This window comes from Sus scrofa, chromosome 5 (genome assembly GCF_000003025.6).
Source record: "Sus scrofa isolate TJ Tabasco breed Duroc chromosome 5, Sscrofa11.1, whole genome shotgun sequence".
In the NCBI taxonomy this organism is placed as follows: Eukaryota; Metazoa; Chordata; class Mammalia; order Artiodactyla; family Suidae; genus Sus; species Sus scrofa.
The window spans coordinates 78624193-78736862 of NC_010447.5; the positions used below are offsets into that span (position 1 = coordinate 78624193).

The following is a 112670-nucleotide window of genomic DNA, read 5'->3' on the forward strand; positions in this document are numbered from 1 at the left end:
GCACTGGGTATAAATCCAGTGTAATAGTGATTAAAATTCTAAGAGGGGAAATAATTGTTTTATTCATTAAGTGATATATTCAAGATTTTGTCTTTAAAAAGTATGATAGGAACAATAGGTTTTTTTGTTGTTTTATTTGTCTTCCTGGATTCCCTTTGTTAGATTGAGGGATTCTACCTTTATCTAGCATTTCTGACATCATGTAAATATTTTCCTATATTCTGAAGCTTTAGAATTTTCTCAAAGTTTGTAATATACCACTAAAGATTTTTAAATTTCCCATGTTTCAATAGTTATCATTCCCTTTGATGTGTTCACTCTTTTTTCCTCTTAGGTTAGCTAATAGTTTATCTATTTCATTTCAAAGAACCAGGATTTTTATTTATTAAGTAGATATATCCCTTTTTTCTTTACTTCATTATTTTTTAATTGAAGTATATTTGAGTTCCAATATTGTATTAGTATACAGTATAGTGATTCAGTATTTTTACTGAATATACTCATTAAAAGTTATTACAAGGTAATGACTACAATTTCCTGTGCTGTACAACTTATCCTTCTTGCTTATCTACTTTACACATAGCAGTTTATATCTCTTAATCCCATACTCCTATCTTGCCCCTCCCCACTTCCCTTTCCCCACTGGCACCTACTAATTCATTTTCTGTATCTGTTAGGTCTGCTTCTGTTTTGCTATATACATTGGCTTTATTTTTGGATTCCACATATGTGATCTCATCCAGTATTTGTCTTTCTCTGACATATTTCACTAAACATACTGTTCTCTAGGTTCATCCACATTGCTGCAAATGGCAGGATTTCATTCTTATTTATGGCTCAAAGAAATTTCATCTTTGTCCATTTGATGTTGATGGATGCTTGGGTGGCTTCCATATCTTGGCTACTGTAAATAGTGCTGCATGTATATTAGGGTGCATGTATATTTTCATTTTTTCCAGATATATGCCCAGAAGTGAAATTGCTGGGTCATATGGTAATTGTATTTTTAGTTTTTTTGAGGGAACCTCTATATTCAGCAGTGGTCACTCACACCAATTTACATTTCCACCAACAGTGTACCAGAGTTACCTTTTCTCCACATCATCACCAATATTTGTTATTTGTAGACTTTTAAAAAATTTGAAGTATAGTTGATTTGCAATATTGTGTTAATTTCAGGTGTACAGAAGAGTGATTCAGTATTTATGCAGACAATATTCTATTATAGGTTATTACAAGATAATGGGTATAATTTCCTGTGCTATACAATATATCCTTGTTGTTTATCTAGTTTATATACAGTAGTTGGTATCTGCAAGTCCATACCCCGAATTTGTCTCTCCTTCCATTTCCCTTTGATAACCACATTTGTTTTCTATATCTCTGAGTCTGTTTCTGTTTTCCATATACATTCATTTGTATTACTTTTATATTCCACAGATAAATGATACAATACAGTATTCATCTTTGTCTGACTTATTTCATTAAGCATAGTATTCTCTAGGTCCATCCATATTGCTATAAATGACAAAATTTCATTTGTTTTTGTGGCTAATATTCCATTGTGTATATGTACCACATCTTGATCCACTCCTCTGTCAATGGACATTTAGGTTGCTTTCATGTCTTGGCTAATGTAAATAGTGCTGCTATGAACACTGAGTGCATGTATCTTTTCGAATTATGGTTTCCTCTGGATAGATGTCCAGGAGTGGGATTTCTGGATCATATGGTATTTCTATTTTAAGTTTTTTTTTTTTTTTAGGAAATTCCATACTATTTTCAATAGTGGTTGTACAAATCTCCATTGCCACCAACAGTGTAAAAATATAAATCTGATGCTCAGAGCACATGGGTATAGTATTTACAGTTAGAAAGGAGGAAGTAACACTTTTGGAGATGCTGATTTAGATGTTTGAAATACTTTGCCTTGAAGTTCCCACTGTGATGTAACAGGATCGATGGTGTCTCTGCAGTATCAAGGACACGAGTTCCACCCCCGGCTTGGCACAGTGGGTTAAGGGGCTGGCATTGCCACAGCTGTGGCATAGGTTGTAACTCCAGCTTCGATTTGATCCCTGGCCTGGGAACTCCATATACTGCAGGGTGGCCAATAAAGAAAAAAAGAAAGAAAGAAATACTTTGCCTCATTTCGTCCTTATAACCACATTGAGATAGATATTGTCTTAGTGAAGACTTTTTTGGTTTCAAGAAATAGAAACCCATCTATAATAGTTTCGAGGGGGAAAAAAAAGTAGTTTATCATAAGGATACAAGGCTATTTCACAAAACCCAAGAGCAAGAATGCAGGTGGGCCTCCAAAGCTGACCAAACCTGGGCAGTCATTATCTTAGGCTCTTCCTCTGAAGACATGGTATCTTATCTCTGCTTCCTTCTCTCCTATGACTTCAACCTATTCTCCCTGCCAACTTTCTCTGTTTCTTCAAGTACATGGCAGAAGACAGTTGCTCCACAGCTGAGTGTCTGCTTGTTCCAGGCCAGAAATGATTATTCTTACTGCATACCACTTCCAAATTCCCAAGAATGAGGACTTAATTGATACAGCTTGACTGCACTGATTATGGTGATTCTGGGAGAGTGCTGTCTCATGGCACTTACTAAATTAGTGGCCAGGGCTCACCCCTGTGGGAGAAGAGGGTTTTTGGAGAATGGGCTGCATGCCATAGCAGACACTCTCTAAAATCTCTACCACAATTAATAGGACTGTTGAACATCTGCCAAATGACTGGATGACATGACACTCAGTTTTCCCTAACTTCAAAGACCAAGCTTTCTGCTATATCATATAGCCTTCCTAATTTTTACATTTGAGATAACTGTTTACACTACCTCAGCATAAGAGATTGTACCAGGATATCCCAAGGAGATAGATGGCATAATCAAATTACAATAGTCTGAGGAGTTTAATAAAGGATTGTATACAAAGTGGTAGGTGGGGTGTAGGGAAATCTCAAGGTGGGGGTACAGTATCCAGAATCTAGCATTAGAGGAGCTAATTCTGAAGAGGTAGTGGGAGATGATGGTTCAAACTTAGAGAACTAGATAGAGAGATGTCATATGACAGGAGTGAGATCTTAGCAAGGGGACTCAAGTGAGTCCGCAAACCATCACAGGGAAGGAGTCAGAGGTTAAACACCTCAAACTCACACTTCTACTTCCCCCTGATCTTCTGCCTATGCTACTCATTGGCAGAATCCAATAGAAAGCCAGAGATAAGGGAATCTGTTGATGTGGTCCATACAGGTTAGCTTCCACATCCAAGAGCTAGGTGGAGTGAGGAACTGATCTGAAGAGGCAAATGGCTATTTAGGTCTTTAGATTGGAAAATGAAAACAAACATATGTAACCAGATTGGAAGTCCAAAAAGGTGAGATTTTAATGGTGTTCCTAGAGGCCCTAGATATGTTTAATTTTCACCTCTGTGGGTAAACTATATATATTAAACTGAGTGCTTCAGCTGAAGTCACTAATTATGGTGCCTCAGAGGCTTCCTTGGAGGTCCAGGGCTTTGGATACTCACTTTCCATTCCTATCAGAACAGCTTTGCTTATACTGGGTGAATATATCAGGATTCTGCTAGAGATTTCATTGAGGAAACAGTACCACAGCACCACCTATAGTCAGGCACTGTGCTAAGGACTCACAAAGGAATCGCAGACTAATGCGGAAGACAGAAAAGTAAGTAACAGTACAGTGTTGGGAAAACGGACAGGTTATGAAGGGAACTTAACGAATTAAGTCCAGTGAACCCAGAAGGGCCAAAGGATCAAGGACGGTTTCCCGAAGCCGACGAATGGGGGCGTCAAGGACGATCAGTGAACCCTGCTGCTGTCCAAAAGAGGGACGAGGAACCCAACGATTATGCAATTCGCTGAAAGGTGGGCTATCCTACAGATCTTTGGACAAGGTTGGAAGCTAGGGTGACTCCGAATGAAGCCTAAGGAGCTCTGCTCAGGCCTCCCTCCGGCCTTGCTCCGCCTCGATTACTTTCTACCCTCGGCTAAAGGGGCTCTGCTTTTCAACAACAGCATTTGGCTGGGAGAGAATCCCAATCTGGAGGATCTCCACCAGTGGAGCTGGGCTGTTTAGTAGGAGTCTCCCAGAATAGATTGCCGCTGCTAGAGAGATTTGGTTGGAGCGCTAGGGCTGGGCGGGGCGGCCAAGGAGCAGGCACTCACTGGTTGCCATAGCTGCGATACGGGACAGCCTGGGTACTGCTGATTGGCCACAGGTTCTTAGGGCGGATCAAGCCCACCTCCTCTAGCTGCTGTAATACAGTAGTGGCCCGGCGGCCTCCTGGGGAAAGTGCTGCAACCCGACCTGGGCTGGGGAACCTGGCGCTAGGGCGGGTCAAGGCCGAGCCAGGATCCTGGGTAGAATTCCTGGGTCCCTTTCCCCCTTTTCGGCCCCTGGGCCAGGCTGTGGTAATCTCTCTCTCTCCACTCTCTTGCGTCGGTTCTCGCCTAGCCTCTAGGGCTCCTGGGCGCCCAGCACCTTGAGTGAGAAGTGTTTGGCCTCTAGAAGACCGTTCTAGGTCACTCAGCCTGATTTTCCAGCATGCCTGGCCATACTCGCCCTCGCCATCCACGCTGAACGCACCGTTTACATGATGAATTAGGCAGTGTCTCTTGCCTGCAATTACTAGTCCTCACTGACACTACATCCCCTCCCCTTTTAAATCCTAATTCATTGATTCTTTAACGCTTAGTCCTATTATCACCTCCTCAGCATAAAGCCTGCCCCATTTTTCGGGAAAGTAGTTGAATACCTTTTAAGGAGTGCAGGCTGGGAACAACTGCCCAGGTTAGCGTTGCATCTATGCCCTTTGATGCGGAATGATTTTGAGCAATTTCCTTAACCTCTTTGAGCCTCTTCGGTTTGCATCTCAAAATGAAGGCAGTCCGTGTGCTTAAAGGGCTTTGTGAAGTTTGAATGAAGCAACCGAAACATTTAATGAATGCGAGCACTGTTATAGTCCTCTCTAGTACTTTGTATAGGCATGTTATAATATGTTTGCCCTTTGTATTACCATTATTGATTCTAATCTGCCTTGTTAGATTTGAAAGCTGGAAAGTGTCTTGTTTAGAATGTCAGCGTACAACAGTGCTGGGGAAATGCTAAATTATTTCTCAGAAGAATCTGAAAAGCATTCTTTCCTCTCCTTTCCCTTTTTTCCTTCTCCCCCCATCCTTCTTTTTTACCTTTAAAAGGCTTGAAGAAGAAGCTGATGTCCTGCGGAAAAAATAAGTACTTCATTTTTTTCCATAGAGACCAGGGATGTTTTTAACATTGCCCTTTCCCCTCTGCTACACTTCAGACAATTTTCTTCTCCTCCTCCTCCCATCTCCCCCTACCTCTTCTAGTTCTTTTTCTCCAAGTTCTTGTTCTTCCTCTTCTTCTTCTTTTAATGTCCCTACCCAGGACATGTGGAAGTTCCTAGGCCAGGGATTGAACCCGTGCTACATCAGTGACTCAAGCCGCAGCAGTGACAACGCCAGATCCTTAACACACTGTGCCACAAGGGATCGTCCAAGTTTTTCCTTGACTATTGTCCCTGAGCTCTTTTTTTTCCCTTCTGAGAGCATTTACTTCAGAAACTTGGCAATTGTAAATTCTTTTTCTGCCCCTTGGAAGTGTATAGAAATCTCTGTAAAAGCCTCTTGCTAGTTTTAAGACTCAAGGACCTGGGTGCCATCCCACTGAAGTGTAATCCTCAAGGAAGATAGCTTCCCTGTTCCCTAGTCTTTGTGGGCAAGTAGGAGCCTAACTTTAGTGGGTGTCTTGCTCCAAAATGTAAATTGCAGCAGGTAAGTTACTTTTCCTTTGGGTAAGATCAATTACCAGGGACAGGTGGCCTAAGATCCCGCTATTAAAGCTCTTAAAAACTCTCTAGCTACTGCTTTCACCAGAGTTGAATTCAATCTCTTCCTATGGCAATCGTATTAAAGTTGTTTGTTTTGCCTGCTTAACTTTGCCATGGTGCAATTTTTCTTTGATAATGACCGTTTAGATTCTCTGCTTATTGTTTCTTCTTGATTACAGTGGTGTCTCATTTCTTCCTCTGTGCTGAGAAGTGCTTCTTACATGTCCTCTGATATCCAGAATTTCCCCAATTGGGACTCAAGAGTAGAGCTTTGCCACTGCTTTAAGTCCCTGCAGGGTAGTATGTGCTATGGAGGATGTGAAAAGGGTAGTATATCTATTTGAGGGCATCCTAAGGGAGGTGCATTCATCTTATGGAAGTAGCACCAGAAAACGAAGCACAGGCTTAGCCCCTTTTGTTTCCCATCTGTTATGAAAGAGACCTAAGAAAGATGCAGTTTGCTTTCTCTCTTTCTCTCTCTCTTTTTGTTTTTTTTTGCTGCACCCATGGCATGCATAAGTTCCTGGGCCAGGGAATGACTCATGCCACAGCAGTGAAAATACCAGATCATTACCATCAGGCCACCAGAGAACTCCAGAAGGATGCAATTTTCAAAGAAAGAGCATCAGCTGAGAACATAACGCCCTCTCAAGGGATGCTGAGTTTGACTAAGGAGAGAAGCTACATGGAGGTAGAGAGGTCAGGATTACCAAGAGAAAGTCTTCAGAAACAGTGGAAGTAGTGTGGAGGGGGCGTTCCTTAAAACTGCAGGGAATGAAATGCCTCCATTTAAGATGAGGAGGTAAGGTGGAATAGGATTGAATGGACTGAGATGTTAGATGATTACTCAAAAGGAAGGCAGTCAGGAGAGGGGAGTTAATTAGGGGGATGGGTGACAGGGAAGGAAACTGGTATTCTGAGAACCTTGATAGAGGTACTTATTACTTGGATCTGAAGGAAACATCAAATACTCATGTACTTAAGGAAGTTAGAGGACTCAGGGAGAAGGTGTGGACACCTGGGCTCTCCCACTTGTCCTGCCCTTCCTCAACACACAGGAACCTAAACAAACATTGAATGCAGTGTTGGTAATTTCATGCCACCACAAATTCTCCCTCATGGGCTAGTGGAGGCTAAAAAGGTATATTCAGCTTGGTGATCCTCAGTTTTTCTTCTTTCTCTGACCAACTTGTCTTAATCTCAACGCTGCTCCCTAATTTCCTTTTTCTTACTTCTTCCTCTACTGTTTCTCATGTAGGAGCAGCGTGGACGAAGGCAGATTCAGGAAGTGAGAGTGGAGTGTGAGAAAGAAAAACAAATACAAACAGTACACTGAAAGAGAAAACTGTTTATTCCTAAATGTGCATGCAGAACTCCTGCTGGGAAGAGCATGTAAACTTGCTGTACAAAGAAAATGAAATGGATTTTAGTGCAGTTATGTGCTTATGCATTTCTGTTGTGAGAATTTAGAAGAAAATGACTCAGAAAAGTCACAAGTTCTCCCGAATAACTTCCGAGAAAATGGTGTTTAACGTCACCTAGACAGATGAGCATTAGACATCAGGAGGCTCTTCCGGGTCGGATGCTAGTACCAAGGAAGCTAGGATGCTCTTCCCTGGAGCCTTTGAGCATGGAGAGTTACCCACCTGTCAGGGCTGGAGGAGGGAGCCTCCCCTCCAGGGGTCTTCCCACTAGACAGACCGTGCCTGGGCCAGGCTGCTCCTCCCAAGGGCCCTCACCATAGCCCCCTTCATTTCTTTGTTTCGAAAACTGTAGATGATGGGGTTGCACATGGGGGTGATGATGGTGTAGAGGAGAGAGAAAGGCTTGTCTTTGTCAGGACCATGGGTGCTACGGGGGTTCATGTAAGAGAACATGGCCGAAGTGTAGAGACAGGTGACCACAGTCAGATGGGAGGCACAAGTAGAGAAGGTCTTCCCCCGACCAGAGGAGGAGGCTCTGCCCAGGATGGAGGTCAGGATGCGAGCATAGGAGATGACGATGAGCACCATGGGGCTGAGCAGCACCACGGATGGCATCGGCAAAGATCATTTTCAGACTGAACCTGGGGTCTCCACAGGAGAGAGCAATCACTACGGGGGCCTCACAGAAGAAGTTTTCTATGTGGTGGTCTCTGCAGAAGGGATTCCGGAAAGACATATACTCAAGAAAGAGGCCATTGATCAACCCGAAGAACCAGGCAGTACTGACCAGCCTCACACAGACCTGCCGGCTCATGATTTGGGCATAGTTAAGTGGGTGGCAGATTGCAACATAACGGTCATAGGCCATGAAAGCCAAGAGGATGCACTCAGCCACACCCACAAAGAAGACCAGGTACATCTGGGTCATGCAAGCGACAAAGGAGACGCTGTGGTTCTTGACCACCAGGTGGATCAGCATCTGTGGGATGGTGGTGGTGATGAAGCAGACATCCAGGAAGGACAGGTGGCCAAGGAAGAAGTACATGGGGCTGCTGAGCCTGGGGTCTGTCCAGGTGATGAAGATGATGAGGCCATTCATGGCCATGGCGAGGCTATAGAGGGCTAGGAAGAGGGCAAAGAGCAAAGCCCGTGTGGAAGGGGAGCTCTGCTCAAAGCCCACGAGGACAAACTCTGTCACTGTGCTGCCATTCCTTAGGTCTGCTGGCTTGGACCTGCTTGAGGAGGAAGGCACAAGAGAGACAGCTGTGGGGTAATGCAAAGAATTCACAAGGGCACAGACATGAAGGTATATCAGCACAAAGAGGGTAAGGGGTGGTAAATGTTTGGGAAATTTAATAAACATTAGGTAATTGGTGATGTTGTGGGGCAAAGAAAAGGCCAGGATCACCATAAGCTGTATAGATGGAATCATAATGTCACAAATTAAGTAAGTAGTGATCATACTGTATTCTAGTTTGATTAGGTGTCAAATGAAGTAAAGTATTTGCTTCAGGACCCTCTAAATGGAAGGATTAGCCTTAAACAAAATATATTCAGTGGTGAAAAAAACAAGATAACTGGGTTTGGAATCCACACCAAACAGATGAGTGGAGTATTTGAGGGGAGGGCATCGTGGTCGTTAGCTTATAGAAGATGGTATTGTTGAAGCACTTGGGAGACATGTGGAGATGCGTGTTTCTAGAAAATAAAAGCTCAAGTCTAGTACCTGTTGAAAACATTGAATAGCTGAATTTTTAGCGAAAAATAAAAACATGCTAACCCTCAGGATTGTCGCTTAGGAGAGAGAGATTTGCTCAACTTGAAACAACCATGCTTAGCTCCTCCCAACCATCCTACCTCTTTCCAGACTCACTCTCCCAGTGGTTGCTGCTGCTGCTGCTGCTGCTGCTGCATTAACCACCCTTGCTGTGCATGCTGGAGATGGAAAGCAGGGCCTGGTTGTGAGCTCTTGAATGCTTCCTAATATGAGATACTGTTCCTCCAGGGGTTGGGATTGAGGGCTATACGTCACTGGATGAGAAAGATCCAACCATCCGTATGATAAAGGGAAAGTTATGAGCAGGGCACAAATTCAAGCTTTCTGAATAGACCTTCAGAGAACTTCAATCTGTCCATTTACTTCTAGGACTAAATCTTGTCCATCTTCAGTGAACAAGCATTGAAAATTTTCATGCTCTTTTCTCATTCTTGTAACTTTTAAGTCATAATGTTCATGTTAAATCTCTTTTGTATTTTTCATCTTGTTTTGGAGTTAGGGTATATCAGATCCCTTCCACTTTTAGCTGCTTATGCACAGTATGTTCCTTCTCAATTTTCAGTTCTGTCTACCACTATTCTTCATTCTTTCCTTTCCTACTCCCTTTCATGCACACTCACCATCCCTTCCCCCATTTGTCCTTCCCATTTGCCCACTTATTTCCATTTCTCACCCTTTTCTTCTTCCTTTCCCTTTCTCATCTCTGGTGATGGGTGTCTACCACTGAGATAATTCCAGCTGAATCCCCTCTATTCTCCATGTCTTTAAGTCTCTCATGTTGTCTATCTTAATTTCAAAAGATACCTATGCCATTATTGCCACCCCTTTCAGCTCTGGATTCCTCTTGGTGGTTCCTGACAGGTCCAGGCAGTAGGCCATTCCCATAATCGTTGCTTTGGAATATCCCCTAGAATTTCTCCTCTTGGGGGCCCAGAAAGAAAAGGGAAGGGCGGAGAACACTGCTTAACCCAAGATGTGGCTCAGAATCCTGGACCCAGTGGACTTGTTGAAGCTGAGGGCAGAGACTGGGCAAAAGAAGTAAGTGAGCAACGCTTCAGACACCTGGGACTTGGCCAAGAAGAAACTAAAGTTCAACCTAAGGAATCACTAAGACAGCAGCATATTCGAAAGGAGTATAAATGCTTATTTGTGGTTCATTGTGCCAGAAAGAATATTCTGTGATACTTGACCTCTAGTGCTTTGTTAAGTACCGTTAGGGGTTAACCAATCGAACATTTGTATAGATAAATGGGACAATACCCTGAAAATCACAACTTACCTCATTCTGTTGCTTGGCTGGTAATGATGTTTGTCACTGAATCGCTGTGGCAAATAACAGAGAAACTCTCATGGTGTTTGCAGAACTGGTCCACAGAGGATGGTCCGACCTGGTGGGCCACTCTGGAAGAGAAGTTTTGTCTGATTGACCTTGTTCTTCGTCATCTGTACCTTAGATGATGAATGTTGCGTTAAATAATATCACTAAGTTATATGCGTGCTGCGTTTTTTAGAATAAGTGTAAAACTTTACATTTCACATATTCCATTTGTTAGGAATCTTATTCTGTCCTCACTTTTTAATAGTGTAGGTTTTGATTTTCTTAGGATTTTTAATTTTGTCTGTGGTAACTAACTGAATTCTAACACCTTGACTTGAAAATCATAACTGTTAGCTGAAGAAATACCAGTAAGAAAATAAGAAGACATTCATTCTCCTTTGGCTTCAGATAAGCTCCCATTATTCTGTAACATAAAACATGTCCTTCAAATATGGTTTCTGACAAAGATTCTACTAAGGGTGTACGTCAGAAATTGTTGCTAAACGCTGTAAAGCTTATGTCAAACCTCTAATATGTAATCTTTATTGGTGTTCTTAATTGTGGCCATGGTAATATATAAATGGATACCTCTCTGTTTTCTGGAACAGAAAACTTGTCTATATACTTGTGAGATTATTTGTTAAACCAGAAGAGGATCATGGGATTTTCTTTTGCCAAGAGAACAGAGAATAATAAATAACCACCCATGACTTCTTGATTTCTTATTTAAAGACCGAAGGGTCTGTAACCTCTTTAACTTGACAATAAAATAGTTTACACCCACCATCACAGTCAAACCTCAAATTTATTACTGTAATTTAATGACGTGATTTAATCGCATTGAAGAACTTATGTTACGTGGGACAATGTAGTTGAACGGTTTGGTAAGGAGAAAGGAATAGGGGATGCATTTTTAGCTGGAGACCCTTCAGACTGGATTTAATTACTTACTGTTCTGATCTTATTTGGAACTGTCTGCCAGTAAAACAGAACTGCTGAAAAGTTCCAAGTACTGGAGGAGCAGCCACACGAAGGTGGAAGTAGGACTGTCTTGGTCTACCAAAGCCCTGGATAACCACAGACTTAATGGGGCAAGAGACCACCAGGCTAGGTATGGCTAGGGGTAGGGTAGGTGGGGAATAACTTCTTCCACATTCCTGATGCTTCCTTGCACGTGAATGGAACTGTAGTAGTGACACACTCTGGACCCTTTCCGTCTTCATTTCCACCATCTCATGTGCGGTGGAGCAGTTCCCTGCTTCGTGATCTTAGAAGGAGAAACTGAGCTCATGTGTCCATTCCTTTCCTCCCCAGGCTTCCTGCCAAACCTTCCCCTTGGGAGTGAGTGGACTTTTTAAGGGCAGGCTCTGCCCCAGTTTAGGGAGGCAATGTGTGGTTGTAGCTGCCAGATACAGGGAAATAAGTCTACCTCTGTGCTTCTGTGTCAGGAAGTCCAATTAATTGCTCAAATTCCTGCTTTGTTTTTAATAAAGGTGATATTTTACCCTCCATTGGCTGACTCTTATTTCTCAGTTGATTAAGAAGTGCAGAGAGGAGTGGTGTTATTTACTGTACCCCATCAAAGTCCCAATTGTTAGTAATAGTATTATCACGTATGTGGAAATAAAATTGTAAACCAAGACACATGATAGAGCTTTGGGTATAACAAAAAGAAACTGTGAATCACAGTGGTGTCTGGCAGCTCCTGAAGGGGAAGAATCCTGCTCATACATGTATATTGAATTCTCAAAGAACAGTGCCGATGAGGTGAGAGAAGTCTTCATTCCATGACCACAGGATCTCAATGAACAAAGTGTGCTACTGTAGACTAGACTGGTGGGAAAATGTCTCATTATAAAGTATGACTCTGGCTCCTGTGATGTTTACTGAAGAGGACCAGGACACTTCTGAATTATCAACAAGTAGCCCCAGTATTGCTGTTGCCTTCCTAGCCTGCCATGACCACAGGAAAGAAATTATAATACAGCATTAGCATTTTATTGCTCATTTATTCTGTGTATTTTTTTTAGGGATAAGGTGTGTTCACTTAAGTTTTAAAAGAACTCACCAACTTTGTTTAAAATCATGTAAATTCTTCTCTGAGAACTTCAGCCTAGGTGAGGCTTAACAATCTTCCAGTTCGGCCTTAAATAAAATGTGCCTTTTGCAATTTCAAATGTTACACAGCTTGAAACTTGGTTTCTCTTCTGTGTAATCTAATTCCTTACTTTTTAGATTAAATATATCATTTCATGACCTTAAAGCAGTAAAGCATCATTTTTCTGGGTGAAAAACTTTATGGTAGATACATTTATCCTGTGGTTCATGGACCTCAGCAAATCAATGGATGTATTTCAGAATGTCATGTATGTTTGAAATGTAGGAAAAGTTGTGCAAGAGCCTTTTTCTTGGAGAGTACACAGTTCAATCAACTTCTAAAAGGTAGCTGGAACGCTACAGGGTTAAACACTTGTGATTTAGAGATATGAAGTCACTAAATTCCCAAAGACTTCTTTTCTTAAGACTGAAAATGAAAGTACTCTTTTATCTTACAAAATTGTTTGTTTCCTCAAAAGTTTCTCCTATGCAGAATGATTGAGTGATGGTTGAGCACCCAATTTCACCACAGATAACGTTTTGACACAAGATCTTTCAAAGAAATCCAGGCAAATAGTTTATTACTAGTTCTGGCTTTTGCTCCCAACCCTTTTATGGGAGATGGTATCCTAGCTCTCATGTTGGGGGACCACATGGTAACCTTTTTTTCCTGGGCCACTTAGTAGCCTAAGGCCTACAATCATAAAAATAGCTGAGAAGCCTCCTTGATGCTGTTCCCCAGACCTATACTCCAATCTTGCCATCATAACTAAAGTGAGAATAAGCTGACCTAAGAGCATAGAGAATTGAGTTTGTGGTGGGTGGAGAGTGCAGTAAGATGAGCAATTAAATAGGGAATTTATAGTACCAGTTCAGAAAGTGACAATCTAAATCACCATGGTGGCAGTGCCTCTGGCCATATGAGTAACCAGATCTCACACAGAGAATACTAATATTTTTTTGGGGGGGAGTGGAATTAGGAGGAGGTGCTGGAAGCAAAAAAGCACTGACATGGAACTTCAAAGCACTTGAAGTTCACCCTGGAAAACATTGCTATGGTGGCCAGAGGTTTCCCATTTCTTTCAAGGTTAAGGAAACCAGATATGGTAGCTAGAGGAACTTTCTGTCCAACAAGGGTTTTTAAACAATGATATGACTGGCTAAAATGTATAATTTCCCACTCTACAGGTTTTTGAGAATTTTTCAATCAAAGTTTCAATGTGTTAAGTTTGGTTTAGATTTGTTCTAATAAAAGACAAAGGACAGACAGCAGCCTGCACAGCTACCAGCACCCCCAACAGCATCTATGTCTCCTCATCCTAATCTCCTCCTTAGTTAACGGTATCGAACACTTAGTAACCTAAATAAGAAACCATGAAGTCACCTTCCACAACCATTTTTCTAACTTCCATATTATATTGCCTTGAAGTGTTAATAAACATTCTTTATCTTCTCCAATCTCCTACAGACACCCTATACGCCAGCTACATCTTTTGTTTCCCAAATAACTCTAGTTTTCTAAGCCTCCAAGTGTCTGCCAGTCCTTCTTTCTGGAATTCATTCATTAGATATTTTCTCTATTTGACAAACTCCGGCTTCTATAAGACCAATATCCACTCTTGCATCCATAGTGAAGTCTTCAGTAACTCTTCTCACATCAGCCCATCTGAAGTTGCACTTGTTCCTGCCTCTGCAAGAGGAAACACTCATCACATGTCTTCCCCTCTAAATTATGAGCTCCTTAAATACAGAGATTTTTTTACATCCCTATCTTCTGGCAGCACAATATATGTATGTTGAAGGAAGAGTGGGATAAATGACCAATTTAGTTCCAATTCTCTACATTATTTAATGTATTGCCAGCGGCATCAAGTTTAGAAATCAACTCCTATAAATATGTTTTCTCATCTGTAAAATGAAGAAAGCATATTTGTTTGTAGGGCTGTTGTGAAGATTAGGAAGAAATTTACTTATTCAATCCAAAATATGTGTGTATGCATACATGTACATTTCTTAGAATAGTATCTGCAATATGGGAGGTGCTCAAAAAGTTTAATTTACCGTTCCCTTTTCTAGGTCACTGGATAAATGAAGAATATCAATTCAGACATTCATGTTTTTAAATGTCCGTAATCCTCAAAATGCCTGAAGCCTTTTAAAAAGTGAATTTGCAAATTTAAAATGCATATCTTAAGCTACACATTTCTGGTAGTGCACACACAGTGTAGTTGATGGCAGGAAATTAAATATTACACCAAACTGTCGAAAGCTCCAATAAGGCTTCAATAAAATAGTGGGGGCTCTGAAGAGTAATGAAATAATAAAATATTTAGGAAAGGATGTGCATAAGAAGAAAAACATCAGACACACAAAAAATATTTTCTTATGATCAACAGATTAAAAAAAAACCTGTTCTTGGAAAAAGACACCTTTGTTTAAAAAAAAAAAAAAGGTCACTACGTGAAAACCTAAATTAAGGCAAAAATGTTGCAGGTTCAGTATAACATTGAAATTCTATCTAAACTTTGAGAAAACTTTAAGAAGCAGAAAGTAACCATAAAAAGATGTTCTTATACTACACTGAATTATTAGTGGACATGTCATTATTGTGATATAAAGGACTGATTAGAGATAAAACGCAGTTTCTCCTCAATCTTTAATAGGGATGATAAAAATTCCTAGTCCTCATTTAACAATGTATAAATAGATGAGGTTGCCAAATTCCATAATGGCCAATATGCAATAATTTTGAAATCAATATATACGATAAAAAGTGTAAACTCTTTGGGGCTTGAGAGAGTGAAGATTTCCCTTGCTTCCCAAGGCTGAGAACGAAAAGCCAGCCCTTAGAATTTATAAAGCTTTATTTCCGTCTTCCATCTCTGAAAATTCTAATCAAATAAGACTAGATTAACAGGCAGCCTGCAGGAAGAAGGCAATGGCATCTACTGTTCTAATTCTAGCTCAGAAAATGCATGGTTTGCCCTAAAGTGGATAATCAATTTCTCTTTGTTAACTAAGAATGAGAGAACATACATATTTTTACTAAATAGGAAAACTAAAGAATCTAGGAATCAGATTTTAAAAAGCAAAAATAGGGCCATTAATCATTCAAAAATAAAGACATGATGACAAGCCCTAGAAATTAATGAGGGATGAGCTCTGAACTAGCCCTGTTAAGAAGAACAATCGGGATCTACAGAGATCCTGGTTAGTGAGACCCCATAATCCACAACTCAAGATCAGAGAGAATGCAAAATTTTGGAGTTGTTTGGAAGATTTGTCTGCTTATCTGTGCAGGGAGAGAACCAAATAATTGTATCTAATTGGGTGGTGTCTCATGTCAGGAATCTCAGAAAGAGGAAATTGCAGTGGGTCCTTTCACGAGGAGCAAAAAGGAGAGAAATTAGCAAGAACTTGTAAGACCAGAGTCCCTGTCCTCCAGGCCTCTCTGACCCTGCATCCTATTGCACTAACTAAACATTAGAAAAACATGCCAAGCCCTTACCAAATCCTTAAATGGTTGGAAGAGAACAATTGTTTTCCAATATATCTGATAATGGGTTAATATCCAAAATATATTAAAAAACTCAACTTCAAAAAATCATAGAACCTAATTAATAAATGGACAGAGAATGTGAATGGACAGTTTTCCAAAGAAGACATGGAATGGGCACATGAAAAGATGCTCACATCGTTAATCACCAGGGAAATGCAAATCAAAAGCACAGTGAAATATCACTTCATGCCTGTCAGAATGACTATTATCAAAAAGGCAACAAACAATCAGTGCTGGTGAGGATACAGAGGAAAAAAAGTACTCTGGTACACCATTTGGAGAAATGTAAATTGATGTTGCCACTATAGAAAACATTAGGGAGAGTCTTTAAAAAGTTAAAACTAGAACTACCATATCATCCAGCACTTCCACTTCTGGGAAGAGAATTTTTTTAAGAAAATGAAAACACTAATTAGAAAAGATACATGCATCTATTTTTTTTCAGCATTATTAATATTAGCCAAGATATGGAAGCAAGCCAAATGCCCATCAATAGAAGAATGGATGAAGAAGATGTGGCCTATATGTAGAAAGGGATATCAGCCATACAAATAATGAAATCTGGCCATTTATGACAACATGAATAGACCTAGAGGGTATTATGTTAAGTGAAATAAGTCATACAGGAAAATATGATTTCAAATATATATGGAACCTAAAAAATAACGAACAAATACAATGAAATATAAGCAGAGTAGCTAGAACAAACAAGTGGTTGCCAGAGGGAGGTGGGTGAGAAGAGAAAAGAAACAGGTGAAAGAAAATAAGAGGTTACAATCTTCAGTTGCAAAATAAATGATTTAGGTATAAAATGCACAGTGTGGGGAATATAGTCAATAACTATATAATATCTTTGTATGGTGACAAATATTGACAGGACTTATTATGGTGATACTTTTGAAATGTACAGAAATATCAAATCACAATATTATGTAATTTTAAGATAAATAAGTACAACATGATAAAATAATTAACATTACTATGTGTTATATATAGAAGTTGTAAAGAAAGTAAATTCTAAGAGTACTCAACAGGAGGAAAAATACTTTTTTTCTGTTTCCTTATTTTCATATTTAGGTAAAATGATATTCATTAAACTTATTGTAAAACTTTCATGATGTTTGTATGTGAAGCCATTATATTGTATACAGTGCTGTATATCAATTATATCTCAATAACAATGGAAGAAAAATTCAGCTGGCAAAAAGTTTAATATAATATATAAAGTACCAATTGCAAAAAAAATAATTATTTGCCTTGCTGATTGCACATATTATTCAAAGTGCCCTACAATTACAGCATTTAATCTTTAAGATTTTAAAATGTGAGACATGACTTTGGAACTCCATGATTTTCACTAACATATTTACATAAACTTTGAGGAATTTAGAAATCATACTGGGAGACAACAGGAAATAAACTTTTGCTGTGTATTATCTAACAAAGTTGTTTAGACAAAAGCATGTGGATCCATGGTTAGAAAGGTATTTGGAGGACAGATGTAAATAACTTTTATGGAAGGACAGCTAATCATTACTGAGTCCCTGGAGGCCTCTGCTGGTCACTCTCTTACAACCTAGCAACCCACCTCAATTTCTTACAAATTCACTTAGAAGTGTTTCCATAGGCCTACCTGTTTCCTCTTTTCTATTTTAATTTCCATTTCCCCCTTTTTTTCTTTTTAGGGCTGCATCTGAGGCATATGGAAGTTCAGGATAGGGGTCAATCAGAGCTGCAGCTGCCAGCCTAAGGCACAGCCATAGTAACACTGAATCCAAGCCATATCTATGATTTATTCTGCAGCTTGGGGCAATGCCAGATCCTTAACCCACTGAGCAAGGCCAGGGGATTGAACTCACACTCTCATGAATACTATTATCAGGTTCTTAACCCACTGAGTCATGACGGGAGCTCCAATTCCCTTTTTTTTAAACCAAGATGGACACTAAGTAATCCTTTACTCCTCCTAGTGCCTTGCCAATAACTGGCTGGCAACAGAGATTCATCCAATTGAGTTAAATTATAGAAGTGTCCTAAATTCTCTTCTCTTTCTGTCTTCTGCCTTCTTTTTGCTCCATCTGCCTCCTTGCTACTGGATACACTTCAATTTCTCTATATTTTTCAGAAACTGAGGATCTCTGAAGTACCTGGATCCCTGGACAGTGGCTTGGCCAGGACCAAGTGTTATAAATAGGCCAAGGTTGGGCCTTTCAGATGCCTGTGATGAGCCAGATCTCTGTGATGTCCAAAGGGTAAACTTAGGTCACAGACTCTCCCAGAAGACCCTTTTTGTTTATATACACTAATGGAAATACTGAAAATAACTGAAATACTGAATAATAAAATAATTTTATAGCTGAGGTTCTAACTCCATAAAGTGCCTCCTTCCAACTCTTGTGACTTGATCTCCTTCTATCCTCCCTATTTGTTCTCTAGATGAGTCCTAATGTGAATTCACTATTTCATTAGAAGTTATAATGAAATCAGACTAGACTTGCTCCTCCTCTCCCTTCTCACAATCACCTTCAATATGGAGACTTAAAAAGAGTAAAACAACCAGACAACCAAGTGAGAGAGAGAGAGAGAGAGAGGAAATGATACACAAAAGTATTCATAATGATCTTCCTTTGAATATTCGGGCCCTGTGTATATGTTTAAAGACTGATGAATAAGAAATCTGGGAGAATTTAACAATCAGGAAGAATTATTGAACATCAATGGACTGGATAACTCGAGTTGTTCCATGGCATTAGTTAATCTGAGCTCTTTTGTCATTTAAAGTGCATGAAAAAAATTTTCAATGATTCTAAATAACTCAGAGAAGAGAATAAAAAGAGAGAAAAAGTGAGGGAAATGAGAGACAGAGACATACAAGAGAAACATGTATCAGTAGAAGAGAAAAGCTGAAACCCAGAGAGATTCCTGGATTAAGAAATAAATGATTTTAAGAGATGGCTAGGTACATATTTAGAGATTATAAAACCAACCACCCCTGGAACCTGATCTCATCAGCTTATAGAGAAGCAGTAAGGCAGGCAGTAAAGTATAGAGATTTGAAGGCAGGCATATCTGAAATTCGACCTTGGTATTGTCATTTACTATACTTGGAGTTGGCTAGCTGATTCTCAAGTTTTTTTTTCCAGTATAAAATGAGAATTAAATAACACGATATAACCAGTGGCCAGTACTGATTGGTCAATCAATAAACATAGTTGTGATCTCTTGTTTCTTCTCCCTCTTCCCATGATTTCACTTCACAGTGAAGGAATTTGTTTCTTCTCCCTCTCCCCATGATTTCACTTCACAGTGAAGGAATTCTGTAAGGATTTAGCTAGCATCCCACTTGGAAGCCAAACTGACCCTGCAGAAACCTGGAGAGAGGGGAGGATCTCATCCACACTTTATAATCCATCCTAATATTCCCTCCCTGTCAGGAGGTTCTTTTCATCTAACTCAGTTTTTCCCCCTGACTTATTTAAGTCCCATTTTCTCTTAATCTGGCTGCCAGAAGTATTGCAAAAAACATGGACCTCAAGGTTTGTATCATAATCTCTGAGAGAGCTTTATCCTTGAGACACTTTTCAGCTCCTCCTAATCCAGGAAATAAGAAAAAAATTGCTAGATAAATAGAAAATACAAACATGAATAAACATAAAGAGGATGGCTGAAAAAAGAGAGCACTGAGTAAAATAATCCTAAAGATAGGGGAGATCTCAGCTCCAACAAACAAAAATGAAAGAAAAGGATTAAAGCTAAAGAGAGAATTAGAGAGAGCGAACTAGAGATAGGAAAAGACTGTGAACATGTGACAAATGTGTAGGCTAAGAGAAGTAATATAGGGAAGCACATCCACATATATAGACACTAAGAACCTTCTGCCCCTGCCCCCCCCCCCCCATGAGAGAAGAAAAGCCAAACGTGGGAAAGAGACTGAGAGGCTGACCAGGCAGGGTGAGCATCATTCCCTGGTGATGTGGAATTAGAACCATATAACCAGGTACATGAATTCTGCCTTCTCAAGCTCTGGGAATGACTGACCCTCTGGATTGTATCCCTCTCTGCAACAATGGAGACAGGTGTTAGCCAACCAGTTTGCCCTGTCAGACACATCCAAGCCATCTGTCCCTCAGCCAGAGCCAGGAGGGCAGGTGGCAGTCTCTGAGAGCTTGGTGGAAACTCAGAGGGGAGATGGGGAGAAGAGACTAGCTGGAGAGAGTTTGATCAGCAGAGACAGAGTTAGTCAACTAGAGAGGGAGAAATGGAGTAAGGTGGAGGTTAAAGGAGTCAAGATCTGTGACGTCCCCTCCATGGCCACTGTGCGCAGGGACCTGGTGTGATCTAAACACACGTGGTCACTGAGGGAGCCAGGGGGTGTTCATTTCTGGTGGATGCCAACAGAGTCAGGGTCAGCTTTCACTGAAGAAGTGAGCACATTTACTGACCTTCTCCATGGGCTTTGGCACACCCTGGTGATGACATTGCCTGTGCTGATTTCCCATCCAGAGGAGGAATCCCCAAGCACAGAGTGAGGACATTGAGTTCTGCTGCAAACCAGCTGCTCATTTATAAGGAAAAGAGTATGGACTCCTTGGACACACACACAAACACAGTGAGGCATAAGCACCTAACTGGTTACTGCTGGAAACCAGCTGTAGTAAGGCCAACTCTCTCTTCTTGAAATATTACCATTTTAACTGGATCCCTAGAGATACCTTCATACTGGTCCAATCTATGGGTCCCTTGTGAGGCTATGTCCATGACAAGTGGCCTGGAAGACCTAGAAAAGTCTCAAGTTTCCTCAGGAAAGTTCTGTACCATTTACTAAATGAATGAATAGATAAGAGAGCTTGGGAATTATCATTATCCCTGTGTCTTCAGCATCAAATCTGGGGGATCTTTAACTTTTGACCACCTATTTCCCAATTTTATTTTGATTGATTTTCCAGAGTTTCCGATGACTTATGTACCACTTCTTTGCCCCCAATTCAATTTTTTCCCCATATCATTATACTATGTTCAACACAACAATAAATATTGGTTGAATACCTAAATGAAGCAATCACCTTATTAAATACAGCTGATAGAGTGGTAAACAGTCCAAAGCTCTCCCTAAAGGAGCATATGTATATGATGACATGCTCCCGTACTGACTTCCATCCTCTACCTGTTTATTACCACAATCCTATTATTCAAATCTGTAATAACTTTCTTTCCCCTGTTCTTCCTCACTGTTCTTCCTGCCTGGTACCAATAGATTCTGCATAACTCAAAGAAGTTCAGTAATTCTCTCACTCCTTCAATCCTCTAGAACTCTTCTTTCTTCTGTCAGAGTGCTTGGATTCTGTTAAGTTGAAATTTATGATGCTTGTGTCTTGACTCAAAAAGACCAAAGTAAAAAAAAAAAAAAAAGATGACTTACCTCCATCTACTGAGATGAGCATGTAGCTTTTCCTTATAGTTCATTAATGTAGTGATTTACATTAATTCATTTTATGGTGTTAAAGTCAACTTTGAATGTATTGGGATAGACTCAATTTTGTTCAAGGTATATTCTTTTTAAAAAAATTTATTAGACTGTAGCTGACTTACAATGTTGTGTTAGTTTCAAGTGTATAGCAAAGTAAATCAGTTATACATATATATATATATATCCATTCCTTTTCATATTTTCCCATATTGGTCTCTACAGAGTATTGAGTAGATTTCCCTGTACTATACATTTAGTTCCTATTACTCATCCATTCCATATATAGTAGTGTATATCTATCAATCTTAACCTCCCATTTTATCCCTCACCTCAATGTGTGGTACATTTATATAATGGAATATTAATAAGACATAAAAAACAAAATAATGTCATTTGCAGCAACATGGATGAACTTATAAATCATCACACTAAGTAAAATAAGTCGGATAGAGAAAGACAAATATATGAGATCATTAATATACGGAATCTAATAAAGAATGATGCAGGGGAACTTGTTCACAAAACAGAAACAGACCCAAAACCAAATTTATGGTTTGAAAACAAACTTACGGTTATCAAAGCTATTATCTTTTTAATATATTGTAGAAGACAATTCTGTTTAGGAATTTTACAACTATGTTCATGAGCGAGATTAGCTTATTTTGTCTTTGTCAAGTTTTGGTATCAAAATCATCATTTAAAAGTTGATGTCGGAGTTCCCGTCGTGGCACAGTGGTTAACGAATCCGACTAGGAACCATGAGGTTGCGGGTTCGGTCCCTGCCTTTGCTCAGTGGGTTAACGATCCGGCATTGCCGTGAGCTGTGGTGTAGGTTGCAGACGCGGCTCGGATCCCGCGTTGCTGTGGCTCTGGCGTAGGCCGGTGGCTACAGCTCCGATTCAACCCCTAGCCTGGGAACCTCCATATGCCGCGGGAGCGGCCCAAGAAATAGCAACAATAACAACAACAACAACAACAACAAAAAGACAAAAGACAAAAAAAATAAAAAAATAAAAAAAAAAAATAAAAGTTGATGTCTTTCCTTCTTTTCTAGTGTATAAATACATCTAAGAAATTGAAAGTTTGGTTCAAGTCCATCACAATAAATGTATATTTCAATAAAATAAGCCACACAATTATTTTGGTTTCCCAGTGCATATATGTTTACACTATATTATAGTCTATTATCTATGCAATAGCATTATTTCTAAGAAAACAATGTACATACCTTAACTGCTAAAAAATTCTAGCCATCATCTGAGCCTTTGGTGAGTTGTAGTAGTAAGATCAAAGGTCACTGATCACAGATTACCACAACAAATATCATAATAATGAGAAAGTTTGACATATTGTGAGAATTAACAGAATATGACAGAGGCAAAAAGTGAGCAAATGCTTTTGGAAAATGGTACTTATAGACTTGCTTGACACAGAGTTACTACAAAATTTCAGTTTGTAAAATACACAGTATCTTTAAAGTACAATAAAACAAGGAATGCCTCTATCTAAAGCTAAAATCTTTTTTTTTTCTCTTTTTGCCTTTTCCTAGGGCCGCACCTGCGGCATATGGAGGTTCCCAGGCTAGGGGTCTAATCAGAGATGTAGCCGCTGGCCTATGCCACAGCCACAGCAACGTGGCATCTGAGCTGCGTCTGCAACCTACACCACAACTCACAGCAATGCCGGATCCTTAACCCACTGAGCAAGTCCAGGGATCGAACCCGCAACCTCATGGTTCCTAATCGGATTCGTTCACCACTGAGCCATGACAGGAGCTCCAAGATATGTTCCCTTTGCACTCACTTTGTTAAGAGTTTTTATCATAAATGAAAATAAATTTTGTCAAATTCTTTTTCTGCATCCATCGAGATGAGCAAATGACTTCTTTCCTTCTTTTTGTTAATGTGATCTATCACATTGATTAATTTAGAGATGTAAAACCACCCTCCCATCCCTGAAATGAATCCCACTTAATCATGGTGTATGATTTTTTTAATGTTCACTTCAGTTTTCTAATATTTTGTTGAGAACTAAATCTATGTTCAACAAGGATTTTGGCTGGTAATTTTTAAAAAATTAATTAATTAATTTTGCTCTTTAGGGCCTCACCCACAGCATATGGAGGTTCCCAGGCTAGGAAGTTGTATTGGAAGTTCTAGCTAGAGCTATTAGGCAAGAAAAATAATAAGCATCATCTGAATTGGAAAGGAAAAAGTAAAAACTGTCATTATTTACAGATGACATGAGTTTATACATAGAAAACTCCAAAGATTACACCAAAATATGATTAGAACTAATAAGTTAATTCAGTGAAGCTACAAGATACAATGTTAGTATACACAAAGATGCTGCACTTCTATACACTAATAATAAACTATCAGAAAGAGAAGTGAAGGGGTTCCCTGGTGGCACAGAGGGTTAAGGACCCAGTGTTGTCACTGCTATGGCTTTAGTCATTGCTGCGGCATGGGTTTAATTCCTGGCCTGGGAATTTCTGCATGCTGTGGGCATGGCCAAAGAGAGAGTTAATTTTTGTATATGATGTGAGGGAATGTTCTAATCTCATTCTTTTACATGTAGCTGTCCAGTTTTCCCAGCACCACTTATTGAAGAGACTGTCTCTTATCCATTGTATATTATTTTCTCCTTTGCTGCAGGATTAATTGACCATAGGGGTGCAAGGATTTATTTCTGGGTGCTCTGTTCCGGTTCATAGATATATGTGCCTTTTTTTTTTGCACTAATATACTGTTTTGATCACTATAGCTATGTAGTACAATCAGAAACCTGGGAAAGTTATACCACCAGCTCTGTTTTTTTGTTTTTTTTGTTCCTCCCCCCCCTCAAGATTGTTTTGGCAATTTGGAGTCCTTTGTGTTTCCATATGGACTTTAGGGTTACTTATTCTAGTTCTGTGAAAAATGCCATTAGTATTTTGATAGAGAATGCATTAAGTCTGTAGATAACTTGGATAGTATAGCCATTTCAACAATATGAATTCTTCTAATCCAAGAGCACAGGATATCTTTCCATTTCTTTGTATCATTTTAAATTTCCTCCATCAATGTTTTATAGTTTTGACAGTATGTCTTTCATCTCAATTTTCTCCTAGGTATTTTACTCTATCTGATGTTACTTTCAAAGTGATTGTTTATATACTTTCTATTTATGATGGTTCATGATTAGTGTAGAGAAACACAAGAGATTTCTGTATATTAAACTTGTATCCTACATACTTGTTGAGTTCATTGATTAGTTCTAATGGTTTTTGGGTGGAGACTTTAGGGTTTTCTATATGGAATATCATGTTATCTGCAAAAGGGGACAGTTTTACCTCTTCCCTTCCAGTTTGGATGTCTTTTATTTCTTTTTCTTGTTTGATTGCTGTGGCTAGGACTTCAAATACTGGATTAAATAGAAATGGCAAGAGTGGGCATCCTTATATCCTTACTGAATTTAGCAGGAAAGCTTTCAGATTTTCACCATTGTGTGTGATATTGGCTGTGGGTTTGTTGCAAATGGCCTCTAGAGCCATGATGATAAAAGTTGTTTTTTTAATTATCATTAATGAATGTTGATTCTTGTTAAATGCTTTATCTGTATCTTTTGAAATGATCATGTGGTTGTTATGCTTCATTTTATTAATGTGATTTATCATTTTAATTGATTTGTGAATGTAGAACCACCCTTGTGACCCTATAATAAATGCAATTTAATCACGGTGTATACCTTTTAAGTTTTGTGTGCATGTGTGTATGTGTGTGTGTGTGTGTGCTTGGCTGCACCCATGGCATGTGGAAGTTCCTGGGCCAGGGAGCTGCCCCAATAGTTTTAGCCTGTGCCAGAACTTTGGCAATGCTGGATCCATAACCCACTATGCTGCAAGGGAACCTCCATGATCTTTTTTATGTTTTGTTGCATTCAGTTTGCTAATATTTTGTTGAGGATTTTTGCATCTACATTCATCAAAGATATTGGCTTATAATTTTCTTTCTTTCTTTTTTGTGTGTTTTTGTCTGGTTTTGGTATCAGGGTAATGGCGACCTCATGGAATAAATTTGGAGTGTTCCCTCCTCTTTAATTTTTTGGAATAGTCTGAGAAGAATAGGTATTATTTCTTCTTTATATGTTTGGTAGAATTGCCTTGTGAAGCTGTCCCTTCCCAGACTTCTGTTTGCTGGGTGTTTTTAAATTATCAATTCAATTTAACTTCTAACGACTTGCATGTTCAAATTGTCTGTCTCTCCTTCATTCAGTCTTGGAAGGTTGTATGTATCTAGAAATTTTTCCACTTCTGGGTTGTCCAATTTATTGTATTATAACTGTGTATAGTAATCTCATAAGCATTTGTATTTCTGTAATAATGGTTTACTGCTTCTCTTTTATTTCTTATTTTATTTTAGTCATCTCTTTTTTTCTTCTTCATGAGCCTGACTAAATATTTATCAATTTTGTTTATCATTTCCAAAAAAACCCAAAAAACAAATAGTACTTTGTTTCATTGATCTTTTCTACCATTTTTTAAAAAATCTCTATTTTATTTATTTCTTATCTGGCATTTACCCTTTCCTTCCTTCTGCTGACTTTGGGCTTTGTTTGCTCTTCTTTTTGTAATTCTTTAAGACGATAGGTTAGGTTATTTCAGATTTTCCATTTTTCTTGAAGAAGGCATGCATCACTATGAACTTTTCTCTTAGAACTGCTTTTGCAACCTCCATAGATTTTGGAAAGTTTTGTTTCAATTTTCAATTGTCTCAGGGTATTTTTTGCTTCCTCTTATATTTCGTTATTGATCTACTTTTTTTTTTTTCTTTAGTAGTATGTTGTTTAATCCCCAGGCATTTGTTCTGTTCCCATTTTTCTTTCTGTAGTTGATTTCTAGTTTCATAGCACTGCGCTGGAAATTATGCTTAATATAATTTCTATCCTTTAAAATTTGCTGAGGGAGTTCCCACCGTGGCTCAGCAGTTAACGAACCTGACTAGGATCCATAAGGATGTGAGTTTGACCCCTGGCCTTGCTCAGTGGGTTAGGGATCCAGCGTTGCCATGAGCTGTGGTGTAGGTTGAAGACATGGCTCAAATCTGGCATTGCTGTGGCTGTGGCATAGGCCTGCAGCTGTAGCTCCGACTGGACCCCTTGCCTGGGAAACTTCATAAACTGTGGTTGTGGCCCTAAAAAGCTCCCCCGCAAAAAAAATTTTCTGAGCCTTGTTTCCTCAGATATATGCCCAGCAGCGAGATTGCTGGATCATATGGTAGTTCTATATTTAGTTTTTAAAGGAACCTCCACACTGTTCTCCATAGTGGTCACACCAATTTACACTACCAGTGTAGGAAGCTTCTTTGTCCTCCACACCCTTTCCAGCTTTATTGCTTGTAGACTTTTTGATGATGTCCATTCTAACTGGTGTGAGGTGATGTTACCTTATTGTAGTTTTGACTTGCATTTCTCTAATAATTAGTGATGTTGAGCATCTTTTCTTTTCTTTTTTCTTTTTTTGGCTATCTTTGGAGAAACATATGTTTAAATTTTCTGCCCATTTTTTGATTGGGCTTTTTTATTTCTTGATATAGAGCTCCATGAGATGTTTGTATATTTTGGAGATCAATCCCTTGTTGCTCACTTTGTTTGCAAAGATCTTCTCCCACTCTGGATTGTCTTTTCATTTTGTTTATGGTTTCCTTTGCTGAGCAGAAGATTTTATGTTTAATTACATCCCATTGGTTTATTTTTGTTTTTATTTTCATTATTCTAGGAGGTGGATTAAACCGCCAGATATTGCTGTGATTTATGTCAAAGAGTGTTTTGCCTATGTATTCCCTTAGGAGTTTTATAGTATTTGGCCTTATGTTTAGATCTTTAATCCACTTTATTTTTGCATATGGGGTTAGAGAATATTATAATTTCATTCTCTTACATGCAGCTGTCTAGTTTTTCCAGCACAACTTATTGAAGAGACTGTATTTCCTCCACTGTATGTTCTTGCCTCCTTTGTCATAGATTAGCTGACCATAGGTGCTTGGGTTTATTGCTGAACTTTCTATCCTGTTCTACTGGTCTCTATTTCTGTTTTTGTGCCAGTACCATACTGCTTTGATTGCTGTAGCTATGTAGCATCGTCTGAAGTCAGAAAGCCCGATTCCTCCAATTCTCTTTTTCCTTTTCAGGACTGCTTTTGCTATTCAGGATCTTTTGTGTTTCCAAACAAATTTTAAAATATTTTTGTTCTACTTCTGTGAAGATGTCATTGGAATAGCCTCTATTTTAAAATTTATATTGTCTCATACAAATATTGCTACCCTCACTTTCTCACTGTTACTATTTGCATGAAATCTTTTTCCATCTCTTCACTTTCAGTCTGTGTTTCTTTGGACCTGAAGTGAATCTGTTGTATGCAGCATATCCAAGGGTCTTGTTTTTTTTTTTTATCCAACCTGCCATCTTATGCCTTTTGATTGGAGGATTTTGTCCATTGATCTTAAGTAATTATTGATAGGTATATACTTATTACCATTTTATTTATTTCTCAGTTGTTTTTGTAGTTGTTTGTTTCTTCTTTTTGTTTATACTATTGTGATTTGATGATTTTATTTTGTAGTATTCTTAAGCTTCTTTCTGTTTTTAGTGTATCTATTGCAGGATTTTGGTTACAATGGGGTTCATATATGTTGACCTATAACTATATCTACTGGTTTCAAACTGGTAGTCATTAAAGTTCAAATACATTCTAAAAGATTTACATTTTTCACTCCTTTCCTCCATATTTTGCTTTTTATGTTATATTTTACATTTGCATCTTTATCCCTTAATTGTTTATTGAGGTTGTAGTTGTTTTGACAATTTTTGTCTTTTACTTTACATGCTGGCTTAAGTAATCTTCAATTCTTACTATGTATCTGCCTTTCCTACTTTCCCCTTCCTATAGATTGTCATTTATTTTCCATTTAAAGACCCTTTAACATTTCTTTTAGGGTAGATTTAGTATTGATGGATTAATTTTTGCTTGTCAGAGAACTTCTTTATCTCTTCTTTTGTTCTAAATGATAGCCCTTCTGGGTAGAGTAGGTTCCAGGTTTTTCCCTTTTAGCACTTTGAATGTTTCATGCCACTCCCTTCTGACTTGAAAAGTTTGGCAGCAAAAACCGGCTGATATTATTGGATTCCCTTGTATATGACTGTTTTTCTCTTGCTGTCTTTAGAGATCCCTCTCTTTAACTTTTACCATTTTATTTACGATATTCGTTGGGGTGGGTCTGTTTGGGTTCATGTTGTTTGGGACTCTGTGCTTCCTATACCTGGGTATTTTTTCTTTCTTTAGGTTTGGGACATTTTGTCCTATAATTTCTTTGAATACATTTTCAATCCCCCTCCCTCTCCTTTCTTTTCATTAAAGTTCTTCTGAAGTATAGTTGATTTACAAGGTCTCTCTTCTCTTTCTGGAACTTTTATAATGCAAATGTAGATATGCTTAATGTTATTTATAAGATCTTATAGATTGCCTTTATTTTTTAAAATTTGTCTTTCTCTCTGCTGTTCTGATTGGGTGATTTCCATCATTCTATCTTCCAGATTACGTATGTGTTCTTCTGTATCATTTAGCCTGCTATTCATACATCCTAGTGCATCTATTTCAGATATTGAATTATATTTTTGATTGGGTTTCTTTCTTTCTTTTTTTGTTTGTTTTGGTCTTTTTGCCTTTTCTAGGGCCGCTCCTGTGGCATATGGAGGTCCCCAGGCTAGGGGTCAAATCGGAGCTGTAGCTGCTGGCCTACACCAGAGCCACAGCAATGCCAGATCTGAGCTGCATCTGCGACCTACACCACAGCTCACAGAACGCTGGATCCTCAACCCACTGAGCAAGGTCAGGGATCAAACCCACAACTTCATGGTTCCTAGTCAGATTCATTAACCGCTGAGTCAGGACAGGAACTCCTGTTCTTAATTTTATTTATTGATTGGGTTTCTTAATTTTATTTATTGATTGTCTTTTTTTCCTTTTTAAGGCTGCACTTGCAGCATATGGAAGTTCCCAGGCTATTGAATTAGTTTTAGCTGTCAGCCTATGCCACAGCCACAGCAATGCCAGATCCAAGCTGCATCTGTGACCTACACTGCAGCTTGCAGCAATGCAGGATCTTTAACCCACTGAGCGAGGCCACGGATCAAACCTACATCCTCATGGATACTAGCCATGTTCTTTTTTTTTTTGGGGGGGGGTCTTTTAGGGCTGCAACTACAGCATATGGAAGTTCCCAGGCTAGGGGTGGAATCAGAACTTTAGCTGCCAGCCTATACCACAACCACAGCAATGCTGGAACTGAGTCATGTCTTTGACATATACCACAGCTCATGTTAACACCAGATACTTTCACCCACTGAGCAAGGCCAGGGATCAAATCCATATCCTTATGGATACTAGTCAGGTTTGTTACTGCTAAGCCATGAGGGGAAATCCCTAGTTGGGTTCTTAACCACTGAGGCACAATGGGAACTCCCTGGGTCTTTTAAATATTTTATAGCTTATTAAAATTATCACCATTGTGATCATTTCCCCCTAATTCAGTTAATATTTTTATGATCAATATTTATAATTCTTTATTTAGTATATTATTTTTTTTTGTTCCATTTAATTTTTCAGGTTTTTTTTTTCTTGCTCTTTCAATTGAGAGTAGTTCCTTTGCCTTTTTACCTTACTTTACCTGCCTCTATGAATTTAGGTGAAACAGTTCCCTATTGCGGTCTTTAAGTGGTGTTCTTATGTGTGAGGATCTCTATATAGACTCTATATAGACCAGAGCTTTTCGTGGGAGAGTTAGATTTGATGGGGATGCGAATCACATTTTTCCTCAGGGTGTGCTGGCACCTAACATCTGGATAGTGGCTGGGATGGAGATCAAGGGGTTAGAGCCTGCACAAGATGTGAGGTGGGACTTCCTCTCTGCTAGGTGGCCATAATGGTCCTGTCAGAGGTGGTGTCTGATCCCAAGTTGCTGGAGCAGAAACCCTGAGGGTCAGGTTTGAGCTAGCTATATTCACATTAAGTATGTGTTTTCCTTCTCCCTGCCCTGGGACATTCAGTCCACAGGAAGGGGGTACTGAAGCACAAGGGTCTCATGAATATACAGAGATATGGTACGTATATAGGCATCAGTGGCTCTGCTCAGACAAAGGCCACAGTTGTGTCTTATCCCCACTTGTGGCTATCCCAGATCCAGTAATATACTGTGGTGTGGAGTGAATGGGACTAGAGTGTTTGCTTGTCTTGGACTGAAAAAAATGGCAAGTTGGTCATAGGAAACCAAAAACCATTAGGGCAGACCTCTCTGCACTCTGCTTTGAGGCAAGCGAGCACCCACTCACTCATCACAAGTGGAGTTCAGACTTCTTCAGCCTTTCTATCTCTCTTAGTGGTTCTCCAACCAATCAAGGGGGCTTGTCTCCTATGCACTGGACTCCAAGACTGGGACATCCAGTGTATGGCTCACCTACTCACTCCCCAGGGAAGTGTCTACCTCATATGATCCCCATTTCCTCTGAGTCCCCTCTCAGGGGCATAGGTTCTGACCTGATCACTTTTCTTCCCATTCTACACAATTATGTGTGCATCTTTCTTATAGATTTGGTTGTACAGGAGTCCTGTTAGTTTTCAGTGAGAATTATTCCCACTGTAGATGTATTTTTGATGTGTTCATTAGGGGAGGTAATCTTCAAGTCTTATTCTGCCTTCTTGATCTCTCCTTCCATTTATTATTTTTAAGAATTTCTGGTGGGGTCTTTAGAGTTTTCTATTTAAAATCATGTTATCCACAAATGGTGACAGCTTTACTTCTTCCTTTCCAATATGAATGACTTTTATTACTTTTTCTTACCTAATTGTTCTGGCTATGACTTCCAATATTACATTGAGTAAGAGTGGCAAGAATGGGCTTTAGTTTTTTACCATTAAGTATAAAGTTATTTGTGGATTTATTATATAGGGCCTTTATTATGTTGAGGTGCCTTCCATTTTATTGAGTTTTTTAAAAAAATCATAAATGGGTTGAATCTAGTCAAATGCTTTTCTGCATCTATTGAGATGATCGTATAATTTTTATTTTTTCCTTTGTTAATGTGATATATCATATTGATTGATCTGAAAATGTTAGGCCATCTAACATCTGAAAATGTTAGACTGGAATAAATACCACTTCATCATGGTGTATGATCCTTTTAATGTATTTTTGTAGTTAATGTGCTAATTTTTTTGAGGATTCTTTGCATCTATGTTCATCAGGGATATTGGCTTATACTGTGCATGTTGTCCTTGGCTGGTTTTGGTATCATGACATGGGCCACATAAAATGAATTAGGTAGCCTTCCCTCATCTTCAAATTAAATCTTATTTGAGTGTTTAGTAGGATTCACATGTGAAGTCATCTGGTCCTGGACTTTCGTTTTGGGAGATTTTTGATTAATGTTTCAATATATTCATTAGTGAACTGTCTCAATGTTTCTAGTTTTTCAAAATTGAGTCTTGAAAGGTGGTATGATTCTAAGAACGTATCCATTTTCTCTAGGTTGTCCAATTTGTTGGTGTATGGCTTAACACAGTATTCTCTTTTTCTATGATATTTATTGTAACTTCTCTTTCATTTCTAATTTTACTGATTTATGCCTTCTCTCTTTCTTAATGAGTTAGTTTTGTTTATATTTTCCTAGAATCAATTCTTAGTTTTATTAACGTTTTTCATTTTCTTTTTTACTCTCTATTTCCACCCGACCTCTATTATTCCTTCCTTCTACTGTCTTTGGGACTTTTCTTCCCCCCTTTATCTTGTTCCTTTAGGTGTAAAGTTAAATAGTTTGAGATTTTTCTTGTTTCTTGAGGTAGGCCTGTATTACTATAAATTTCCCTCTTAGTTCTGCTTTTGCTGCATCTTGTAAATTTTGCTATGCTGCGTTTTCATTCTCACTTTTCCTCAGGTATTTTTAATTACTCCTCTGATTTCTTCATTGACCCAGTAGTTGTTCAGTAGCATGTTGTTTAGTTTCTACATATTTGTGATTCTTTCAGCTTTCTTCTGTGGTTGCTTTCTAGTTTCATACTATTGTAGTTGGAAAATATGCCTGATATGATTTCAATCTTCTCAAACCTATGGAGGCTTGTTTTGTGTTCCAACATATGCCTATCCTTGCAAATATTCCATAGGCATTTTGAAGAATGTGCATTCTACCGCATTGGAAGGAATGTTTCATACAAGCCAATTAATTTCATCTGGTCTAATGTTTCATTTAAGGCCACTATTTTTTGGTTGACTTTCTGTCTGGATGATCAATCCATTGATTTAAGTGGGGTGTTAATATCCCTTGCTATTATTGTATTGCCATCAATTTTCCCCTTTATATTTATTAGTAATTGCTGTACATATTTTGTTCTTCTCATATTAGGTGCATATGTATATTACATCTATTGTAAATGTTATGTCTTCTTGATGGATTGTCCCTTTTAACATTATATAATGTCTGTCTTTGTCTCTTGTTACCTTTTTGGCTTGAAAACTATTTTGTCTGATATGAGAATTTCTTTTGGCTGCAATTTGGAGTATCATCTTCCATCCCTTCACTTTGAGTATATGTTTGTTTTTAGAGATGAAATGAGTTTCCTGGGGGTAGCATGTGGTTAGGTATTGCTTTTTAATCCATCCAGCTACTCTGTGTCTTTTGATTGGCAAATTCAATGCATTTACACTTAGGGTGATTATTGATATATGAGTAATAGTTGCTGCCATTTTATTTTTTTGTCTTTTGGTTGCTCTATCTCTCTCTTGTCCTTTTCCCTTGTGTTTCTGTCTTCCATTTTAGTTTGATGGTTTTCAGTGATGTTTTTCTCATTTCATCTTTTTTGTTTGTTTGTTTTGTGTCCCTGCTCCAGATTTTTGTTTTGTGGTTACAGTGAAGTTTGTATAAAATATCTTATAGGTAAAATTGTCATCTTTGTGCTAATAGCATCTTATTTTCATTTACTTATATAGGCACTGTCCTTTTCCTCTTTCCATTTTGTTTTTTGGTAACAATTATCCTTTTTTATTTTGTGAATTTGTTACCAAATTGAAATAGTTAGTTATTTTTAAAGTTTTCCCCTGTAATCTTTATGCTATAATAAAATGTTTAACAACCTATTCTGATAAAGAGTTGGAATTTTCTAATTCTATCTGTCTGCTTATCATCTTATTCAAAGTTTTGTGTAATGTTGCTGCTTCATTTCAGGTAGAAGAGCTCCTTTAAATATTTCTTGTAACAAAAGTCTAATGGTGATAAACTCCCTCAACTTTTGTTTTTCTTGGAAAGCCTATATTTCTCCTTTATATCTGAAGAATAATTTTGCAGGATATTTTTGGCAGTTTTTAATCTTTCAATATTTTGTGTATGTCATTCCACTCTCACCTGGACTGTAAAATTTCTGCTGAGAAATCTGCTGATAGCTGGACTGGGGGTACTTTTAAGGTTACTTTTTCCCCTAGCTGTCTTTCAAATTCTCTCTTAACGACTGAAACTTTTTTTTTTGTCTTTTTTCTGGGGCCGCACCAGCAGCATATGGAGGTTCCCAGGCTAGGGGTCTAATCGGACTGTAGCTGCTCGCCTACACACAGCCATAGCAATGCCAGATCCAAGCAGCATCTGCAATCTACACCACGGCTCATGGCAATGGTGGATCCTCAACCCACTGAGCAAGGCCAGGGATCAAACCCACAACCTCATGGTTCCTAGTTGGATTCGGTTAACCACTGAGCCATGATGGGAACTCCTACCATTGAAATTTTGACAGTTTTAATATGTGTCTTGGAGAATTTTTTTTTTTGTGTTGAGATAATTAGGTATTCTATTGGTTTTGTGGATTTGTATATCCAATTCCTTCCCCAGCTTTGAGATGTTCTCAGCTATTATTTCTTTAAGATCTCTTCTCTCATCTCCCTCTCTTTTCCTTATAGAATGTCTATTATCTTTATGTTGGCTTTTTGTAATGGAATCGCATAGTTCTAATAGTTTCATTTTTAGTTATTTTATTTTATTTTATTTTTTGCCTTTTCTAGGGCCACTTCCCGCAGCATATGGAGGTTCCCAGGCTAGGGGTCTAATCAGAGATGTAGCCGCCAGCCTACGCCACAGCCATGCGGGATCCGAGCCGCATCTGCAACCTACACCACAGTTCATGGCAATGCCAGATCCTTAACCCACTGAGCAAGGCCAGGGATTGAACCCAAAACCTCATGGTTCTTAGTCAGATTTGTTAACCACTGAGCCACGATGGGAACTCCTAGTTTCTTCATTTTTAAGAAACTTTAGTTCCCTCTCTTCTACCTGTATCATTTCTAAATTTATAACTTCAAGGTCATTTATTCCCTCTTCTGTATGGTCTGAACTATTTGCAGTGCATTTTTCATTTCATTTCTTGAGTTTTGAAGCTCTAGAATCTGTTTGGTTCTTTTTTAGAGTTTCAATCTTTTTGGTACAATATTCCTTCTGTTCATTAATTTTACCCCTGAGTGCATTGAACTGCCTGAGTTTTCTTGTAGCTTAAGTTACTTCATGACAGCTATTTTGAATTCTTTATCAATTAGATCACAATCTTCTGTGAATTTAAGTTTGGTTTCTAGAGACCTAATTTTCTTTTTGTGATACTATGTTATTGTGATTTTCTTTTTCATGTGGCTTATTAAGTGTTACTTTGCTAGTGCATCTTAAGTAGTGAATACTTTTCTTATTTAGGTAAGACTTTGTTTACTTTGATTTTAACAGTTCAACAAGTTTGTAATCAGAGGTCTTACTTTTGTTTTTTAGTAGGTGGCATAATAGCATACATTTTGGCTTCTCTTATCTGAGCTGCCTCTGGCTATATTTCAGTATCAACACTTTCCACACTCCTCTGCCTCTGCCAGAGCATCGCCAGTGACTTCGATGTTGCTGCATGTGCCCCTGGGTTCACTTGTGCCTTGCTGCTGCCAATGTTGCTGCTTTCACTGGTGTTATTGCTTGGGACATTAGTGTGGCAGGCACTTTTGGTATAACCTGTGGTCACCTGGATTGCAGGCATGCCCCTTGGTGCAAGGGAGAAAAAGGATGGAGGCACCCATGAGGTGGGGTCATGGGTGCCTCTGCCTCCTCCAGGGTTGCAGGTTTCTGGGTATTGTTGCCATGGGTTTGAGGGTGGGGGGACTGGAGTCGTGTATGCTGTTTAGCTGAAGGGACTGGCATCACGGAATCCAGTGCTGCTACTGTGGACCCCTCCGTGGCTGAGAGGCTGGAGTTATGTGTACCACCTTTGTCACTGCTACCAGATTCTCTGTGGCTGAAGGCTAAGGTACTACTGAGGTGGGCTGAGATCACAGACACTGCCTCTGCTTTTCCCTTAGTCTGCCTCCTTTATGTTACAGTCCCCTGCCTCCCCAATCTTCAGATGTACAGATGTGTGGAACCCTTTGACATCTTGCTGTGTTGGGCATAGAAACATTTGTTGAGTTATGGATATTTTACTCACTGTAGACTGAAGTGAAGGGACAAAGGGAATACCTCAGCCTGTCATTATGCTGACTCCCATGATTCCATTTTACCTTCACCAGATGCTTATTATTTATACCTTAATCTTTTAAAAGTGATTGGGCTAGAATTATTAATAGATACATTTAGTTTATTGCAGTCTACCTTCAAATAATATTATGCCACCTCATGTATAGAATCATAACTTTATAACAGTATACTTCTAATTCTTCTTTCCCATTCTTTGTGGTACTATTGTCATACACTTTAATTTTACATATGCACTAAACTCACGGTACATTGCTAGCAATTTTTCTTTAGACAGTAAATTATCTTATACAGTGATGAAAAATAAGAAAAAATATTTTATATTTACCTTAATATTAACAATTTCCAGAGATGTTTGTATGGTTCTAAGTATATGTCTGGAATTATATCCCTTCCTCCTAATGAGCTTCCTTTAACATTACTTATGGTGTAGAATGGCTGGAAATGAAGTCTCTGTTTTTGTTTGTTTTTAAAAAAATGTATTTATTTCTTCATTTTGAAAGATATTTTCATTTGATATAGAATTCTGTTAACAGTTTTTTCCTTTAGCACTTTAAATATGTCACTCTGCTGTCTTCATTTCTGATTAGAAGTATGTTGCAACTTTAACCTTTTGTTCCTATGTATGTAGGTAATGTCTTTTTCTCGGGCTGCATTCAAAGTTTTTTCTTGATCTTTTGAGTTCCATAGTTTAATATATGAATCCAATTGTGTGTGTGTGTGTGCGTGTGTGTGTGTGTGTGTGTGTACACACCATATTTCTCTGAGCTTCTTGGGTCTGTGGTTTGTCATCTTTCAGTATTAAAAAAATTTTCTCAGTCATTGTTTCTTCAAATATTTTTCTACTCTCTTCTTCTAAAATTCTAATTACATATAAATTATGCTGTTTGATATTGTCACACAGCTCTTGAATATTTTTCACTTTTAAAAAAATTTTTATGTTCCAGTTTTGTAATTTCTATTGAGCCCTATTTACCAGTTCACTGATTTTTTTCCCCTTGATGATGTCAAGTCTACTTGTGTGCCCATTTGAGGCATTCTTCATCATAATTACTATGGTTTAAAATTTTTGTCTAGTATTTTATTTGCATTTTTCCTATAGTTCCCACTTCTGTCCTGCAATTACCCAACTGTTGATGTATATTGCCCACCTTTTCTACTACAGCTTTTCACATATTAATCAGTTATTTCAAATTCCCTATCTGATAAAGTAAACCTCTGGGGTTCATCTTCTGATTGTCTTTTTCTTTTTTTTTTTTAAACATGATTTCTAATTATTGGTTGAAAGCAAGACATTTGTGTAGGGTAGAAGAGACTGAGGTAAATAGTATTATACCTGGAAATGGCTACGATCTAGTATTCATAATTTTGGAAAAATTCTCAACTGACATCACTCTCCCTCCACTTACTACCTCAATTCCCTACAGCTATTACCTTCATTTTTGTTGTTGCTGTTGTTTGTACTCATGGTATGTATGTGGAGGTTCCCAGGCCAGAGATCAAACTCATACCACAGCAGTAATGAGAGCCACAGCAGTGATAATGCTGGATCCTTAATCCGCTGAGCCACCAGGGAACTTCCCCTTCAGTTTTAAAAGGAATTCTCCTTAAATGATTATCTTGTATAAGTTATCTCTACTTCCCCATGTTTCTTTCTTTAGCTCATTGTAGTCTGGCTTCCATCCCCCATTCCTCTGGAACTGTTTTCTTTAAAGTCTCCAACAATGTAGATGTTCTTTTATCTATACTAATTTTATTTGGCCCCTCAAGCTGCTTATTCTTCCCTTCTTGAAACCACTGACAACAAAAGCTCTTTGCAACAAGGAGACCTTGAGGATACCAGCATACTATCACTTCTGGCTACATTCTATTGGTCAAATAAAGTCATATAATCAAGTTCAGATACAGGAGTATAAATGTATAGTCACATGACAATGGAAGGGAATTTTTATTCTATTGCATGGAGACAGGAACTAGTCTATTAAATCAATCTATGCAATCTATGCAATTGCCATTCCAGAAACCTAGGAGTCTCCTTTGATTCCTCCATTTTCCCCACTCCCCACATCTACTTCATTATGGCATCCTGTTGAATCATTTATCAAAGTGAATACAGAATCCAAACATTTTTTTCCGCCACCCTAATCCAAAATACCATCATCTCTTGCCTGGGCTTCAAGAGTCTCCTAACTGGTCTTCTCACTTTTACTCTTACCTTCCACCTGTCAATTTTCCTCATTGTAGCAAGACTCATCTTAAAATGTAAATCAGTTTGGACTGCTCATTCCCTCAAAAAATGGCTTTCTATGCATTTAGAAAAAAATTTACATCTCCCTAAAATGCTCTTTGCCTGATTTTTTCCATGACAAGCTCATTATCTCCCTTAAGTCTTAGCTTATGTATCATTTTCAGATAGGCCTTCTGTGACACTCCTTTCTAAAGCTGGTCCCCCTGTTATTATCTGCCTAGGTTTTTTGTTTGATTCTATCATAACTCTTATTTGTTGGTTTACTTATCTCCTCAACTAGAATGTAAGCAAACTGAAAACAGGAACCATTTCTATGTTGCTCACTGTTGTATGCCCATACCTGGCTGTGACCTGGTACTTTGTAGGTTTAAAAATATGTTGAGAGTTCCTCTGTGGCTCACAGCATAACTACTCAGCATTGTCTCTGCAACAGCTCTGGTTTAGTCCCTGGCCCAGGAACTTTCATGTGCTGTGGGTACAGACACATGTTAAAAAATAAAAAAATGTTGACTGAGTGTATTAATGAATAAATGAGATAACGAAGATGTGATCCAGTGCAGTGGCTATGTGGAAAGAAAGGAAGAACATTCGAAACTTTTTAGACTCAGGTTAAATACACACTCCTTCCTGAGGCGTCCCCTTTTCTCTCCAGTAAAAAATTGAGTATAGTATTCCTGCCATGGCTGAACATCCTTTAATTTCTGTTTGTGCCTTATTTGTGGAACTTAACATGCCCTAATTCTTGTCCAATAAGTCCAGATTGTCTTGGACTTATCTGTCAGATTTTTACCAATCTTAAGGCAAAGACTATATTTTACTTATCTATCTCCCATAATAAGTAGCACTTTATTTGGCAAATAGTGGACTATGCATTTTGAATGAAAGGATGAGGGAAAGGGATCCTCAAAGACTGGGTACGTGAATAACTTCCCTGTGACTCAGCCTCTTGGGGAAGGGCCCATCCTGCTTGAAAGTTTTCCAGTCTCATTACAAAAGTTCTTTGCCCAGGGCGCGAGCTTGCCATACATCACTTTCTGAAGTAGACCAAAGAAGATACAAATAATGAATTGACCTTTAATAATAATAAAAAAGATTTAATAATCTCAAGTAAAAAATTTGCTATTTCCCCTAATGAATTATGATACAGAGTGTTTCCCAGTACATCCCAGTAAGACCAATAGAAATTACAGTGAACTTGCAAACTTGTCTCCCTGGGGAAACCTAGTAATAGTGTTGAACACACTCTGAGGAAGCACTTGGGTCCCAGCCAGTCTCTGCCTAGGCTGAGCCCCTCATCCTCCCTCCTTCTTTGGTGTGTATGGGAATAGGTTTAAGGGGAGGAGAACGTAGAGTCCAACTGAGATCCTTAGAGACTCATTAGCATTTGTTACTTACAGATTCCCAGAGGTCCCAAGTATGGACATCCCAACAGTTAGTATTATTTCAGAACAATTAAAGCCAGCCTGAGTGTTGCTTTTACTCTAAATGAGTCTCAAGAGGTTAGTTAGGAAGAGGCCTATGGGAACTCCCAGAGTGACAGACCAAAGAGGATCAGGAGTGGCTGGGATTTATTAAAAGAGTGAGAAAAGGGCTTAGGTCCAGGATGTCCCTGCAGATCTTGTTCCAAACATCCTGAGTAGCCTGGCAACTCCAGGGCAAACTTTCCCTGCTATGTAACTTAAAAATTATCCCTGAAAGGCTCTCTCTACTCTCATCTTAAATTTAAATCTTTCTTTTGCAGTCACTTTTGTATTATTTGGAAGAGGCTGATCTCTGACCTTGGGATATCTCTGGTAAAGTGAATTTCTCTAATCTATCCCAATCACAAACAGCCAGATTAAATCCCTCTGTAAACAAGACTTTCATCTCATTGCACCCTGCATCACAGATTGTTTCTAATAACAAAAAAGTAAAAGCATACAATTATTTAACAATGGAGAAACTGTTGAGTAAAATATGGAACACTTATATAATGACATTTTATGTAGTCATCAAAATACTTATGATGAAATGTTTACTCCATGAACACCTATTTACCTATAATTGTAAGTGAAAAGTCAGGGGGAAAATTCTATATATCATATGAAAAAGCTATGAAAAAATCACATTTAGGCAAAGAATAAATTGAAATACACCAAAATGATAACCACGGAAGTATTATGGATACTAGTTCCTACGTGTTATTCTTCTTTAAACTTTTCTAAAATTTCAATAGCATATAATACTATTATAATCAGGAAAATCACATTAAAATGGTAGTGGAGTCATTCAGCACAGAGTTAGGATTTTCTAACATACCTTCAAAAAAAAAAAAAGACTGATTAATGTATTTGTTTCTTAGGGCTGTCATAACAAATTACCAAAACCTGGGTAATTTAAAACAACATAAATTTATCCTTTCACAGTTCTGAAGGCTACAAGTGCAAAATCAAGGTGTTAGCAGAGTTGGTTCCTTCCAGAGGCTCTGAGAGAGAATCTGTTCCATACAGCTCTCCTTCTGGTGGTGGCTGGCAATCCTTGGCATTCTTTGGCTTGTGGCCATTATCACATGGCCTTTTCCATGTGTGTCTGTGTCCAAATCTTCCTCTTCTTACAAGGACACCAGTCATTAGATAAGGGTCTACTCTAATCCAGTATGACCTCATCTTAACTTGACTAAGTCTTCTAAGACTCTATTTCCAAATAAGGTCACATGCACAGAGGTTGCCTGGAGAATAAATGCCCACACTTTACTCTCCATTCTTCTTCTCATCTCTAACCAAAAGGTAGAACCCAAATGAAAGCCAGAAGGCAAGGGAACCTATAATAAAGACCATACACATCATCCCCTGGGAACACTGAGCAGGGTGGGGAATGGACTTTTAAGGGCAAAACGAAGCTATGCAGAACACTGGATATTTATTTAGTGTTAGGGATATCTGTGTGTTTGAACTGAGGCCTCAGTTCCTCCTTGGTAGTTGTTGAGAGGCTGTTCCTTGCCATGTTGGCCTCTCTTTGCTTTATCAAAGTTAAGAACTCAAGAAGAGCCAGAGGAAAAAAAAAAATAAAAAAGGAGTTCCTATTGTGGTGCAGCAGAAATGAATCCAATTAGTATCCATGAGAATGTGGGTTCGATCCATGGCCTCACTCAGTGGGTCGGAGATCTGGCATTGCAGCTAGCTGTGGTATAGGTCGCAGACATGGCTCGGATCCTGCATTGCTGTGGCACATCCTGGCAGTGTAGCTCTGATTTGACCTCTAGCCTGGGAACTTCCATATGTGAGAAAATCCGAGCCAGATGGAAGTTGGAGTCTCTTATAACCCAATCATGGATGTGTCATACCATCGTTTTTCCTGTATTGAATTCATTAGGAACAAGTCAGTAGGTCCGGTCCACACTTAAGGGGAAGGAATTAAATTAGAATGTGAGCAAAATGCTCCCTTTCTTTCTATAGATTCCTAATTTTGTTCCCCCTCTTCTTAATGATTAAATGCTTCCAGTAAACCTTGCCAAGAGTTACTTGAAGTATAGAGTATGATAAAATTTTGGTAAAATATATGTGAAGCTAATCTCCTGGGAGGAGAAGACTGTCCTCATTCTTAAAAGGGACACAAACACAGGGACACTTCCCGCCCCTCTGAATGCAGTTTTTTTGCATTTGATGTCTGGAACCATATCAGTCATCTTGGAGACACGTGGGCATCCAGACTAAGAAGGCAAACCAATACCAAATGAAGAGGGCAGAGCAGAAAGAGTTAGCAGACTCCGGGGGTTCTGATGTAGTTACTGAGTTGCTGAATTAACCAACCCTGGATCATCCACCTCTATAGTCCTTGTTATATGATTTAACAATGTATTCACTGTTGTGTCACTTTCAGTTGAATTTATATTACATTCAACTAAAAGTATCCCAACAGATAATAGTGTGACTTATTTGTTAAACAGCAGCCATCTCATGCAGAGTATCTAACTTTTATTAAAAAGTCTGCGACATTGTGCAAGTTATTTAATCTCTTTGCTTCAGTTTTCTTATTTGCAAAATGGGATTAATAATAATATCAATGTCATATACCTCTTGTGAAGATTAAATCCATTGATGTACATAAAGTGAACAATGTTGCACACACTGCAAGTGTGCAATAATTGTGAGATATTATTATATTTTTTATTTTTATTTTTTTGCTTTTCACTGCCACACCTGAGGCATATGGAGGTTCCCAGGCTAGGAGTCAAATCGGAGCTGCAGCTACCGGCCTACACCACAGCCACAGCCACATCAGATCTGAGCCACATCTGCAACCCACATCATGGCTCACAGCAACGCCAGATCCTTAACCCACTGAGCAAGGTCAGGGATCGAACCTGCAACCTCATGGTTCCTAGTTGGATTCGTTTCCACTGCACCACGATGGGTACTCCGAGATATTATTATTACTGTCAGACATTAAACTAGGCAACTTACACAGTCATTATTTTCTTTCCAAGGAGATAGACAGTACCACTTTTATTTTACAGGTGAAAAAATGGGATCAAGCAGATGGAAATAATATATAAAAGTCACAATAACTACATTAGGTAGGGACTAATGTATCTATATTTTATAAATATGGAAATCGAGGTTTAGTCACACAGCTAGAAATAGTAAAGCCAAAATACGAAATCAGACATTCTAGGAGTTCCCGTCGTGGCGCAGTGGAAATGAATCCGACTAGGAACCATGAGGTTGCAGGTTCGATCCCTGGCCTTGCTCAGTGGGTTAAGGATCCAGCGTTGCCGTGAGATGTGGTGTAGGTTGCAGACGCGGCTTGGATCCTGTGTTGCTGTGGCTCTGGCGTAGATCGGCGACTGCAGCTCCTATTCGACCCCTAGCCTGGGAACCTCCATATGCCATGAGAGTGGCCCAAGAAATGGCAAAAAGACAAAAAATAAATAAATAAATAAATCAGACATTCTAGCTCCAGAGCTCATGTACTGCCTCCACAGATGGATCAGAATTTATTGAACCATTCTTCTATTACTTGACAATTAAGTTTTTTTAATAATTAGTTTTCTAAACTTTCACTGCTACAAATAAATGAACATCTTGTACACATTTCCTTGATACAGTTAAACAACTATTTCTGTATGATAAATTCCTAACAGTGAGAGAGGGTCTGTTTTTTTAATATCCAACAATGCCTTGAAAAATCAGAGGAACAAAAATTCAGCAATTAATAAAAAAAACTTTTTAATATGATCTACAGCTAGGCATCTCAACTGCAGAGGAGAGAGATCTTGGTGTGTTTTCTAAATTGTACTTGGAAATGCACATTAGCAGCAGATCTGTGCTCCTAGTCCCTACTCCCATCCTCACAAATTTAGACTGTTTTTCTGGTATTACCTTGAGGTTAGATCAAGAGTGTGAAAAACACTGAAAGGAAATAAGCAGACATCCCAGGCCTGTGACTGCTTGCTCTAGTCCCTCTTCCAGCTATTCTCATCCTAAGCAGCTTCTTTCTCGTAGAGGACAAAGCAACTTCTCCACCAACACCCCACGATAAGTGAGGAGGGAGATCCCAGGAAAACTGCCAGTAGGTTTTAGGGGCTGTATTTAGAAATGGGAAGCAGGTGCATAATTCTGATTGGATGCTCACAGAATGGTGGAACTGATGATGCTACCATCATATCTGGGGGGGGAGATTGTCACATTTACATGTTCCTAAAGATGTGTGCTTATGTTTTGCCTTGAAACATCTGATTGTGAGAGGCTTGCTGTGGTAACCTGGGCTAGTGGGGCAACAGGGAGCAATGGAAGTGTGATGGTTAATTTTATGGGTCATTTTGACTAGTCCACAGGATGTACAGATACTTGGTTAAGTGTTATTTCTAAATGTGTCAGTGAGGGTGTTTCTAGAAGACATCAGCGTTGGAATAGGTATGCTGAGTAAAGCAGATAGTGTTTTTCAAAGTGGGTGGGCATCATTCAATCGGTTGAGGGCCTGAAAATAAAAAAGCGGAGGAAAAGAGAATTCATTCTCTCTGTCTAACTGTTTGAGTTATGGCACTGGTCGTTTCCTGCCCTTATACTAGGACTTATATCATTGGTGCTCAGGCCTTTGGACTTTCACTAGAACTACACCACCAGCTTTCCTGGGTCTCCAGCTTGTAGATGGCAGATTGTGGGATTTCTCAGCCTTCATAATCCTATGAGCCAGTTCCTCATAATAAACATCTTAAGATATGCAAAATTTATATTGTTAACCTTTCTCCCAGTCTTCCCCAAAGGGACTCATGGCCTTTTACCAGAGTTACTGTGCAGTGGAGAAAATGATATAATCAGATCTCTCAGGGATTACTGGACACTAACTCTGAACTGATACAAATTCCAGGAGATCCAATACATCACTGTGGTCCACCAGGCAGAACAGGGGCTTACAGAGCTTAGGTGAGCAATGGAGTTTGAGCTCAGATCCATCTAGTGTATTGTCAAGCCAACCTCGTGGTTATTTCTCCATTTCAAAAACACATGCTCAGCAGTTGGCAGAATCCCCACTTTAGTTCCCAGACCTGTGGAGTGAGGGCTATTATGATGCGAAAGGCAAATTGGAAGCCACTAGAACTGCCTTTACCTATGAAAATACTGAATCGAAAGCACTGCCACACTGCTGATGGGATTTCAAAGATTAGTGCCACCAGCAAGGACTTGAAGAATTCAAGTGGTGATTCCCTTCACAGCCCCATTCAACTCTCCTATGTGGTCTATGCAGAATGCAAATGGATCCTGGAGAATGAGAGCATATTATCATAAGCTTAACCAGTGGTGACTCCAATTGCAGCTGCTGTACCAGATGTGGTTTCACTGCTTGACCAAAATAAGTTTGTATGCAGTTATTGATCTGGCAAGTGCTTTTTTCTTGACACCTGTTAGTTAGGACTATCAGAGCACTTTGCTTTCAGCTGACAAGGCAAGCAATACACCTTCACTGTCCTACCTCAGGGATCTATTAATTCTCTAGCCCAACTTCAGAATTTAGTTTGAGGGGTCTTGGCCACTTTTTCCTTCCATGATACATTACAACGGCCCATCACATGGATTTTGTTATTGCAAGTTTGTTTTATAATGATAGTAGGGATTTTCTTATTATATGATAGTCAAAGAAGTGTGTATTCATTGTCTGTAGAAAAAAAAAAAAAGCCTTTGTTTTCATGTTTATGCATGAAACTTTAGAAACCGTGGAAACTATATAAGCTCTAATGACCCATGCACCCTCTCATCTTCTTTCCTCCACTGACCTTAGTCCCTAGAGGGCAGGCCAGCTACCCTTATTAACTAACATTTCTTACTAACACAGAGCTAAATGCAAAAGTGGACTTAGGATCTCCTCTCAGGGAGCCACATTATTTTCTTTCTCTTTGCAAGCACACTTGCAACTTTAGGTTCCAAAAATTTTAGAGTTGGGGATTAGCAGAAAGAGAAAGCCCCCATTTAAGCCTTTTGCCTAAGACATCCTTCATAATCCAGAATTTACCAGAAAGTCCTATAATAGGAGTTTTTAGACACTGACTCAACTAATTAATGATTCCCATTCTGTCACTTTCCTTCCTTTGGAGTCTTAGATGAAGTCAGTCATGAATAGGCCCAATGAAGTTTCAGAAGGAAGATCAACATTAGATAGTTCCTGCCTGGTACTATCCCACAAGATTTACAACTGACCCCCATGTGAGATCCGCCCACAATCTTGATAGTATTTAAAAATTCCTTATTTTTTTCTTTCCTTAGCTGGATGTTTTCCTCAAGTAGCAGAAAGGCAAATATCTACAGAATTTTTTTTTTTTTTTAATGCACAAAGATAAATCAACTTGAGATTTAACACTTCAGGAGTACAGTAGTATTTAATGACTCCTATGCTGTATAACAGATAAATCAAATCTCTCTTTATAATTCAAGTAGTTGTTGTGTAAGTAATGGAAAGGGATCTAGTTAAAAGGAAGCAAAGAAGCAGCAAGCAAAAGAGGTGAATGCCAAATGGAAGGTAAGAAGTTTTAAGGAAAGTCAAGAGTGAAGAGAAGGGGCAGAGACTTTCTATTGTCATAGACTTCCCCTTAATGATTAATCACTGCTCAATTATTTCTAGTAAATTTTTAATAATTCTTTTTCTAGTCATAGGCCATTCTCTCTGATTTACAGAAAATGAAAGTCAGCTCTTGCTTCATGAAAAAAAGCTAGGACAAATCATTATCCAGTGAAACAATATCTCACCAGGTCTCTTGTTTGAGGCCCTCTTAGTTCTGATTGAGAAATTTTGTTCTTGCATTCTTTTTGGAAGAAAGACATCCCTAAGTCTTGACATGCTGCCACATTTATGGGCTCCCTCCTTTATCCATCCATTAGGGGGCAGTGAAGATTGGGCTTCTAGACCACCATATTCTCTAGAACTTTAAATATTTGGCATTCAGCCTCATACTCAAAGAGCATCTACTGTGCTCAAGCCACTCTTTTAGATGCAGATCTAAAATGAAGATTTAAAATGAAGCAATGAAGAAGACAGACAAGTCCCTTGCTCTTGAAGAATGAAGAAGACAGACAAGTCAATGAAGAAGACATACAAGTCCCTTGGACTGTAGATTTTAGAGGAAGGGGAAGTTAACGATCAAATCAATAAGTAAACACATAGGATATTATTCAGCTAATAATAAATGTTATACTGGAGTTCCCGTCGTGGCGCAGTGGTTAACGAATCCGACCAGGAACCATGAGGTTGCGGGTTCGATCCCTGCCCTTGCTCAGTGGGTTAACAATCCGGCGTTGCTGTGAGCTGTGGTGTAGGTTGCAGATGCGGCTCGGATCCTGCATTGCTGTGGCTCTGGTGTAGGCCGGTGGCTACAGCTCCAATTGGACCCCTAGCCTGGGAATCTCCATATGCCGTGGGAGCGGCCCAAAAAATAGCAAAAAAAAAAAAAAAAAAAAAAATTTTATACTACTTTAGACGGTGTGGTCAGGGAATGACCTGAGACAAGAATGATGTGAAGGAGCAAATACGAAGATTTTGGAACAGAGGGTTATAGGCAGAAAGAATAGAGAGCTTAGTGAGTTCACAGAAAGACTAGAGTGATGGAGCAGGGTGAGCAAAACGGAGAGAAGTGGCACAGGTGGCCAGGGGACAGTTCATGGATTGCAGGTTAGGGAAAAAATACCATTGGTAAAAAATACCATTGTGTTCTACCACAGCCTTATGAAGTATTCCCATTTAACAGATGAGAAAACTCAGAGAAGTAACATGTCAGATTTAACAATAGAGCTGGGACTTGAATATAGGCTTTTCTAAGGCCAAAGCCTCTGGTTCTTTCTATTTTTCATGACAGGGGTCATCAGTTAATTAGGAATTCAATTTCTAAAGGTATTTAGAAAGCAAAGAATGAAATCTTCTAACTCCATCATTTCAGAGGTGGGTTTAGAATTGAAAATAATAATCATTATGAGGAGGAGAAATGGAATGGAAGAGATAGTATAGTTTAGGCAGGACTGTATGATATAATTGAATATGTCCACTTTACCAGTTTCACAGGTCCCAGCCTCCTTGTCCCTGGGAATTCAAAAAGGTAATCCTCCCAACCTGAAGCTCAAAGGAAGGATAAGCTCTCTTTGTACAGCTAAGCTACACAACATATTCCCTACAAGCAGGAGACTTCCATTTATCTAGGAGGAAAGGCCAGATTCTAAAATCACTTTCCTTGACACTGCCTACCGGGCCTTTATCCATCCTCAGGGGTGTGAGAAGCTTACCTCCATACTCCATTGGCTCACTTGGAGGTAAATCACTGGAGGGAGAGCCCTGGGTACTCATTTCAATGTTTTTGCTATATAGTAGTGGAATCTCGGACAGGGCCTTTTATCTCTCAGTTTCAGAAGTGAGAGAGCTGGCCAAGACTTACTGCCAAGCAATAGACAAGGACAGACCCATAAGGCCTCTGGCCCACACCATATATGCCTTCCTTCCAAGTCTCTAACTCATAATGGGTAGTCACTTTTGTTCCCAGAGTCTTTTACCATGTTAGATTCACTGAACACCATTATCTACTAGCTTCTTTGTGCCGAGTACTATGCTGAGCTTCTTCACATATTTGGGGCCTTTCAGTTGGCACTCTCAGGGAGAAAGAAACAAAAACTAAACTCCCACCTCCTTCCCATTATAATGCTTAGATGAACAAAATAAAAGTCCTAGTCAGATTCTGGAACCCTCAGCAGTTTCAAGGAAAGAGAGTGAAAGAGAAAGTAGGGTCTGTTCTTCAAAAGGGTTAGATTTAGGAGGCTTCCAAATTCTACTCCAGATTATCTATAGCTGTCCTCTCACCCACTTATTATTCTTCTATATCTCATTAATAAGGAGCACAAAAGCCTTTCCCTTCAGAGGCAGATGATTACAACAGCATCTTGAGGCTTAGCAGCCTCTTAAGCTCCATCTCAGGCACAAGACAAAAGAAGCCCTGAGACTACACTTCCAAGAAGATACTGCTCCACTCAGGTCTTCCAAGTCAGTCAAGCTTTTTTGAGGAGGGGCTGCATATCCTGACGTTAGCCCCAGATTCTACACACCCCCTCCCAGAACCTCCACACCCTTCCCTCCCGCCCCCCACTGGATTACTAGACATACTAGACCCATCTAGCCTTCAGAGTACCGGAAAGGGGTGAGCAACAACCAGGGACCTGTTGGCTTTTACCCACTTCAGGTGCCTGTTATTTCTCCACCTCCTCATTTGGTGGCCCCAGGACTCCATATGGTCCCCCTTTCGATGCCTGTTGTCCCTTGAAGAGGAGACCTCACTGCATACGTCCTCTCAGCTTAGGGCAAAAAGAAGGAAATTATTCATGCAGCCTGCATAATTTTAGCTTTAAGTATAGTAGGTGGGGAGAAATTTGTTAGCAGGAGTGAGATATGCACTCAATTTCTTATCCAATCCTAAGGTACAACTGCTATGGCAGGCCTGAAAAACCCGCTCCATTACCATGGCAACCAAAATAGCCCAAGGACAAAAATTTTTTTCTTCCATTCTCAAATCAACAAACACTGGTATTAGCCCTTCCAATAAGATCTCCCCCTTGTTCTCTAGGAGACAAAGTAAAGAGGACAGTCAATCATTAATATTTATTAAACTCCTGTGTAGGCAACATATTAGCCAAGGAGGTAAAACAATAAGTGAAACGCTCTCCTTGCTCTGGAGCAAACTATTCTAAGACAAAAGCGATAATTGCTGTGATGTGTGGTATGGAAACAGAGCTCAAAGACTCCTAACACAGTCTGTTGAAATGGAGGAGGAAAGAGACAAGGAAAGCAGTCCAGAGAAAGTGATGGGTGTGATTAAACCCCCACGTGTCCGAGATTTGGAAAGAACTTTAGCTCTCATTGTTTGCACACAAAATTAAAGTCCAAGTGGATTAAAGACCTAAACATAAAAAGTAAAAGTATTAAAAGATAATATAGGATACTATTTTTATGATTTAAGGCAAAAAACAAGTCACAAAACTAAGAAGTCATAAAGGAGACAATCGATAAAACTGATAAAATTAGAAACTAATCAGTAACAGAAAATACCATAAGCAAGGTTAAGAGACAAGAGAAAGACAAGGGAAAAATGTGTGTGTCATGCATGAGAGCAATCAAGATTTAGAAATCTTCCCACCAGCCAAAAGTACCAGGAAACCAATGGTAGGTAAATGGAATTGGGTCTAATACTTGTAACAAGAAGGACTGCACACCATGGGGAACCTGTGGGACATTTCAGTAAGAGCGGGTTAAGAAGGGATTGTTTTGTGATTTAGGCTTGTGATAGGTTTGGGGAGAGTCTGTCAGAAGTCAGGGCAAGTCTATGATTGGGTATCTTAATTATTATCTAGGAAGTGAGAAGAATCAAATGGAGCAAAAGCTATAATTGGTAAAGCAGCAATAGGCCCTCCTGTTACTTGGAGAAGGGGATGTTTGGTCCTTTTTTTGTGATTTGTACAGTGTTCTTGTTTTTAATCTGTGCTCAGACATGATTACACTGTGGCTAAATGTTTGTCTTGCTCCATCAGAGTCACAGAATAACCTTGTCTAATTTTGGAGTTCTCTGTAGTTGTTTATGATAAGTTGTTTAGGTACTAGTTGCAGGCTAGCTCCTCATATCTGATACCTGCTGTTTTTGTTCTTTGTAGAATTACAAATCAGTGACAAAACAATAAACAACCCAATAAAACATTAGGGAAAGATAGGAGCAACAACTCACAAAAGAAGAAATAAAAATGGGTAATTAAACACATGAAAAGATGCTCAGCTACACTAATAGAAAAATACAAATTAAAATAGTAAAACACTGTTGGTGTTAATTTAAATTTGTCCAGTTTTTTTGGAGGGTAATTTGATTATATATACCAGACTATATGAATATACCTTTCAAACAAGAATTACATTTCTTGAAATCTCTCCTAGCGAATTATATGCACATGTACACAAAGAAGAATATAAAGGATATTTATTATAGTATGTTTATAAAAGTAAAAACTGGAAAACCTAAATAACTGACAAGGAGAATATTAAATAAACTCCAGAATATTACACAGTAGTTTAAGTTTGATCTAAACCTGTTATATAATTTAAAAAAACTGAAAGTCAATATGTCTCTAAGTAGCAACAAAGGAACATAATTATGACATAATGTTTAATAAAGTAGCACTCATAATTATATGTGATTCTGTTTTTAAAAACACTTTCTAAAGGAAAAGAACATTTAGAAAATACTTCTAAATATGAATAGTATAATATTTTGATGGTGGGACTATGGGTAATCATTTCCCTTCTTCTTAATTTTCAGTATTTCTAAACTGTGATTTATTAGCATGCATTTTTCTTCAGAATGAATAACAACATTAACAAATGTAGCAGCCTCCATTATGTCAGCAGGTACTAATCCACTAATCTACCCTAGCTGGCCTGGCTAAAAGATTGTCAGAACTCCCAAGCCACCCCCCCCAATCCCTTTGCACCACAGGGGGAGCTCCTCTGTTACCCATTTTAAAATTACTGGAGAGGCTTCCAAGAAGAGTCTGGCTACTCTTTTTTTTTTGGCCACACCTGGGTATGCAGAAATTCCTGGGTCAGGGATCGAATCCACACCATAGCAGCCCCGAGCTGCTGCAGTGACACTGTTGGATGCTTAAACTGCTGCACCACAGGAGAACTTCGGAGTCTGGCTACTCTTATGCACAGGTGCTACCATGTTCTAAGCTGATTTAGTGATCTTGTTGACATGTTAGTACTGCTTTTAAAAGCTTTTATTTTTAATTACCAAGCATCAGGTCCTCTTATTTTATTGCTGAGCCTTACCTGAAACCTTGGTTTAATTCCGAGTTTCTCCAGAAAGGGTCAAGGACTGGGTGAGAGTGCAGGGATGAAGTCAGAGGAAAATGTGTAATATACTTATAAATCTATTCGTGATAAAATATTTAAAACTTTCTTGGGGAGTTCCCATCGTGGCACATTGGTTAACGAATCCGACTAGGAACCATGAGGTTTCAGGTTCGATCCCTGGCCTCGCTTAGTGAGTTAAGGATCTGGTATTGCCATGAGCTGTGGTGTGGGTCACAGACACAGCTCGGATCCCGCGTTGCTGTGGCTCTGGTGTAGGCCGGTGGCTACAGCTCCGATTAGACCCCTAGCCTGGGAACCTCCATGTGCCACGGGAGCAGCTCGAGAAAAGGCAAAATGACAAAAAAAAAAAAAAAAAAAAAAAAAAAATTAAAACTTTCTATAGGCTTCACTTTCACTTTCATATTTTTACTTTTTCTGGAATATCTCCTTTTATTAACTCAAATTCAAAATGCTCAAAACTAAATATATTATTTCCTCTCAGAATAACTATTATTTAATAATTAACACAGAACTTTGAAAATAATGGGATCAAACTCTAGATCTTTTAAAATTATGACAAAAGGGTATTCCACAAATTGCAGATCTCATCTAGTAAATCCACCATCAAGAAGAAGGGAATTAAAAATATAATCAAGAAGCAAGTACAAGGAGGTCCAACTGGTAAAGAGGAGTTAGAGCAGGATTTACACATATCTCAAGGTTATGGTGTGATAAGGATTGGGCCTCAAGTGAAACTGCCACATAGACTTTGAACTGGTTTTAAAGAGAGGGATAAGAGTGGGGGCTTCAGTGACTTTGCTGAAGTTCACTATATAACATTGTGATGACAGGTAAACTTGATGATAGAAAGCTTAAGAGCATACTCAAGAGTTTAGATCCAATTAGAAGATATAAACAAAGTAGCGCTGCTGTAATATGACTGGACCCAAACAATGTTCTAATTATATTGCTGGTACAACTCTAATGGGTGAGATAAAATCAGCAGTTTCATCTGAGTAAAAGGATATTCTCATATCTTTATGAGAATAGTAATAGTGATAAATAAAAGAACCAACTTTTTGTGTGCTTAATGTTTGTTGTAAAGCTATGATCAATGCTTTACATTCATTCATTTAACCAATATTTATTGAGTACCTGGTATGTATTAGTAGGCACTGTGCTAGTTAAGAATAGGGTGGTTAAAAAGTTGGACAAGATTCTTGCTCTCATTGGGCTTATTTTCTAGTATATCTCATGAGTTTTCCTGTATAATCCTTCCAACAATATCTCATAAGTACTACTGAACCTATTTTATAGATGAGGTTACCTGAGGAACAGAGGAATAACTTTCTAAAAATCACAAGGCTAGCAAGTGTCAGAGTCAAGAAATAAACCTAGGTAATCTGACCCCAAGGTCACCTTAAAACCTTTATGATGATCATGGTTAATGATAGAGGCAAATAAAATATTTCTATCTACATATATGTCAAGGACTTTTTTTTTCCCCCAGCTGCACCACAGCATACAGAATTTCCCAGGCCAGGGATCAAGAATCCAGATTGAATCTGAGCTGGAGCTGTGACCTATACCATAGCTACAGCAGAGGATGGATAAAGCTGGATCTTAACTGCTGCGCCATAGTAGGAATTCATTAAGGACTTTGTATACTGCTCAAAATGCAGTATCCTTTGAAGAGGGAATGATGTTCCCAACCATAACTTAAAAGGAAAAATTATTCTTGGGTCTAAGACCAATTAGACAGCCCTCCAACATTTATTTGTGATAGCTGAATTTTAGAGTTCAAAACTAAGAGCAAAGCAAAATTACCTTATACAATTTTTTTTTCTTTTTTTTTTTTTAGGGAATATGGAAGTTCCCAGGTTTGGGGTCAAATCAGAGCTGTAGCTGCCAGCCTATGCCACAGCCACACCAACATCAGATCTGAGCTACATCTTTGACCTACACCAGAGCTCACATCAATCAATGATGGATCTTTTAACCCACTGAGCGAGGCTAGGGATCAAACCTGAGTCCTCATGGATACTACTTGGGTTCGTTATTGCTGTGCCACAGTGGAAACTCCAAAATTACCTTATATAATTTTTGAATGAGAAACATCAAATGAGGTGAGAAAGAAAAAAAAAAAAAAACTACCCTTAGTATCTAGGAACTGATTTGATATAGCTAAGCTATGTTGTCCTGGGACATAAAACAATCTCACAAGAATATACAATTCAGATAAGATTATTCTATAACCCCACAAAATGCCAAATATTTCCCTGTCACCTAAATGAATGACTGCTATCTCTTTACCATTATAGCTTTATCTTTGTTCTAGTCTGCTCTCCCTATAGATAAAATTTATTGCGATATCCAATTATAGTGTTGCCCTTGCTTTTTGACACCACCAAATCTAGAAAGTCTGCTTCCTTAAACTCTTCCCAAAATTATCCAATCAAAGTCTAAATCCCAGAATAAGTTCTAACATCCTTTTACTGAGACACCACAGACCTTCCCATGGTATGTTCTCTCTTGCTACAATGAGTAATAGACTCAACTTATTTAACTGCTGGTGTTCTGTAGCTTTTGGCTGAAGGACATTAACAGCATAAATATAAAAGTAACTGCTGAGGAAAAAAAGACATTTCAAGAATAGGCATTATAATTAATTTAAATATTAATTAATTATAATTAATATTTAAATTTTAATTAGGAAAGTTAAATCAACTAAATCCTCCATTTCTGAAGTATTTAGGTTGAAGTTTTACTATTGTAAATAAAATTCAGACTGCGTTTTTTTTGTTTTTTTTTTGTTTTTTTGTCTTTTTGCTATTTCTTGGGCCGCTCCCGCGGCATATGGAGGCTCCTAGGCTAGGGGTCCAATTGGAGCTGTAGCCACCGGCCTACACCAGAGCCACAGCAACGCGGGATCCGAGCCACGTCTGCAACCTACACCACAGCTCACGGCAACACCGGATCGTTAACCCACTGAGCAAGGGCAGGGATCGAACCCGCAACCTCATGGTTCCTAGTTAACCACTGCGCCACGACGGGAACTCCCCCAGACTGCATTTTTACTGAGTAGGTGATTTCTCCTATACTCTAATTCGAAACTTTAGATAAATGCTATTTAATTTCTATTTAAAAAAGTAACTGGTAATAAATTCTGCTAAACATTTATTGAGCCTTTATTATATGCAAGGTAATGTATTAGGTTCTAGGCAGTATTTGTGCCAAGGAGCTTATAATCTGCTGAGGTATAAATAAGCACACCAATGAGGCACAGAATTCTTGAATTTTAAGCAGAAGCAAAGGTTATATTATATTGAGGGAATCAGGACAATTTCATGAAGAGGTGGATTCTGAGACTAGTTCCAAAGTTGAAGAGGATTTATGATTTCTACATATGGAAATTAGAGGATATTAAGGGCTAAAATAAAAGACTTATATTTGCTTTCTTAATTGATAACATTGTATACAAAGTACTAAGTGCTCTAGAAATATTAGCCTTATTTATTCCTCAAAATGTCTATATTTTATAGATGAAACTGGGAGAGGTTAAGTCACATGCCCCAAGGTCACACAGCAAATAAGTGACAGAGCCATGGCTCAAACTCAAGTCTGCTTGACTCCAAGGTCTATCCTCTTAACCATTACAACAGTGCAAGTCAGGCTTTGTGGGTCATGGCAACTCTGCCTTGATGTCCTCCAGTGTTGACCTAACAGCTACAATTTAAACCACTTATGTACTGAACTCAGTTAGTTGTTAAAAAGAAGCAAGCAAGCAAACAAATCAAACAACAGGAAGAAAAAGAAGTTGGCCAGTCTGGATAAGAATATTGTAATTATTTAATACATGGAAGAGTTCTAGATATTTGAGGATACCAGTAACCAAGGAACTTTCCTTTTTTTTTTGTCTTTTTGTCATTTTCTAGGGCTGCACCCACAGCATATGGAGGTTCCCAGGCTAGGGGTCTAATCGCAGCTGTAGCCGCAGACCTACGCCACAGCCACAGCAACCCGGGATCCGAGCCGTGTCTGCGACCTACACCACAGCTCACGGCAACGCTGGATCTTTAACCCACTGAGTGAGGCCAGGGATCGAACACAACCTCTTGGTTCCTAGTCAGATTCATTAACCACTGAGCCATGACACGAACTCCCCAAGGTACTTTTAAAGACAAATATTCTACTTAATTTACACTGACCAGAGAAAGGTCCAATACAGTTTACCCACTAATAATCAATGTCTACTCTAATTGGAAGGGCTCTTCATGGGAAGAAATGGATCTCTAGGGAGGGTGGCCAGGGAAATAATTTACTTTTGAAGGAAGCAGATTTCAACAAAGTGACCAGAAAATGTTGGTTCATGAGATACATCAGAATTATGAAAGAGAAAAGTGGTATAATTTCAGGTCAGAGAAGTGATTCGGAACACTTTCAATGTATAATAGATTTTAACTTGGGAGATAAAGTTTGTAAATGGTGTTAAATATTTAAGGGAATTTAATGTGTCACTAAATCTAAAAAGAAACTAACCTTTATGACAAAGACTCAGTCGAATTTAAAGTTTATAACTTTATTGTTAAAAATTAAAACATATGTCATTGTGTTACCTTTCCCTAATACACACACAGGCAAGTGTCCCTCAGACATCAAAACCCCTTAAAACTAGGTGCGTAATAGGTGGCGGGAAAATTTAGCATCTTCCTAGGTACTTTTTGCCCTTAATGTGTAATGTCTCTCTTGAGACTGTAATATTAATTATGTTAATTCAACATCAATTAAATAATTACACAAATTAAATAATTACACAAACTATATGACTTAATATGACTAGCATATGTAGACAACAATATGAACCAGTACTTTACAGACTACAACGAGCAAAATCCTGGTGAAGAACTTTGTCACTCACTCCAAAAACCCTTTCTATTAGCCCTGTCCCTAGCATAATCTTCTTTGTATCTCCATATGTAACCACTATCTTGACTTATAGTAATCACCACTTGCTTTTCAAAATAATAGTTTTATCACTCAAATTTGCATCCCTAGTCACTACAGTTTGGTCTTGTACATTTAAAAAACTATTTGATGTCATTCATTTAGGTCTCTTTTAATCTTTGGAGCTGCTGTCTGTATCTTTTTTCCTTACAATGTATATGCTGACAACCCAGGCCCATTTGCCTTACAGTTTCACATAATTTAGATTTTGCTGATTGTATACTCATGTCTAATCTCACATGTTCCTTTATCTTCTACACTTGCTGCAAATTAGCAGATAGGTCTAGAGACTCAAACTCAGGTTTGATCTGAATATTAAAGATATACGTAGTAATTGGCAAGACTATAGAAGGCAAATGATTCCAGCTGTTTCTTTGTAATGTTAGTAGCCACTGATGCTTCATGTATATATCTCTTAATTCACTGAGAGTTGAGAAATGACGATATTATTTCAGGTTTTTTCCATGTCTTAATTGGAATACTTTTTTTTTTTAAAGTTGATTTTATTTATTTATTTATTTATTATTATTTTTTGTCTTTTTGCTATTTCTTGGGCCGCTCCCGCGGCATATGGAGGTTCCCAGGCTAGGGGTCGAATCGGAGCTGTAGCTGCCAGCCTACGCCAGAGCCACAGCAACGCTGGATCCGAGCCGCGTCTGCAACCTACACCACAGCTCAGGGCAACGCTGGATCGTTAACCCACTGAGCAAGGGCAGGGACCGAACCTGCAACCTCATGGTTCCTAGTCAGATTCCTTAACCACTGCGCCACCACGGGAACTCCTGGAATACTTTTATATAAAGAGATTTCATCTAATAGCTGGTTATGCAGTGTACAGTTCATATGGGAAAGGCCAGATAAATGCTTGATCCTTTCATTTACCAGCATTCAAGATAGTGAACTGGTTTCCTATTATTTTTGTGAGTGACTAGTTCTTTTTAAAACAGCATTATGAACTCATGGATTTAAACATATTTGATTGCTTTCAATCTATGTTATTTCTTGTCTTTGTTGACTCTCAAATGATTCCTTCTTTGGCTTGTATAGCACCTTCAAGTGGGCTCCTTAGTATATTTTTGACATTTTGACATGACCCTAGTAGTCTCTGAGAGCCTCCTAATTATCTTGTGTGTCAAGCTGTTCCAAGCTTATCTCATACATTTCCTGCTCCAGACTTAGAATTGGCTACTTTTCTAAGAAGCCCTGGTTTCTTCTAACATGAAAAGGTGTTTCAAGACTATAATATAGATGCTAAGGATGCTCACTGCTTATTGTGTTTTGCTTTTTTCCTCTTGCTCATTGTTTTTAGGTATTTTTGGTGAACACAGCAGTTATGGGTATTTACATATACAAAAGTATCGTATGATTTCATACTATTTTTTTCCAGTTCAAATTCAAGACTGCAGAGTTTTTAACTCTTTTGGTATTACAACTGTAACATCTCCTTTCTTCTACATTAATAATCCTGATTATTATTAAGGATGAAGATATGATAAAATTAGACAATCTCATAACTACTCATTTGTTTTGTTCCACATCAATACTAAAACTACTACCATAATGATTATTGGAAACACTAAACATTTTGGGCATATGCTGTCAGCTTAGTTTTATCTGTTTTAAACCTCACACATATTCATGTCTCTTTTTTCACTCTACATAATGTCTGTGAGAGTCACACTAATAAGGTTTTTTCCATTGTTATCTAATGTTCCACTGTATAATTCATTAAAAATTATATAATTACTTCAAAAAAATGTATCTGGCTTAAGTACAGTGACCATTTATCACACATGACAGAGGTCCAAGAATCTGGCCTCAGGACCACACAGTTTGTGCTCTGACTCTTTAAATTGGGCTCCAGATACCAAGCAGTGTGTTAATATCAACTGCATTTCATTTTCATGAACTCCATTTTCACTTATCATTCCTATTTCATCTCTGGGCTAAAGTAAAGAAATAGAGATATCCTACAGATTCAAGCCTTGGTCAAATCAATTATAACTGATGTAGTACAAATTTCCATAACCTTATTTCAGCACTAAGCCCATAGGAAGCCATACCTTCATGAAGAGAATCACAGTATTAGGAAGAAGGACTTTGAAAATCAACCATTTCTAGGATGTCAAGCCAGTGGTCTCCAAACCTGTAGGAGTTCACAAACAATTTTCAGTATTTCAAATGTTCTCATAGAAATCCTAGAGCTACCTAAGTCTGTGCATGCTAAATAAAATCTTGTTTCTTTTCTTTTGGCTGACATACAAACTCAAGGTGGCAATCATGGTTATCTTCTGCTAATCAGAAACAAAAGCGTCTTTAATAAGAAACAGAAAACAAATAGTTTCTTAATAAATGTGTACTTTACCAGACAAAAATCTTTCAAAACATGAGACCCGAAAAGGAAAAATAGTAACAAATTAGGGTTCTTCTTGATGGTCTCACTGCTGTAGTCCAACCTGTCCATTTTGAGAATACTGAGGCTTAAAAAAGGTGAAATTATATGCCCAAAGTTACTCTCTGAGGGAACGCAGTTCAGCAAAGGTAGTTAACAAATTTTTTTTACTGTGTTAAAAAAACACATAGGTGTTCCCTGGTGGCCCAGTGGTTAAGCACTTGGCATTGTTACTGCTGTGGCTTGGGTTCGACCCCTGGCCCAGGAAATTCTGCATGCCTCAGGTGTGTCCAAATAAATAAATAAATAAAAATACACATAACATAGAGTTTACCATCTTAAGTATGGAGTAGGTGTGGCTGAAATTAGTGAAAAGGCTCAAAAGGTGCAAATTTCAGAGTTCCTGCTGTGGCTCAGTGGTTACAAACCCGACTAATATCCATGAGGACGAAGGTTCAATCCCTGGCCTCACTCAGTGGGTTAAAGATCCAGTGGTGCTGTAAGCTGTGGTGAAGGTCAAAGACAGCTTGAATCCGGCGTTGCTGTGTCTGTGGTGTAGGCCAGCGGCTACAGCTCCATTGGACCCCTAGCCTGGGAACCTCCTTATGCCGCCAGTGCGGCCCTAAAAAGACAAAGGAAAAAAGCAAATTAAATAAAATTTAAAAAGGTGCAAATTTCCAGGTATAAAATAAGTCATGGGGATGTAATGTACAGCATGGTGACTAGATTTAATAATATTGTATTACATATTTGAAAGTTGCTAGGAGAGTAGATATTAAAAGTTCTCATCATAAGAAAAAATATTTAGGAGTTCCCGTCGTGGCGCAGTGGTTAACGAATCCGACTAGGAACCATGAGGTTGCGGGTTCGGTCCCTGCCTTTGTTCAGTGGGTTAACGATCCGGCGTTGCCGTGAGCTGTGGTATAGGTTGCAGACGCGGCTCGGATCCCGCGTTGCTGTGGCTCTGGCGTAGGCCGGTGGCTACAGCTCCGATTCAACCCCTAGCCTGGGAACCTCCATATGCCGAGGGAGCGGCCCAAGAAATAGCAACAACAACAAAAGACAAAAAGACAAAAAAAAAAAAAAGACAAAAAAAATTTAATAATTATATATGGTGACATGTGGAAACTACACTGTGATTTCACAATATATACAAATACCAAATCATTATGTTGTACACCTGAAACTAATGTAATGCTGTGTTAACTACACAAAAACAAACAACACGCAAGTTGTTAGGCCTCATCCTAAACCTACAGAATCAGAAACTCTGGAGTAGAATCCAGCAATCTGTTTAAGAAGCTCTTCAACTGCTTCTGATATGCAGAGCCAAAGTTTGAGAATTAGTTCCCACCATAACAAAAACAAAAAAGGAAATTCTCTTAAAGATATTTATATTTACAAGTTTCTTGTTTATCATTTATACATTTTCAAAGGCATTAGCAAGCAGTATTACTGGCAGTTCATTTCAATAACACAGCTGGTCAAAAACTTCCTGATGGGCAGGGGAATGAAGTAAGGAGAAAGCCAAAGTGCGCAAGGCCAGAACAAACATGCTAAAAGGAAAGCCGCCGGGAGGAAAAAACATCAAAAAACAGAGGAAACACGGGAAGGGAGAGGGTACTTTTTGCTAATTAGTCAGAAATGTCTATGCGCTGGAGAAAGCCTGTCCTGTGGCTCCGTCCATGCCATCCATTCTGACTAAAATGCCTTACTTCCTATTTTCTGCCCACCCCGGTCTTCTGAGAAGCAATTCTTCCTCACCTCAGGAGTCTCCGCACCTCAGGAGTCTCCTCAGCAGTCCACTTGGGCAGCGTGGTCTTCCCCCAACCTCGCAGACATAACCCTGGTTCTAGGCTCTTAGGCCTTACCCTAACAGACACTTTTCACCCCTTAACTATTTGTCTCTTTTTGCTCCAGGTAGTCCCTCGCCTCACGTGCTGTTTGCCAGCAGTTACCAATTTCCTTTCCAACACAAGCGCCTGCTTCTGAGGGGCTTCCTCCCTCCCACCTGCGGCGGGGGAAGGCGGGAACACAGCAAGGGCGGGGCCAGGGGAACGCCGCTCTCATTGGCCAAAGTTTGCTTCCGCCACCGCAAGGGCTCCTGGGAGGAGAAGCCTAGCCCCTGGGCTTCGCTGCTCCTGGGCTCCTGGTTTTCCCGCCCTCAAGGCACAGGCGTTACCTTCCCCTGTTAGAGCTCTGGGAAGCTCTGCCCTGTCTCTAAGGATTTACTGGGAAGCATCATTTTAATGTGGCTCCTCTGATCTCCTGAGGGCCCCCGCAACCTCCCTGGCGGGGCCTTCTGCCTCCATCACTCAGAGACTTCTTTACTTCTGGAGGTGGGAGAGAATAAGACTTTTTGAAAATGGTTTTAGAAGACCAGGTAATGGAGGTTTGATGAAGATGCAAGTTCCCCAGGAATGAAAGAGGCAGATGGGGATCCATTACGTGCCCAGTGCAGGTAAAGTGAAAGAGAGGAAGGTAGAATAAGCAGGGAGAGTGTTGCCCATTACATTTTCTTTGGGAAAATTACCCTTTCTTTTATGGATTGTAAATCCCTACTTGTTGTGAACAATTCAGGAGCAATCCTCCTTGGAGTATTATTTGGGCATTCCTGCCTTACCCTTAATTTTCTCTTTCTAAAAAAGGCCTGCCCCAATTTCAGTGTGGATGCTCCTTTGGGGATACTCACACTGTTATTTGTCTGTTGCACTTTTTGTATTTGTCACATTCTTTACAATGCACCTATATTAATGAATCAGAAAAATAGGATATAAGTATTATTTGAAAGGAAAAGTAACTATTGAAGTTCAGAGGCTGCAGACAGGGCAGAATTAGTTTATCTAACATATTGTTTCAATTTTTTAGGACTCAGGGGGTCTTCTTAAACCTTATCCAACTGCAGACACAAAGAGACTTGGTACCTGTATCTTAAGGATCTTAAGGCAACTGAATCCTGGAAAAAGGACACAGGTGAGGAGTGTATGAAGAATGGCTAGAAAAAAACTAGTGGATTAGGAAGAAGGAGCAGCTGTGTCTGAGAGTTTGTAAAGTGCCAGAATAGTTCTCAGCAAACTAGGCACTTTACCTATAGTCTGGGCCTTTTCTTCTGGAACGTCATATTTTAAGATTCTGGTATATGAGATGAAGGAAACTGGATCCTCTTCTGGAAAATTAAGGCTTTTGGATACTAATCCTGAAACCTAACTTTTTTCCCCCCTAATCCTTAACATACTTTCTTCTCTCCTAAAGTTTGATAGAAGCCCTAGAGGTTTTTTACCCATTTAAAAAATAGTTAAAAATTAAATTATAACTTTATTCTTTTGATGGTTGAAGGAGGCAGCATATAAGAAAGTGGGGCAGGAACTAGGAAGGGGAATGTTTCCCAAGCATCCAATAAGGGAAACTGGAAATGAGTGGCAAAGAAAGTGCATCTCCGTTTTCTCAAAATTTAAGAAAGGTGGAAACTGTTAGGCCAAGAGAAATCCAGTGTAAGAGGAAAAACTTGCCAGATATTTTAGCATAGTGAAAACTTTGGGTTAGTTTTAAGTTGGAGTTATCCCTTGAGGTGTTAGATTATTACATCTGTTGTTTTAGGAAAGCAGTCTAGTTGTTGAGGGACAAAACTACTTCTGGTGGTGGTGGGGGTATGGGTTGAACTGTGAGATTTGTTCCTAGCACTTGCTGTCATTTCGTGTCAGTTTATGCTAGATAAATGCTTCTCTAGGAGTTCCTGCCATGGTGCAGTGGATTAAGAAACACAGTGTAGTGGCTTGGATAATTGTGGAGGTACCGGTTCCATCCCTCACCAGGCACAGTGGGTTAAGGATCTGAAGTTGTCACAGCTGAGGCATCATTCACAGCTGTGGCTCAGTTTCAGTCCCTGGCCAGGGAACTTCCATGTGCCATGGGTGTGGCCATGGAATTAAAAAAAAAAAAATGCTTTTCTGGAGTTCCTGTTGTGGCACAGTGAAACGAAGCCGATTAGTATCCATGAGGATGCAGGTTTCATCCCTGGCCTAGCTTGGTGGGTCGGGGATCCAACATTGTCATGAGCTGTGGTCACAGACACGCCTCAGATCCAACTTGCTGTGGCTGTGGTGTAGGCCAGCAGCTGTAGCTCTGATTCGACTCCTAGCCTGGGAACTTCCATATGCCTCGGGTATGGCCCTAAAAAGCAAATAAATACATAAAAAATAAATGAATATAATTCTATGTTTTTAATAGTATAAATTCTGAATCAATTTAAGTGCTTTGTAAAGTTAGCTCTTGAATCTGTTTATTTTGTAGCTGGCTTGCAGTTTATAATGTTGGTAAATAATCCAGATTTCTAACCTCGGTCCACAGGTTTACATATTTATTTCTTTTAGAATTTGTAGAGAAGGCTGCACATCTTTTTAACATTTGTGTATATTAGTGTCAAAGGAGACTTTTTGGTATAATACTTAGCTGTAAAAATAATTTCAAAACTCTTACATTTATTGAGTTTGTTCCCAGGAGACCAAGGGTATATATATATATATATATATATGTGTGTGTGTGTGTGTATGTGTGTGTGAGTGTGAAGGGGGGGCAGGGCACAGAACTATGCATGAGCGTCTGTGCTTCCAGCACATGCCTCATCATCTCATAATTTCACTTACAAAACACAAACTCAAAAATAAAATTAAGAATTTTAAGATGGCAGTCTCAGTATTAAACCTCAAGCATGGAGCCCTGTGTGACCGCATTAGTCACATGCCTGAGAAGCTAGTGCTGCTAATTACATTAGAGAAATTTTCTCCAGTGTAAAAGAGGAGGAGTACACATTCCTTACGTATTCCTGTTGTGTCATCTATCTTGCGCAAAATAGAAGGCTCATTCACACTGATGACATTCAAAGTTTTATTGTGATGTATCTATGGTTTCTTTATCCATTTGGATTTTACTGTACTTCTTGGATCTGTAAATTTATACTTTTCACCAAATTTGGGAAGTTTTCAACCATTGTTTTTTCAAATATGTATTTATATGTATGTATTTTTTTTTTCTGCTTCAATCTCTTTCTCCTCTCCCTGTGGAACTTCTGTGTAAATGTGCCAATAAATTGGTCCTTTTGATACTGTCCTACAGGTCTCTATTCTTTTCACTCTGTTTTCCTTCTCTAATTTAAATTGAACACAGGCATACCTAAGAGATACTTGAGGGTTCAGTTCCAGACCACCGCAATAAAGCAAATATCACATTAACATAAGTCAGGAGAGAGTTTTGTTTCCTAGTGCATATAAAATTTATGTTTACACCGCACTGTAGTCTTATTAAGTGTGCAGTAGCATTGTACATACCTTAATTATAAATGCCTTCGTAGTAACACCAGAGGTCACTGATCACAGATCACCATAGCTAATATAATTATGAAAAAGTTTGAGATTTTACAAGAATTACCAAAATGTGATACAGAGACTTGAAGTGAGCAAATGCTATTGGAAAAATGATGTCAGTAGACTTGCTTGACTTAGGGTTTCCACAAACTTAAATTTATACGAAATGCACTGTGAAGTTCAAAAAAGTGAAGTGCAATAAAACAAAGTATCTTCAAGGTCAGTGACTTCTGTCATCTCCATTCTGTTATGAGTCTCCCTAGTGAATTTTAAAATTTCTTTTACTGAAGTTTTTCATTCTAAAATTTGTTTCTTTTGGAATTCCTGTTGTGGCTCCGTGGTAACGAACCTGGCTGGTGTCAGTGAGGACTCAGATTCAATCCCTGGCCTTGCTTAGTGGGTTAAGGATCCAGCATTGCCTTGATCTGTGGTGTAGTTCACAGACGCAGCTGGGATCCAGCCTGACTGTGGCTGTGGCATAGACTGGCAGCTACAGCTCTGATTCAGCCCTTAGCCTGGGAAATTCCATATGCCCCAAGTGCATCCCTAAAAAAAAAAAAAATAGCTTGTTTTTAAATAACTTCTCTTTATTTTCTGAGACTGTCTATCTTTCCAGTCATTTCAGTAGCCCTAACTTCTTGGAGCATGGTTATAACAGCTGTTTTAAAGTCCTGGATAATTCTGACACAGGTCATCTTGCAATGAGCATCTGTTGGTTGCCTTTTCTTTTGGGAATTGCTTAGCTTTTCTACTTAGTATGTTGAGTAATTTTGGATCCTATCCTGGACATTTTGAATATTATGTTATGAGACTCTGGGTCTTATTTAAATCTTCTGGAAAATATTGATTTATTTTTTTTTCATCAGGCAGTTAACCTGGTTATGTTTTGATCGCATGTCTTAGCTTGTTTTCTGTGGGCCGTGGTTCAGCTTTTAATTTTGTTTTCAAAACTTTTGCATTGGTATTCTCTTCTTTTTGCGGTGTTTTTGTTTTTTTTTTGTTTGTTTGTTTTTTTTTTTTTTTTTTTGGCACCTGTGCCTGCCACATGTGGAAGTTCCCTGGCCAGGGAATCGAATCCACACCACAGCAACTACTCAGGCTGCTGCTTGACAATGCTGGATCCTTAACCTGTTGTACCACAAGGGAACTCCTGGTCTTCTCTTTTTGTGCACCCCCTCAGCAGCCAGTATGAAACCAGGAGAGGGTAGTCTTCAGTGTAATGAGGTATTTATTTAGAGCTTTTGCCCTGCTGATTCCAGTCAGTTTCACAAATGTGGTTAGGAGGTGAGATCAAACTCCATACTCAAGTTTTAATGTTCTCTTTCTCCAGCTTCCTTGATCCTCTGCTTACTTTCTGGCTCCCAGGGCTTCCCGTTCCAGGTCTTCTGGCTAGAAAACCAGGATATTACCTTCCTTTCACTGTTGCCAGGGTTCTGCTATGCAGAATCTGCCACTGCCACGCAGTGGGGAGCAAGAGTGATTCTACCTCTTTACTGGCACTTGCCAGCTATGGAGTAGTAGGAGGAAACAGGGCTTTGCCCTTCGCAGACCACCTTACTGCTGATGGGGAGAGAGAGGGACCTGGTTTCTTTGCTGATACCTCTTTGGTGTAGATGAGGGAGAGTCTGTAGAGCTCTGACCACACTCCCTGCTGGTGGGGGAGAGAAGGAGTGCTGCTTGCTTGCTCATAATTAACTGGAATAGGATGGGTGAAAATCAGTCGAATTCCATCCCAGGGTCCTCCCTCTCCCATTTCCCAGTCCCTGCAGCTAGAGAGTAGATTTTTCTTGTTTTTGTTTTGTTTTGTTTTTCCTGTCTGGGTCATTGGCAGTTCAGGTTTTCAGGCTGCTCCAGTGTCCAGGGTGGGATACATATCAGACAAAACAGAAAACCCAAGCAACTTACAGCTACATTGTCTCTTAAGTCCTGAGATCCTGAATATCATCTTTCTGCTTTTACGTACTTTTCAGAGTCTTCTGGTAGTTGTTTTATGTGTTGTAGTCCAAGATTTTTAGTTGTAGGAAAGGTTGAGTGGAGAGTGATTAATCAGCCTTTTTTGGAAATAGACATCTCATACCCCTGTGTTGTTATTAAAAAATAACCTTTTGTTACTTTATTACTTCGATAGGTCAAAAATTCTAACTTTTTTGTATTTTTAGTATGATTGAGGGTAGAGCTTGTTTTTCTTATGTTAACCATTGTTTTCACTTACACATTGCTTAATTTTGTGATTTACTCTTAATTTTGGAGTAACCCCTAGGCTTAAAAAAAAAAGATGTTTTCCTCGGTTTGCTTTTTTTACTTTTAATTTTTTAATGTACAAAATTTAAAGATTTTTATATAATCATCTCTTAGAAATTTTCTCTGTGATTCATTGCTTTTATCCTTAGAAAATATTTCTTCTTCCTAAAGTCAGATAAATACTCATATAAATATTTCCCTGCTTTCATTTTTTGTGTTTAACTCATTGATCCATCTTAAATTTGTTACTATGTGGTCAAACACGAATATTCTGTTTAAAAAATTTACAGTTTTTAACTGTTATATCCTATATATTTCTCATTAAAAGTTACTCCTAACTTGTTAAAAATTAGGTCTAATGACAAACAGATAAAATCTCCAAGGTCTTTGTTAAAAATATAAAGTAATTTTGAGTATTGGACTTTATTTTAAAGGTAGAAATTTGTTTTTCAAGTTGAATGTAGTGAACAGCCCATTGTTGCAAAATTCCTCTGTTAAGAAAGTTCTTTTTCAGTCTGGTCCAGTCAGGAGACACAGTAATTTAAACAGAAAATTAATATAAAGAATTTTATTTTATTTTTTGTCTTTTTTTAGGCCTGCACCCAGTGATGCATTATGACAGTGGGCATCAAGGGCCTGAAATAAAATTTTTTTTCAGTTCTTCCTTTTCATCTTTCACTTTCACTTTTTTTTTTATTTTTTATTTTTATTTATTTATTTTTTTGGTCTTTTTGTCTTTGTTGTTGTTGTTGCTATTTCTTGGGCCACTCCCACGGCATATGGAAGTTCCTAGGCTAGGGGTCAAATCAGAGCTGTTGCCACCGGCCTACACCACAGCCACAGCAATGCCAGATCCAAGCTGTGTCTGCCACCTACACCACAGCTCACGGCAATGCCGGATCCTCAACCCACTGAGCGAGGCCAGGGATCGAACCTGCAACCTCATGGTTCCTATTCAGATTTGTTTCTGTTGCGCCATTATGGGAACTCCCAATATAAAGAATTTTAAAGCAGTTATAGGAGAGTAACAAGGAAGGACAAATTTGACATAGGGGTTCAGCTCATGTAGCCTTTTCCTGTTTGCCATCAGCTGGAGACATTTTTGGGACAAAAAGCAATCAGCCCAAGCAGGAGGGACCTGACAGGAAGGTGGTGGGGTGGTGTGCAGTTCACTCTCTGCCTCAGTAATGCCTAGATCCCAACATGCCTTTCTTTCCTCCCCAAGAGCCAAGTCATATCAATTTGGGCAATTGGCTGAAGGTGAGGTAACTTACAAGTTTGACTCCTGGACTGAGATTCCACAATTTGGTGCCTGGCAGTTGTCACCTGTGGAACATGTAGGTGGCAACCGGCACAGGCCTTAGAGAGTAGTGAGGCATGGCCTGAGGTGAGGGAGGCATATGCAGAGAGTGGAGGGTGAAATAGAGGTGGGGACATTCTGTCATCATCTTTGTAGCTTAAAGTGCTAGTCCACTTGGGTGGTGCCCACAAGCCATGTAGAAACAGGCAGCAGGCTGGATTTGGCCTACGGGCCCCAGTTTTCCCACATCTGCTCCAGAAACTTGGTGAAGGGGAGGGCAGAGACAACCAGAACCATAGAGGAAAACCCTTCGCTCCTGTCTTGTCTCTCCAGTGCCCTCTACTGACAAAGCTTAACATCATGCCAGCTGGAAAAAGAAAAATATTTGGAAGGTCCAGGTCCATTTTCACGTGTCTGGCAAGAAAGGGTGAATTGGGTGATGAGAGGCGATAAACTGGTAACTGGCATAGCCAGTGTGGTAGAAGTTATAGTGGGAAAAGGAGGATATGAATTGCTTTCTCAAATTTTTGATTGGTGAGATGATACAAGAAAAGAGATAATGTGGCAATTTCTCTTCTCTAGATGGAAGTGGAAAAATAGGGATCCTTGTTGGGTTTACTTGTGAAGTACAGAGAATTCTCATTCTGAATTTTTCCTTAGGTATACCATTTACCTCTTCATCTGTACATGTGAATAATATTATTACACATTTCAGTGTTGTTGAGAGAATTGGTAATAATTTACAACTAATTATAATGCCTGGTTCATAGGCCTTCAATAAATAGTAGCTTTTCTTCTCTCGGTAGATCAAAGGCTGACAAATCCATGGGAAAAGAGTTGGGTTAAAATTTTAAAAAAATACATATGATTTTCCCAGGAAATGGAAGATTAAGTGTTTTTTGAATTGAAATATTTGAAACTGGAATTTTATGGGGGAAGTTATACAGTATAACACTAGAATGTATATTGGGAATGCAACTAAGGCTTCCTTTTGGCTCTATTCTTTAGCATGGACATTTATTCACATGGTTACCGAATTTGGTGGTGAACAATTTTTAATAAGTGAATTGAGATGTTGTAGAATTTTAGGTGTTTTAGAGATTAGGATAGAAACAAGATTCTCTGGGGAGTTCCCGTCGTGGCGCAGCGAAAACGAATCCAACTAGGAACCATGAGGTTGCGGGTTTCAAGGATGCAACATTACCGTGAGCTATGGTGTAGGTCGCCGATGAGGCTCAGGTCTGGTGTGGCTGTGGCTGTGGCTGTAGCCAACAGCTACAGCTCTGATTAGACCCCTAGCCTCCATATGCCGTGGGTTTGGCCCTAAAAAGCCAAAATATAAAATAAAATAAAATAAAGCCACAAGATTCTCTGCGGTAGGATTAGTATATCAAATTAGGCATGTAGGTCTGGGATGTTTTAGTTCTCAGACTACAAGAGTTAAATATATATGGTAAATGATTGCTACTTTTCAGTTTCCTATGTTTCTGCTTTGTCTTCGTTTGTACAGTATTCTGGGAATTTGAAAAGTGGTGGATGACTGGAATTTACTATAACATAATTGAATGGTGCCCAGAATGTAGTGTTATCAGGGGGCTGCAGTTTGTGTCTGGGGATTTCCCAAGCCTCATGTTAAAAGTATAAATCCTCGGAGAAATGGGTTTTCAGCTTGAGATTTAACTGACTGTAGTAGAATGGCTCTTAGAGGTGCCATATTTTAGACCCAAGGAAAATTTAACTATTAATAAGCCTTGGATGACAGGCTTAGTGTATGTAGCATACCTTTGTTTGGGTTAGGATTTTAGTGCTACCAAAGCTTTACAGTGTGTTTTGAGCTTCTTGAGAAGTGTCCAGAAGACCAGATCTTCATATATGTAGGCTAATTGCTGAGAGATTTGCCTGGTCTTCCAGTAAGATCATCTGGATCTAGATTTTCTGTACTCCTAAAAAATTGTGCTGAGGATTAAAAGGGAGAATACCCAATTGCCACATTGTCTCCATGCTAATAAGGTCTGTCTGTCTGTCCGTCCATCCCTCCTCCTTTCCTTCCTTCCCTCCATCCTTCCTCTGCACTTGGGGCATATGGAAGTTCCCAGGCTAGGGGCTGAATTGGAGCTGCAGCCGCTGACCTATGCCACAGCAAGGCCAGATCTGAGCCTCCTCGGTGACCTACACCACAGCTCACGGCAATGCCAGGTCCTCAACCCACTGAGTGAGGCCAGGGATTGAACCCGAATTCTCTTGGATATTAATCAGGTTCATTACCACTGAGCCACAAGGGGAACTCTAGGAATTTTGATATTTTACTTTTGTATTCCTTTGTGTGGTATCACACACAAAGCCATGAGTAGACTGGTGGGCTTATTTGCTCAGATGACTGTTGTGGGGTCATTTGCAGTAAAGTGGAAGACATGATAGTAATTCAGGAGAGGAAAGGGGTTTTAGAATATAAAACAAAAATGAGAGGGAAAGTTACTTGTGGGGGAAAAAAGACCTGGCAGTTTAAGGTCGGTGGGGGAGTTTGTTAAACAGGTTTTTGTCATTCTGTTTGGAGAGAAATAGATTGAATCAATGCAAGGATAATTGAGTCAGAAAGACATAGTCCCTGAGAACCCCAGGCCTGTGGATCAGGGAGGGGCAGTGAGATATAGTTGAAGTTAGATTGAGTGCAGTTGAGGTTAGTTAGTTCACAGTGTGCTACTAAATTGGTTGCTGTGCTCTAGGATGGAGTTATCCTTGGTGAAGTTAGAGCTGAACTATTTAACTCTTTATGAGGGAGTGAGATTGATAAAGCCTCTGTTGTTCTTTGAATTTAGTGTAGTAATTAAAGGGTTCTTATTGTGTAAATCAAGTTCCCCTAGACACCTCATAGGCATGAACACCCTAGAGGAAGACTCTTGTCACCAACTGAGAACAAAATCTTGCTCTTGAAACAAGAAGGATTTAGGCTAGACATTATTCCCAGGTATCCTTTTTCCTCCCTTCCTCCACTCCTCCTCCAACCCCCAGGACTTCCAGAAATTAAGATCTATTGCTCTTTCTCACAACAGGTAGTGCTCTTCTCTCTGGGTGCTAACTTCTAGTTTATAATCATAGACCATTACAATTGGAAAGGATAGTTCAGTCTTTCTGGAGCTGAGTTTGGTGTTACCTGATTAGAGTTATGATGTTGGTTTGTACTGTTTTCCTAAAGAAATCATTTTTTGAAGTATCTTTCCCATTTGGGGTGTCAGAAGAAGAGGGCTAGCAAGTAGATTTATTTATTTATGAAAAATATCTGTCTGGCTTTCTTGTCCTCTGAGCCAGCTGAGTGGTGGTGGGGCATTTGTTTCCTAATCTTTCTTTTCTTTCTTTCTTTCTTTCTTTCTTTCTTTCTTTCTTTCTTTCTTTCTTTCTTTCTTTTTTTTTATTATTCCTCTATTACTCACAGCATATTTATACAGAAATCTAAATGAAATGAATGTTTACACATAAATAAAAGTGTTTGTTCTTGGGAGTTTGTTCTTAAGTGCAGCGGAAATGAGTCTGACTAGTATCCATGAGGATATGGGTTCAATCCCTGGCCTTGATCAGTGGGTTGGGGATCTGGCATTGCCATGAGCGGTGGTATAGGTCGCAGATGTGGCTCAAATCCCGAGTTGCTGCTGTGGCTGTGGCTTAGGCTACCAGCTATAGCTCTGATTTGACCCCTAGCCTGGGAACTTCCATATGCTGCATGTGTGGCCCTAAAAAAACAAAGCAAAAAAAAGTTCTTTTTTTTTTGCCATAGGTGTTTTTGATTTTTTTTTCATGTATTTCTTTTTCTTTGATTTTAGCCTCTCCCAAAGATTTATAATTGGCCTCCTTTTGTTCTCCATTGGCTGTGGGGTAAGAACACTGAACCCTAACCACTTGATGTAGGTCCTCAGTACCTGTCCCTTTGGAGAAAGAATTCAGCAAAGAGCCTGAGAGTAGTGAGGCAAATAAAGTGTTTATCAGGAGAGGAGAGAGAGAGGATAGGTGTGGAGAAAGCATGGGGTAGGTGGCAGAGGGAGGTGTGCAGAGAGAGTCAGACAGAGCAAGAGAAGAGAGCAACACATGCTTTGGAGGTGGTTTAAATCACTCACATGGGGGCAGTCCTTCAGGCTTCCTCTGGCCAATCATCTTGTTTCGTCTGGCCTTGAGCCCACTTTGGCCTGACTCAGGGCCCTCCCCTGTGTGCAGGTACATTTTTTTAGCCAAGACTGATTCTACTGCCAGGGTTTCTGGGGAGCTGACAGGATGTACTGTGGTCTGCTGCCTCTCCCTTCTCGAACACCAAGGAACCTTTCTGTGGGTGTTTAGTTCAGGAGGGCTCCTTGACCTCAAGAATGGGAAATTGGTATTCTATATCTTTTATTCAAGCAGGATGCAGGTCCTCCTTGCTTCTGCCATAATCTTTATCTTGAAGTTATCTGTCCACCAGGAACTGTAGTTGCTCAGCCTGAGACCCATCTATCTCCTGCTTCACTTTCTGATTCACAGTAAACACAGTTGTTTGATTTGGTTCTTGTCTTTTGTGATGATACCATTGTGTGTAGCCAACCTGTTTTTAACCTGAGGTCAGCTGATTTGAAGGTCAGACTTCCTTTACTTTCCTCCTATTCGCAAAGCAAACACTTTTGTCTCTCTTTCTCCTCTGGTGGGTGCGCCATCCTGTGGCCACTGGCCTAGGCAACCAGGAAAAATAGCCAGCCCAGGAAACTACAGAAATGGGAGAAATCCAGTACCATGTGGTTCTGCCTCTCCATCTGGCAGTTCTTCCTTGGTATACTGTCCCTATGCTGATGTTTTAGCCCCTGCCCTTGGAGATCCTCAGCATCCCAGTACTCTGCCCTGATTGAAAGACCAGGAGAAGGTATAGTGAGTGCTTGCAGATATTCTTGATTCTGAGCTGTTAGTATAAACTTTCCTCTGCTCTATAATGGAGATATATAAGTGGGTGTGGAGGATTAACCTTGGAGGAAAGGAAACCTACCATTGTAGTTAAGAACTCAGGCTGTAGAATTAGGTAAACGTAGATTTGAATACAAACTACCACTTACTGCTGTGTGACCATGTCATTATTATGATATCTGTACCTAACTCACCTTTTCAGTCTCATCTCTTGCCACTTCCCTTCTTATTATCATTGTCTACTCTCCCCCATCTCCCAACATTTGTGTTTTAACCAGGAACTACCCGGGAGTTTGTTGGAAAGGTAAAACCTCTAGACCCATCCCAGATTTAATGTACTGGAATCTGTACTTTATGAAATGCATATTGAAGTTTAAGAAGCACTGGTCTGGGAGTTCCCCTCGTAGCTCAGTGATCCGACTAGGAACCATGAGGTTGCGGGTTCGATCCCTGGCCTTGCTTAGTGGGTTAAGGATCCAGTGTTGCCGTGAGCTGTGGTGTAGATTGCAGACGCGGCTCGGATCCCGTGTTTGCTGTGGCTCTGGTGTAGGCCGGTGGCTACAGCTCCAATTCGACCCCTAGCCTGGGAACCTCCATATGCTGCAGAAGTGGCCCAAGAAAATGGCAAAAAGACAAAAAGACAAAAAAAAAAAAAAAAAAAAAAAAAAAAAAGAAGAAGCACTGGTCTAAGCGGTGCTTCCTAGAACTTTGATTCCTGGAAGAAACTATGCCATGGTTCAGCCTTTGACTGCTGATTATATGTTAATGTCCTCTGCAAAAAGTAGGATATCCTTTGCAATTTGAGATATTCTTTGAATAATTCTTTGAATTATTTCCAACTAAACTGTGTACAAAATTTGAGTTCTTTGAGTAGTTAGCTTCCTTGGTTGCCTTCACTTCCAGCCCTTTGAAATTCACCCTGCTCTTTTCTCCTGATTTTCTGGGAGTTTCCTTCTGAAAGTCTTCTCACCAGGGAGGAGCTTAAGCAGACTCAATCAAATGTCTGCAGTATATAATGAATAGTATTAGGTACAGCCTGGGGCATAGAAATTCAAAGACTATCTGGCTCTCAGGGACTTTTTTATTTAGTTGGAAGATATAAATGTTCAGAGTAAAATAACTTTATGCTTTTTATGCCTTATATTTGAGTAATCCTTTGTCATCTCCCATCACCCCTTTTGACCCTTTGTAATAATTCTGTGATGATGGTAGGTTGGGATTATTAAGCATTTTTTTTTAGATAAAGAAATCAGATTCAGAAATATTAAAGGATTATTAATGTCATATGGCTGTTAAAGAGCTAGGATACGTATCCATATCTTCCAGGTTTCTTTTTTTAAAAAAATACTGTGCCTCATTGTACCCTCTAATACCACATTAATTAAAAATAAAAAGGACTACAGGATTGCAGAAGTAATTGTGGTAGTTAAGAGAAATCCTTAGAGTCTGAAGAGTCTTCAGTGAAGGAAGCATTTAGCAGGACTTTGAAAGATGAGCAGGATTTATCTGGACAGAGGGGATGGGCACTTCTAGAAGACAAGAATCAAAGAAAGACAAAGTCTATTCAAAGAGTAAGGATTAGACCAGTGTTCTTAGGCTATTTGGAATCTGGATTGCTCCAATCCAGTTGAATGAGGCATCTGAATTTCCCAGGTGTGGCAATTATGTTCAGGATAGAGGACCACAGTGGTTTTTTACTTTATTTGATACTCTTGCACAAAATCCACCACGCAGAGAATCAGGGAGAATGATTGCCTTTATCTATCTTGCAGGACCTAGAAGGGGGAGTTTTGCTTCCTAGAATACAGTATCTACTTTTAAGGGCGTGGCATTACTTGTGGATGGTTGGGAGCAGTTTCTCTCACTTTGGAGGAATGTGGATGGAGGGTGGGCAGGACCACAGAAAAACAGTCACCTTCAGAAAGCATTTGAGAAGAGCAAGGGGAAGTGTGAACAAAAGAGCAGATTTAGAAAGGTGATTCTTAGGTGTGCGGAGGCTCTGAAAATCGGGATTGGTTTAGACCTAGAAGGAAGTGGAGTCTGATTGGTTATTAAAAGTAAGAGGGCCCCTACCTGGGTGGGATCCGCAACCCTCTTACTGGGACTTGCCTTTGTGACGTGGCCCAGGGGCCCTCAGCCTTATTAGCTCGCACCTTGGTGAGTGAGGTCTAAAGCCAGAGCCCCGCAGAAGCGGGAGCTGGGCCATGGCTGAGGAGGCCGAGCCCATGCACAAATCCCAAGGTGCTGAAGTTAAAACACAGCAGACCACAGAAAAATGCCTTGGGGGGCAGCTGAGGCGGAGCCGCCGCTCTGTGCTCAAAGTGTCCCAGCTGTTGTTACGAGCCATCACTGCGCACAAAGGCCTGACTCTGGCAACTCTCAAGAAGGAGCTTGGGAATGCCGGCTACGAAGTGCGCAGGAAGTGTGGCCGCCACTCAGGTGAAGCCTCCAAGTCCGATGTGAAGGGCACCCTCCTTCGAGTTAGCGGCAGCGACGTCGCCGGCTACTTCAGGGTCTGGAAGATTCCAAAGCCCAAGAGAAAGCCAGGACGCCCGAGGTTGGAGGAGGGCCTGCGCGCTCCGAGGAGGACCCCTCTCGGGACACGCAACCCACGCAGGCGCTGCTGCGGGCGTCGCAGGGCTGCCAAGAAGGCCAGGGAAGTGTGGAGACGGGGCTGGAGGGCAGACTCGAGGATGAGGAGGGTAAGGCCCAGGGTCAAGGACTCGGTGAATTACAGAGCCAGGGAGGACTGTAAAGCCAAGGCAGTGGACGAGGGGAGACGACGGACCAAGAAGGAAGACATCAGGCCTAGGACCCGAGAGGAGAAGAGGCCAAGCTCGAAGCCCAGGGAAGAGAAGAAGCAGGACCCAGAGAAGCCGGTAAAACGGACCATCCAGAAGTCATCCTCAGTTAAAACTGACCGGACCTCGAATGTGCAGGGGAAGAGCCATGACTCAAGGCCAGCTCGCACAAAGAATTCCATTAAATCTGAAGGGCCTCGGAATGCAGCCGGGAATCCATAGTGTGGGAGCAACTTCCCTTCCTCCAGGCACAGATGCCTTTCCCCAGAGGCCCCATTGAGAGCAGTGCCACACTCATTGAAATGGAAAAGCTATTCACAAGACCTTTCCACCACATGGTGTCTCTTTTCTCTTTGCCGCGCTGGAAGGGAAAGGGTGGGTGTTGAGACCTGTAGCAGAAGCATGTAGAGTGAAGAGAGTAAAAGGAGTTAGGATTCAGTTCCTGCTGCAGGAGCCAGGCAAATGCCTTTCAGAAGGAAAGAAACAGGTAGAAGAAAACCAGCAAGTTAATGGAATTAGATGAAGTGTTAAATTAATGTTAGACACCTTCGGGAATCCAGATTAAGCTTTGGGGAGAAGAGCATGTAAGGAGAGAAATGAGAGCATTACTGGGGCGAGAGAAGATTTGACAGTCTTTAGGTTGAGTGGTCTCACTCATCCAAAGTGTTCTTACCAGAAATTCTTTTTAGGAAAAAGACCCTTCACCCAAAATTGATTGTAATGGGTTTGTAGTCTTTGCCCTAACTTAATAACCATTTTAATTTAGAAGATAGGTCTGATATGCTAATCCTCGTTTAATGACAGTGTGTGTGTGAAAGCATCTAGCCCAGACTTTGGCACACAGTAGGTGCTTATCGCTGAGCTAAATATGAATAAGTAATGATGGAGTGATTATGTGTTACAGTAGAAAACTATACTGGATCAGCACTTAATGAGACAGGGATTCTAGTCAAAGGTCTAACCTTAGCTGAGTTATTTATTTAATCGTTCATGGTCTTGGTTTCCTTCTCTGTTAAAAAAAGGGGGGGGGGAGGGGATTGGACTGGGATTATTTTAGGTAGTTTGAAGTGAAACTAAAATGCTAAGAGGAACTTAAATATGGCATATGCTTTGACAAAATTCATTAAGGGAATTACCAACTGGGAAAATACTAGCACCTAGTGAAGAAACTGTTAAGCTTACAGAATGCGTATCAGAAATATAGGTAAATGAGAAAGGCTAAATATTGAATAGCTAGGTATTTTGCTCTTCTTGAAAAACAACATATGTTAAGCAGTATAGACCAAATATGGAGCAAATGTATGATTTCTTTTAGTTCTGAAAGCAGGGGTTAAGCACAGTGTGAGTAGTTCTCAAACTATAGGGCATGACAGGACACAGAAATGGTTCCCTAGGAACATCAAGTATTAGCTGATTCAGGGAAATGGCTGTTTCTAGCTGCAGCCAGAGGAGTAGGGAAAAGGAAAGCATCTGGGAGGTGCTTTTGATTCTTGAAAAGAGGAGAGTGAAGGTGGGAGGAGGGAAGGTGTTAGAATAGCCTGGGAGCTCTTTCAGAGTATAGCTGACCAAGCTCTTCCAGGAGAGAGTGATATCTTCTAGGGCAGGGGGGCCCCACAGGATTTGTATTTAAAATAAACTTAGGTGATACTAATATTCACTCTCATACCCTTAAGGTGAGAATCACTGCTGTAAGCCTATACAATGTGAGTAATGGCAGAATGCTTGCAGTGTATCTCATCTCTAGATGACCTGAACTTTGAAATTCTCCCCTGCCATAATTAGGTTTACTGTGCACTTGAATTGTCTGTGAGTGGCAGAATGAAGCAAACAATCAAAAAATAGCCACTAGAAAAGAGAGAGGCAGTAACAAAAATTGTCTATTGAACACAATCAGAGCAAAGTTAATCAATGCCCTTATGGGCACCTGATGTATTTCCCCTTTATAGTCCCAGGATGTTTTTACCTAAAGAACCAGATGGTCTAGAATTGGCCTTTCCCCCTAAGTTAGGATGGAAAGGACACTGGTAACAATTTGTTTTCTAGATTTCCTAAGAATCATCATGCTTCTGTTTGTATTATGATGATTTCTTCATTTTGGAGGGGTGGGTGCCCCATGGCATACAGAACTCCCTGTTGAGGGGATCAGATCTAAGTTAAAGCTGCAGCAACACTGGATCCTTAACCCACTGTCCCAGCCTGGGGATCAAACCTGAGTCCCAGCACTCCCAAAATGCTGCCAATCCTGTTACGCCACAGTGGGAGCTCCTGATGATTTCTTTGTTTAAGCAAATTTCTTTCATTTACTCAGTAAACTTATCAAACATTACGTGCCATACCCTGAACTATTAGCTAACAATGGTCATTTCAGATTATTTTTCATTGTTAAGCTTTAGAGTGACTGTACTCTGATGAAACATAAGAAATAACCTTAACTCATAGAATACCCAGATTATCTAGGTTGTAATGCTAACTGGGTACTTCCGTGGAAGAAATTCCCAAGAATAGCTAATCTCATCCTTAGTGTTCACTAGTGACTAAGTGCCTGCAAGATTCTGAACCCTTTGTTGGGAATAAAGATGGATAAAATATAATTTCCTCCTTTCATCACCCACAGTCTAGTGGCTTATTTGGGTATTTAACTTTAGTCAGAGCAAATGGAACATCCCTGACCTCAATTCTTTGCTTTCCTTTTATCTCAGCTGCCTAGAGTAATGATGATAAGAAAATTGTTAGACTCTAGAGTTGTAACAAACCTTAGATGCCCCTTAGCATCAAATATTCAGTGGTTGTTGAAAAAAATAGAAGTACATGGAGTTCCTGCTGTGGCTCAGCAGGTTGAGGATTTGATATCATCTCTCTGAGGATGTGGATTCGGTCCTTGGCTTTGCTTAGTGGGTTGGGGATCTGGCATTGCCGCAAGCGTGGTGTGGGTTGCAGGTGCAGCTCAGTCTGGTGTGGCTGTGGCTATGGTGTGTGGCTATCACCTGAAGCTCTGATTTGACCCCTGGCCTGGGAACTTCCATATGCTGCAGGTGCAACCATCAAAAGAAAAAACAAATACAAATGGCCTTTAAAAATATGAAAAAGTGTAATTTTACTCAGAAATGCAAATTAGGACAATAAGATAGCATTTTTAATCAGTCTAAAATCTCCACATCCATTCCATTGGCAAGGCTATGGGGAAATAGACACATACAGTGCTCCTGGGAGTGTAACTCTCCATGACTCTAATGGAGGGAATTTGGCTTTCAAAATTACAAATGCAAATAACCTTTGACCCAGTGGAACCATTTTTAGGAATCTGCCTTTTAGATATTATTGCATTTGTGAAAAGACTTATGTCCAAGGTATTTAGTGCAGCACTCAGTGCAGTAACAAAAAAAAAAAAAAAAAAAAAAAAGGAAATAATCTATTGCTAGGGGATTGATTAAACTGTGAGGCTTCTATACAGTGAAAGTGAAATAGCATGGGGGAGAGTCTCTATGTCTTGTTATGACAAGCTTCCTAAGATAAAGTGAAAAAAATTCAAGATGTTGAAAATACCAAACTACTTTTTGTGTAAAATAAAGGTATGTCTCTTTGCAGTTGTATAAAGAAACTCTGGAAGGGTACACAGAAAAATGAAGTAGTTCTCTATTGTGAGGGGGAAATGATGGGAATTCTAGAGGATACTTAGAAATAAGACCCTGTACTATATCTTTTTTGTATTTGTTTTTATAATCATGTTAATTGTAACTTGTCCAAAAATAAGGTAGAAACTTACACATAATTGTCCATTATAGCTCTTTCCTTTATAAAGTTTTGCACACATTAATTCATTTAACTTCTCTATAGTCTCTTAGGTTTTTAAGTGAAAAAGCTAATTTTTATAAAATGTACAATTTAGAAATCAACTTTTAACTGCAAATCCAGTGTGCTTGTCAAGATAGTTATAGATGTTGAATGGGGCTTCACCATCTACTCATTAACTATATATATAGGTATAGGCTAGAAGTTTAGAATTCATTTATATACTCGAGTGTTTTAATAATTTAGAGGTTTCTTGCAGGGGAAGGTGTACTCAAACACACTGGAGGAGGTGTGTTTTTAGAACATGAAACATCTCATTTGTCAGTGGTCTCAAAGTTGCAGATTTATTCTGTTCTTCTTTCTCCTCTGGGGACCCCTAACATGACAAAACTGGTTGGGCTGTATATCACTCCAGCTAAAACCTAAATGCCTAGCAAGGATAGGAAGACAGGTCCTGTCCTGTCTTTGGGGAATTAATATAGTGAAAGTCCACGAAGGACTTTAAAAAAAGCCAAAGGATTTGAAAGAGAAGAATGAAGACTGACGAGGTGTCAGCATGAGTCCTGTCAATGCTGAGGAAGACATTGATAGGAGAGTAAGAAAAAGGAAGTCAGGATTTCAGTATTCCACTGGAGCTGGCTGAGAGAACAGGCCCATCAGTGAACAAACACAGTTGTGTTTCTTCTCCCCCTTTTGTCAGTTACTTGCCTCTTCCCCTTTTTGGATGTAGGAAAGATCAGACTTGTCAGTTTTACCCTAAGTGACCATGGGTAAGTAAGAGTGAACACAAGAAAATAGGGAAACATATGAAGCACAAGGCAAGTGGCAAAACAGCCTGGCTAGTGTTCAGAAAGCTGCAGAGGGAGTTCACCCCCAAAGTAGTAAGATTGAAGCTCTTGAAGGTTACTCCCATGAAGAAGAACAAAGCCTTTGGGCTGCACCTAATGCCTACAAAGCAGTTCCCTCTCTCCATCCCCACAAAGCTCCATGGGTGAGAGGCCATGTCAGTGGGTCACGGGCTGGTGGGGTTTCCCTATGACAGCTTTCCCTATTTTCTGTTACACTGTTTCTTACCCTGTCCTCTTGATCCCCTCTATTAGATGCCCATCCTCTGCACCCTCAAAGGTAAATGCATCTGGTGGACCCAGTTCTTGTATAACCCCATCTGTGCAGGTCTCTTCTGGCTCCTCCCAAACTTCCAATTATAGAGAACTTGCCTAGGGGGTCAATTCAGTCACCACCACCACCACCTCAGTCTCCAGACTCAGGCTCAGCACTCTAAGGGTCTCCCAAGAGTAGGTCTGTACTTAAACAACCCTGAGGTGGAAGGCCTTCCTAAAACTCATGTGCTAGGCCCTCATTCACCTCACCCTGGCCCAGCCTGCTCAGCACTCAGATCCCCCAATCTCCAGAATGGGTTGTATCCCCAGCTGACAGAGGAGCAACATCTGAGAGCCAAGATGCCAGAGGGAAGATGGGGAGGCCTATCTTGGGTCTTGAGGTATGTGTTTTGGGAGGGTCAGTGAGGAGGCTCCTGCATGGCTACATGACTCCCCCTGGAGCTGTCTTGCATTCCTCACTCTGTTGTAGCCTTTTTATTAGGAAAGAAGAGCAGAGAATGGAGGGAAGAGGAGAAGAGAGGATGGAGAGAGGAAATCAGTGACATAGCTAATTCATCCTTTGCTCAACTGACAGGGACCATAAAGACCATAGATCCCTAAGGATGCAGATGAAGGTCCTCATTGGGTAACCCATGGGAAGTTCATAGTCCATCAGAGGGAACCAAGTTAGACAATAGCTAGAAATCTGGCAGGCATGGGGCAGCTGAGCCGGATCACAAGTGGATATATGGCAAGGAGCCAAAAAAGACCAGAGAGACTAAGTAAATCAGGATAGCAAGAAGTAAAAAGCCATTTTGGAAACTGCATCAAGGGAAGAAGAGCCTATGGGGAATGGAGTAAAAGGCCTGGATTTGGCATACAGGCAGTCTTGGCCAAGTCCAGATGTGGGGAGGAGTGAAGGAGAGAGGGGTGGAGTGAAGATGGCTGCTGAGCTGCTATAGCCAAGCCAAGAATCTGAGGGAAGAAAGTGGGAAGTATGAGGAATGGACCTTGTTTAATAGGCTAAAGATGACAAAAAGGAAACTGGACAATAGGCAGAGGGACAGGTAGCATGTGGGCTCACAATGGAATGGAACTGGCTAGTCTTGCAGAGAGAAACTGTGAAGGAAGAGGGATAGGAATTGTGAAGAACAAATACCCTTGGGAAGGTATGGCATTCCCCAGGCAAAACAAACTGGAAAGTCAAACCCACTGAAAAAGAGAAGTAGGAGCAAGGAATGGAGGAAGAGCTCTGCTTATTGGGTAAATGGAGGCAAGTGATAGGAGAGAGGGAGAGCTTGAGGCCTGGCATTGAAGAAAATTGTAATCAAGCTTCCCTGCCTGGAGGGAGAAGGGCTGATCCCCTCTGCCAAAGAAACCTGTGTTCACCCTAAGCTTTTGACCTTGTAGAGCCCCATAGAGGTGGCAGGTTTGTAACTGTCAGTTCAGTCAGTCCTCGTGGGTGTGGCTAGGAGAGGATGTGGAGGAATCAGGGCTATGGCCTGCAAGACAGATCCCTTTATGTAGCCTGAATTGTATGGGATCTTCAAAGCAGGACAATGCATTTTTGACATAGGTGCCATGGCTTCACTGTTTACAACCTCTACCACATAAACAGAGTCTGGGTTCAAGTCTTGCTTGTGCCATATCTTACTAAATGAGCCTGGTTTCTTCTTATGTCCCGATACTCCTGCTGCCCTTGCCCACGGGTAGGCCAAATCATGGTTAGAAATCCTTTGCATGGCACTCTATTGGTCTCCAATGCAGTTGAGAGGTAACAGGGGTCCTTAAGGGCTTGGGACAGCTGGCCTTACTCTCTCTACCTCTGTGCTGAATGCGCATCCCACCTGCCTCCAGGACAACTTGTTAGGCCTGAAAAAGGAACGGATAACTAGCAGAGGACCGTTTCTTCGAATGTCCACATTTCAGCTTTATGTTAGACTTACTTTCTTTGAGGTGTCTGCTCTTTTTTATCTCTTCAGATTTCTAGACCTGTGAATCCTCAGTACCCATTTTAGAAGCTCTAGCCCCAAGCAATTAGTTACCCCACCACTTTTTCCAAAATTGGTGACTAACCTAGTTCTTTCAGTGACTTAAGTGTGGAGGAATACTTTGGGACTCAAGAGGAACAGAACTGAGGAGCAACTAGCCTAGGGAATTTGCAGAAAATAAACCTGAGAACAGGGGTATGAAGAGGGTGAGGGACCACTGACTGAAATGGAGCTTCAGTATCCTAGCCACTGGTTCTCAAACCTGAGCCTACATCACATATCCTGGAAGGCATGTTGAAAGACTGATTTCTGGGTTCCATCCTCACAGTTTCTGATTGAGTTTGTCTGGGGTAAGAATTGGCATTTCTAAGCCTAGTTCCCAGATGATGTTGATGCTGCTGGTCCAAAGACTGCATTTTGAGACCAGTGGCCTTGTACCACCATCAAAACCATACAAAAAGATTTTGCCATCTCAGGATCTCTAAGGGGCATAAGGGAATAGATTTCACTTTTCTGTTGTTGCCCAGCCCCACTCGCCCTCATGCAGTGCACTCATCTGAATGGAGATGGGAAGAATCTGTCTTCTGGCATCTCTGATTCTGGGTCAGGGCTCACTTTGCCCTTGATGGAAGCAAAACAACAGTTTGATTGAGTGATGGAAAGGGAAGGATTTCATCTCAAATGATCACCCCTTTGCTCCCTGAAGGGAAAACATCACTTTAACAAGGGAAAAGCTTTTTCTTCCACTTCCACATTGGAACTACAGCTTGAAAGGTAAATGGCTCTCCAAAAGCTAACCCTTTGGGTTAGTCACAACCTCCATTGCAAGGGACTCTCTGCTGATAGGGTGGAAAGGCAAGGATACTTGGGCCCTGAACAGGGTAGAGGCACAACACAGAGGGGAAAAAAGGTGACAGGTTCCTGAAGATGGACGTCCCTACTTTACCTTGTGCCCAGAGAGAACACAGAGACATTTTTATTTAAAGGGGATAGGATAAGGTAGACATGTGGCAGAGGGAGTTGGAATGATAATGGGAGTTTTCCCTGTGGGAAAAAATCAATCTCTACACCCAGCTGATGGCTGTTGCTTATTTTATTTTTCGTCCAAGGGAAGTGGTATTGGACGGAGGTAGAGAAGATAGTGGTATGCCAGAAATGACCTAAAGGGATGCCCCTTAGGCTCTGTGATGCCATGGTGCACCGTGGCTGCACCGACACTTGGGGGACTTCACTTTCTCTCTTTACAGTTACTAAAACAGATCAAAGTCTGGAGGTTAACATCTGGTTATTAAGAGGTGTGAGCTGATGATAGGGAGAGTCACCTGCTACAAGTCTTTAAAACAAGGTTTGTGAGGAGCAAATCTGTCAGTATGTCAAACATGTTGTTTCATAGAGTAGAACGTAAGCAATACCTTTCAGGTCATTAAGACTGGGCTCTCCCCTTATATCCTACTGCCTCTAGTATCTTAATCCTTAAAATGTTAAATGATCCTTCCTTGCCTTGTAAATTCTTGACACAAATACATAACAACCATATTGGGTAAGGGTAACCCCCTTTCTTTGACTCCCATTTAGTGACATTTATAGATGGGCTCCGAAACTGATAAATGTGTATGCAAAACTGAACAAATTGCCAGTGTCTTTTTCTCCCAAAAGTGAGTTTCTGGTTTTTATCAGATTCTCAAAAGGGTTTTAATCCAAAACAGGTTCTGAACCATTGCTCCCATAAAGCTGATCTGTATTAATGAGTGAGGCAATGTGGGATGGTGAAGAAATGGCATAGTCCAGTTTTACAAATGGAGTCTAATATTTTCCTGCATCCTGCGGCATCTCCTAACATTGATCCTAGTGCTCCTGTCTCTGAGGACCTGGGACAGGGACACTTTACAAAGGGGCTGGTCATTTTGCTCTGTTCATAGGAACATAAGCAAGAGAAGTGTATTCCAGGCAAAGAAGGAATGCTGCTCTGAGCAGAGGGGAGATGGGGGCTGGGTTGCTCAAGTCATATCCACTCTTAAGAAGCCCAGTCAGCGAAATGACCCTATTTTTGGCTCCATTTGGGCCCAGGACTCTAACGAGCTGTGATTCACCTAGCTTTTCCTAAGCAAATGGAACAGTCATTAAACTAGATTGTTGTGGCTCACTTCTTCTTGCCTCTATCATTAATTCCACCAACTGTGTTGAGAAATAAGTGTGTTGAGGAAAAACCAGACTCTAAGCTCTAAAGAGAACTATCCCACTTCCATCCTCTTTGCTTTTTTCCCTCCCTACCTACAATCTGCACTGACATACAAGAAAATTTTTAAAAAAGATTGGTATTAACACATCATCAATAAAGAGAAACAATGACCAACTCATCAACTAATGGGTGCTAGAATACTTATACAAGTTCTGGGGTTAAGAGTCTTAGTGCAGACATCTTCGCAGAGGTGGGAAGAAAACCAATTGGAAAGCTCATTACCCTGCATCAGCTGAAAAGCTAAGCCACAGCCATTTTTCCCTAAAGTTCTGTTTATCTAGGAGAATGAAATCCTCAAGAATAACTCTCCCCCTTGATGAGGCTATCAAGGTCCAACAAGAGTGATGACAACAACCTGCAGGCACTGTGACTCCTGCTATAATTTCCCAGCACTTAAAACAAGACCGAAAAACCCACTCAGCACAAAGCTTCTATAGATGCACTTTGCTTGAAATCAACAAGAAACAGCTCACCTTACCACTGAGAACTTGTCTTTTTCTCTCCACCCAGGCAAAAGGAATCTGTGGCCCAGAGACTCAGACCTAGACATATTTGTCCACAGTTGTCTTGATCTCAGTGATACTGGGAAGACTTTAGACCTCAACTGCCACAACCTATCCCTTTCTACTAGGGCTCCCTTAATCGCTCAGCTTATTTACTATCTTGAAACAAAACAAAAAACCCCATACAATTCCCACTACCCTCATCCCCAGAACACAGCCCCTAGAAAATCTAGCTTATACAGTTAGCACTTTGCATGCTCTCTTCAAAGACCCTGCACACAGATACACAGACACATAGACACTGTCAAGAGGAGAGGGGTCTGTTCAAGGGGATACAGTATTTTTGTTCTGTGTGGGCCTGGGTTACTTGGGGGTATAAGGTCCATCTCTTAGCAGTCTAATGTGATCTCTCAGCTGGATATATGTATATGCAGGGTGAAGGGAGCAGGAAATGGGGGGGTGAGGTTATTGTTTCTGTTTTTCAACATGTGGGGTGAGAGGTGTGGATGTGTATTCAGATGATCAGGGTAAGGGTGATGGGCCCACACAGGAATGAGGCCCCCTCAGCTTTCATTTGGATAAAAAAGGGGCTCTGGGTGCCTGATCACTTTCTCTTTCCTGTTTCCTTGTTACTCTCTAACTCAGTGTTCACTAGTGTGTTTCATGGAGTCACCAGTTCTGTGGGATGTGAGATAAAAAGCATACTGAGGTCAAATACATTTAGGAAACACTGCATTAAAAGGGGTTTAACAATTTGCTCTACTGCATAAGTATTCAGAGCCTTTAATATGCTAATATGGTCTTTCTCTCTGTGTATGTGTATATATATATATCTAGAGAGAGAAAATCATACAAAGGTAATACTCAAAATATTTAACAACTGGTATGGCATAGGCTCCAACCAATCAGAATGGGCCTTAGCCACAAACTGCTGGTACCACTATACCCTGTAGAATGGGCTCAGGCTGAATATCAGCCCAGGTAGTAAAAGCATTGTTTCCCAAAGTTTTGCCCTAAGAACTCTTTTATGTGACATCTCACAGAACTGGTGAGAAGTGCTCTGGCCAGTGCTGGAACCTCATCTTTTTAGGGATGGGGCCAGGACTCATGATTCTGGCCACTGGGTACAGGAGAGGGGCAGCTCTGGCAGAGACTCCTGATAGCACCAGCTGACAGATGTGACTACAACTGCAGCAGAAACAAATTTCAAAAGACAGATGTCCCTCTGTCCCAGCTGCTCCGAGGACTTTGTCCCTGGTGGGTCAGCAGGTGCCTGTCCAGGTGATGTTTACGGCCAAAGCTTTTCTCACAGCGAGGGCACTGGAAGGGCTTTTCCCCGGTGTGGGTCAGCCAGTGTCTCACCAGGTGGTGCCGTCGGCCAAAGCTCTTCCCACACTCGGTGCACACGTGGCACTTTGGCACTGGCACAGCACGCTGCCGTTTCCTAGCCCCAGGGCTCTCTCCAGCCTCTTGGCCCTTGCAGGATTTGCCTTCTGCATGCACTCTCTGATGGCTGGCTAGATGGGAGTTGCATCGGAAATTCTTGCCACACTCAGAGCACCTGCTGGGCTTGTCATGTAGGTGGGTTTTCTGATGTCGGATCAGGTGATGTCTTCGCCCAAAGCTCTTCTCACACTTGAGGCAGCTGTAGGGCCTCTCCCCAGTGTGTGTTTGCTGGTGCCTGGCAAGGTGGGAGCCCCACACAAACTGTTTGCCACATTGGGGGCATGTGTGTGGTCTTAACAAGGAATCCATTTCTGTGCTACACAGGAGGTTTGAGAAGCTATCTTCCTGAAGAAAAGGTGGGCCCAGGAGCATGCCTCTGGAGCTCCTGGGCATGGAATCCCAGCGCTCATCCTGCTCTGGGCTCCAGAGAGCAGTATCTTCAGACACACTGGATAACATTCTGGGAGGTTCTGCTTCTGGTTCAGGGGTATCCCCCTCATGCTCACTTCCATCTCCTGTGGAGAAAGGGAAATACCCTAAGAGGGGAGTCACAAGAGAGTACCCCAGGACCCAGGTGATAGGTGAGGCTGTATGATGCCTGTTAGGGCTTAAACCTCACCCCATTAGGGCTGAGAAAACAGATTTTAATGTTGAACAAGACTGTGCAAGGGGTACAGCAGTTAAAAGCCTAGGCTGAGGAGACAGATACCCAATTGTGAATCTCAGCTTTCCCACTTCTGTAGGCCTTCATTTCTTCTTCTGTAAAATGGGAATAATTATAAGATAGATGTTATGAGACAGATAGGATAGGAGTTCCCATCATGGCTCAGTGGTAACAAACCTGACTAATATCCATGAGGATGAGGGTTCGAATCCCTGGCCTTGCTCAGTGGGTTAAGGATCTTGCATTGCCGTGAGCTGTGGTGTAGGTCGAGGCTCATCCTACCTTGCTGTAGCTCTGATTTGACCCCCAGTGTGGGAACTTCCATAAGCTGTGGGTGTGGCCCTAAAAAGACAAAAACAAAAACAAGACAGGATAGTGTCTGAATATAGTAAGCACTTAGTAAATGGTCTGTTATTGTTGTTGCTTATTACTGTTGTTTATTTAGCACTTAAAAAACCTGTTAATCACCATCTTTCTGCCTACGCACAAATGGAGAGAGTTAAGGACTATGCTGCAGTCATCACTAGCTGGGTGACCACCTTTAGCAATTCTAGAGACATTGTGGAAGGCGTTTCCACAGTGGATGGGAGGCTGAATAACAAAAGCACTAACGTTTATTGAGGGCTTATTACATGCCTGGTATTGTTCTACTATGTTAACATATTTAAATCTCATAATAATTTATAGATGAGGAGCCCAAAGAGAGGTTAATTATTTTTCCAGGGTTCCAAAGATATGGTCCTGGATTCAGATTTATAAAGTCTGGCTTCAGAGCCTTCACTCTAAACCATTCTTTATTGTTTTTAAAGAAAAATACCTCTAAGCTTTTCAATACTATAACTCTCTGAGACAGAGAAGGGATTCGAGGAACATGTAATGTTGAAACTCGGAAGGGGTGAAGGCCATGGTCCAAAGTCTGTTCTGTGTCATTACCTGTATATGTGACCCTCAGGATGTCCCTCTCTTCTAAGTCCTGGGGATCAGGGACCCATTGTTCTTCCCCCCCTTCTAGTTGAGAAAGCATATCCAGTTTGGGAATTGGAAATCCTGCCATGGGAACGGAAAACAGAGATGTTAGTTCAACTGTAATTCTCACTTCCGAAAAAAGCTGTTTCCTAGATTATTCCTTAGAACTCTAGATAAAGGCCAGATATAAGCCTTTCCCTCTCCCCCTTCTCATTTCTGTTAAGTCCCTCTACATTTTTTTGCCAGAAAAATCATACTCTCTTCCCAATGAGTGTTCTCTTCCTCTCACATTTTAGATACTTCCAGCCAACTCTCCTTTCTGGTCATAACTTCACTTAATTAGCCCAAGTACAGCTGTCTTATTCGCCACACTCCCATCTATCCCTAGATGTTTCTGAGTTTTCACGGACTCAGTTTTGTCTCTTAGGTGTCCCTCTGTATGCTTAGAAAGAACCTCCCAATTCCCAACCAAGAAGAGCCTAAAGTTCTCTTTATTTCTTCAGCAACATTTTGTGGTTGTTTTTTAAAAAGTGACATCTTACTTTCATTCTCTTTGGATTAGCCCTAGTGTTCTTTCTCTAGTGGATGCCTAGGCAGATTCCCTGCCAAGAAAAGAACCCCAGATAGACTCCATCCAACATCCCTGGAGCAGATGGCTCCATCCTCCCATAGTATAATCATTTAGTGGCTAGGGAGGGTCGTACTTACTTAGAGAGACCACTATCCCACAGTTTTCCTGCATGACGTATTCTCCATAAAAGTCTGTCTGAGAAGGGTCAAGGCTCCGCCATTCCTCCTGAGAGAAGCACAGTGACACATCCTTGATGGTTACCAGGCCCTGAAACAAAATGTAGCGTCATCTGTCAGCAGCTATTCCTCAAGGAAAATGAGATCTCAGTATAAAAGGCTGAGGTCATAGTTGAGGGGAGAGGGCAAGAGAAGATCTAGAAAAAGAACTGCCCAGAGGTCCCTGAGCAGGGCACATGGTTTTGCAGAAGAGAAAATGAGGAAAGGGGTAAAGGTAATGGTCAGTGAGTGAGCCAGGATAATGTCTGTAGAGGAGCTTCCCAAGCTGGGACCATAAGTTGGAGACACCACAAACTGCTTGGTCTCTCTGTTTAGTTACAGGTGTCTGCCCAGTCTTTTCTCATCTGACTTAAATATTTCATTGCAGAAGTTTTGTACTAGCTCCTCTTTCCTCCACCTGACCTTTCCTTTCATAGCACAAAAGAATATCAACAAAAATGCTCTTTCTTGCCCCCTCCCCCTATTATTCCATATCCTTATCTTTTAAGGCAGTGGTGGTTAGGAGCCCAGATGCTGAAGCCAAATGACTCCTAGCTCTCCACTTATTCGCAGTTTGACCTTACACAAGGATCTTAATCTCCTCCTGTCTAATTTTCTCATCTCTAACATGGGGACAATTGAGTTGTCTCAGGGTTAAAAGACTTAATATACCTAAAGCACTTGGAGAACAGCAAGCAGAGTAAGCACTCTGAGTATGGATATCACTACTACTGTTTTTACTATCTTCCCATGGCTCTCCCCTTGCCTTCTGAATCTAAATGTTCTCTCTCTTGGGGCCTGCCTCACTGTCTTTCTATCTTCTCTTCTGTAAATGCTCCCCAATCCACCCAATCTTGTCATCTTTATGTTCTTCTAAGCTTCCTTCAGGTTCTCTATTCTAGTCCTTGCAGATTTATTTCTTCAAGGACATTAATGAATTGTTCTTAAAATGCCCCTGTGGATAGCACAGCCAAAAAACAAACAACCTAACTTCTAGGAATTCCCTTCTTCTCATCGTGCCTCCATTCATTCATTTTTTTTTAAAGGGTATTATGAACCCCTTGGAGAGGATAGAATCTGTTCAATATAAGATGAACATACCATTAGTGGTCATGGGAAATGACAGACAATGGGAAGCTACAGAAAGGCAGAAGTAATGAGACTCTTGAGGGAAGCCAAAGAACACAGCCCACCTGTGATCCAGCTGCAAGAAGTGCAGCTGCCATCTCCCAATCTCCAGTGCTCCCTTCCTGAGGAATGGTAGGAGCCCAGGGAGCCGACTGACCTGGTGAGAAGAGAAGGGAACCATTAGAGATGGAACATCCACCCTTTCCCAATTAGAGCCTGTGCCCTATTTTAGAGGGGCTAAAGGGTCACATTTTCCCCTTGTATCTATGCCCATTGGTAAGACTCAAATGCATAAACGTAGTAGAAGAGATCTTCCCTCAAAATGTCCTGAAAGGGCATTGAGTGGTTTTTAGTAGAGCATTTATGTTACCCATCTCTACTAGACTAGGTGTGGTTTGAATTTAGATTATTTGAATGTAATTTTCATCTTGTAAAGTGCACTTTACAGGGTGTATTTTCCAACAGTAGTCAGTGTTTCTGTCACTTCCTTTGTCTCCCATATTCACTACCAGTATCTATGTAGTATGTGGAGGGAGTGATTGTGCAAGAAATAGGAGAAGGCCAGTTATGTGATTTGCAGAAAACAAGTGTTCCTTATATTTCTGTGACCAGTGTCCAGGAGTTCCTTATATTTCTGTGGCCTAGTCTTGGTATTGACTATGCTGTTCAGTCCATGGCAATTTGGGGATTTTTAATGCGGCTTCTTCAATACTGTGCTCCCCCCCACAACACCCATGCTCTGGGCTCTCACCCTTTTCCTGAAGGGACTGAGGCTCCTCTTCAAGGTCACAGCACAGGTGTTCCAGTGGCCCTGGTGCTGTTCTCCATGGCCCCTCCTCCTGGCTTCCCCTTTCCACCTGGGGCTCTGCTCCATCCAGCTGGACATTTACTGACTCCCATCCTGTCCCCAGGGCTGCTGTCTGTTCTGAAAGCATTTTTTGCTGCAAACTCAGATTGTGACCTGGAACAAATTTATATAAGTTATGTCTATGAACATGGAAAGGGGTGGTATTCCTAAGGAATTATGGAGAACAGGCCAGGGATAAAAGATGAAACTGGATAAGAGGAGCTTGATCTAAGATGCGCTTTAAAAGCTCAACATGTTCCAGTCAACTGAACCTGAGCCAGAAATAAGCAGGTGCTAATAGCAAAGTCACTAATGGTTGTTTTGGGGACCCCATGGTACCAAAAAAAAAAAAAAAAATCCCTGAAGGCTGGAAGAACTTCATTTAAAAAAGAACAATCCTGGAAATTCAAAATATATCAATTAATTTCAACCACTGAAAATACAGTAGAGTAAGCAATTTGGAAATATGTAGGAAGGAATGCATACAGGCTTGCACTCAACAAAAATGTATGTAATTATACATAAGATTTTCTGCCACAAATCCCATTCTCATCAGTTAGTTTAGAATGAAGTGACTACTATAAGTAGAAGTTCTAGCCAAAGGGTATATTTTTTTATGAAGCTGAACTAAATAGTGCCTCATTTAGGATAGGGCTCAATAAAGAGACATGGAACTTGTCATTTTGTTGTAGAAAATGAGAACTGGTAGTAAATATGGTAGAAAGATCAGTAACTTGGAAAACAATTATAAGGCTCTAAAGCAACCCTAACAGATAAGAAAAACTGTTGGTCAGTGAGGAGCTGATGTCTAATTGGGAAAAGAAAAAAAGAACAGAAAGGTTTGGCCTACATAGAAAAAGGGGAAGCAGTTGCTGTTAACATGACCCTGGGGTGAATTATCGGCCTTGTGATTTAAAACACAGGAAAGAGCCTGACTTAGGCTTGAAGCAGATCTCATTAGAAAAATGTATTTAATTTTAAAGAATGATATGGTGAAGCCAGAGTGTGTTCCATCAGAAGAAACAAAACTGAGGAAAGGGATGGGAAATATGACCATTGGGGATAAGTTCAAAACAACAGACAGTTTTCTCTTGCCTAGGGAAGAAAGCTGATGAATGACGCTACCAATGAATAAAAAGAGAGATGTTTTCTACTCTATATAAATCTCGGTTATAAGAGAAGACAGGTTAGATAAAAAAATTATAATAATCCTGCAGTGCACAGGACCTGCTTGAGAGCTCTTCTTTTCTTGGGATATCTTAGGAGCAAGACAAGTCTCACTTTTGTTATGATAGAAGTCTCCCTGCCTTTCAGCAGAGAAATCATCTATAGGACTGTGCAGAGTCCCTTTTTGCTTGGCAGCATCATATTTTTGTGATTCTTATTCAATACCCAAGCGGTCAGTGATGGCTCCCCAAAACAGGTCAGAACCTTGGTTAACTATCCTGGCTCACTCACATCCATCTAACAACATTTGCAAGAACCCAGGAGCCCAGGATAGGTAATGACAGATGCCAAGTTGTTTATTTTCTTACCCATTTGTATTTGACAAAAGAGGGTAGGTGGGAAACTTAAGCTCAGTGCATAGGATGAGAACAAATTTCCCTTTCATCTCAGAAATCCAAAGACATTTCTGGGCCTCATGGGAGCATCCTGGACTGATTCCCAGCTTAAGAGGTTTCCTTTTCAGAGAATTCTCATGAGAAAGAAAAAATCCCAATAAAGCAATAAAGGGAAAGTTCCATTTTAGCTCTCTCCTCTTAATGCCAGCCCCTGTATTCACTTTTAACATGTGAAGCATGGGTTCCTCTTCTAATCCAGAAGTCTTCCTTATTCTCTAGCTCCCTTGGAAAGTCCTCCCTCAGGGCTTACTTCTGCTAAATATCTGGACACCTGTCTCAAACCCATTTTTCCACCTCCCTAGCAGCAGAGTACCTTGAGGGGAAGGAAGCCTCTTTTGCAGGCCAGATGTGAGCCGCTCTAGACGACTGACAGAAAACCTGTGGAAGTGCTAGCAGAAATCTCAGCAAAGGAGGGGGCAGGTACTTGTACTCAGACTGCCTGTGCTAAGATGCTCCCTCTCTCAGAGCCAGCACCTGGGCAGTAGAGGTGTCAGGCTTAACCAGGTTTCTCCTGGTTCCAGAATGATCCCACGCCTACTAGAGGCAGGGTTCCAGGGCTTTTATTCCCCCCTTTTCCTCACACTTTGGAGGGCATGGCACCCGCAGAAGTTGATTTCTGCAGCAAGTGCTGTTGGACAGAGAAAGGGCCAGGTTATTGAAATGAGTAGCCCAAGGGCACAGGGACAGTGGCGCTGTCAGAGAAGCTTGGCCCCTGCCTTGGGCGGGGCGTGGGTGGGACGGGCGCCCGCTCCGGAGTAAGGTTGCTTCTTCCCTCCTTGTCACAGTGCCCCTGGAGAGGGTCAGATTTCAGAGAACCCAAGAGAGGCAGGGCTGGAGCAGGGGAAGTGAGGTCAGAAAAAGGTTTCCTTGAACTGGGGCAGGAGCAAGTGAAGAAAAACGAGCCAAGGGGTAACGTGCGCTCGGTGACAGCGGCGGGAATCCGCAGGGCCTGACAGCACTGACGGGGACCGGGAGACAGGCGAGGGGTGGGCGCGGAATGTCAGTGGGGCCGACCCCGGGGAAAGGCAGCGACCCAGAGGCCGCGCTGACCCTCCTCCCCGCCCCCACGGGTGACCGGCCCCACTCGCCGCCCGGGAAGCCAGGCGTCCCTCCCTCCAGCCGCGGCTCCCTCGGGCCGGCCCCACTCACCCCGTCTGCTTGGCCTGCGGCCCGGTGCCGCCCTCCCCGGTGCCGCCTGCCCCTCCCCTCCGCCCTTCGCTTCGTCGTCGGAGCTGGCGGCCGCTGAGGCAGCGACAGGCAGGCGGAGACAGCGGCCCGGCGGGCGCGGGCGGGGCGGGCACAGGAAATCCCCGCCCGCTTCCGGGGCTCGGCGGCCGCGGCGGCGCGAGGGGGGTGGGCCACAGCGCCGCCGCCCCTGCCAGCCCCGGCGCGCCCCTCCGCACCCGCCGCCCCGGGAACCCGGGGACGCCGCGGGCTCCCGGCGCCCGGTCGGCCAGCCTCGGCCGCTTGTCCCGCCTTCTCCCTGACTGACCATTTTCAGTCCTGGCCACTCGGCCTCCCACGGGGTCTTTTGCGCTCGGGTTCATTAATTACTTGGACATTTAATCACCGCTCCTCACATGCCAACAGTCGCTTTGCGAGCGAGTTCTATGGTCTGGTCTGGAATTCCTCAAGGAGGTCACCTTCTAGGCTTCCAGATAGTGAGGGTGATGATAAGGGGCTGGCGAGAGCTTTGAGGAGTCACTAATTCTGAAGGAGCAGTAGTCAAGGTTGACCTCACTAAGATCTGTGTCTGAAGTAGGTCTTGTGGCTGCTTTGTCCAGTTTGCAGGAGCCACCAGCCACAGTCTGAATACAGGTGTGTTGTAACATATACACCAGATTTATAGGACAATGGACAGAGCTACCTCGAAACATTAATAGATTGATTTGACTGGACAAGATGAGAAAGGGCCTACCAAATGAATCTATTAAAAACCCACTCTTGAAAAGACAAAATTATAGTCATGAGACCCGACCAGTTGTTGCTAAGGATTTAGGGATAGGGGATGGTATGGTTAAAATGCAATGAGGGAGTTTGCCTTGGGAGGGGGAGGTTATGAAACTTACTTAACTGTACTGCTGGTTACATGACTGTGTTAAAATCCATAAAACTGGAAGTTTCTGTTGTGGTGTAGCAGAAATGAATCCGACCGGTATCCATGAGGTTGCAGGTTTGATCCCTGGCCTTGATCAGTGGGTCCAAGATCTGGCGTTGCCCTGAGCTGTGGTGCAGGTTGCAGATGCAGCTCGGATTCCTGAATTGCTGTGGTGTAGGCTGGCGCTACAGCTCGGATTCAACCCCTACCCTGGAAACTTCCATATGCCGGGGATGCGGCTGAAAAAAACAAAGCAAATTCATAAAACTATGCACCAAAAAGTGAGTTTTATTTTGTGATAATTAATCTGTTTATAATATACCAATCCCATTCATTACTCTATCATCACAACAGTTCTGTAAAATTTTCTTTTATAGAGTTAAAAAATAAGTAACCTATCTAAGGTCATAGGTGACAAACATTCATGTAACATAAATTTACTTTTTGCCACATGCCAGGCACTGTAACTAAATCCTGGAAGTCAAAGATCCCAAATGAATTGTCGATTCAAGAACTCAGTCTATGGTAACACAGGCCAATAAATATTTGCAATAAAATGTAACAGATGCTAAAATGGAGGGATAAGCTTTGCATTAGGAGCAGAGACGTGAACGTGTATGTATGGGGGGTCAGAGAAGGTCTGACAGAAGTCTTGAGAGAGAAGGGTGGGAGGGCTCCGTTAATGAGAAAGAGGAGAATGTACTAGACATGCAGTTGGGAAACAGTATAGACCATATGCTAAAGCAAATTTTAGGGTAGGTATATGGGGGAAATGATAGAGCCAGAATTTGTATCTCAGGTCCTGGAACTAAGTCCAGAGTTTCTTTTCATTTGTGTTATCACAGGTGAGATATATAAGGTGTGTTAATCTAGGTGGGTTAACAATACCAGTATTTCAGTGGTTTAACATAGTGAAAAGTTATGTTTCATATAAGTCACAGTGTTTGCAGCAGGCTAGTTGCATGGGGTGTCTGCTCCTTGCAATCATGGAGAGACCAGGCTCTTTTATCCTGTGGCTCTGCCATCCCCTGTTGTCTTAGAATCATCCAAACTATGGGCCTCAGATAAGGGAGGAAAGCTGTGGTTGACTTGTGGGGAGATATCAGGGGCCAGCTCTGAAGTGGTATACATCGTTTTCACCCCATTTCCTTAGCCAAAATTTTGGTGCAAGGTCACATGGCTCCACCTAACCACAGGGGTGACTGGAAGGTAAAGTGTGTGTACCCCTATAGAAAAGGAAATGGGATTTGATGAACAATTAGCATTGCCTCTGTCACACATGTAATTAAATTAAATAACCAAACACCTGAATCTGACTTTACTTGAAAGAGATACTTGGGGAAAGCTGGAAGATTACATCAAAAAAGAAGAAAAAAAAAGGAGGCAAAATTCTCATCTTTGGCCTAAGGGCACAATTGTAATAAACATTATTTTATGCCAGAACCTTTTCTTTTTTTTTTTTTTTTTTGTCTTTTTGCCTTTTCTGGGGCCGCTCCCTCGGCATATGGAGATTCCCAGGCTAGGGTCTAATCGGAGTTGTAGCCGCCGGCCTATGCCAGAGCTACAGCAACACGGGATCTGAGCCGCATCTGCAACCTACACCACAGCTCATGGCAATGCCGGATCCTTAACTCGCTGAGCAAGGCCAGGGATCGAACCCGCAACCTCATGGTTCCTAGTTGGATTCTTTAACCACTGAGCCATGGCAGGAACTCCCCAGAACCTTGTTTTTTAAAATTACACAGGAAAAATGTAAAATACCTTATTTTTAGCTTATTATTAATTTAGCTTGTTAGCTTTAAAGTGCTATTTCTTTAACTATCAATTAAACTCTGAGGTATAGATATGGTCTTAGCATGGGTTTAGGAGCATTTGGCATAGTGACCCCATCACCCATCTGTTCTAAATGTAACAGTCTGCATATACCAACCCCAAACTCTCCTTTAGCCCTGCTCTCTACCCCCCTGCCCTGGCAAACACAAGTCTGCCCTTCATGTCCATTATCTGTTTCTGTTTTGTAGATAGGTCATTTGTTAGACTCACATATAAGTGATATCATATGGATTTGTCTTTCTTTTTCTAACTTGCTTCACTTAGTATAAGTCTCTAGTTCTATCCATGTTGTTACAAATGGTATTATTTTATCCTTTTTGATGGCTGAATAGTATTCCACTGTATATATGTACCACTCTTCTTAATCCATTCATCTGTCGATGGACATTTAGGTTGTTTCCATGTCTTGGCTATTGTGAATAGTGCTGCAATGAACAGAGGGGTGCATGTATCTTTTGGATGAAAGTTTTGTCTGTATATATGCCCAGGAGTGGGATTGCTGTGTCATATGGTAGTTCCATATTTAGTTTTCTGAGGTACTTCCATACTGTTTTCCACAGTGGTTATACCAATTTACATTTCCACCAACAGTGAAGGAGGGTTCCCTTTTCTTTACATCCTCTCCAGCATTTGTTGTTTGTTGACTTTTGTTAATGGTGGATGCTCTAACCTGTGTGAAGTTGTACCTCATTGTAGTTTTGATTTGCATTTCTCTAATAATTAGTAATGTTGAACATTTTTTCATGCACCTGCTGGCCATCTGTATGTCTTCTTTGGAGAAATGTCTATTTAGGTCTTTTGCCCATTTTTCTATTGGGTTGTTTAGGCTTTTTTGGTTGAGTTGTATGAGTTGTTTGTATATTTTAGAGATTAGGCTTTTGTCTGTTGAATTATTTACAAAGACTTTCTCCCATTCTGTGGGTTGTCTTTTCCTTTTATTAATGGTTTCCTTTACTGTGCAGAAGCTTTTGCATTTAATTAGGCCCCATTGGTTTATTTTTGTCTTTATTGTCATTATTCTAGGAGGTGGGTCAAACAAGATGTCGCTATGATTTATGTCAAAGGGTGGTCTGCCTATGTTTTCCTCTAGGAGTTTTTGTCTTTTTTGCCATTTCTAGGGCCGCTCCCATGGCATGTGGAGGTTCCCAGGCTAGGGGTCTAATCAGAGCTGTAGCTGCTGGCCTAGGCCGGAGCCACAGCAAGGCGGGATCTGAGCCGCGTCTGCAACCCACACCACAGCTCATGGCAACGCCAGATCTTTAACCCACTGAACAAGGCCAGGGATCGATCCCACAACCTCATGGTTCCTAGTCGGATCTGTTCACCACTGCACCACAATGGGAACTCCTCCTTAGGAGTTTTATAGTATCTGGCCTTACATTTAGGTCTTTAATCCATTTTGAGTTTATTTTTGTGTATGATGTTAGAAAATGTTCTAATTTCATTCTCTTTCTCCTGAAAGTTGTTGCTTGCCATCTGCCTCTACAAGGATTAAGTCACAGTCACTGCAGTCATTGACCTTCAACATACCCTGAAAGGAATTCGGGGTGGAGATCAGGAATGAGGCCCTCTATGCTCTGGGAAAAACTGGCAGAACAGGCCTTCAGATAGTTAGTTTCGGGAGAAGAATTTTATGAGCCCAATTTCTTGTATCGTCTCATATCTAGGAAAGCACTAAAATCATTAATGGAGACATCTCCTTATGACTAGCAGCAACCTTCTACCAAAATATGTGCTTTATTGAACAAATCCCCCTTCACCAAAATCACATATATACTGACCTCCCTCACCCCATCTCTTTGGAGTGGTTCCTCAGAGCTATCTGAGAGGCTGTCTCCCAGGATGTAGTCCTCATTTTGCCCCCAGTAAGTCTTAACTTACGGCTCTCAAATTGGGCATTTTTTTAGTTGACAAAATAAGCAATTTAATACATCATAAGAATTCAATAAATAATAAGTCCTATGAGTTGAAGCTGGATAATGGGTGAAAATAGGACTTTAGTAGGGTGATGGATAGAACAAAGATGGTATTGAAGGTCAATTTTATTCCTGGATCTCAGTGAGGTAGACAAATTATTTGGAATAGAGTGAGCTAAAGGTGTGGGTGGCAGAGTGGGTTGCTTTAACTGGAGAGTTAGGGTGGAGGTTGTAATTGTTGGCAATAACTAGACATAGACTATGACTGTGGGAGTGAGTGGCTAAGGTATTAGACAAGATCATTTAAGGTAAGAGAGTGGCTGAGGTGGTAGACAACATCATTTAAAGTAAGAGAAAGTCAAGCTGAGAGGCTGGGTATTAGCAGGATAGTAATAGAAATATTTGAATCTCCGTGCTAGTGTGGGCATGGATCTATTGAAATGAATGTAGCTGTAGTGCTGTGCAGGGTTCTGGACACCCTAGTGGCTATGAAAATATTTCATATTTTAATGATCATACTTGTACACTCTAACCCGGGCATAAGATGGATCGTTCACATGGATATTGGAGTCATCAGGAAGGATGATGGGGTTATGAAGAGTAGGCAAGCAAGTCAGTTAAGGGAGTCTTTAATGAAAGAAGGAGAATGACTACTAGTATACTAGGTGATAATAACAAGGAAGGGTAGTGTGTGAATGGCTTGATGGCATGTGCTTCAGGGAGCAGGACATTATCTAGGGAGGAAGGAGGATATTGGTACTTGAGGCAGCAATGAAGAGTGAAGAATATTCCATTTCTAACCCTAGAGGGTATAAAGCAATGGCTTTCAAATTTCGTATATTGTATATGAGAAACATTTGAAAAAAATATATGTATATATTTGAAAGCCATCATTTATAAAAAAAAAAGAAAGAAACTTCATGGAACAATACTCACCCTAACCACATATAGCATATACTGATGTTTCTTATTCTCTTACTTTATTCTAAAAGTTTTCTGTTCACTAAATTGATTTCATAAACCACTAATGGGTTGCACTTTACCATTTGAAAAGCATTGATATGTAAGTTGTAGGAGAAAAAATAGCCACCCCTTGAGAGGACTGCAAAGGAAGCATGCTTTTTCCTCAAGGCGTAGCCAGGTTTCAGTTAGATAAATGAGGTGAAAGAAACATCTATCAAAGAGGTTGAATGATATAGGGGTGTCTTAGTCTGTTGGGGGTGTTGTAATAAAATACCATAGATTCGGCAACTTACAAACAACAAATATTTATTTTTCACAATTCTGGAGGCTGAGAAGTCTAAGGTTGAAGCACTGACAGATTCAGTGTCTGGTGAGAAACTGCTTTCTGGTGTCTTCTTGCTGTGTCTCCATGTGATGGGAAGGGGCAAAGGAGCTCTCTGAGGCCTCCTTTATAGGGGAATTAATACTAATCTAATTTATGAAGGCTCTGCCCTCATGACCACTAGGTGATTACATTTCCCTGAAGGCCCCACCTTCAAATATCATCCCACTGGGAATTAGGTTTCAAATATGAATTTTGGGGGGCACAAGCATTCAATCCATAGCAAGGGGATTTTATTAATGACAGATACTGAATTCCAGAGGTCACAGTGGAAGGAGTTAGAGGTGTTTTGCTGTTGGAGTCTCATTCCAATTAGGCAGTGTGGAAGACTGTGACAGGGTAAGAATCTCTATGATGAGGGATGATCTGGAGGCTAAGGATTCTTGTGGTTACAAGCAGAGATATAGGATATCATGGGATTAGTACTGTCGGGGGGGGGGGGGGGGGGGGGGGGGGGTGGATAATCAATTCTAATTATAGCCCCCTCTTGGTACTGGTCTCTTGGTCAGCTTGTCAGTGGTGATGTGAGATGTAAGGCTTTTTTGGGGGTGTGGTAGAATGAGGGCCTCACTAGAAGTGTGCTGAACTTATAGACTCTCTTTCAGCCCTATTGTGGACTGCGTTAAGACAAGCGGAATATTCTTTCCAGAAGTCATTTAATCATGGTTAGCAATAGTGTGATGGTGTCAAGGATTGAGTTCTGTGGTTAACCTTAATCCTATTGTCCTTGATTTTGAGAGGGAGAGGAGTGGTCTTATAAGGATGTAAACATTTCTTGTGTTTTTGTTGTTGTCATTGTTGTTGTTATTTTTAAGGGCTGGACCTGCAGCATGTGGAAGTTCCTTGGCTAGGGATCTAATCAGAGCTGCAGCTGCTGGCCTACAGCGCAGCCACAGTCACGCCAGATCTGAGCTGTTTCTATGAACTACACCACAGCTCACAGCAACACTGGATGATACCTAACCCACTGAGGGAGGCCAGGGATTGAACCCGCATCCTCGTGAATACTAGTCAGGTTTGTTACCACTGAGCTATGACAGGAATTCTGTGTATTCTTTAAGTAGTAAAATTTTAATTAAAATGTTTGTAAATTAAATAGTGGGCACAAAGTTGTGCTAGAAATAGCACTAAACTAAGAACCAAAAAATTTGTTTTTAGTTCTGACTGCTTCTGGGTGACAGATCAGAGCCTCAATCTCATTCATCAGGTTGGAATAATATTCTTTTTTTTTTTTTTTTAAAGCTGTTGTGAGGACTAAAGTAAAAATGTAGGTATATGGTTAAAACTTATAAAGAACTATTCAAAGGCAAGATCTTGGCAATTGGCATTACTTGGCAGAAATAATTTGTAGTCACTGCAAATAGTGGACCAAGTAGAGGCAGCTGTCAGTGACAGCTGTGTTGCAATCAGGGTAAAGGCTAGATATTTTATAAGACTTAAAGTTTTTTTTTTTTTTTGATAGTGGGCACAATCAAAGACAGATAGATGAAAGGCAGAACTCTTTGTTACTTACAGATCCAAACCAGAGAAGGCTGTCACACAGGGTCACACAGGGGTTTGCACCCAGGGACAAGAAAGAATAAGCTGTAACTGCTTATGTGTGCAAACAGGATGGAGTTAGCTAGGTTTCACAGGCTTCCTGGAGCTTGGGTATTTTGAATAATTCTTTAGGTCTAAGAAAGAAGGTGCTGTCCCTGGGTATAGATGACTGAAGTTCTATGGCAATTGGGTATGTATGTATTGTAACCCAGGAGTGTTAAGAGCCTGAAGTAGTTGGGATGGGGGCTTGACAAATTGCAGTTTAAGGGGAATAGAGTTTTAGTTATGACAGCAAGACTAGGTCAAGCACTTATGAAATATCATGTTACACTGGGACAGCTTCAGAGTGGTGTAATCTCAAATTGCCATTTTTTTTTTTAGAGTACAGAAACTTACTCCAAGCAGATTTCTCATTGACATAGTATAGTTTCTTTATTTGGTCTTTTTTAATTGAAGTACAATTGCTTTACAATTACACTGGTTTCAGGTATGCAACATAGTGATTCAATATTTTTATAGATATACCCTATTTGAAGTTATATAATATATTGGCTATATTCCCTGTGCTATACAATGTATACATGTTGCTTATTTATTTTATACCTATTAGTTTGTGCCTCTTAACTCTCTTCCCCTATCTTGCCCCTCTCCTTGCCCCTCTCCCCACTGTAACCACTACTTTGTTTTCTGTATCTCTGAGTCTGTTACTGTTTCATTATATTCATTCGTTTTAAGAGTCCACATATAAGTGAAAATATGCAGTATTTGTCTTTCTCTGACTTATGTCACTAAGTATAATACTTTCCAGGTCCATCCCTGTGGTTGCAAGTAGCAAATTTTCATTCTTTTTCTTATGGCTTAGTAACATGCCATTGTGTGTGTGTCTGTATCTATCTATCTATCTATCTATCCCTCTATCTATCTATAGCTGTGTATACCACAGCTTCTTTATCCATCATCTGTTGATGGATATTTAGGTTAGGTTATCTTGGCTATTGTGATAAGACTGCTATGAACACTGAGGTGCATATATCTTTTCAAATTAGTGCTTTTATTTTTTTCATTTTCTTTGAATATATAACCAGGAGTGGAATTGGAACTGATTCCACAGTGGCTGTACCAATTTACATTCCTACCAGCAGTGTACTAGGGTTCCCCTTTTTCCACATTTCTGCAAAGATTTATTATTTGTTGTCATTTTAATGATCGTCATTCTGACAGATGTGAAGTGGTAACTCATTGTGGTTTTGATTAGCAGTTTCCTGATGATAAGTGATATTGAACATATTTTTATGTTCCTGTTGGCCATCTGTATGTCTTCTTTGGAAAAATGTCTCTTCAGGAAATCTGCCCATTTTTAATCAGGTTGTTGTGTTTTTTTTATATTGATTTGTGTGAGCTCTTTGTATATTTTGGATTTTACCCCTTATCAGACATACTATTGCAAATATTTCTCCCATTCAGTCAGTTACCCTTTTTATTTGTCAGTGGTTTTCTTTGTTGTTTAGAAGCTTCTACTTTTAATCAGATCCCACCTGTTTATTTTTGCTTTTATTTTTCTTGCCTAAGGAGAGAGATTAAAAAAAAATTTGCTAAGACTTACTTCAAAAAAGTATACTACTTATGTTTTCCTTTATGGTTTCTGATCTTACATTTAGGTATTAAATGCATTTTTAGTTTATCTTTATATATGGTGTGAGAAAATGTTCAGATTTCTTTCTTTTATATGTAACTGTCCAATTTCCCCAATACTAGTTTTTGAAGAGACGTCTTATTACCCTTGTATATTTTTTCCTCCTTAGTTATAAATTAATTAACAACATGTGTAGGTTTATTGCTGGGCTCTCTTTCTGTTCCATTGATCATGTGTCTGTGCTTGTGCCAGTACCATACTGTTTTGATTACAGTAGCTTTGTAGAATAGTCTGAAGCCAGGGAGCTTGGTACCTCCAGTTTTGTTCTTTCTCAAGGTTGCTTTGGCTTTTTGGTCATTTGTGGTTCTATATAAATTTTAAGATTGTTTGTTCTAGTTCTATGAAAAATGTCATGAATATTTTGATAGGGACTGCATTAAATCTGTAGATTATTCTGGGTAGTATGGCCATTTTAACAATATTAATTCTTCCAATCCAGGTGCATGGGATATCCTAACATTTTTTTTGTATCATCTTCACTTTCCTCCATTAATGCCATATTTTTCAGAGTATAGGTCTTTCACCTCCTTGGTTAAGTTTATTCCTAGGTTTTAAAAATTCTTTTTGATGCAATTTTGAACAGAATTTTTTTAATTTCCTCTTTTTGATAGTTCATTATTAGTATATAGAGGAGCAAAAGATTTCTGTGTATTAATTTTGTATCCTAAACTTTACTAAATTTATTCTAATTTTTTTTGATAGAGACTTTAAGGTTTTCTATATATAGCATCATGTCATCTGCAAATAGTTACGGTTTTATTTTTTCTCTTCCAATTTTTTTTTTGTCTTTTGTCTTTTGAGAGCCACAACCGTGGCATATGGAGGTTCCCAGGCTAGGGGTCTAATTGGAGCTGTAGCCACCAGCCTATGCCACAGCCACAGCAACACCAGATCTAGCCGCATCTTCAACTTTCACCACAACTCACAGCAATGCCAGATCCTTAACCCACTGGGTGAGGCCAGGGATTGAACCTACAACCTCATGGTTCCTAGTCAGATTTGTTTCCGCTGTGCCACGACGGGAACTCTTCTCTCCACTTTGGATGCCATTTATTCCTTTTTCTTATCTGGTTGCTGTGGCTAGGAATTCCAATACTATATTAAATAGAAATGTTCAGAGGGGGCATCCTTGTCTTATTCCCAGTTTTAGAGGGAAAGCTTTCAGCATTTCACCATTGAATATGATGTTAGTTTTAGTTTGTCATAAATCAACTTTATGATGTTGAGATACATTTGCTCTGTACCAACTTTGTTGAAGGTTTTTATCATAAATGATGTTGGATTTTACAAATGCCTTTTCTCTGTCTGTTGAGATATTATGTTATTTTTATCCTTTGTTTTTGTTAATGTGGTATACATCACACTGATTTATTTGTGAATATTAAAATATCCTTGCATCCCTGGAATAAATCCCACTTCATCATGGTATACGATTTTTTACATATTTTGAATTCTCCTCGCTAGTATACTGTTGAGGATTTTTACATATATATTAAACATGGATATTGGCCTATAATTTTCTTTTTTCTTTTTTTTATAGTGTCTGTCTAGTTGTTGTATCAGGTTAATGGTGACCTCATAGAATGAATTTGGTAGTGTTCTGTCCTCTCCAAATTTTTGGAATAGCTGAGAAAGATGGGTATTAGCTCTTCTTTGTATGTTTGGTAGATTTCCATTCCGAAGCTGTCTGGTCCTGGACTTTTGTTTCCTGGGAATTTTTTCATTACTGACTCAATTTCAATACTAGTAATCAGCCTATTGAGATTATTTGTTTCTTCTTGATTCAGATTTTGAAGATTGTATGTTTTAGGAATTGATCCATTTTTTTCTACTATGTCCAAGTTGTTAGCATGTAGCTGTAGTAGTCTCTGTTTGTATCTCTGTGATGTTGGTTGTAATTTATCCTCTTTCATTTTTTATTTTTTGGGTCATTTCTCTATTTTTCTTAGTGAGCTTGGCTAAAGTCTTATCAGTAATGGTTATCTTTCCAAAAACCCACTCTTTGTTTCATTAATCTTTTTCTTTTTCTTTCTTTCTTTTTTTTTTTTGGCCTCTCTTTAATTTATTTTCTCTCTGACCTTTATTATTACCTTCCTTCTGCTGACTTTGGGCTTTGCTTTTTCTTATGTAAACTAATTCCTTTAGGTGGTAGTTGAAGTTTTTGAGATTTTTTTGTTTCTTGAGTAATGCTCATGTCACTATAAATTTCCTTCTTAAACCTGCTTTTGCTGCATTGCATAATTTTGGAAAGTTGACCTTTTAATTTGTTTTAAGATATTTTATAATTTCCTCTTTGATTTTTTTCATGGACCCATTGGTTTTTAGTAGCATGTTGTTTAGTCTTCACATATTTTTCCCCCATTTTTCTTCCTGTGATTGATTTCTAGTTTCATACGATTGTTTGGAAAATGTTCTTTTTTTTTTTTTTTTTTTTTTTTCCATTTCTTGGGCCACTCCCATGGCACATGGAGGTGCCCAGGGGTTGAATCGGAGCCGTAACCGCCAGCCTACACCACAGCCACAGCAACACGGGATCCGAGCCATGTCTGCAACCTACACCACAGCTCATGGCAACGCCGGATCCTTAACCCGCTGAGTGAGGCCAGGGATCAAACCCACAACCTCATGGCTCCTAGTCAGATTCGTTAACCACTGAGCCACGATGGAAACTCCTGGAAAATATTCCTGATATAAATTCTGTCATATTAAATTTGTCAAGACTTGCTTTGTGGTCTAGCACGTAAGATATCCCAGAGAATGTCCCATGTGCACTTGAAAAGAATATGTAATCTGTTGGTTCTAGATGAAATTTCCTGTAGATATCTATTAAGTCCCACTGGTCTAATGTGTCATTTAAGGCCATTGTTTTCTTGTTGATTTTCTGTCTGGATAATCTGTCCATTGATGTAAGAGGGGTATTAAAATTTCCTCCTCTTGCTGTATTATTTTCAGTTTCTCCTTTGTGTCTGTTAGTATTTGCTTTATATATTTAGGTGCTCTTATATTAGGTGTGTATATGTTTATGCATGTTATATCCTCTTCTTGTATTGGTGACTTTGTCATTATATGATGCCCTTCTTGGTCTTTTGTTATAGACTTTGTTTTAAAGTCTGCTTTGCCTTATATGAGTATTGCTAATCCAGGTTTCTGTTTATGTTTGCAAGGAATACCTTTTTTCATCCCTATACTTTCAGTCTGTGTTTTTATCTCTGAATTAAGTCTCTTGCAGGCGACATATAGATGGGTCTTTTTTTACAAATGCAAGCAACCACCCTATGTCTTTGGAGCATTTAGTCCATTGCCATTTTAAAAATTGTAGTTGGTTTATAATGTTGTGCCAATTTCTGCTGTATAGCAAAGTGACCCAGTCATGCATATACATACATTCCCTTTCTTATATTATCTTCCATCATAATATAAGAGACTGGATATAGTTCACTGTGCTATATAGTAAGACCTCATTGCTTATCCATTCTAAACGTAATACTTTACATCTTACTAACCCCAAACTCCTAGTTCATCCTTCTTGCTCCTTCTTGACAACAACAGATCTGTTCTTTCTGTCTGTGAGTCTGTTTCAGTTTTGTATGTTGGTTCATTTGTGGCATATTTTAGATTCCACATATAAGTGATATCATATGGTATTTGTCTTTCTTTTTCTGACTTACTTCACTTATTAGGAAAATCTTTGGTTATGTCCATGTTGCTGCAGGTGGCAGTATTTCATTTTTTATAACTGATTAGTATTCCATTGTATACATGTAACACATTTTCTTAATCCATTCATCTGTTGATAGACATTTAGATTGATTCTAAGTCTTGGCTATTGTGATTAATGCAGCTGTGAAAAAAAATGCTTTTTTTTTTCTTTTTAATGGCTGCACTAACAGCAAATGGAAGTTTCCAGGCCAGAGATTGAATCTGAGTCCCAACTGCAACCTATGCCAAAGCTGCAGCAATGCCAGCTCATTTAACCCACTGTGCCAGGCTGGGGATTGAACCTGCTCCTCTGTAGCAACCAGAGCAGCTGCAGTTGGATTCTTAACCCACTGTGCCACAGGAAGAACTTTGCCTGTATCATTTTGCATTATAGTTTTGTCGGATATATGCCCAGGAGTGGGATTGCTGGATCATATGGAAGGTCTATATTTAGTTTTCTGTGGAAGCTTTATACCATTTTCCATTCCCACCAGCAGTGAGGAGGGTTCCCTTTTCTCCACACCCTTTCCAGCATGTTATTTTTAGACTTATTAATGATACCCATTCTGACTGGTGTGAGGTGGTACCTCATGGTAGTTTTGATTTGCATTTCTCTAATAATTAGTGATGTTGAGCATTTTTTTCATGTGTATTCTGGCTATCCATATGTCTTCTTTGGAGAAATGTCTATTTAGGGCTTCTGTCCATTTTTTTGATTGGGTTGTTTCTTTTTTTGTTGTTGGGTTGTATGAGCTGTTTGTATATTTTGGAGATTAAGCCCTTGTTAGTTGCATCGTTTACAACTATTTTTTTACATTCCATACATTGTGTTTTCTTTTTTTTTAAAAATGCTTTCCTTTGCTATGCAAAAGCTTGTAAGTTTGATTAGGTCCAATTGATTTATTTTTGTTTTTATTTCTATTGCCTTGGGAGACTGACCTGAGAAAATATTTGGACAGTTTATATCAGAGAATGTTTTGCCTATGTTCTTTTCTAGGAGTTTTATGGTATCTTGCTTATGTTTAAGTCTTTAAGCCATTTTGAGTTTATTTTTGTGCATGGTGTGAGGGTCTGTTCTAGTTTCATTGATTTACTTGCAGCCATCCAGTTTCACCAGCAGCACTTGCTGAATAGACTTCTTTTTCACATTTTATTTTCTTGCCTCCTTTGTTGAAGATTATTTGACTATATGTGTCTGGGTTTATTTCTGGGCTTTCTGTTACATTGATACCCATGTCTGTTTTTGTACCAGTACTCCACTGTCTTGTAGCTTTGTAATATTGTCTGAAGTCTGGGGGAGTTATGCCTTCTGCTTGGATTTTGTTCCTCAGAATTGCTTTTGCAATTCTGGGTCTTTTATGGTTCCATATAAATTTTTGGATTATTTGTTATAGTTCTGTGAAAAATGTCATGGGTAATTTGCACATGAATAAATAATGGAATCACATTAAGTCTGTAGATTGCTTTGGGTAGTGTGGCCATTTTTTAATTTAAGTTTTTTTGAAGTATAGTTGATTTACAATGTTGTGATAATTTCTGCTGTACAACAAAGTGATTCAGTCATATACATACACATATCCATTCTCTTTCAGATTCCTTTCCCACATAGATTATCACAGAATATTGAGGAGAGTTCTCTCTGCTATACAGCATGTCCCCATTGGCTAGTCATTCCATATGCCTCAGTTTGCATATGCCAATACCAACCCCCAGTCCATCCCTCCCACCCCTCCACCTGTCCCCTTTGGTAATAATAAGTTTTTCAGTCTGTGAGCCTGTTTCTGTTCTGCAAATAAGTCCATTTGTATCCTTTTTAAATTATTTTATTTTATTTTATTCTACTTTTTGCTTTTTAGGGCCGTACCTATGGCATATGAAGGTTCCCAGGCTAGGGGTGAAATTGGAGCTACAACTAACTGCCTGCCTACACCACAGCCACAGCAATGCAGGATCTGAGCTGTGTCTGTGACCTACACCATAGCTCATGGCAATGCCAGATCCTTAACCACTGAGTGAGGCCAGGGATCAAACCAGCAACTTCATGGTTCCTAGTTGGATTTGTTTCCGCTGTACTGTGACAGGAACTCCTGTATACTTTTTTTAGATTCCACATATAAATGGCATCATATATTTGTTTTTCATTGTCTGACTAACTTCACTTAGGATGATAGTTTCTAGTTCCATCCATATTGTTGCAAATGACATTTTTCATTCTCTTTTATGGCCGAGTAATATCCCATTGTGTATGTATATGTGTGTATATGTGTGTGTATATATAAATATATAAATATATAAATATATATATTTATATATATATATATATATATACACCACATCTTTAACCATTCCTCTGTTGATGGACATTTAGGTTGCTTCCATGTCTTGGCTACTGTAAATTTTGAAAAGAGCTGCATTCATGTATCTTTTCAAATTATGTTTTTCTCCAGATAGATGCCCAGGAGTGGGATTGCTGGATCGTATGGTAGGTCATATTTAGTGTTTTGAGGAACCTCCATAGTGGTCGCACCAATGTACATTCCCACCAACAGTGTAAGAGGATTCCCTTTTCCCCACACCCTCTCCAGCATTTATCATTTGTAGAGTGTTGATGATGGCCATTCTGGCTGGTGTATTCTGGCAATGCCGGCACCTGTAGCATATGGAAGTTCCTGGGCTAGGGGTCGAATCAGAGCTGCAACTGCCAGCCTGTGCCACAGCCACAGCAAGGCTGGATCCAAGCCTCATCTGTGACTGTTGCAGCACCTTGCATCAATGCTGGATCCTTAACCAACTAAGCAAGGCCAGTGATTGAACCTGCATCCTCACGGATATTATTTGGATTCTTAACCTGCTGAGCCACAACAGGAAATCCAGTATGGCTATTAATTTTTCCAATCCAGGAGCATGTAATATCTTTCCACTTCTTTGAATCTTCTTTCAATTCCTTAATTAATGTTTTATAGTTCTCAGCATATAAGTCTTTCACTTCCTTGGTCAGTTTTCATAGGTATTTAATTTTTTGGGTGCAATTTTCAAAGGTATTTTCTTTTGTATTCCTTTTTTAATATTTCATTGTAGTTATACAGAAATGCAATTGATTTCTAAATGTTATTCTTATATCCTGCTACTTTGCTGAATTTGTTGATCAGTTCAAGTAGTTTTTATGTGGAGTCCTTAGAGTTTTCTATATGTAGAATCATGTCATCTGCACATAGTGATAATTTTACCTCTTCTTTTCCAGTTTGGATACCTTTTATTTCTTTTGTTTGTCTGATTGCTGTGGCTAAGACTTCCAATACCATGTTGAATAAAAATGGTGAGAGGGGACACCCTTGTCTTGTTCCAGATTTTAGCAGGAAGTACTTCAGCTTTTCTCTATTGAGTATAATATTGGCTGTGGGTTTGTCATAAATAGCTTTTGTTATGTTAAGGTATGTTCCATCTATATCCACTTTGGTAAGAGTTTTTATCATGAATGGATGTCAGATTTCATCAAATGCTTTTTCTGCATCCATCGAGATGATGGTGTGTTTTTTGACTTTTCTTTTGTTAATGTGATGTATGACATTGATTGACTCGTGTATATTGAACCATTATTGTGAATTTGGGATGAATTGCACTTGGTCATGGTGTATGATCTTTTTGATGTGTTGTTGGATTCAGTTGGCTAAAATTTTGTTGAGAATTTTTGCGTCTATACATATATCAAAGATACAGGCCTATACTTTTTTTTTGGTAGTATCCTTTTCTGCTTATGTATTAGGGTGATGGTGGCTTCATAGAATGTCTTTGTGAGTGTTCCTTCTTCACTCTTTTGAGAAAGTTTAAGAAGAATCGGTATCACTTCTTTGTATGTTTGGTAGAATTTACTTGTGCCGTCTAGTCCTAGACTTTTGTTTGTAGGGAGTGTTTTTATTACATATTCAATTTCATTTGTAGTGACAGATCTGTTCAAATGATCTATTTCTTCTCAATTCAGTTTTGGTGGGCTGTGTGTCTCTAGAAATTTGTCCATTTCTTCTAGGTTGTCAAATTTGTTGGCATATAATTGTTAGAATTCTCTTACGGTTTTCTGTATTTCTGCAGTATCCATTGAGATTTCTCCTTTTTCATTTTATATTTTGTTTATTTGGGTTCACTGTCTTGGTGAGTGGCCAGAAGTTTGATAATTTTGTTTACCTTTTTGAAGAACCAGCTCTTGGTTTGATTGATGAAAAAATCAAATGTTTGTTTTTTGAACCTCTATTTTATTGATTTCCTCTCTGATCTTTATAATTTTCCTTCTCGTGTTGACTAGGTTTTCTTCTTCTTTTTCTGTTTCTTTTAGGTGGTAGGTTAGGTTGTTGATTTGAGATTTTTCTTGTTGAGGAAGGCCTGTAACACTATGAACTACCATCTAAACTGCTTTTGTGGCATCCCATAGATATAGTGTGGTTTTGTTTTCATTGTTGTTTGTCGCTAGGTTTTTTTTTTTTTGGTCTTTTTAGGGCCGAACCCATGGCATATGGAGGTTCCCAGGCTAGGGGTTGAATGGGAGCTGTTGCTGCCGGCCTACACCAAAGCCATAGCAACGCAGAATCCGAGCCCTGTCTGCAACCTACACCACAGCTGATGGCAACGCCAGATCCTCAAACCACTGAGTGAGGCCAAGGATCAAACCAGCAACCTCATGGTTCCTAGTCGGATTCATTTCCGCTACACCACAATGGGAATTCCTATCTCAAGGTATTTTTAAATTTCCTTTTTGATTTCCCCATTGACCCTTTGGTTTTTAGTAGCATTTTGTTTAGTCTTTATGTAGTCAGTTTTTATCATTTATTTTCCTCTGATTGATCTCTGGTTCCATGCCATTGTGGTCAGAGAAGATGCTTGAAATAATTTCTGTACTCTTAAGTTGGTTGAGGTTAGTATTGTGCCACAGTATGTGGTCAATCCTTGAGAATGTTCCATGTGAACTTGAAGAAAATGTATATTCTATTTTTTTGATGTACTGTCCTGAAAATATCAATTAATTCTAACTGTTCTATTGTGTCATTTGGGATCTCTGTTGCCTTATTGATTTTCTGTCTTGAAGATCTGTCCATTGATATGAATGGTTTGTTAAAGTCTCCTACTAATATTGTATTCCTATCAATTTCTCCTTTTATGTCTGTTAGTATTTGTTGTAGGTATCTGGGTGCTCCTATATTAGGGTCATATATATTGACAAGTATAATATTCTCTTCTTGAATTGATCCTTTTATTATTAAATAATGTCCTTCTTTATCTTTCTTTATGGCCTTTGTTTTAAAGTCTTTTTTGTTTGATATGTGTATTGCAATTTCCACTTTCCTGTCATTTCTATTTTCATGGAAATGTATGTAGCAAATTTGGTAGCCAGAGCTAACCTAACCTATATATCCTGTCTAGCTGCCTAGCCTAGATCAAGTTATTCATCTTTTGAAGCCTATACCTCTCAGGGCTCCAAGGGTTATCAGTTTCCAGACATCAACTCTATTTAGCAAACACTTGGGGATACTAAGCAAGGTTTGTGGAGGAGTAGATCACAATCATTTTCACCCAAACTTGGTGTTTTCATATTGCCTCATCAAGAAATGGCATTTGCATTTCTAATAAAATATAAAAGAACTTCATTTGGTAAGAGGTAAAAAGAAATACAGGAACCCTAATTTAAACACATTGCCTGAGGATACAGGGTATTGGAGAAAAGAATCAGAGGTGAAGCAAAAGAATAACAGTTTGTGCTGCATCACATTCATTCACATCCAGGA

At 40.0% G+C, this 112670-nt stretch overlaps 3 protein-coding genes across 3 annotated transcripts; 1 reads left to right on the forward strand and 2 right to left on the reverse strand.

Annotated features, from left to right (window-relative positions):
* LOC106510393 (olfactory receptor 10AD1-like) lies at window positions 6483–60930 on the reverse strand. Its single transcript, XM_021092620.1, is given in 5 exon segments — window positions 6483–7914; window positions 7916–8540; window positions 10365–10486; window positions 58751–58833; window positions 60844–60930. Coding segments are annotated over 3 exon segments (969 nt in total). The 5' UTR covers window positions 10370–10486; window positions 58751–58833; window positions 60844–60930; the 3' UTR covers window positions 6483–7575.
* Window positions 75099–76035, forward strand: LOC100516553 (testis-specific H1 histone). The gene has a single exon (XM_003126650.3). The coding sequence runs from the start codon at window positions 75099–75101 to the stop codon at window positions 75915–75917; it is 819 nt and encodes a 272-aa protein (XP_003126698.1). The 3' UTR covers window positions 75918–76035.
* Window positions 83651–94085, reverse strand: ZNF641 (zinc finger protein 641). Its single transcript, XM_003126632.6, has 6 exons — window positions 93926–94085; window positions 91059–91268; window positions 90373–90464; window positions 89102–89231; window positions 88361–88474; window positions 83651–87278 (listed from the first exon to the last, which is right to left on the reverse strand). The coding sequence occupies exons 2-6, from the start codon at window positions 91240–91242 to the stop codon at window positions 86524–86526; spliced, it is 1275 nt and encodes a 424-aa protein (XP_003126680.3). The 5' UTR covers window positions 91243–91268; window positions 93926–94085; the 3' UTR covers window positions 83651–86523.

Coding starts and splice junctions, on each gene's coding strand:
- LOC100516553 (XM_003126650.3), top strand. CDS start 75,099: ATGGCTGAGGAGGCCGAGCCCATGCACAAATCCCAAGGTGCTGAAGTT.
- ZNF641 (XM_003126632.6), bottom strand. CDS start 91,242: ATGCTTTCAGAACAGACAGCAGCCCTGGGGACAGGATGGGAGTCAGTA. Junction 90,465..91,058: donor TCAGTCCCTTCAGGAAAAGG/GTGAGAGCCCAG, acceptor TCTTCTCACCAG/GTCAGTCGGCTCCCTGGGCT. Junction 89,232..90,372: donor TTCTTGCAGCTGGATCACAG/GTGGGCTGTGTT, acceptor ATTTTGTTTCAG/GGCCTGGTAACCATCAAGGA.